General features: G+C 31.7%; 3 protein-coding genes across 3 annotated transcripts; 1 reads left to right on the forward strand and 2 right to left on the reverse strand.

Annotated features, from left to right (window-relative positions):
• Nucleotides 1-955: 955 nt before the first annotated feature.
• Nucleotides 956-81,713, reverse strand: LOC113514544 (homeobox protein BarH-like 1b). The gene is made up of 2 exons (XM_026898632.3): nucleotides 81,071-81,713; nucleotides 956-4,133 (listed from the first exon to the last, which is right to left on the reverse strand). The coding sequence occupies exons 1-2, from the start codon at nucleotides 81,594-81,596 to the stop codon at nucleotides 3,742-3,744; spliced, it is 918 nt and encodes a 305-aa protein (XP_026754433.2). The 5' UTR covers nucleotides 81,597-81,713; the 3' UTR covers nucleotides 956-3,741.
• Nucleotides 81,714-108,209: 26,496 nt separating this feature from the next.
• On the forward strand, nucleotides 108,210-127,511 carry LOC113514265 (phosphoacetylglucosamine mutase). Its single transcript, XM_026898303.3, has 12 exons — nucleotides 108,210-108,468; nucleotides 112,605-112,675; nucleotides 113,745-113,877; nucleotides 115,869-115,964; nucleotides 116,655-116,806; nucleotides 118,448-118,650; nucleotides 119,312-119,436; nucleotides 120,150-120,309; nucleotides 120,948-121,102; nucleotides 122,085-122,274; nucleotides 123,031-123,201; nucleotides 123,604-127,511. The coding sequence occupies exons 1-12, from the start codon at nucleotides 108,365-108,367 to the stop codon at nucleotides 123,688-123,690; spliced, it is 1,647 nt and encodes a 548-aa protein (XP_026754104.2). The 5' UTR covers nucleotides 108,210-108,364; the 3' UTR covers nucleotides 123,691-127,511.
• Nucleotides 127,512-130,123: 2,612 nt separating this feature from the next.
• LOC113514416 (2-aminoethanethiol dioxygenase) lies at nucleotides 130,124-136,031 on the reverse strand. The gene has a single exon (XM_052895324.1). It carries the CDS (start codon nucleotides 136,024-136,026, stop codon nucleotides 135,157-135,159), a length of 870 nt encoding a protein of 289 aa, XP_052751284.1. The 5' UTR covers nucleotides 136,027-136,031; the 3' UTR covers nucleotides 130,124-135,156.
• Nucleotides 136,032-144,179: the final 8,148 nt, after the last annotated feature.

Below are 144,179 nucleotides of genomic sequence, written 5' to 3' on the forward strand. Positions count from 1 at the left end.
ATATATATATATATATATTATTTAATAATTTAAAATTTTAAAATGATTTTCATGTTACCGTTTCGAATTCAACAACAGTGTACAATAATCTTTATGTTATATTTGTTCTGGGCACGCGACGCGCCAACATCAAACGCTCTCTTGCCCAATTCAAACAAAGCGAAATCACGAAGAGCATGATCTAACGTCTCGAATGGATTTCATACCGGACCATGAGAATATGGGCATTTAAGTCGGCCAAGACCGTGTATGGAGTATTTTTAATTATTTAAACGCTTCAAACTCGCGGCGACTAATTCGTAAATTTATTTTTGGTTGTTTACTAAGGACCAGTTTAGAAATAAGTAGATAATAATTGTCTAGTTAACCGTTCTATTTATCTTTTATTATTATTTAGTTATTCAATCAATTGGTATGTTAGTGGTGTTAGTCTTCCATTAAAATTTTCGATATATCGATATTTTCAATACTTCTTTACCTCTGTCCATATCCATCCAGTGCAGGTCAATTAACTTTATTGACTTCAGACATAATCAAAAATTAATTCAGCCCTATCAAATGCCGAAAAAGTCATGATTAGAAAAAATTAAAACAGTATTATTTCGAATTTTCAAAGCTATCAATTTTATCGGGATATTATCTAAAGTGATCGAAGATCTTAATTCAGACAGCTGATTTTCATAACTCTATTATATTGGATCTGTACTTACTTGGCTTAAAGTTAGGTATAATTAAATATTGTTCTAGCAAAACTCGTTGTATTTTTATTTTTTATCTACAGACATAGACACAATTTGTGTGTTTTTCATTTATTAACTAATCTTCGGAAGGCAACTGTTGCCAATATGTATTATATGAATTTTAATTGCCTTGAAATTCAGATTAAAAAATATTTAACAGCCGCTTAAATTGCTTTAAGGTTACCAAAGTAAGGGTAATAAATAAACAGAAAAAATTAGAACACATAATTGTTTATTTACACTAAGTAATATTCACATTCACATAGTTCGTGAAAGCACGAGTGCCCTTAAGGTATAAAAAGTCACATTTTACAATAAGCATGTAACGGTAGTAGGAACAAGGTTTAACCTTAAGTCAAGGGGTCTAAAATGGCTACTTGGGTGATTTTTAATACAATACTAATCTTTTTAACTTCTTTAGTTCATGTACGACAATCTTTTTAGAAAACTTGTAATAATAAATAAGCTAACGACAAATCGAATAGAAAGTGGCTATTGTCGTTGTTAACATCTGTAATATGAATACCATGAACGTCATAGAATACTGCGTGATTCTTATGGTAAGTATTTCTCATGCATTGCTATTTCATAAGCTGTTCCTAGTCGATAATTTTACCGCCACGGCTTGGCGGTAGAAATATTTCAGCGTTTCACATCTTTTTTTTTTAAGAAACTTATTCTGTAATATCTTCGAAAAATTTATATGAAATTTATCAATTAGTGTTTATTTATTATTTACGAATCACCAAATTGGCCATTTTAAACCCATAGTACACATTATACAACGGAACCTAGGCCTCTGTACAGGCAAGAATTGTGATTAAAATAATCTCTGACCATAATGACTTTAATACCGTTGACATAAGTTATATTATGGTCAGGTTTTATGCTAATCCCGATCGTTATACATTCTGGGGTCGAGGCCCAAGGGTTATATAGGGTAGCTACATAACACCAACAGTTTGTGAATAATTATTATTAAAGGAACCTACCCAACGAAGAAACATCTGCTCTTAAGTCATTTAGTGTTAACTGATAATTTAATGTCACTGACCGTATTTTGACTTTTATACTCAGTTTTATTTATTTTATTGATCATAATGAAATGATAAATATAAAAAGAATTAAAATTTGACATAATAATTATATTCCTCTGTAATTTAAGAAAAATAATACAAGTGGTTTAAAACATGAAAATAGATATAGTCTTACAATCAAAAAGTTTTAAAAATGTCTTGTAAAGCCACGATCTTGTATAATAACAACTAGTACATGTAATAATCAGATGAATCAATAATAAAGATTACAGAGGTAATTGAATTTTTCACATGCTCAAATAGCCATAGTAATACCATAGTCTAAAGAACTATTTGATTGCATCGTTTGTACATTTAAAATTTAAATGCTTTAGTATTTTGTCGCAAAGATATTACTTATATAATGATGTGTATGTACATCAATTATGTACAAAAAAGATTTTACAAAACAATATAATATTATCAAAAACGTTTTAAGAACATTTTTGCATATTAATTAACGCGTCAAGGTAAAAAAGCAATCATATATTATTGCATATGATTAAATGGTGAGTTTAAGTCTGGCCAATACTATTTGTAAACACATTATCAATAGAATTTTCCGATACTTTTTTCGGTGAGCTGACTCACAAATGGACCAACAGGAGGTACTGAAATACTTTCGAGTAAACTATATTATTTTACTGCTTCTCGAAATATTATTACATTTTATAGGATTTCACAATGTACTTCATGTGATATTTAAATCAATTTTAGGAAATTAAATTTAAAAATTTTCCACAAAATGGTCAGAAAATTTTATTTGTTATCATATCATTGTCACCTGCCAATAATTCATAAATAGAACACAGTACCTAATTAGCACTAATTAGCTATATTTTTGTAAGTATTATAATAGGTAGATAAAGGTATTTAATTAAGTACATTATATACAAATTGTGTTGGTAATTTTTTAAAAAAAGAACCAAATGATATTTTCATGAACTAATGAGTGCTAGTGAGTATTCCTATAAGGAATTATTCAGTACATAAATAAATATATTAAATTATACCTTTAAACTGTAAATATAAGTAGATACTTTATTTAAATTCAATTTGAATTTAATTTAGTAACGTACGTACCTACTCGAGAAATCCAAGATAAAAATTCAATCGCATTATATAACAATAAAAAAATAGTTATTGTTATTTTCATTATTATATAATTCGATCATATTTTGTATTAATTAATAAATAATTACGCAAAACTTCAATTAAAGAAAGTGAATCGACATAAATTTGTTCTATAGGTGTTGTTGGAAATTGTTACTCTTCGAACTAATTTAAAATTTGTAATTATCTCTTACTAATGATAAATTAGATTACACGTTGTTTTTACATCATTAACTTGGATTATCCATTAACTTTTTATAAACGTCAAATAGAAGAATTTTATACTAATAAATCTACATTTACAAATAAGTATTATGTACAAAATTGGATTTGCCGTAACACCTATCGCTGGCTTATAGAAACGAAGTTTGCGTTTTCATATTGCACTTTTAAAGGTAAATAGTAGGTATTAATCTAGAAATGATAATAGCTTACTACTTTTTTCACTGGTATTGCCATATTTCTATATGCCAGACAATAATAACCTGTCCACAATAAATAATTATAGTATCTCTATAAAATATTAAGTACTTAAATAATAAAATCAACTATCACATTTATTTCGAAGCTTCTTCATAATGTATTTTGTACAATGATAAACTACAACCTCGTATGTATTTATTTACAGTCATATTTAAATAGTGATACATTACTATTCTAGATTAGTGAAGAAAATATCTAACGTCACTAATGAGTCTGTTTGAAATATTAAATAGTGATGTACATAAAGTTCATTAATCGATATCGATTTAATAATCGAGTACGCGTCGATCGTAGTTAGCACTAGGCGCGATCGCCCGCGTTGCCTCGTTTCATTTTGACGCATTCACGACAAGATTTGTAGCGGCCTCCTCGCTTGCACCTATACTCATGGCTTTCTTCTTCAGTATCCCCAAATCTGTTACATTTTCTAAGAAACTCTTATGCGCTGAGAGTACTTTAGCACTCTCGACATCCTTTTTGAGTTCTTCCATATCTCGTTTCAGTTTTGCACGTCTGTTTTGGAACCACGTGATTACTTGTGCGTTAGAAAGTCCTAGGGAACTGGCTATTTCATCTCTGTCCGCCGGTGACAAATACTTTTGGTAAAGAAACCGTTTCTCTAGTTCAAAGATTTGATGATTCGTGAAGGCCGTTCGAGATTTTCGTTTCTTTTTTGGCTGTGGTCTGGAGTTGAAGAGATTCAGATGATTTGACTGACCATCTGAAACAATAAAATGATATTATGTTAAAAATAATTACAACAATAGTTTGGTAAGTAATTCGGGTGCCTAATCTATTTTGATCTAAGATTTATTCATTGTCACAATTTATTAATAAATGTTTTATGAGCATCAATTTCAAAGTCTTTCATCTTTAACTTTAGCAAGTCTATAAAAACGCGATCTGGTTTTTCTTCATACTATAAATGGAAAGCTGAGGGTTTCGTTAATAGATAGATAAAATGGTTGCGTTTACTCGTTATCAGGTACTAAAACATTATTTGAGTCTATGACACCATCATAAAGCGCCCGCAGCGCTAAAATGTTATTCCACTGTCGTAAAGCATACAATAAAACACACCCAGAATCGTTACATTTTAACGAGCACACAATCACATACGGGTTGTTTTAAAATCGCTATAACACAGTAAAAACAATCAGTGTAACTTTGTTAGTATATTATCTAACATAAGATAGCTTCGATTCACTATCGCAGCTAATTGTAATTTTACGGGAAACTATCAGTTTTTATGCCAGCTAGAAATCCAATTTTCCTTTTATAGCTCTAATAAACATAACGGAAATGAAGATATGTATAACAATAGAGCCATCGCTATATCCGGTAGCCGATGGCCTACTTTTAATGTAATATTTTCATGGCGTTATTTGCTTTAAACTAGTTATTTCTACAGTTTATTGTTTTCAAAAATATTTGTAAAGCTCAGAGTACCTATGAGTCTATGAAACTACAAATATCATATGTGATTTTAAAATAAATTAGAGAAGTAATATTACCACTTTGTAGAGAGATGCGCTTATTGTATTTGATTGAGAGAGCATTCAATATTTAAGAAATAAGGTATTAATAGATTGAGGTATATTCAATATACCTATTTTGGCTTACTGTTACTTTTAGTGCTTATATTATGCAGTGGATTTACAGGATACAGCGGAATAACACATGAGTCCTCAGGAATGGCAACGCATGGGGTGTGTCATGGGCGAAACAGTATATTCTGTTGTGGTCATGGCACTGCTCATGTCTATAGACGACGGTTACCACTTTCCATCAGGTGGGCCGTCAGCTTGTTTGCCATTCTAAGTTGCATAAAAAAAATTTGCATACTGAGAATCGGCAACATTTGAAAAAAAAAATTGTAAATAATTAAACAAACAACAAATAATTCTGCCTGCGCTATTGGTATACACTAGCGGGGCACCAGTGATGGATGACTGATGAGGATGAAAGCAGGTCAGTTAGCCCAATGGCCTAACGAATTTAACTAGAATTAGCCACATTGGTTTCTAGGGGGAACCACGTGGAGGTCGACCTAACAGAGTATATTGCTAGTAATGGGGCTATTTGACCCCATTACTAACAATCCCTTTCTTAACTAACTTGTATTTCTCAAGAAAACAATAATTAGAAAACTAGTTTGATTCAATGTTTTCATATTTATAATTTTCTAAAAACAAAGTGTTTCGGTATATGATTAAGATAATATACACACATTGTGGTCGTCTTAATGTTTGTCTAGAAAAAGTTCATAATTATAATAAGAAGTTAGTAGGTACCACCAAATAGTAAAACATATGTAGTTTATGCTCGTAAAAAAGAATTATTACTAACACGACCTCCAGAAATATTTTGGGATCTTAGCACATCAATATTCACAAGTTTGCGTGGTAAACCACAGAAATTAATAAAATAACATATTGCACTTTAAGATCTGTGTCGTTAATTTAACTGCCTATGTATTGTTGGATCATCGGAATTTTTAACGGCGAAAAGCTTAATGCTTTGACATGGACCACATGTTTAACTGATACTTTAGTGGTTGAAAAATTATAATAAAAGTGTTGTGGTAAAATTGAAAATATTTTTTTCGTCTCATCTTGTAAGCATCTTTACATGACTAATGTTAAATGAATTTTAAAGTACTTACTTAATATTGCTTCGTCATTTGCAATGTTATAAATAGTATGTAAACTTAAATCTATCAATATATTGTATTTGCATACATCAACGAACATTTGTGAGTACTAAGGACTCTAAAATAAAAAAAGAAAGATCACATTTATTACACGTCAAATTTTGTTCAGTCACCGTCACGTTCAATTTAAGAATTAAAGAAGATTGCCAATTCATTTATAAAATACATGAATATACCGTCGGCACGAAAATGGCACATCAGCTATATTAATCATGGCCTAATCGCATCCTTAGCGAATCTGAACCTCAATTAGGACTGTATAAAACAGCAAAGTGCCAAAAAACTGCTTCGTCCAAAGACATCGTTAAGTTCACCGCAAAAAAGAACTAATCGGATATGGTTTTGTGACTGTAACACATCTTTTAAGGTGTCTGTAGCGGGAAATCTACTAAAATTATAATTTACCTGCTATGGTTAAAATACTTAATTTGCATTTTGTGATAAAGATTTTGTCATAGTAAGTATTCCTATTAGACAAATTGCAGGTGTTCATAGGCTACAGTAACCACTTACCATCAAGTGGCCCGTATGCTTGTTTGCCACCTCAGTGGTATAAAAAAAAAGATCTGAGCCTTACTTTTTACTTAAGAAAATTGCGATAGGGTTATATTAATAGAGTATTGTGCAATTAAAATGTTCATATTAAATACAATGCTGAACACTGATTATATAAATGAAATAATCCTAGAATCTTAAGCCATTTTAGAATATGATATTCACAAAATTAGCATAGGAAGAAAAAAAAATTGTAAATTTGTCTATAGATTTCGTTACCCTACTACATATAGCTACACTTATTTCTTCACGAAATCTATAGAAAAAAAATCAAATACTTTATTATTTACGGCGATTTGTAAATTTATAAGAGGTAGAGCAAGAATATAAAATAAAATAATTATTTTCTTCAATATTCCTTATTTATCATCAATAAATTTCTGACACATTAGATCATTAAAAATGCAGTTGATTCTTCGAAATATAAAATTGATTATTAAAATAGCTTATGATATTCATTATCTAAAGGGTTTTAAAATATTTAATTTCTCTTTTTTTTATAAAAAGCAACAGCAGTTCCAATTTAATTCAATACAGAATTTTGTTTATACTTATGTACATATTGGTATGACGCATACATTTTGTTCTGATTCATTCGGGCAATGCCACGAGTTACAGGTAGTTTGAGGAAAGTAATACGAGTTATTTATATTCAACCGATTTAAAAAAAGAGGACGTTGGCAATTCTCTTATATTTTTGTTACCTCATAACTAAAATAAACCATCATTGGTAAAATTATTTGTAATATTCTTTTTTTTTTTAAATATAATAACTACCGGTTTAACTTATGTGTAATTAGATCGAGAAAGCTCTACTAGTTTCGAGGTCAATCCGTAATCCTTAATTATGAGCGGTTGTGACGCGAGCCTGATTGCTATTTTTTATTCTTTATTTTTTATCTATAAGGATATATATAACTATATATAATATAATGGTATACTTTTATTGGTATTTTTTTTCATCTATAATATACCTATATATAATATAAAAATATACTTTCATTGATCTCATAAAATTTTTATCAGAATCTGTTTAATTTTTTAATAAAAAAAAAACTGGTTTTGCTATGATCGAAGTCGGTGTTTTGTTTTTTTTTTTGTGAAAAAAATCTTAAATACTTTTTTTTTATATTTTTTTAACAAAGTATGTATTTTCAGCATGATACGTTTATATATAGATTAAAGTTTCAGTTGTCTTTTTATTTAATAAAGACGTAGGTAATAAATATTAGATAATTACGGTAAGATATATCTAATATGCAAAAAAAAAAAAAACTAACAACAGACAGTAAAAATACTCATAGATAGGTTGAATAATAACAACACGCCATTTTAATAAGAACATTGTTTTTTTTAACTGCTACGGAACTTAATTGAAAATTCTTCTTTTTACAGTGCCAGATTGATTTACTCATTTAATTAATTCCTCAATCGCATCACGTAGTAACCAGGTTTATGAGGACCAAGCATGACCCTTTTGACGTTGATTTTATTGAAACTACGCTTTATTATCGCTAAGATTTAGTACATTAATGTTTCTATATGATTAGAGCCGAAAAGTCTCTATTGCAAAGCGGTAAGGGATTATGTTCATGTAATTATGTTGGGTCAAAAGAAGGGTTAAGTTAGTCGAACAGCTTTGAAAATGAATGGACTGGAGACCAATACAGATAGATACGCACGTTTTACGTATACATGATAATGTCTAAAAGGAAGTAAAGATGGGTGCACACTTGATGTAAAATTCTGTAGATGTTAAATGACTATATATTTTTTACTATTATTTAGTAGCTAATCTATATGCCTCCTATTATACTATGAAAATAAGTACTCTACTACAATTATAAATACGAATCTTTGTGAGAATGTATATATGGATATATATTTATTACTCTTTTACATAAAAAATGCTGAACGGATTGGAATCAAATTTGGTACAAGGACAGATTATATCATATAATTAGATTATACTTTCCATCAGGTGGGCCGTCAGCTTGTTTGTCATTCTAAGTTGCATAAAAAAAAAACAAATTTAGTACAAGGAAAGATTATATCTTATTATTAGATTATATAGTACGTAGTCAGTATAATCTAATACAGTTAATCAAACATACGACGGGTCATATGGTAATTGTGGTACCAATGTAACCATAGGTTAGAATGATCTAACTCTAAAATCAGGCGAGTTTTCTCCCTGCCACTGTATTGGTATAAAATATTAAAATACTACATTTATGTGTCTACTTTAAAATTAATCCGCGTGATGTTTGAACAGAGCCTTATAACGATCACAAATTGAATGTCCTGGTTTTTTCTCTAAATAAGTTTTTTCTATCGTACGCCTTGTTATGCGGGACCCTGTATAAGGAATCCGACAGAAAAACTCCTTTTTCTCATGTCCGTTTCTATTGTGCGCAAAAAGCGTGGCGAAACTGAATTTACGCGTGTAGGTATTCATTGGTAGGCCTACCAATGAATTTTAAAAGCATTGATTTTTTTAAAACTTGATTGATGTAGATCGATGATGTAGATGGATAAAAATCGAACTCAGGCTGAGTTCGATTTTTATCCAACTGCTGAAGATAAAACGGTAATGATCCTTGTACATATCATATCAGTCGTTATTTGTCCACAACTGAAATTTGAGAAATTTTGAAAAATTCCCCATAAATTAGGGAGTTTGCCAATAGTTGCCACATTTGGCAGACGGATTGGCAACCGCAGTTAAGCTTTGGCGATGTATTGAGAGGGCTGCTGCTCATCACTGCTGCTGTTCATCCCGTGAACTTTAACTCGATCGCTTCTTACGACACCCATGGGAAAGGAAAGGTTAGCCTATTTTATACCAGGATCACACGGCGATCATACATATGTATATTATTATAAAAGTATGTTATTTTTTGTATATATGTGTACATATATTGAGAATTTAGACTTTAGATGCAAAACACAGATTTTAATAATTTGAGTGTCACTATTTTGGAAGTGTTATAGATTATATAACGACTATAAAAATATAATGTCGGTCAGAACTATCTAAAATTTGCAAAATTCAAGAGTGTTCGTACTAAACAACTATCTCTATCTTTGTAATATATTTTTTTTTCTAGCTTTCAGAACGTCATATTGTAAGCAGTTTCAAGGTCACAGATATATCAGTGGACTGAAATATCCATACTTTTGTACAAAATATTCCTGTAATCAGAGAAAGAATTACAGGCTATCTACTGTTCATCTTGACCAGTGATGCACAGCTGAACTCGAAAGTAAACTACTCCATTAGTCTATCTCTTTTAAATCTTATATATAAAATTCTCGTGTCACGGTGTTTGTTACCAAACTCCTCCGAAACGGCTTTACCGATATTTATGAAATTTTGTGTGCATATTGGGTAGGTCTGAGAATCGGCCAACATCTATTTTTCATACCCTTCAATGATAAGGGTGACCCTCCCCAAAAAAATTTTTATTTTTTTGACATATTTTTCCATTTTTATTTTATTATGATTTAGCATTGAAAAATACATACAATCTCAAATTTTCACCGTTTTACGATTAACTCCTGTTTTTTAATCGCGACTTTTATATGCCGTAATAGGGTTGCAAGATGGCAATCCAAAAGAATAATAGTAGTACGATATATTTTCATGTATAGTTCTAAAAATAATGTATATGGTAAAACAACGTTTGCCGAGTCATCTAGTTACATATATATTTGCCTTCTAAAGTTTGTTTTTATTAAATTAATTTCTTCCCTTATTAACACACCGCGCACGAAGTTCGTCAATTTGAATATTCAAACTATCGTTCTAGAAAATTCAATTTTGACAGTCATCTAATTTTTATTTTGTAATCTAAAACCTTATTTGATTGTATCTTACGAATTAGAATGCAAAATGTATGTTCGTTTGTAATACAATTAGAAAAAGTGGTCGTAATAAGCGGGTGCGGATGGGACCGAACAAAATAGTAGTTGGTATGCATAGCAATGAGTTAAGAGTAATGACAGACATTTCTCATATTGTTTTGTATTGAAGAATTATTAATGTTGTGTAGGTAGTAAGTACTTATGTTTCATGTAACATATACACCTATTTTAGACATTTTATTTATACTGATATTTTTAAACAATTGTCAACATTTTTTAATATTCTTTCTTAGAACATATCATATCATCTAAGTAAAATAGGGTAAAGTTTATCTTATTAAATTTAGATGCTCGTTTTTTGAACTGTGTCAAATCAGAGACTACATTTATGTAACACACACGAATAGGGTCATCATTCAATATATTAACTTATATTTTGTTTAGCATTAGATTATTGTGTTTTATATTAAATTATTATTTATTTCAGATCATGTAACTGTAATTAAAAATTACAATTTCAACTATAACAAAATTATATGTGATCATGTGAATACCTACCAGTGAATAATATTTTACTAGCTGTTAAAAGAATTATCAAAATTGGCAACGTAATTGCATACAATATAGACGAAACACATACGAATTCAGAAACTCCCTCTTTCATGTTGCTTAAAAATATAGAATGGACATGTTCTTCCTTTTTGAAGTTGCTTAAAACGGTATTGTAGCGAACGCACGGAGACACGAGTCATTTTTTCAGTCATTACGCGGTATTATCAAAACATATCCCCACAAAGACGGTATGGTTGAACGGCTGGATTCCACTCACGGGTGATTTAGTCGCGCGGATGGGCGGCGAGCGACAAACGCGCGACTGTCGCACACACAAAATGGCCCGTGACTGTGTTTGGGCTTCTTAATTAGAGATAAGTATCCGGTTAAGTTTTTTTTTTTAAATGTATATTTTAGTACAACTTAAGTACTGTATGCTCTTTAACCTTGACATTAAGCCAGTAATAAGGACATTCTTTAGTAAATTTTTTTTATTATTCTGATAATAATATAATTAGTTATTTATATTCTAGTTTTATATACAATCCTTATTATTATTATTATAAATGTGAAAGTGAGTTTGTTTGTTACCTTATAGCGTGTTAACAGCTTAACCTATTACTGCAAAATTTAATATACCTACACTTAATATACGTAATAGAGAAGGTTATATATAGGATATTTATTCTCTGGGTCAATAAACACAGTCATGGTTAAATGGTAGTGTTTCATTATTTACAATTTTTTTAAATGTTGCCGATTCTTAGTATGTTAATTTTTTTTATTCAACTTAGAATGGCAAACAAGCTGACGGCCCACCTGACGTAAAGTGATAACCGTTTCGCCCATGATTGCCGTTCCTGAGGATTCAGGTGTTATTCCCCTGTACCCAGTAAATTCACGCCATATCCTACCCTTCAAACCGAAACACAGCCATGAAAACACAACTGCTTCACGGTAGAAACACGAATGGGATAGAGATACCCAAGCGATCGACTTTTGTACAAAGTCTCCCTCTGGTTGTTCATAGATTCTGCGATCTTATCCTTTATTTGCGTATGAGGTCAGCTAAGTCGTTGCACGTCTACCCATTAGGATCTTTTGTACTTCCCTCTGCCTTATATTAAGTAAACTATCATGTTAACTACAGGTTTTATAAGTTACCTTAACGATATTCCGCTATTTAACATATCTATAGTCTCCTGGCTCTAGATAAGCCGTTCCGAGTATGTTCATACGCATACTTGCCAATGAATCACAGTTGCACATCAGGTGTTTCATGGATTCCCATTCCTCACTGTACAATCTACACAGTGTGTCAGAAGATAGACCCATCTTGTATAGTATATGCCTTACTGGTAGGTATGTGTCCAGTTGAGGTACCTATTATGAGTCTAGCCTGTTGTCTGCCATTACTGTAGATGAGTTTATCTAATTCTTAAACCTTGTCGTTTAAGAACTTCTTAGATAGTTTTCGATCAAAACATGTAATGAGTTAATATTTAGTTTTAGAATTACTAGAGCAATTCTATTTGAATAGTATTTGTAAAATTTGCATAAGCTCGTATTTACAATTATGATTACCTAACCAAACGTATATATGGTATTTAGGTATAATAAAACAGTAATCAAGTATGAGTGGTACCTAACTAAAAAATGAACAAAATAAGTTTCTTAAAAAATACTTGCGAATCAACCAATTTGACAAATGGGTGAGCATTCAAATCGAATCGAATTATTCGTGGCCGATTTACTCTGTTGCGGTTATTTCTTGGTACAGATGTCAAAATATGTTTTGACGCTACTGCAAATTTTTTTTTACGTTAGGAAATATATTGTTAGTCTATGATAGAGACGGTTACATTTAAACCTTACAAATATAGGTAATATTTAGTATCACGCCCGACTTCGCATGAGTACATAGATTTTTCGAAAATAATTTACAGATTGTATATGTTATTCGCTGATAATGTAGCTTTCTATAGAAAGTATTTTAAAAATTGGTTAAGTAGTTTTTAAGTTTATCTATTACATACACACAATAAAATCGTTCCTTTTTATAATATTAGTAGGTATTAAATAAGGCACGATTGGATTACAAATCTGCAATTAAATAAAGAGAGAAATCAATTTAAAATTGATGTATAATAAACTCAAATAATGAAAAAAAATTTAATTGAATTATAAACCTGCTTTTTATTTTAAGTCGGTTTAAAGATATGAGCATCGTAAATTAAATAGCAACATAACTACGTCAGTGCATAATTTAACGGTAAAGAAAATAACGTCTTAACTTTTTGTGTACAGTCTAGTCTAGCTAATGAGAAAATCATCGGGTGTAATGAGTTGATTACTTTGCTAATTATGTCTTGCTTATGAATATGGCACGCTGTACACGAACACATGACTATAGGCACAACTCACAAGAGTAAGTGTAAGTTTTATGAGTTGTGCCTGTTCACACTTTTGGTCTCTACCTGTCGTTTAGGTATATATTAACTTTTGTCCGAATTTCAGATTCCTATTGTTAACTTACATGATCGTTATTCAATTGACGGAACCATCTCGGCTGGGCAACGTTCAGAAAACTATGCCACATTTTCTCATCCAAAATACCTCAGTTTGAAGTTGACGATCTTTAATCAGTGTGTAGCCAGTGATGATATAATATATGAAACCGAAACATGATCCTTCACAATTGCTCGTATGCAAAAAGCTTCAAGTTACTCAGTGAGTTATGGAGATGTTACACTCGGAGTTTCTTTGCATTACAGAATCCGAAATGAGGATATCCGCTACAGAAGCAAAGTTGACCGATATATTCCGAACGTTACATAGCTCGACCCGACAACCGATGGGGAAGAAAGGTTCTTGAGTGATAAAATTAATAAAGGTGCATATGTAATTTTAGATATGTTTTTGCCCATAGTTGAAAGCTCCGCTCTGGATCCTGGGATGGGCACTCTGAAATTCGTCTGTGAGTATCCACTGAATGTCTGCAATTTTAAGGTCATCGTTCTACTGATTTATACATTTAGTATCTATAATTATTATGTATCTTTTTATTAAAGGTGCATAGAGCTTTTGGTCATTTATTAAATTTGCATTCTTCTTTAATCTCTTAATTGTATTTGTCATTATTACGTTCTACATGTGTTTTTTTTACAAATTTTATGGTTAAAAGTTTTGGTACGTACCTACACATTATATTTTAACGGCAAGGATAATCGAATTGACTTGTATTTTAGTCGAAAATAAAATAATAATAATTAACACTTATCCAAAATTCACATCATGTGTGATGATTGTGAATTTTGTAATACTATTATTTGCAGTCGCATAGTTTAGTCAGTATTTGAATGTAGTTACGAGTAAATCTAATAGAATGATTTTCGTAAACCGCAGAGCTTCATTTATAAAAATAGATCTATCTAGTGTATTACAAATGAAATTAGACAGTTTATTCAATAGAACAATAATATTACTATTACCGATATTACCGTTTTATTGGTAAAACCACATTCTCACGGCGGCGTTCACACGGCTTGATTTTTGGGTGCGGACCACGGCACGTATCGCTTCTGGTTTTACGCCCCGTTGATCTGAGATTAGATCGTTTTTATCGCGGAATCACTCTGAAGATGTTACGATATTGGATTTATTGTACGTCTACAATATTTTCAATCCATTTCAAAGATCTACAGGGTTGTCATCTATTTTTAGGAAATTCCCTATTGTTTTATTCTTTAAAAGTGTTAAATTATTATAAGCATTCTAATGGGTTTAATTTTTTGCTATCATTTTGCATCAAATAATTATCAGTAGGTAAGTATTATAATTCAGAATCAGTAGGCAATAGACGTTTATTTATTTGCTGCGATTCTTTGCACTTTTACTCCGAATTAGAGGTTAAGTATCGTAGTAAATGAAAATTTAGAACAAATTGATTTGTACAATAATAAAAATGATAAGAGGCAACCCTGGTAACATCTCAATGCTCGCTCAACTGGATTTAAATCGTGCGCGTTTTTTTAATGTAACGGTATACCTATTTTCAAATGTATTATTGAATCAGAACTACGGAAGCAACAAACTGTCTTGAATAATAAAAATGTAGAATGGTGATAAAATTCATAAATGTACACTAAATTTTTTTTTAAATACAAGTAGTAGGTACTTCACTATTTTTAAATGTTAAACATTTTTAAATTTAAAAATATCAAGGATGCGATGTAAAATTATTTTATAAATTAATAACAATAAAAAAAAATTTTACTTGATATAAATAACACTCAACAGGTGAAATTGTATAAATATTAACTACTCACCAACTTATTGATCTATAGTATAATATAATTACTTAATAACACGCACTGTAGTTTACATTTGCATTTAGACAGAAATAATTGGACCGTTTGATAATTTATTTTATCTACAAATAACATTTTACTTTTCACTAAGTATCATCATATATTTTATGCCAAACTACATTAATTTAATATATTATATAGCATACACATTATTAATATGATTACAAACAATAATAAACTACATAAGTTTTAACCGCCAATTAAAATAAACATTTTGACATAACGACCAATTAAGATAAACATTTGATTGATCCTCGCCACAACAATCTCAAATATAAGTGCGCGGCCGCTGGGCCCACGCCAGGAATGACACAATGTCTCATTATGAACAATTAGTATGGCATAAATTAGCCAACATTGTCTTGACATGACGCGGCGCTGTTGGTGTAATTGTTGTGAACTATTATTGTCTATTGCTGTTAACACAGGCGAGATTAGTGCCTGCTTTAGTACATAGCGAATTAATTAAAACGACCACATTGCAGTAATTATAGTTGTAGTCACTTTGTAATTATATTATACCTATTGTAAGTAACAATCTTATAGGTATTATATATTAGTGTAGTTTTCAACTGCCAGAGGTCCTCCTCTAGCAATCTGTCCGGCTCTAGAGTAAGGGCACACGGCTATGCAACCCTGACCTTCCGAGCCACTGCAGTTTCTGACAAGTATCCCCTTCGCAACTGCAGTACACCAACTTTGTTTCATAATTTCCTCATTTTTCCTCCATATTATCCATAGCGGATACCACCAATAAATCCTAAGGATGTCAAGCAAGCGGCTGGTGTCGTAAAGCCAAGTCCATATGTAATATGAATAAAATCATATTATGCCGACCTCAAATAATTGGTATAAGGGTAAGGGCAGGAAGATGATAATTTGTTTTTCAATTTTATTGTAGAAAATTTATATCTTTTTCGAATGTCAGTTATTTCGGCTATTTATAGTCTACCATATGTTAATTCGAATATATTTTGCCTATATTGGGTACTATTAATTAGATTTTCTTTATATTATAAGAATAAATAATAAACCGTTTAATTGCAAAACTGTACCCAATAAATTCATGTAATAAAAGACATAATGCGAAAAAAAATAGTCATTAGCGGTGCTCTCAAAGTGGGCGCCAAAATATCTTCAATATTACGTAATCGTAAATCAAAGGCGCTTAACTAATAGACTATGGCGAAGTCGGAATTCTAAAATACGTCCTACAGTTTCATTAGTAAAAAACCCAGTGGTGCAAAAACCGCGGCATTTTGTACAAAAAGTTGCACGCGTGGAGTACAGCGGCAGTTAGTGCATGGCCCGTGACAGTGTAACGACCGATGGTTATCGTACTGAACGCGCATCTTTTCTGCTGACAGAGTTACGCTTGAGTTACATTAATAAGGTTCAACTCTTCAAACTAAAGATTCTGAAAATATCTAATTGGGGCTGAAGAAAATCGAGCAGAAAAACAATATAAACCAACGACTTCATCTTATTTGCAAAACAAAAAATATTTTTTTATGAATACCAAAGTCACAGTAGTGTATCATTTTTGTTAAATTTAAAGATAATGAGGATTTTCTTAATACATCTTTATTGGACTTGCTATATATAAAACGATATTTTTTCTTGGATCCCCTTACAATTAAAGAAACTCCGTCGCAGTACATGGCGTCGTACCGTTTTGCATATTAAGGCCCTGACTGAAATTTTTTCTTTCTTTAATTGTACTGTATAACATGGGAAATTCATATAAAAGCAGAACACTTGCCTAATGTAAAAAATATATTATTAATGATTATATTATTAATTAGTTATTAATTTAAATTGAATTAGACATACATTATAAGCGATAATCATAATAATATCTAAATAGGTAGGTATACATTAATCGAGAGCGGACGAAATACTCTCTTTGATGTTTCATTGAGCTGCTGATAAGTTTTTATACTACCTCTTCAGTCCCAAGTAGTCAAAACAAACCATTTGTGTCCTCTTTAAGGTGCCACTTGAGTTTATTACCTCCCTTTATTTTACGTTTTATTTACTACTTTTTGTGCAGTAAAAAATAACAGCATTACATATTATATTAATATTTACAAGGATAAAGTTGTCGATTTACTAAGTATGTATAACTTAAAGTGATAATAAAAATGCAGTTATTATTGTTTAGTTACATTCTTATTATCAATGGCACGTAAATAATTCGCACGACTACTACTTGTCACAATTAATCATCATTTTTGATGTTTAGTTCACGTTTCTATAATAAAACATCTAATAATTAAATTGTATTTTGAGTTATAGGTGCTTTATTGTGTTTTAATACCAAATGATTATTGGCTGATATTATTAGTGAAGTTAAAAGATGTAGGTAGATATGGGAAATTAATAACAATAATAAAAGCTTTTTTAAAATGCAATTTATTTCAACTGAGCAAAACGAAGTAGATAAATAATGAAGAAAAAACGGCCATAGACATTTGTCTCCCCTTCAGCAGAAGTAATCCGGGACGTTTATCTTTGTGTTCCCACAGTGGGCCGAGTCAGTTGCGCGGTTGGACATAAATCGCGTTTAACAACAATTTGTGAGAGTTACGCGACTGCCGATCCGTCGGCGCACTGTGTATACACGTAAGTACGGTATTCGGGACCCGCTGTGCGGAAAATCTATTTATTCGCGTAGCTCATGTCCTGGAAAAATAGGTTAATAAATCTTGAATTTTTTATGGTGCCTACAAAATTTAAGTATGTGTTATTTTAATTTTATCTCCATGGCTTGTAAATAATGAAAATATGATTTATAATTTAGTATATAGATTGAAATAGTTATAACAGAACTGAAGTTGCATTTTAATTAAAATTGTGATTAAAAATTGGAACGAAATATTGCTTGGTCAGTGTTATTAACTTATTACAATATGTTTTAGTTATCTATTAATATCTGGTAGTCAGATTTGATGCTAATTCCGTTACAAAATTGCATTTTAGACACGCTTAGAGCAATAACTCACAGACCACCGACAGCGTCAATCCAATAATATTTAATCCATTAGATCCACCGGACTTGCGTTTTTGTACATTGTAAATTGTGATTTATTTAAAGATTTATAAAATTTTAGTACAGATGTGCATCTAAGTTTAATTACATTTGGGACATGCCTACCACAATAACCAAATTTTAATGTTACACGTTCTTTCAATCTAGGTGTTTTAAATTTTTATTTTTAATTTAATTTGTATAATAAACAAAACGATAATTTTATCATAATAGGCTCACTACGTGTATCTTGTAAGTGCTAAATTTAGAATCTCCTGAATTGCGAATTAATTTGCCTCGAAAAGCCAAATCCAAAACGGTAGCCACGTGATTGGATATAAATCACTGAACGCCAATAATGTGGGCTGAGCTGCCCCAAGGGATCAACACTGCGTTCACCCCAGCTTCGGAGAGAAATTCGTACGATGAAAACACTTCCTTTTGTCACATAATTGCCTAAATTGTTATTAGACAGAATAAAGACATATGACTGTGGGACGCAGCCGACGGGCGAGCAGGGGGACATTTGTCAGCTTCTTGCTTTTTATTTAGTGGCTGCGAATGGGACATGTATTTATAGAAGGCATGAGAGATGTTCGTTTAATAGTGTGATTAGGAGCTGTCTGGATGTGCTCGTAATATTTGGGGACGTCGGTTGTAATTTTCGAATGGCTTTGAAAGATTTATGCTAATTATTCAGTGGGTAAGGCGGTGATATAATGTCTTTTTCACAATGTATGTGAATCATGAATTGCTTTGTCTATTTATATTGAAAGAGATTTTAATAAATAATATGAAGATATCAGAATATTGTTAATGTTATATTGTTTATTCATTGGAAATAAACAATGTATATAATTACCTATCACACATAGTTACAACCATCCGAAACTCGCAACGTTGATGTTGTTCTTGTAAAGTTGTACCTACATTTTAAATACGATACGATAAGAATACAAAATAATTCATTATACAAATTGCGTGCTCATATAATGATTAATTTAGTTAAAAAGATTTCAAAATGTTATTTATATTGTGATCCATTTTTCTTAAAGAAAATTATAATATTATAAAGTTCGTAAATGTTATTTAATTTTAAGTATTATATTATAAACAGGATAGAAGTACTTCTTGAAAATTAGCAAACACTTATGCGCAAAGCAATTGTAACTTCGATTAACATAGAGGACACTCATATCGTAATTTAGATATAATTAAACTTATTTTTATAATATTTTTTTTAATTAATTTCGTTTTCCATCATTACATTCAGATATTTATTTTGGAAATTATAAAGATTCTAAAACATATATTTTCACATAAGAATTTGTATTAGGTATTTATTTTGAATAAAATTAAGCACAATTTCATCAATGTGGAAAGAAATCATAATATTATTTCTTTATTAGGCATTGACATTCTTAACTGTGTATCCAAGAGGTTACTATGACGCAGATGGGCATGTTTATAGCAGTAGGCAATTAATAGGCACCGCAGAGACATCTATCAGCTGACTGCACACTAACATGTTTGTGGACAAATACTTCTTTTAGTTTTACGACGTTTTAATGTTGTGAAACGTTTAGAACTCGTATCACAAACTTTTCGGCGGCCAATAATAATAACAAAAACAACATTTTGTGTGCGGTCTAAACAAATCACTGCCACATGTTCGACACTAAAACCTACAACAAAACGCCTTACTGACAGATATATTAGTGACTTTGCAGTCGCATAAAAACCATTATATGTGCACGAATGCATAGTGAATTTTCGACCCTATTTTCCTGTACTACAGATGAAATTCATATTGCAAACATTCAAATTGAAGTAAAGTGAACCTAGGTATTGTCGGGTAGGTTGACACTTGGAATATTGTTGCGTTTTTGACAAATTTATGCGAGTAAAGTGAAGTTTTTATTCCGAGTTTTGACTACACGCTGATATGTCTTTTCACACTGTGCGCCAAGTAGCACATAAATTAATTGCTTTGCAAATATGGAAGTCTATGACAGTGTGTTCTTATGTTACATTGATTGAAACATGTTGTGTATCAGGGTGGCAGTTTTGTGTGTGGTCTAAAAATTGCCAGGCTGAATTCTTATCAACTATACTGTTATATTCTACTAGTTCTACTGTTTAATCCTATTAAATTATAAATGTGAAAGTTTGTAAAGATGTTTGGATGTTGGTTACTAAATTACGATTAAACTGAATAAATTCCAATAGAAATGGTACTCAGATAGATTGTAATACATTGTAACCCGTATGGTTATTTTATATATTCATTCGGGCAAAGCCGCGCGATACAACTAGTATAATATAATTTGTAATAATATTAGAGTTTTCTAATATTGAATTTACTATAATATAATTGGGTTTGAATAAAATTTATTTTCCTACCTAGTTTAAAGCTTAAAAGCTGCTTATCCCAATTATTTACATTTTCTATTAAGTAATGCAGTGCTTGATTTGAGACGGTGATCTCTCACTTTACTTTTGTTAACATGCTATACTTTTGGAGAATCGATCAGAAATTTAAATTAACAAACTGTTGGTATCACCCAGATTCGGCCAATTCATAATCAATGTTATCAATTCGAGTTGACATATTAATTAAGCCCAAGGCGTCGACGCTCTCACGACATAATAGTTTCCAAAATTACAAACAAACGAACAAAACCTGGGATTCAATCACTACTTATAGAAATGAAACAACTTTTATTTTTTATTTTTTGGGATTTTTAACCGCATACCGAACTAATTTCGTCCCCTCGTAACGTTCATTTGTACCAGTGTGCGTCACTAATTGAGACATATTGCGTAATGTATACGTTTCTCGCTACATTAAACAATAGTTTGTAATATATCTAGAAAATTGATATCAATGGCAGTTTTTGAAGTAATTAAAATATTGTTGGAAGGTGTTGTTATAATAACTATAATAGATATAGGTATATTTTATTATTATGTCTATAAATTTGAGGAAGAGTAATCGTATCTACTAATACAATACAATCTACAATAGTATCTACTTACCAAATTAAATACCTAATTGTTTGTTTTATAATGCAATTGCATTATAATAAAATTTAGAATGGCAAACTAGCTGACGGTCCACTGGATGGGAAGTGGTAACCGTCGCCTATAGACATGAACATAACAGAGTATGTGTCGCCCAGGATACCCTAAACGCGTAGCAATTCCTGAGGACTAAAGTGTATTGCCTCTGCAGCCTGTATTTTCATTGCTGTACCCCACCCACACTTCAAACCAAAACATATCTTTCTATCATCGTACGGCTCGCCATCGACAGGGAGTTCACTCTTATACCTTACAGCCTAAATGGTCGTGTACAACGCGGTTTCAGAGATGCTTTCTCCCACGAACACTCAGGTTATGGAATGAGCTCCCTGCCGAGGTTTTCCCGAGAGACTACAGCATGGGGTTCTTCAAAAGGGGGGTAAAGAGGTTTCTTCAGGGTCGGCAACGCGCGCGTAATACCTCTGGTATTGCAGGCGTTCATAGGCTACGGGAACCGCTTACCATCCGGTGGGCCGTATGCTTGTTTGCCACCTCAGTGGTATAAAAAAAAAACATAGTCATGCAAACAAAACTGCTTCACTACAGAAAGACGAATGGGACAAAGGTACCCAAGCAGACAACTTTTAGGTATTTGTACAACTTGTAGTCTCTCTCTGGTACTCTGATAACTTTTATACAGTCTTCTAGTATATTAGATATTTAAATGATGATCTTGACCGTTTTCGCCATGACCGAAAATGGACCGAAAACTCTGCTATTATTAATTCATTGTCTGCATAGGGAGCTATTAGATTATCTGTTGTTGGCGTTAATGTGCTTGGACGTGGCTTACATTAACCAATATTTTTAGTAAAGGTTTTTGCACATAAGGGTCATGCAAGTATACCATCACTGTTGGTGGTCGAAATTTTATTTCGTCTCTCTTTGCGTCATGTTGAAAAAGACGTAACATATATACGTGGTGTTCAAATAGTGTTCATTCATCTAATACATATTCAAATAATATCTATTTCATGGTACATGAGATAATATTAATTTTAAAGGAGTTAATTTAAAAATATATTGGCAAATAAAAAAGAATACAGGATAACTAAATAATGGTTGGACTGAAAAAAAATAAACAAAGGCACCGATACACCAACGTTTACGGAAAACAGCAATAATCGGTGTGGTGTCGGCCAACAATTTAAATGTCGACGCCGATTTAGATTTATTCCTTGTAGCGATTTATTGCATCTCCGCGTTTGCACCGAGTCCGTGCCCGCACCGTGTGCTGCTTCGAATATAATACCATAGAATAAGTAAATACTAAAAATAATAGTATAATACAACAGAATAAATAAATACGAGTATGCAATATAATACACCCGTAAAGTGTTACCACTTTTTTCTGTTAAGATGGTAGGACTAAAAGTTGAAGATTTTTGTACCACTGGTAATCTATTCAAAATGTTATAAGTCGTTACTAAAGGAATAAATCACAATATACTAGTGCCAGAGAAAGAAAATACAAAATAAAAACCAGTATATACAAAATAAAGACGCTAGCGTTCTAATATAATATTAGAATTATATCTCTATCTTCTTCTTGTGAGAAGGGATCCATGATCAGCAATGGGACTTGTGTTGTTAAAGAATAAGGAAGTAGCAAAAAATATAGCTTCAGTCGATCTAATACCAAGACGTTACCACTAGTAGTATGAACACCTGCAATATCAGTTGTATGTGGGTGTGTTGGTTCACGCATTTACAATTCTTGAATGTAAAAAAGTAAAGTCTATTCTAATTTTCTTGAGAGTAGGAATTTATACAAAAGTTGTCATTCTATCAACAAGTGTTAGTGCCTGCATAGCTGTTTTGGTATGAAAAATATGATATGGATAAAGAAAATAAAGTACAAGCCAGGATCTCATAGTGATATATCTCATAGTCATAATCTTCAGGGATAGTTAACACAAGACAGATATGGATGTTACAGTACATTCTAAACATACATTTGTATCAACTTTATTACAACACTATATGCAGGTCTATTAATGTCTTTGTAATAAGTTTTTTTTTAATACGGCTAAACTAATCGTCACGAAATTTGACATACACGTACCTACTATGTGATGAAGAAGGATATGCTCGCCTTTGTACATTTGCTTTCCACTGTTAGATTTCTTTATATATTAATTGTGTGTACAATAATGTGTATAAATTAATGAATAAAAATGTATTTCTTAAAAAGTAATCAACATTATCCGGTCTTGAGGACGAAGTCGCGAGTGAAAACTTGTTTATCATAATTTCATTGAAAACGTTTCAAAATTAATATTGGTTCAACGAGTCATTAATCAAACTTTTTATTAATTCGCTAGTGATGAGCACCTGATCAAATACCTCGGTATTTTCTAACGAATCGATTTGTGTCAAATGTCATTGCTGTAGTTAATGGATTGATAATCGATAACACCCTAGCAACCCTTACGAGGTAGTAAAAGTGTCTATGATATTTAAATACCAGTTGTTTATAAACTTAAACGTGTATTTTTCTTCTTTTTCTTTAAATGCCTAAGTATGGAAGATTTGTCGTTTTTGTTTACCATTCGCAATAGCTACTGTATTAAGTACAGAAGACGCATGCAAAGTAATTATCATCATCATTATACCAGCCGTCAACTATTCACTGCTAAACATAGGCATCCTTCTTGAGGGCGGTTTGCCAGTAGTTGTCTCGCTTGATTGGGTTGGCACCCCTAGTTTGGTTTTGCCGATGTTTTAAAAGGGACGTTGCTCTTCATCCCTCGACCGTTACATTCTATTCTATACCGGGACCACACGGCTTTTACGGCGGTACGGCTAATGTACATATTGTTATAAATTAATGTTGTGTTTAAATGTAGAGCAATCTAAATCTATGTGTTATCGCGAATAAACGATGTGATTGAGATTATTTGACAATTGGCCAAAGTAAGCAAGTGAGTACTTACGTTTAGAATCTTATGTGTGTATGTTATACGACCTCATCATGATATCTATTTCTGAAGCAAGCTATAGTTCATATAAATGGATTTATATTGGAATAAGGACCATATTATTTATCACCTAATCACAATATTCATATGACTCAATTTCTTAAATATACTAGTCCTTTATAAAATATGAACACATTTGTCAACAAGTGTAACTTTAAAAAAAAAAACAATTCCATTGATACAACGTTGACTTATTGTGCTGACAGCGCATTCAAGGCACGTAGTGTTGTCGCAAACTTCCCGGGATCCCTTTAGCAAACAAATGATCCCGGGCGGGGACGATTTAGCGGGATAACACGAGACTCGAGAGCGTGGCCCGCTTTCAATTTGTTTCAATTACTTGCCGACTGGCTCAGGGTAAATTACTGTTAGTGTCCCAAATAGGTATTGTCTAGCAACTTTAGTTTCATTAAATTGTTTAGAAGTAGCTTTTAACTAATTCTTTTGATACAAATGGGAACGAAATTATATAGTATAAGCTGTATCTATGGGCATCATAGTATAAGTAATAGTATCTACTAAGTCTATAATTTTTTTTTTAATAAATATAGGCAATTCCATGAATACATACTTAGGTACAAGTATACAGTATATTCCCATTGTAATTAATAATTTAGATACTGTTTGAATAAAAGGAGAAATTAATTTTGTTTAAATACTTATTTGCCTTTATTTACTCTTTATTTGAACTAATTCATTTATTATTTAGCTATGCCTATAGAGTAACACGAATCCGCTGGTGTTTATATTGCTCTAAGTTTTGTCATAAGAATTATTCTTATGGTTTTGTAATAATAATAATAATACCAATAGATACATTTCTACATGTTCTCAACCGTGCTCATAACTGGAAATCGCCTGGTTCAGACAATATACATAATTATTGGTATAAAAAGTTTACATCCACTCATATACACATACATAATCATTTAAACTCATTCATACACTCGCCTACCAGTATACCCGCTTTTGTAACACAAGGAATCACCTATATGCTGCCTAAAGATAAAAATGATGCACAAAACCCGGCTAAATATAGACCAATTACTTGTCTCCAGAATATTTACAAACTCTTAACGGCATGTCTGAGTGAATTAATTTATCAACACATAACTACACACAAGATCCTCACGGAACAGCAAAAAGGATGCAGGAAAAATAGCCAAGGATGTAAAGAACAACTAACTATAGACGCTATTGTTATGAACAATGCATATAAACAGAAAAAAGATATTCACACTATGTTTATAGATTATCGTAAAGCATTTGACTCGGTACCTCACAGCTGGCTAATTCGAATTCTTCAAATATATAAAATTAACCCTAAAATCATATCCTTCTTACAAACTGCAATGAGAAACTGGCAAACAACCCTAAAAATTAACCATAATACTCAATCATTAACTACTGAACCAATTTATATCAAACGAGGGATTTTCCAAGGCGACGCTCTTAGCCCTTTGTGGTTCTGCCTTGCCCTAAACCCTTTATCTAATCTACTTATAAACAGTAATCTCGGATACAAACTAGACAAAAATAATGATGATAGTTCAATTTCACATTTAATGTACATGGACGATATTAAATTATTTGCCACAAAAAAAACAGACCTCTTTCTTCTAGCTGACATTACACAAGAATTCTCAAAAGATATCCAAATGCAGTTCGGTGTTGACAAATGCAAAATTCTATCAGTTAATAAAGGTAAAATTCAAAATAACGGATATGCACTTGAAACTGGAGAAATGATCGAACCGATGGATGAAGCTAGCACATACAAATATCTTGGATTTCACCAATCTAGACAAATTCACCAAAAAGCAGCTAAACATGATCTTACAACTAAATTCAAGTATCGACTTAACTTAATTTTGAAAACTGAACTCAATTCAAAAAATACTATAAAAGCTATTAATACATTTGCTATCCCAATCCTCACTTACTCTTTTGGTATATTAAATTGGTCACAAACAGACCTAAAAAACCTACAACGCACCGTGAACACGCACCTTACTAAATATAGGAAACATCACCTAAATCATCCATCCAAAGACTCTTTCTGCCACGACATGAAGGAGGAAGAGGAGTGATAGATATCCAAAACCTACATAACAAACAAATAGCTACCCTTAGACAATACTTCCACACTAAATCTCAACAGTCATTAATCCACAAATATGTTACAGAAACAGACAAAAAACTCACACCACTCAACCTGTGCGACAGACAAACTCAAACCAACGAGCAACTGACTAATTTAGAACAGAAAATCGCAACATGGACTGGAAAATCATTACACGGAAGACACCGATCCAACCTTTGCCATCCACACGTCGACAAAGATAAGTCGAACGAATGGTTAAAGAGAGGCGAACTGTTTCCCGAGACTGAAGGGTTCATGCTTGCGATACATTAAAGATGGTAATAGCCACCCGTAATTACAAAAAACATATTATAAAAGATCCGAACCAGACCACCGACTTATGCAGACACTGCAATAGTGCAGCAGAAACTATTCAGCATATAACTGGATCCTGTAAGAGTATTGTGCAAACGGACTACAAACATAGACATGATCAAGTAGCTTCAATAATTCACCAACAACTCGCTTACAAATATGATTTTATAAGAAAAAAACAGCCTTACTATAAATACAAGCCTGAAACTGTTCTAGACAATTTTTTTTTTACAGACAAAATACAATAGACCGGATATCACACTTCATGACAAAAACAGTAACACAATATACCTCATAGACATCGCTATCCCTAACACACATAATCTCCAAACTACCATCTCAGATAAACTTGCGAAGTACCAGGATCTTGCAATAGCAGTGAAAACACAATGGCAAGCCCATACAGTACATATTGTACCCATTGTTCTATCTTCCACCGGCATTATACCAAAGACTCTAAGTAATAGCCTACAAACACTAAATATCCACACTAATCAAACATACCTACTACAAAAGGCCACTATCTTAAATACCTGCCATATTACTAGAAAATTCCTCACCTCGTCTACTATTACATCTTCCTACTCTGAAACCTCTCCTACACTTGGTTAAGGCCCGTGTCGGTGAGTAAACCTTCGTCCATGTGAAGAAGAGAAAGAAAAACAAATATATATATATAATAATAATAATAATAAATCTCTTTATTTTCAGGTATATACCCATAGTTAACATTTTTATATTATTAATTAAATAAATTGTTATTATTATTTTTAAAATATACATCAATTATAAAATACCAATTTAAATTATTTCGTTATAAAATCTCTTGTCGTCAGGTATGCTGTGAGAAATACAGTCTTTACAATATTATTACTTGTTGTCATTAATCTGAAATTTTGCCTTATAATTACGTAAAATAGCAAAAAAATCATTAACCCAGTTCTCTGCAAACATGCCAGACGCACTACACCGCCATGGCAAGTTGAGCATCGCTCGGAATGCGTTATTGTATTGCACACGCAGTGTGTTATAAGCCCTTTTCGTATAACTATACCATAACTGGCTGGTGTAGAAAGCCTTAAATAAGACTTAAACAATGTCAATTTGACTAGCTTCGAACAGTGGTTAAATCGTCTAGCCAGCATATTGCTTCTACATGCAATGTTACGCCTTTGTCTCTCCAGATCGCTATCATCTTTCAGATCTTCTGTCAACATATGTCCAAGATATTTAAATTTATTAACTATTTTTAAAGTATTCCCACATAAATTAATTTTTGGCAAAATTTCAGGTCCCTTTCCATATTTACTAATACTATATCCAATAGATACTTAGTTCGTAAATATGATAAAGTTTAATTGGATTTAATTACACGATTATAATAATGTTACGAATTTAATTAGTGCAATACTTAAACAAGTCAAAGAGATAAACAAGACATAAGTATATTCGAGATTTTGACATCACCTTGTGTAGGCATTTGTTGAATAGGTGCCATTGTTTATAATGAATATATATACAGAAAATGCATAGTTTCCACACGAGAGAACACAGTCCGCCTATCAACGTAATGATCAATTTACGCATATCCAAAGTCCCTCAAACAAATTTGTAGTTCCTTTATAGAGCTATAGCAGAACAAATCGTTTCACTTTAGTCTATTTACTTTAATTCGAACTTAAAATTATCAACAGCGAATGTAGCCTCGCCTATTTGTACATATCAAGTGCACGGTGGATCAGGCGACGGATTTAAGCGGACAGAATTAGTTCGACAAAGTGAAATTTCGTTAGCACGCGTTAAAGGGAGTACGAGGGGAGTGCTGGGGTCAAGGGGAAGGTTGTCACTGGAGGGGCGTTTTCCATTTCACGCTCCGTTCACCGCTGATGACACCGCATTCCGTCGAGCAAATGGTTCGACAAATGAAGTGAGGGCGCAGTCGCGGACACGCCCTGCCACGTCATAACTGTCACTTCAGCTGAAGGGAGACTTCACCCGCTCCCATTTCGGAAGTGAAGGGCTTTGTACTAACAAATTGATTCGATTTAACACCACCGCTGTCCATTTGTCTGAAACTTGTCTTTTTAGTAGATAAATCTACAACGGTAAATGGATGTAAGCTGCTATATCTATGTTGCTATAGCTCTAACAGATACTACCTTCAAGTACTTTTATTTTTCGGTGTCGTGAAAGTGTATAAAGTGCTTCTACATTTTCTATAAAAAAATTACCTATTTTTTTCTCTTTCATAGGAAAATATGTCGTTATGAAGCCCAATTCGATAACAATAATTTGGGCCACACGTTACTAATACCTACTTCTTTTCGATTTTCATTCTTGTCAGACTAAAATTAAATATATTCATTTCTTTATTCAAAATGTAAGATTACAAACGACGGGAACTAACTAAAAACTGTATAGGTATCAAATACAAAATAATGCATGGGTCATACAAAATAATGCAATGTCATTACCCATTTATCAACTAAAGTCTATTATACTTTTGTAATTAATTATAACTTTTAACCATTTAAATTATAACAATACTTGTTACCTAATCTTTAATTGTTTAATTCGTAGCTTTGATGTGTAAATAAATGGGTACCTATTTAAAAATATATTTTACTCGTGTATACTATACTACCTTCAATGTGATCAAAAAATCATGTGATCAAATGTGATCAAATTTTATCATGGAAAAAATAATAACGATTGATAACTAAATTTCATTAGATACCTATGTGCTAAAATTTTTCATAATACCTATTTGGAGTACTTTAAATGACTTATAACAAAAACATATCTATTACATTCGATCGGAATTCAAATTGAGAACTAACAATTTAAAAATAGGTATGTAAGTACAACATGCACACACACATTTACATCGGGATGTTTAAATTGAGAACAGAGCACGTTCTTCTTGGTATATACAATATGCACACATACAATACATTTACATCAGAAGGTTCTTACACCTGTTTTCATGATAGTCACGGAACACTCGTGTCGCTGTAGGTAAGGTGTTTGGTGTGCAAGCGGACGTTATAAAAACTCTTTTGTTGATCGACTTAGTAGCACCCGTGGACGCGTGCTTCTGTTTAAAGTTACTGACCATTGGCACACACTTTGTTATGCTATATTGATGACAAGTATTTTTAGCTGCACAAAAAAGTCTTTTGTTATGGAAGCACCGATAAACGACATGGTTCACAGATACTTTACAATATAATAAATACACGTGTTTACATAGATTTTGTTTCGCAAGGAGTAGAGAGCCTCCCATGAAATATTTTCCGAAATTTCGGGGCCGAACGAAAAAAATGTTAAAATTATATAATACACACTATTTACAAATGTGAAAATATCGTTCCTTTGGACTTCTATTGTAGAATTTATGATGAACGAAATAATGAGCTTCATTTACTGGGTCGATTTAGGTATGAACAAAATCACGAAATTGAGTCTGAAAATTCGGAATTTCGTTTCATAGTAGACCCCAGGATTTGGCTCCATAAAGAAAACCAGCAACTTCAATTGGCACAAAATTAAAATGGAAATAACATTGGAGTAAACCATAATATGCATAAAATTTCAAAAATCTCGGTTCAATATAAACTAACACATTCCGTTATATTGAAATTTAGATGAATTGAGAATTTCCTTGTTTAGATTTATATTGATGATTGACTGTATTGATTAATATTTTATTATATTTTTCTTGATAATTGTGTATTAGTTAACATTAGTGTTGAAGTTTTGTCGATCAATGGTTACGGATCTTGAGATTTCTGGGGTTTCTTTCAAGGGTCTGTGGCCATCTATGTTGCTTTTTGGCCCTTTGAAACAGTCTAAGCTGGATGGACTGGAAAGTTTTGTTTTTTTTTTAATGGATGAAAGTCGAATGGTGCACTCGTCTATTTTACCGGTATACCAATGGCGGGCTATCAGTGAAGGATAAAATGATGAGGCTGAAGTCAGGTTAGTTGGCCCATGGTAACAAATTCAGAAGTAATTAACCACGATGGTTTTCAGGGGGAACTTTGTAGTTGTGTCACTAACAATATACCCCGTCACGACCTGACGGGGTATATTGATAGCAATGGGGACTATTATTGACTCCGTTACTAATAATCCCTCTTCATCTGCTAGGAGAGTGTGATACTCTCACATAAAATGTTCCAACTGCGAGATTAAGTGCAGATATACCCGATTGAACTATGATATCATTATTTTTATGAGGAGAGTGACTATTTGTATTTAACATATACCTAATCTACAGATAGATATGAATGAGATTTTGAATGTGAATGATTATTAAATGAAGCTCTCCATATAAAATTGATTCGTTTTGAATTCACCTGTACTATGTGCACCTACGTTTAAGGAAAGAAAAAGATTCCCGATTATGAACAGTGATGACAGTGGGATCGATTTGAATCCCGGCGGGGCGCATCCCGCAAGGTCCCGCGGCGGCAATCCCGCAGGTGGCGAGCTATGACAATTTAAAACCGATAGCTGACAATTTGAAAATGGAACGCGACGATAACTTGTCATTCTATCACGATTTGTAACGCTCGCGGTTTACAGCACTTAAATTGAGTAAAATGTTTTTTTTTTTTTATAAAAACTGATTCAGTGGCTGACAATACTGTAAGCATCTTTAGTGGTTGTGAAAATAGTGTTGAGGTATATTTATAAAGAAATATGCGAATAGAATTGCAAATAACTAAGTGTAATATACTTATTTTTAAATAACAAAAAAAAAACTGTAATTATTAAAATTTTATTTCGCTGAAAACAGCAGGATACATTAGTCGTCACATAATCCATAACGGATCGACACGAAAGCAAACTATATTAATTATTTTTAAGCATTCTTTTAGAAATAAGTGAAAGTTCAAAAATATAAAGCGCATTTTTTCAAACTGTTTGAATGTTATGCACGTCTACGATGTTTTATAAATACCTATACAGATGTATATTATTCGTACTACATTTACTGCAATCTACGTTCTTAATATGTAAAACATGGTCGAGACATTTAGCAAACTCATCGAAGCAAATGCTTATCGTGTCACGCTGTTTATTAACCTTATTAGCCATTTAATCCGAAAAATCGATTATTGTTAGCCGTAATAAACACGTATTTAGCAACACGCATACCTTGTAGAGGTTGAAAAGACGTGTAGAATTAGTTCTTTAAGATTAATTTTAAGTAATTTAAGAATTTCATCACATAAAAAATTGGAATCTTTAATCATAAATAAATAATAAAATAGAATACAGGATAGTTTATATATAGGGGAAAATTTTATCGATTAAAAAGAAATAACAAATTGATTACTACTTTTCATTACGTGGGCCGTTAGGACGTCAGCCATTCCAAGTTGCTTAAAAAAGTAGTTTTTTTTTTACAAAAAAGCGCATGTGGACTAAGTTACATAAGTGTCTATGAAATGTTAGGTTTAATGTTGGAAAATACTATATACTAAGTAGACAATAACCTTTAGGTTATTGTCTACTTAAGGTTGTAAGAGAAATGTTTCTGAATATAAGTTATTCTCTAACCGTTGCATATTAATAACTATGATTGGCGATCCTTGAAGGCATTTCCTTTATAACTTTAAATTCCTTATTAATTATGTTTCTTTAAAACACATTAGTTAGAAAGTGTTTTTCATCGTCCGTTAATAATTGTAAGTAAAATAAAATGAAAGAGAAACATATCAGCATAAATTGCCCTGTCTCTCCTCATATTATATATTTGTGTCTGAGATATTTTTTACTTTGTGTAGCACTGAAAAATCTTATTGCTTTCAACGCATACGTTATAAGTGGCGCGAGTGACGGCTTGTTAAGTGTCGCAGATTATTAATGTCGCCATTTTGAATTTAATTTGACTTCGAACTTTGAAGCGACAGAGAATAAGTAGATACTTTGTAATTTTATTGTAACATCAACCTAAATATTGCATGTAGTGCTAATAAAATATTTGTTTATTTGATATAGTGAATGTTAAGTTTCGTTTATGTATCTAAAACTAATTTGAATTGATATGAGGAAGCAAACATCAATACCGCAGAATAAAACGATATTTATCTGGATTATTGTAAGTATACTTGAGTACTAGGAGTACCTAATTCTAATTTTAAAATTAATTTAGATAGAGGTATTTGTTTGTACGTAGTGTATTTTAATACTTTTCCTTCTAATAATTTTCCTCAAGTTTTACCCTGCACAATTTTTGCTGTAGGTATAAAGTTGTATGCGTTGCAGGAAAAAACAGCTAAAAAATATAGTCACAGACAATGTAATAATACTTTTTTCTAAGCTAGTAAAGTGATAATACTCGTAATTTTATTTAAGAAAATAAAAAGGTATAATATTCTAAGAATCCCTAACAGAAGTTATAATAATATTTAATAGTAGGTAACTAACCATTATATGTAAAACCTAGTTAATAACGTACTATGACGTCCCAACCGAACTCCAGCGAGCGTAACGTCAATGATGAATGAGTTATGTAAAAAAAAAAATTGAATAAAATAGTGGCTAATTAAACAGCGGTTGTGATCCACCGTGGAAATGTGCCAGAGATCCGGTACAGTTAAATCTGGTCGTTTAGATCGGACGATTGCGGCTCGCGATTTAGATAAAGTATTTTGATGCGATTATTTATGTGATACACTAGATAATGGTAGTTCCTTTAATCTGTGGTTGTAATTAATTACCGCGATATTGTTGCTTGTTCGTCGGAATAGGTAATGTAGACACTTTCACTCTATAATTATAGGTGTTTTGAATTTACTCCTTCCTAGAATATCACTAGTAATTACTTGAATATTCAAAAATAGTTGTGTGAAAATAATTTGAATATTAAATAAATATTATACTTACTGGGCATATGAAACAGCGCCAATTAGATTCAAAAAGCTATATTCTACAAAGAAATATTAAAATCTGTTTGAAATTGGTGACGTAATCGCGTGTTATAAGTAGGTATAAATACAGATGAATTGAGACCATCCTACGTTTGGAAGTCGCTAAACATGTGTTTATACAAGAAATAAAATAACATAATTTAGTTCCGATATTCCATTGTACACAGTAATATTCAATGGAATATCGGAAAATTACGTAATTAGTAAATTACGATCTATAATCGACTGTTTTGAATTAAGATTCATAGACTAGATATCACTAAAAAAATACAAACAATTTTGTTAAAGAAGTATACTTAAATGTTACATTTTTCAAGTTTCATTAGAATTATTATGCAAGTAAAATATATATAAAACAGGTAAGTACGAGTATAGGAAGTCCCTAAGCCTTAAGAAAACAGGTGTAAACTATGCTTGTTTATATTACAATTTAGTTCCAATACGACCACTCATATAGTAACGGTGAACTATGAGAAATAGATAGACAAATAGACAGACAAACAAAGTAATATATGCCAATTCGATTTGATCTCTATGTCAGTCACAAACACCGTATGCTTTTAAAGCTCCGATTTATCAAGCAAATGTAGGAACTTGTATTTATGTTATTACTGGTATGAAGAGGTAGATACCTACTTAATTAATTTAGTTATACATTTATATTAAATATATATTATTATACTATATGCTATCATTAAATACATCAAATTTTTACAATTTAACTACGTCTGAATCTTAAAAAAATAAACAATCAAAAAAATAATCATAAACAAATAAAACTTGCCACAAACACGCCGACTTATAGTTGGCCGACTTCACCGACACAATCGCGGCATTGTGCTACTACGCTATCATTTTCCGATTCACTACTCCGACATATTGCTTGCTCCTTTTTATTGGTGTTTGCTCATTTCTATAGTTCACGGAGCCTTTCACGTGTTTCGGCTCTTTTGTTGTTTGTTATTAATAGTTTTATGTTTGATGTTCGTGTGTGGTTTTATACTCGATCATTACGATAACTTTATTGAACCTTTATAGCTACTATTATCTTAAAGTAAAAGTGTATATGTGAATATTAATTGTTTCGTAGTAGATACTGACCTATGTTTGTAAAATGTGTATAGATAAAAATAAAAATACTTTTAACCAATTGATATAAGTTTTATAATTTATATCGAACGTAGAAAATTTACACAAATAAAAATAACTGCACTTTTATTTAAAGGTATTTACACCGAAAGGTCAAGAAATAAATACTTTGTTTTACAAATTTATGTTACGCTAAATGTTCTAAAATGAACATTGTTAAAAAATTCGATATTTCCATATAAGTATTAAGTATAAATGCAAAACTTAGTAAAGTTTTTGGATATTTGTTAACCACTCATTACCGTTTAAACCGTTGAATGGATATGAACAAAATTTGGTACATTAACGATTATCAATTAACAATTTATTTTATACTAAATTACATAGACAAAGTTGCAGGATAGAGTTAGTATTTAATATATATTTCCTATATATACAACTATAATAAACAATAGATGTTAATTAATTTGATACAATACAATCTACCTATATCTATCTAATCTATACAGCATTTCCCTCGATTCCAGTATCAAATTAAAATTTATAAAATGTGCAATCCGCCGAAAGCGCAACGAATCATCCCCCTTAGGCGTGAACTATAAAACATTAGCGAGGGATTAGGCGCTTTGTTTGCAGGCCGCCTGAGTCTCCGATATTATTGTTAACGGTCCGATGGACTGAATCACTGCTAAACACCCTTTACATTAACTCTCACTTCGCACGGCACAATGTTGATTATTAACATTATCGTCAATGTAAAACGACCATTTTAATGTAACACTTTGAAAAACATGTAATGACAAAGCGGAATTATTTGTGAGTCTACGACGCGTAAAATTGAATTTCGCCTAATAAAAATATTGTTGCAAGTGTGTTTTGTGCACGCTGAATCAGTTTTAGGGTGTAATTTCGGACCGAAAACTTTTATAATTGATCTTAAGTTCTTGAATTTGACATGATGCGCTTACTCATAGGCTATACACATTACACAAGCATATAATAAAATTCAAATTAGTAATAATAATATTTACAAAAATGTATCTCCTCTTATTGTTGTTTATAAATTGATGTAACAAAGTTGAAAACAACCGACGTTTAAAATGATCATGTAAATAATTATGCAAAAGATTCTCAAATTATTTATATATGTACCCGTCGATATACCTATGTATACCTGAAAACATTACTCTTATTTCATCGACAGTCGAATAAAAAAGCATTCGCTTATACTTTAATCGACCTTTCGGTACATTTGGTACCTAACTACCTACTTACTATAATAAGTCAAATAAAAATTCGTTTCTGACTGCGTAGTCATTGCTTCGGAACCGTAATTAACATAGTAATGGGTCACCTTAGTTCGAAGTCGCGTGTCCCTCCCAACTATCGCGCGACAATCGCACGACTAAATCGCGCACTCGCACGACATCTAACGACAAATCACTGGAATTACGAACTAGCCCTCATTAGCGACGATAATTCTGTTTAACTGAACAAGAAACTATGACGTGACTTTTTGGACGAAAACGTATTGGAGTCAACCACGCACTCATTAGCTTGCTGAATAATTTAAATGATATGTAGGTTTCGAGATAAAGTTGTGGCTTACTGTCGTTAGTAATAGATTTATATTTGCTAAATGAATAAATTAAATATAAGGTTACGTTACAAATCTCACTGCTAGTGGGAAATATTTATTCTTAAGAAATGTTCACAGCAGCTGCATAATTTAAGAGTACATTTGCACTAATAAGCTAGTTCTTTTAAAATTCTATGGTCTAACAACATACTAGTTAATATCATATTTTTTATAAAATAACTAATGTACATATCTGTAGGTGAATAACATGGGAATTACATACGTTTATCTTAATTTTTATACGCACGAATTAGCGTTATTAGCTCGCAAGAGAACGCAGTGGGCAATAAATGAAACAACAGCACATTGTACACCTCCCACTGCAAACATTATGAGTTTTTGTACAACGTCCTACTCAAATATTAGGCTGGACACACATAGCTCGACCGAAAAAACAGATAACGAGTTGTGCCGCTACCGGTCAAAGCAACCGCCAGTGCGACGGCGGCATGGGCGTGGCACGTCACGCACAAAACAAACTTAAAACGACATGCAGGCAGAGGAGACGCGAATATACGACACTCACGCACCAGAATGAGAAAGGAAGAGCCCGGTGCATGAACACGGCTAATTTAAAACTGGAAAATAATTGATGGTGTGCTCAAAACAAACAGATATGGCCGAGAAAAAGGACGGTAGCATACGAAATGTTCATCAGCGACAGAGCTAGAGCTAGTCTGTTCTTAATTTAAAAATTGAAAGCAATCGCAACGGTGAGTCGACGTTAATGTCAAACGAGGACGTTTAAAAAAATATATTTCCAATTTATCCACGCTGATGATTTTCATAAAATCAAAACAAAAGAGAATGATAGAGCGAAATTAGATGGATGTAATGAATGAGCAGCGGTTATTAGCGAATTGAGACCGTTAAAATGGAATTAACTCTCGCAAGCTTCATTCTGATTCTAATTAATGGCGTAATAAATCTAGTGAAATCAACTGGAGAACGAAATAAGCTGCTGCTATTGCTGGAAGGGGATAAGCTCGATACGTCGATCTAATCTACCTATTCAAAGCTTAGATTCTACAACAGTACTGCTGTAGTTTCCACAAACATTTAGTAGTATTATTTTACAACTAAACTGTCAACTCTGCAATTATAATCATAACAAATATATCAAATCCTTATAGACAATGTTTATATTGTCATATACGAATATCTGTTCCTCCTAATAGTTTGCAATTTTAGGTGCAACTAAAAAAACTATATGGGAATGCTCCTAAGGGTATACATATTCACTTTATTAAAGATTTTTACCTATTTATAATTGCAGTAAGCATAAATATGTATCTTATTTTAATTATTTTAAATCTCGTTAAAGTTGTAATTTCACTAATTCCTTTTAGTTATTTTTATAAACAAAACTAATTAAAAAACAAACGAAAAGAAAAGTTTATGGCACCATAGAGTTTTTCAATGACTTTTTTGTGATACTTGTGGCGCCAATATTTTGACAAGCCAATGCCGAAGGAACACAAAACAGACTTCAGTGTTTCAATATTATGAAATATCACTAAGTGAGCGTTTAGATAAGAAAGATGTTTGAGTAAGCTTCCCCATATACCTACCCAATATTGGTTCTATTGATCTTCTTGTAATGGGCGCTTTGTATCTGTAATAAATGTTATGTGAATAAAATAAGTACATAAGATTATAATTTTATAATTTATTTGTTGTTTTGAACTCTATTTCAAACTCTTGTTTTCCATCAGAATAAGTAGATAATTGTTATTTACAGAAGTATGTACTTAATTGTTTCTTTAAAATTATCTGCAACTTTTAACTGTTTTATTAAAAAAAAAATATTGTGAATACTGACCGAGAGTTCATTTTTAAGAAAAGGTAAAGTGACTTCTAGTTTTTATACGACAATATTTAACAATCAATAAGAACAACAGAAAAACTTGGAGACCACACAAGATTGTGCAAGTGTTGTAACAAGGGTTTGAATAATGTGTTTTTTACAATAGTTGGGTGACCCATGCTGAATGATAATAGCTTGTCCAAACTATCTATAGACAAAAACTTATATTGTGACAAAATCTGTTCTTTTGGTTTAAATTACGAATTAACAGCTTACCACTAAAAATCAATACAAATCCAATTTACAATTAACATCTTATTATTTTTATTGATGTAAGTTAATACCTACTTATATATTAATAACTTACTTATTTATCAAATTAAGATATGTATTTATACATAATATAAAATTGTATGCTTTTTTTAAATTTTGTCAACTGTACTTTTTTCTATTTTGATTACCGTTACTTTTCATTTCCGTTAACATTTACATTTTAATATATTTTTGCTTGACTTAAAAAATATATAAAATTTTCTAAGCAGTGGTATAGTAAGTATTCAGACGAATCATAAAAAACTCTACTAGAAGTGGCAAACAGCAAGCAATATCATATTTTGTTAGAACATCGAATAGTGTCAGAAACATTTAAAAAGATTTTGTTAGACCAACAAAAACGAAATGAAAATTTCTTTGCGAGTACATTTTTTGCCTGAACGCCTGGAACTTTTTTATATAAACTATTCTATGAACTAAATTATTCGTATTGGATAAATGTCCAGTTAAAAATATTGCAAAACTAAATAAAAATTTAAGAGATTTCTTAGTTATTTCTTAGTAGTAATCCGGATCAGTCTGGATAAAATAGATATAAAAAAACATCTTCTCAGTTTAAATCACATATTCTTGAGATTATAATTGAAGACAAATACCTAATGACTCATACACAGACACAAAAACGTAAATATTAGAATAGTGACAAGATAGCAATTTATTATGCTAAATTACGCAAATACTTCTAATTTTACAAAATTTGTATGGATACATTATACCGAGATTTACTTCCCAATCAATATTACTACTATTCTCCAGTTAACCAGTAATATAGATTTCCGTAAAATAATAGATCAGTAAGAAATTTGTAATTTGTCTAGCGACCGATTTGTTCTCTAAAAGTTGCTAAAACAAATTGTCATTTTTTAAAACTGAAGGTACCTACATGGTACAGGAGTGAAAAAAGGGGGAATCGGTAATATAGAATGTGCGGAGATCGAAATAATGAAGACGGACGAGTTTACCTCTTCTAATGAGATACAACATGATCCCCACATATCATCCCCTTGACAAACTACGAGCGACGAGCGGAGAGCTATTCGTATTGAATTAAAAAATGGATAAAATTTACATTTTTTATAATTTATTTTATGGACGTATAAAACTACATGTCTATTATAAAATTCACTAATTATAGTTTAATCAACTTCTGGACGTAATATATGTAGTCGTAGTAGTCATATATCTACCTATTTAATGTTGTGTCTAATAAACTATTTCAACAGAGTAGATAGTACATAAGTATTTTAGATATTTTATTAAGTATTAATTTTTTTCAGATAAATTACTATAATTATATTATTGTTCATCTGATAGTATTTTATTGTTAAATTATACTATTACTTTGGCCAAAAAATATCTTTAACAGAAAAAGACTATTTCAATAATCATACTAATTTACTTAAATAAAATTAATAATAATTAACTTTTTAGTTTTACTCTAATTACAAAAAAAAAAATTCTTATCATAATATTAGTATAAAAGTATAGATGTACAATAATTAACAGTTAAGATGTAATCTCATTAAAATTACACAAATTTTAATTAATATAACAAAAATAAAGTAAATTATATAGACAACATAATGAATAAATTCGCTAACATGTTATCACTTATTCCACACCCCACACGTAACTTCCAGTACGGAGCAAGTAACCTACACGAGTGAGGTATCGTTAACTTACATCGCTCGTTACCTACTCATCATTTGAGTAATTCTTCTAATTGGTTTCGTTAAATTCATATTTGCATATGAGAAAGCTGGGGTTAAATTGCGGACCGTGATTCGAGATAAGAAATTTATGTCTACTTATGTTACACAAATTCTATATTTCCGTATTAAAAACTTCGTATTATTAACGTATAATTACAAGGTACGACTGGGCCACTTTTTGTAAATGAAGTACAGAAAGTTCAGTAGTAGGTATTATTTCGACTTATAGACGACAAAGATCATGGAGTTCAATCCTGACAGACATTAAAAAATTTTGTCGAAATTTCAAATAAAAAAATCCACTAATACTTCAGTAACGTCGTGTGGTACGGCATAGATTAGGTCACCCTTACTGTCCTGCGGATGTCGTAAGAGGTGAATAAAGGAATTTAATGGTCGAGGGATGGGCACCAGCGTCTCTCTTAAAACAGCACTATAATCTAACTGCGGCTGCCATCCTGACTGCGTGCATCCAACTCAAACGTGGCAACTATTAACAAAATTCTCCTAATAAAGGAGGCATATGTCCAGCAGTGGGCAGTTAAGGACTGATACAATACAATAAAATACTCCAGTTATAATAAAAAAAATTATAAGAAACTGAATTAATCCGAGTGATTGTGGCAACCCACTGCTCGGTGCGCTATATTTTAATAATACATACAACATTTGAACATCTCGAATTATAATATTAACAGTGGACCTATAAAATATCTTTAACTCACCTATTAATGTGTGATTTGGGACTTAATGACGCTGTGTGATACTCTAAATTTTTTTTATTGAGTATTTTTAGTACATCCAATATCCCATCTTTATATTTTATATTACAGCTGACTCAGCAAAGGATGTTTTGTCCTTTATTATCACTGTATTTATATTTTTTTTACTGAATAAAAATTATTCTATCTCTGAACTTATACGAAACATACATTGCTAGTTAAAAAATCTTATACAAATCGTATTACAATTAAGTGTTTACCGAAGAGAAAGTACGATTGTAAATTTGAAAAACTTATTAAGATGCATTAATAAATCTGCTAATTTCGTATGCATTAAGGAATTTCAGCAATGTGAATTTGATTCACACTTACGGTTGCCACACATACTTAGTCTATAGTGTTATGAACCACTTCACTTACGAGTATTTACAATTCACTTATATTGCTATATCATTTATAGTAAGAATAATATGGACTGTTTTATTAGAAAATCTATTTTAATAATAATCTTAAAAGACTTCTAATTAGATGTTCCAAAACAAAAAACAAAAACAGAAAAACAATTGTATAAAATATATTTTTAAGTACATTGTTTTTATATGTTTAATGAATAAATTGATAGAAATAACAGCTTTCACAAAAGGTTTTGATAACTAAATATCCTACATTACTGATTTACTAAGTTTTTTTTTTTTAATTGAATTAAAAGTACAATAAGGAGTAATTAATTATAGTTTGTAAACGGTATTGGTGATTCTAATGCACAGGTATAAAGTATATATTTATAGACATACGAGTACCTATATTTCATAATGTAATCCATGTAAATATACAGTTGTTGTATCAGCACGATTTGCATACATACGTTACTAAAACTATCGCGATGTATGGTCAATGGCTCTGTACAAATCAGCTAAATTATAAAGCAAAAAAACTGCTTGTAACTTTTTTGTAAGTATGTACACATAGGTTGTTTTAATTACTGATAACGACTGATAAGTGGACTTTAAACAGTGCTTACGCATTACAAAATAGTTGCTCACGTATCATTTGCGAGCATTACATGGAAAATTATTACAAAGTTGATACTAATTACTTAGCAATTATTTATACTACAGGCTACAGAATACTACACCCGTGATTTCCCGTCATTGGATATTAAACTTTATATCTATGTTTGAATAGCTACAAATTTCGTTGATATAAAGGCTGTATGTTTCTTTTATCGATTGTAATTGAGCGACAATATAAGTTTATACGTCTATATTAATTACATTGCCCTTTAAGTAAGCTACGCAGGTATAACAAGGCCGTATTACTCCTAATGTACTTATAAATTATTGTGCGTATTATTTCAACATACAGTCTAAAATGTTTTGTAAAACATACGAGTACATAATTATAATAATATGAAGTTAAAGTTTAAGAAATTCTATGTCTTCTAAGGATATAGGAAATTATAGTATCTAAATAAATATATAAATGTAAATAGAATTCAATTATAAATATAAATGATATAAAAGAAGCAGATTTGGATTTGATTTTCATGTGTTAACACCATCAATATAGAATTTAGCAGAATTTCATAATCTACTAGCACATATTTGGAAGTATTTATAGTCGTACCTAATTACTATTATGCCGGGACAATCTTTTTAATAATTTTGTATTAATTAGAAATGTAAATGAAATTTATTATAAAATATTAAACTAAATTGCGTTTACATCGTTTATAATATGATATGAAAATCTTATAAAAAATTTGAATGAGTCCTAGTGTACACTATATTGCTATAACAAGTTATTGTTGACAAAATTCAATTTATATTCTGAAATTAATTTTATAAATGCATTTTAAACATATTCAATCACATAAAGAGCTACATATAAAATTAAAGGCCAGTGGTCACCAACACCACATTATGTCAAGCATCTGCTTAAACGAGAGTGGAATTGGGGGTACTTAATACTGGCGCGTCAAGTTCCAATAAATATGGCATAATTTAATAAAGAGCGGTTTGACCCTGGGTTTATATTACACAGAAATTATAGCGGCCAGACATGCGACGAAATTACCTCTTATATTACTGCGTATTTAACGGAGACGTGCCTTAAAGGGGACGATTTAGGTCATTCAACGTATAGTGCACTGTATCGTCAATCTTAAAATTGTATAATTTATTAGTATATAAGAAAAAGGGCAGTCTCTAATTCGATTATATAACTGTGAAAACTTGCTAAAATCTATTTTAAAAAATACTAAAATATACTAATATATATATATATATATATATATATATATATATATATATATATATATATATATATATATATATATAAAAGACCTGACTATATATAAAAAAATATATATGAAAATAATTCTCTCTTCTTACAAATAAATATAGAATAGGAAATATATTTTCATTATAATCAATATATCTTACTATAGGAAATGTTTCGATATTTTATTAAATAGACTAGGATTTAGAAAAAAATCTGGCAAAAAAGCAGGGTATATATATTTAAAAATGGTCATACAGTTATTATTAGTATACGTCAGTTTAGATAATGTAATTCTCCGATTAATTGTTATAAGCATGTGATGTTCTCTAGTTATTCCGTATCTATACTAATCAGTCTAATTGTATTAGTGGTACAGCTTAATTAATTCCCAGCTATTAGGCGATGTACGTTACTAATTATTATTACAATGATAAATGTAGCTATATGGAGTTTATTCCGTTTCTATAGTACATGTGAGATAATATTCAGATAAATCTATCGATTTATTCTGCTAATTACATATCTACTTTCAGTGACCAGTAAGTTTTACAATAGGTACTTTATGCCTGATTTAGGAAAAGGTAACTTTAAATGACAAACAAGCTAACAGCTCATTCGATGAAAAACCATCTTAAGATATAGACATTATAGAATACACTAACGCTTGATATCAATCATAAATTGTTAATTAATAATTGTTAATCTTTATAATCTGTATCATTCTTAGAAGGGAACAATAGTTTTCATACATTCATTCATAACGCGTCCGTATTAAGTACCTCTCACGTGCTACCATACCATTATCATTAATTTAGATTTTAATGATTCACGTCAAAATCAGTCCAGAATTAGCAATGAAAATACCTTGTTTATTTACACATAAAAAGTGGAGATGAATTTGGAATCTCCTCCTTTATGAAGTCAGTTGTAAACACTTCATTAATTTAGTTCAAACAATGAACTGCGCTCATCGTGTCATCACAATAAGTTTATTAAGTGCTTGAGTTACAAAAAATATCATGTGTATAAAGTATCATGTCCACTATGATCAGTAGTTTTAATGAACAATAAGTGATATCGTACGCAATAGCTTACAACATTTTAGTTAAATGCCACAACTTTAAAGAACAATATACTTTTTTAAAAGGATACTGTCATGATTTATAATATCGTGTTGAAACCAAAATACTTTTATCTTAGATGTTTATCGAACTCAATGTGCACGTGTAGCGTGCAACATAATCTAGCTGGTTGACTTCTTAAATTGTTGCCAAATGAAGATTCTTAATTCTTCTTCATTTTTTATGGTTATATTCACAATTACATTATATTATTTTTTTTTTATTTATTGGGTTTACTTCGTCTTATGTTAATTTTGTGACCTCATTGGATGCTGATTTTTATTTTTACAATTGATAGGGTTATCCGTTCCGTAATAATTTTGACACGATATGACGATAAAGATAAAAATTACAAGAATTACAATACTTTTAACATTATATATTTTTGAGGTATATTCTTATGGATTTACCTACAAGGTACTTACTAGACCTTACTGTTATTTATTATTAAAATGATTTGCCAATTTTAATGATTATCAGGATTACGTAGCTATAAAAAATTACACACACATATATATATATATATATATATATATATATATATATTAGCAAAAAGAAGAAGTTTAATTTCTATATATATATATATATATATATATATATATATATATATATATATATATATATATATATATATATATATATATATATATATATATATCATTTTCAATGTGAAGATAACATGCTTTGTATAATATACAATAATTAACCTAAAAGTGAAAAGTGATCGTTTTGTTCATATAATATATATATATTTTAGATCTTTTGTTCATTATTTTAGATTACTTGCCCGTGTGGTCCTAGTACGGAACAGGCCACCGCTTCCTTTCCTGTGGGTGTTTTAATAGGCGACCATTAATGGACGAGAGATGGGCAGCATCGTCCCACTATGAACATCACTAAAACCTAACCGTGGCTGCCAGTCTGCCTGTCAAGTGTGGTAACTATTGTCATAAATCTCACTTATGGGAGAGGCATATGTTCAGCAGTTGGCAGTTAACGGCTGATATGACGATGAATTAATTACGCTATTATTTTCGACTTTTATTCAGTTATAGTTGTCTGGAAGAAATTACTTAACTTTTTTTTTACTGTTTTCAATATTTTATTATTTAGATATCAATATTTATGTTATATTCAACTGTTGTGTCTACAAATTTTTGTGTTTAATACAATGTTCAGAAATAATAAAATGATGTTAGTAAAGGAAGGAGTCCTTTCTCGTGGGTGTCGTAAGAGGCGACTAAGGAAACTTAATGGGCAATGAGCAGCAGCGTCCCTCCTTAAACATTACCAAAAGCCAAACCGCGATTGCTAACGAACCTGCCAAGCGTGGCAACTACTGGCAAAACCCTTCCTTATGAGAGAGACCTACGTTCAGCAGTGGAGAGTTAACAACCGACATGATTGTGATTAGTAACTCTACGTTATTTATAATTTAGAGTTACTAAGATTATTATTATTACAAGTAATATGAACATTTATCATAAATATAAAAGATATTATTCAAATCAACATTTAATGTAATTGAAGGTTTGCTCTTTAACACAAGTACAAACTGAAATAAGCTCTATCTTATTTCTTAGGGAAATACCATACACGTATTGATTTGCAAAAATCAATCCTATGTATTCACGATAAGGTTAATGGTTAAGGTTATATTGAGGTAAGTACGTTTTCACGTAAGATCTAGTGAATAAGTACATGAACGGATGCCTGAGTGCAGCCTGAGGCAGGCTCATTAAGGAGAACTAACGATGTAATTGGCAAACGTACTTGCTATATGCGGCAGATAATATGCCAAATTGGATAATTGACTACTTGTCTGGTTGTCTAAGAGTGTATTGTGCTTCAAGATTACTAATAATACCTGGAGATTGACTCACACTATAAGTTACATCAGTTTACCGGTAGTTTTAAACATGCTAATATCATCATTGTTTTCAGAAGTAGATATCAAGAAAAATATATCCAAATTGTGTGTGGCGTCGCCTGTACACTGTTTTTGATGTCGTTACATTTTTATATATTTATATTTCTGGCAATGTTAATCCAAATCAACTTAGCAGTTGGAACATAAAAATAACTAAATAAAATAAATAATATTATTCTCTGTTATGTTTATGATTTCTTTTTCAATAACTAATAAAAGTTTCATAGATTATCATTACATTATTGGTTTGTATCTTGAAAAAAAAAGATATTGTTTCTGTTTAATTTTTGACGAGATTTTGTTAACAAATTCATTAATAAAAAGAAAAGAAAAAATCATTTAAATTAACAAAAAAAATATATATATATATATACAAACACATTGATATTATATTAAATTGATATTTATTTATCAATAATAACATAGTACGTGTTTGCGTCATTTTGCTAAACACTATATCTGTGTGCATTACCGCAACATAAGCAATGACACGACATAGACTCGAAACACTAGTAAAGACAAAGACGCCTGTTAGTTAACTGTCATTGCGAGACAATAGAGCTCAAAGTGTCGCCTCTAGCGTACACTCGACTAGATAAATAAGTGACTAGTTGTTCGCCCCAACTTCATACGGGTTTCACTTTTATGTACGATATTTCTAATATTTTCTTTCATATAAACTTTCTTCTGACAATTATAAAGAACACAAAAAAAAATATCCAAAATATTAGGTAAGTGCATTACTTAAGAACGGCCGGTACATAACTCGTATTATATATAGAACTTACCAACTTTATTTAGTCGACTGATATCTCTATTTCTTTACATCGGAAATTCTCATTAGATTTATTATGTTTTCTCTTAAATATTAAACAAATATCAATGCTGTGCATGTGTATATGCAACTATTATCACTTTCCCTCAGTTGGGCTATTAACGTGACTGCTATTCCTAATATAGGAAAAAATCGAAAATATTCTTTAATACAAAGACGTTTTAGGATGAATCGCTACATTTTATTTGAGGAGAACAAAGAGAAGACAAGACATCAAATAAGCAGATAATTGTTGAATAAAAATATTGAAATGAAAGTTAAGAGGAAATATGTAACAACTATTCATCACAAACCACGTGGATGATGTATAAAACTAACAAATAACGACCCGTTAACATACCTTATACATTTAGAAAGTTTAATTACTTCTACGGTTTATATACCTATGTGTGTGTAGTTTGCAAATTTAACTCAGTAATTATCGGCCAATTAAATGAACAAGCGCTAGACGTTATTATTGCTATAAAATCAAATAAGTATGAAAAAAATCTCTATAGTAGTGTGATTAAAACGATTTTTCCATATTTTATGAAAATTAACTTTGAATAAATTGATTATAGTATGACTATAAACACTATAGTATTATTTTATCTATACTATAGGTACTCGTAGAGTTCCATAAACTTTTTTCTTACACGAATTAGAATGACCAACAGGCTGACGGTCCACCTGATGGAAAATAGATTACGTCCTTTACTATTTTAAATACTACGTGTATATCTACTAGATTAGGTGCGAATAGGTAGAGCCGTTAATGCACCGAGATAACAAACACTCTTCCATATTTATAATATTAATATTGATAATCGACTATTAGACAATGTAAAAATAAAACTATTTAATGCCTAAGGCTAGGGGTTTTAAAAGCGGTATGCATTGATCTGATAAAAAAAATATTAATTATACAAAAAAATCTAGTAATCTTTTATCTATATAAGTACCACGTGATCGAAAATGATGACGGAACATGGAAGTAAACAACATTTCTATTATTAATATTCCTTTGCGTTCTTGGTAGCGGCGCGCGAATCCGAATGATTTTGTTTTTCGAATAATTAATTTTTATTATTTCATATATACTTTTATTATTCAACTGCTAAATCACTGAAAACGTAGGGCATCGAAATGAAAACATTGAATTCTAAACTCAAATTGGTAAAAGATCTCTATAAAGTCGAATTATTAAATTTAAAATGAAATATTTGTAAATTTACATAAATAAAAATATGTTTATGTACTTACATCAAAATAATCTTCACAAAACAGTTGAATTCACTATATCAATTACTATATTGTTAATAATACATATAAAATGTTGCACGCCAAGCTGGCTGAATGTCATGGTTACATAAAATGTATAATGTTACCTAAACTTACCGCATTCATCGCAATAAATTTCATTTCATTTCATAAATTTCATTTCATTTCATTTATAACATTAGGATTTTTTTGCGCAAGTTGCAACCACTTTTTGCGTATTAGGGGCTGTTTCGGCATATTAACAAATAATTTTTTTAGTGTCTTTTTATAGTGGTATTTTGTTCTGTGTGCATTTTTTTTTATAAAAACAATAAAAAATTATCAAGAATAAATACATATGTTTTACTGACCAAGCTTGTGTATGACACTAAATAATTTTTTACTTCTATGTTACATCACTGACTACATTACTCAAAAGCTGCGCTTCGGTGGCCTATTTAAATTGTACTTTTTTATTTGCTATTTTTTAAGAAAAACGTGAATTAAAAATAACCACTTTTCGAGAATTTATAAACACCACTAAATAGTCTGAGATGATTTTCAGGAAATAATTATACAGCCTATAATGTAATGTAAATTGGACTCTCTTTTCTGCGCTAAGCCTCTCAAACAGCCTTTTAAAGATATTATAGTAGGAATTGTTATCATGATCCAAGTATCTACTTTGCCAATAATATTTCAAAGAATTAAATACATTTCTTGGTTCTGTTGGATTTAATGAATAATAATCTGGCATAAATTAGCAACAAACTTACGACTATAACGTTATGAAGACTGCAAATCGATGCTTTAGGGCTCGATTATTCATCGGTATCGATGATAACGGCGCTATTGATATTAAACACCATCGTATAGTAGCGGCTTCACTTTCCACTTATTGAGATGTTATTATGTAAACCTGCAATTATCCTTAAAAACTAGTATAACGTGTTATAACGCCGATAACATCTATACGGTATCGCACTCCACCGATGAGGAATCAATGAGTGGTCAACACAATTTGGTTGTATTTCCCCGCGTCTCGCATTACGGAGCCCCGAGGGACTATCAAAATTATCGTTTTTAAACTAGCCTCAATCACGTTGTAATGTGTTTTAAATATGCTAAGCCGTTGGTTCATTACACGCGGCCTCTTTGATCTCATCGGATGCCGTCAGATCGCCCATTGTTTCTCGTTGATGTCATTTTTGATTCGTATTGTAGTTATTGAACGTAACAAGAAAATGATAGGCTCAATAATAAACGGCTTGTGGGGAGTGACATTTTAGAATGAAATAAATCACTACAACAATCGATAAAAAATGTGAGGATATCTAATTATCATCTAAGGAGGTACATATAATATCGACAATAAAAAATGTAAATTATTAAGAGTGAGTAAGTATTGTTAATAAAAATGAATCACTAAATGTATTGCTAAGCGCAAATCTCGAGAACAGCTGAACCGATTTCGCTAATTCCTTTTTTTTAAGTACGAGAATGGTGAAGGAAAAATTGCCTGAAAAAGTCTAAAATTAACACTTTTCTATACTTTCATACTAATAATTCATAATAATACTTAAAAGGCAATTTGAACTTTAATACCATATCATAAAGTTCAAGTGTTAGTGGAGAGGTTCCGGGAACGCAAAACAAATTAGTGACTTTAGTATCGTATAAATATTGATGACAATATTTGTCAATATTTATACGATGGTAACATTAGTCAAACACAAGTTATCTGTGATTAGGCGGTACGAAGTTCGCGGGGTCAGCTAATTTTCTAATATTTTCACAAAGTATAAATCTATTATTCATATAAATTCATGTTACTCGTATGTTGAGCATACTGCTGGAATTAAAAAAAACCTCTACTGGTTATATATTATATTTTCATTGTTTAAAAAAAATTAAGGACAGTCTCGTTAAAAAGGCTCAAAAAAGGAAGTTATGTTACCACAGTAAATTTTTAATAGAATGTTATCTATTTCGTTATTGCTCTTTAAAATAATTATTACTTCAATGTAGCATTTAAAAAAAAAAGGACTAATGGACGAAATTAGTCTCTTTCTTTCCATTGACATATTAAAATTGCTACCCAGCATTATTTGGCTCGCCTTGGATGATTCCAACTGGACACTGGCCTCACAATTAGGCCCAAGTCAAAGTCGATTTTAGACAGTTGTAAAATCGAAAGTGGGAGCCAGTCGGTCTCAGTCGGGTGTCGAGTTAATCGCACTTTAATAGCAGCGGCGATCTACAAAGAGAATGCGCCCGCGCCGTCGCCCGCTCCCAGGATAGGGTTGACAAATCGGGTAGCTTAAATCATTTCGTAGTTAAAAGAAAACGAGGCTTGTTATAACAGAATGATAATATAAAAATAACAATTAATTAAAATAGTTGCTTTCTTACTGATGTGAGTTTTATTTCTTACTTTTGAGTAACTTAATTGTTAAGTCTATCATTAAAAATTTGGTATTAGCATAATACCTATTTGCCATAAAGAATTATTTATTAGGTTACTTTTATCCGGATTACGAGAAGTTGTTGGCACTGCTTATTAATAAATAGAGTTCCATCGTTACATGTAAATGATCCAAGCGTCCATTAAGACAAAGAGAACAAGAGAACACTGAGTCCCTATTTTTATGACTAAAAAAATATATGAACTAAGAATATACCATATAATAAGAATATGGTTACCACTTTGCATCAAGTGGGTCGTCAGCTTGTTTGCCATACTAAGTTGCACAAGAAAATAACTAAGAATATAAAATTAAATAACAATGTCTTTCATTTATAATAATATGCATATCATAGACAATAGTAAAACGAGTATCAGTTTAACAATACAGAATATGACAGAAAAAAAAAAACAGAAACTGCTTTATGTTTAGGTATCTAAATATGACAACCCTAACTCTCACATTGGAACGTCGAGCTTATGAATGAGAGTCATTCATATAAAATACTTACGTTTAGAAATGTTTGGAGTTTTAATATAACGAATACCAGTAGTTGATTATTCTTCTAGTTCGCTGAGCAACAAAGTTTTATGTCGGTTTGTTACGTTTCAAAAGGCTAACCATGAGCAATTTCTAATGTTTTGACTGTAAAGTTATAGAGTTTGAATAAATACGTTAAAGCAAGCACATTATTGTACATTTAATGTTATGTACTAGTCGAGAACGTATCGGACACAGCATATACATTTTTTCTTTTTTATGCAACTTGTTATGGCAAACATGCTGACGGGCAACAGCTGAGCCCCTGATGGAAAATTGTAACCATCGCCTATAGACATGAACGGCATTACACACAGCACAGAAAATACTGAGACACTCATAATAGCCTCCACGTGTTGCTATTTCAGAAAATTAAACCTAGAATTTGAGAATTTAAAACTAAATTGTAGATTGTGTAATTTTGTGTTAAAATTTATCATGGGAATGACTGATAACTGCTAATGAAATAATGGGTTAGGTTGTTGAATGTTGAACCTCCTTAAATTTTGCAATGATAACTGCCTCATCCGTCATACTCGTGAACGGGTGTTTCCTGTATGAATTGGTCTGTTCTTTTTGACGATTTTAGTAGAATTTTAAACATTCGCGTTGTTTACACATATTTTAAATTCACGATCGGGTTTTAACACGGCGCGATAAAAATAAATATAAATATACGTCGGCAATAAAAATCAGGTAAGTATTACTTGCAATCGTGTCACGTTAAATTTCGATCGTGAATTTAAAATATGATTTTTATAGTTTCAAATTTGGAATTAAAAGTAATTGCCACTTGGCTTAATAACTAAAGCAATCCGAATTATTCATAAGTACCTACTAACAACCATAATTACCATGTACCTATACGATGGTTTTAAACAAACAAGTGTTGTCATTTATTACATACACGAAAGAGAAATATTTGGACATTATTATGAAAACATTATTCTACGAGAACAAACGCGTGTGAACAAATATAAAAATTACATTAAGTAATTACTAACTACAGCCCCTGGTACAATTGTGCTTTCCATTTCGGTTGTTTCTCTAAGTTTCACACAAGACTGATTACTTGAATATATGTATACTGATAAATATGGAATATTTATTAAAGAGGTATAATTTCATTAGGTACACTGAGCCCGACGGACTGAATTCGTTTATAAAATTACGAGATAGAATTTAATATACTCAACTTTGTGGATGTTATCTTTGTGGAAATATAGCAATTTATCAAATATGGAAAAAACCTTGCGTAAATTATAGGATTTTCTATGCATCTATCTTCAAATACCGTTCAATGCCGCGAGGTAATATTATCATTTTTTAGTCTAGCAAATTCGTTCAACTCACCATTCTAAATTCAAATATCCGTAAACTCGTTCTCTTTTTAAAATCTCATCTAGCATTATTTTTAATTTCCCGCTAAGTCGACTAACACCCGCTGGTCGTCATAACCAGACAGTACGTGACCGCGGCTCTCTTTGATATCGAGCCTTTTTTCTCCCACCATTTACACTTTTTTCTTTATGTTTTCTTTAATTCATTTTTGTTATTGGCCACAATATTAGGCGGCTACTGGGCAAAGCGCAAAGGGCTGTTATAATTTAGTTTTATTTATGCAAAATAAAAGTGATATCGCCGTAAAGATTTATTATGAGGACGCGGGGTGGCCGCCTTTGTGTAACATACAATTAAGACCACTGGCTTCGATTTGTTATGGCGGATATCTTGTAATTTTTCACAGTGTTCAGATCAGTTAAAATTTATAGACCCATCGTAGGTAGGTTGGTACTTACATACTAGTAAACTAGCGTTAATTAATTGTTGATGTCTCTTCAATTAACTCAATTATTGTATTATTTTAAACATAATATTTAACACATAATAAAGTTATATAATAAATTGCAATGAAAATAATAATGTTGTATGTTACATATAAAGAGAACATTCCACATAGTATAGAAATTAAAGAAAGATGTGGTGCATAATTTCGATACACAAACTTTACCGACGGAACTGTAGCGACAGTACAAAAAATAATGTCGAATTTTTTATTGAATTCCAGTATATGAATTTTATATTATCTTTTTGAATGGAGTATTTTCCTCTTATTTATAAGTACTAACTTGTAGGTTACGTTCAAAGAATGTAAATTTATATTTAAATTCATAATTAAAATAGCCTATACATTTATTTAACGTTTACTAGTCACACTATCACAATTTGTTCGTTTTAATTATATTATATGATAAAAATTACCGCATATACTCAGTCACAATATTGCCTATTTATTAAAAAAAAAACATTTAAATCAGTTTAACAGCTGAATAATGATAGATTCAAACGTTCAAACATTATTAGATTAAAATTACGTATTTATTATATTATAAGAATATAAAAAATTTCAATATAATGTTTATTTTAATTTTATAATTTTCGTGAAATTAAATTAATAAATTAATTACCAGAGGGAGACTTTGTACAAAAGTTGATTGTTTGGGTACCTCTGTCCCATTCGTGTTTCTACCGTGAAGCAGTTGTGTTTTGGTTTGAAGGGTGGGATATGGCGTGAATTTACAGGGTACAGAGGAATAATGTCTGAGTCCTCAGGAATGGCAACGCATGGGGGGTATCATGGGCGAAACAGTATACTCTGTTATGTCCATGGTGCTGTTCATATCTCTAGGTGACGGTTACCACTTTCCATTAGGTGGACCGTCAGCTTGTTTGCTATTCTAAGTTGTATAAAAAAAATATTAATTAATAAAAAAATATAAAGAGGATTTACACCTATTTAAATTTATTACAGAATTTTGTATTATAAGTTTTGATTATTTTATGTGCGCACTAATTAATTAATTAAAATAGAAATATATAATATTTTTCAGGTTCTATCGACTACTTTTATTAAGATCAGCAACACTAATAGCATAGGTAGGTAATATAGCGGTTTAAGCACGTTTGTGTAACATTACCTATAGTTACCCCTTTTCTTTCTTCTGTAATGTTTTACAGGATTTGTCATATTTCCTTGTGTGTTTGTATATGTATTAATTTTACTACCATACCCTTTAAACCAAAATAAAGCTTTGTACCATAATTTGTTGTGTGTTTGAATGGCTGTATTTCGGTTTGAAGATATGGCAGTGAATTTACAGAGTACAAAGAAATAACACTCGAGTCCTCAGGAATGGCAACGCATGGGGGGTATCATGGGTGAAACACTATACTCTGTTATGTCTATGGTATTGCTCATGTCTATAGGCGACGGTTATCACTTTCCATCAGGTAGATCGTCAGCTTGTTTATCATTTTAAGTTGCATAAATATACCTCTTAAAAACCTAACATGTTAATCAACAGTCATTTCATAATCTTTACATAATTGTTCCTTTTAATCCACAAGAAAATAACACTTTCTTGCTAAACAAAGTGAATACTCATCTCCTACTTGAAAGCCTATGCGCAATGGCATCCATGGCGAGGCTGGGTGGGGTGTGCGAGTGAGATAACGGCGTGCGAGCGGGAGGCACACAGCGGCCAGCACAAAGCGGCAGACGCCAAAGGCGGCGGCGTCCGCTAATTGGAGAGCGCGGCTGCTTCAAAGGTCGCCGCCGCTACAACGTTTATATTAGGCAGGTAGACTGCGCCTGCGCGGCGATTGATTAATTTCACCGCGAGATCCGCGCTAGGCAATTAGTATGCTTTTGTTGTGTGAGGTCACTCGATACGGTTTTTGATAGGTTCGAGTATCATTGGCATAATACACTCGAGGACATTTTATTGTGATGTGTCGATTAGCTAAAAATAGGCTTATCTTAATTTAGTATTCTGAGAATATTTGACGGAGTAAATTAATCAGATAGAAAGAGTGACGACCTCCTATAAGAAAATACATTGAAAAGCTGTAGGTATTATCTTTTACAAAAGAAATAAAAAAAAGTGTAAAAAGTGCAATAAAAAACAGGACAATTGCGTGTTGGTCTCGCGCATCGAGGGTTCCGTACGTATTATAATTACAATAGAATATAGTGCATTTTTTTTGTAATGTAATTAAAAATTTTCGGTTTTCGGATTTTTTTCTTCACTCGTTCTCTACGACATTGCTTCTTACCAAATTTCACGATTCTGCTCAATAAGAAGTACCCTACATTTTGATTCCCTTGTAAGTGTCAAAATATATGCTACAATCGGTCGTATCTTATAATTGCATTGATTTAGAAGTTTATTTGTTTTATAGATTCGAGGGATCACAAGCCCTTGAACTGACTTGAATATTTAATATTAATTTCAGCCTGATACCTCCACACGCCTTAGAAAAAAGGGCCTTGACTGACGGTTAACAAAGTGATACTAAAAAGTTGCCGTTTTCCTTTTTAGGTACGGAACCCAAAAAAGCAGGATTTTGGTATGCAAAAAAGTAGTAACTTTAGTCGTTACGAAATTAACACGAGCAGCACGGAAGTAAACGTTTTAGATCGCAAAAAAGTTGATTCTGAACTGGCGATGATACTATTTAAGATACGCATAATATATATACTTACATGTTACACTTATTATATTTAATTACTTAAAAAGGGCGTAATATAATATAACATACCCAGTCAGATCACATAAAAAGTTTATTTGGTAAAGTTTACCAAAAATTACTATCTTTCTTGATACGTGTTACTGAAAGTATTGATGATTATAATATATTGAATTTTTTTTTAATGATAATGAAATGGTAACCTCGCCTACGCCATCGGTATACACTGGCGGGGTACCAGTGAGGGATAATAGATGAAGAGGGAGTCAGGCCACTTGGTTCATCGCGACGAATTTGACAATAATTAATCACGATGGTTTCCAGGGGAACCGCGTGGAGGTCGACCTAACTGGTTATATTTCTAGCAATAGAGATTAAAGTCCTCATTACAAACAGTCGTTTTCCCTCCTATACTAATGACAGAGCTATCTATCTAAATAGTTTACAATATTTTGAGAACCAATATCAGTTAATTTATAATCAATTAATATTTCGTATCTATTTATTTTATCTCAATGATTGACAGTATCTACATATATATATATCAGTTAGATACTTAAGTAGTCGTCAATCTTACACGAAAATCTGCTGACGCCTTAAGTTTCTAATAGAGATACCGATTCTTACTAGATTCTTATATGAATGACTTGCATTTCAAAACTATATAGTATTAAAAAGTAAAATTGATATGTAGAAAAACTATAAATAATTACTAGATACTTACGTACTAATGTATTAAATTATATGTAACTAGAATGATCTTCAAATTAATGGATATTATGCGTCTAACACGTAAAGACTCATCATCGAATACAATTTGCCTCTTCATTATCTAATGCTTAAGAGAAAAATACAGTTTTACTAATATAGCTGTCCGTTGCACAGATAATATAATCATCATCATCATCATATCAGCCGTGAACTGTCTACTGCAGAATATAGGCCTCCCCCAGATACTATAATTGACTTGTGTTTGGGTACTTGGATTGTGGGTATCTAATATTGAGTAACAATTTATTAAGTCCTAAAAACTCCAAATTTATAAAAATATTTACACATAAATGTCAAATGTCTACACATTCACATTTTTATATTGGAGATTTTTTTTTAATTACATAAATATTATCAAATTAATTTTACTAAGAGAGAGACCAATATTGCCAGCATATAATTACGTAAAAAACATCACATTTTAGCTATTAGATTAGGTATATTACCACAGTATTTGGCAATATCTGCAATGCATGCAACTCACTTGTGAAAATTAAAAAAAAATGTAGGTCAGCCATCATACTGATTATGAAAATACAGTTTTTTCCCATAACTATGAACTTAAAGTTTAGAAGAAATTTCCCGTTTTATACCAAACGTTATAGATAAGGAAACATTACTGAAGCCTGACTCACGGAAGTCCGATGAACGAAGCATACTACAAAGGTGTACAAATGGTTAGAAACAAGCGTATAACTCAGTTGTGAGCCACAAAGAGCACCGCTCCATTGTATCCACCTACCCCCATTTACACCATCATCCGTGAACTGTTGACACTAAGTCCGATTTTGTACCGATTTGACACGGCTTCTCTCATCTAAATCACCGTCTTATGTTTACAAGACCTGTCGCTCATGTGTCCAGGGGAAAAGGTTCAGAATAGCTTATTTTGGTAAGCGGAATAAGTGGATAAGGATTTCCTTTCGGAGCTTTTGATAGGATTTGGAGTTAGAGACAATGATTGCTATACCAATAAAGTATTCTATGTCAGGAAGGGATATATTGGTTTTAAAGTTCATTAGTTTTGCTTTCCACACTTTAACCTATCATCGTCCTCTGATGAACATAAGTTATCACGTAATTTCAGTAGATTAATAATGCTTAATACTCGTATAAATAGTTCTAATCGGTAAAGAGCAAAATTTAAGTAATTATTTATATCTATCTACCTTTATGCCAAACTCCTTGTGGAAGAGAGTTCTAAATCTTTATTTTTTAGTTTTATGAGTAAACTAAGGTTATTATGAAATAATAGAAGAAATTCTATAATTTTTTTATCACTTCATAACGAACTCGGTAAAAGTTACCTGACAATATCTTAAAATATATTCTATCAATATTATCAGTTGTCAATATAAAAACTAAAAAATGTATGACTAATTTGTCAGTCGGCTAAATATATGCCTACTTACAAAGGAATGAAATAACAAGATCTGTTGAGCACCGTTTAAGCCACCAAAGCGGTTCTAATTCATAATGAGCGGTTACCAAGTATCAAAATAAAATGAGAGCACAATAAGAACAAGAGGCCATCTAGATAGCGACGGAGGGCGATGAAATGGCTTAATCTAAGGCTTCGGATAACCACGGATGTATAATGATGTTAGGATAAGCAGGAAATTATTAGTTGAAAGGTGTAACAAATCAAAGTCCAGCGGTAATATTCATGAAATTAAACTTTTACAAAAGGTATGAAAAAGACATTTTTAAAAGTGGTAACCGTCGTATAATTACAGAATAAAAATTGTTAAGTCAATTAGAATATGATAATCGTCATTTCATAGTAAGGTAAAGGTAAATAAATATACATATATAAATAAATAAATAAATATTTACTCGTTTATTGATATAAGAAAAAAATGTCCCGTAAATTTATGAATATTCATAACATTTATGTATTTTGTTATTTCTTTTAAAATGAGAAATTGAATTTAAAAGAATAAGACGTTAATATCTTAGTAGGTTAATTAGGTTATTAGGTTCTTGACGTGTCTAAATATACTTATTAGAGAGGTAACAATATAAGACATCATAAATACATCTCACACCTACAGCTGACCGTTTGGTAATCAGCAAGTCAAATAACAGCAAATCATAATATCGATATTAAAAATCACACCTCGAGCCGAGTGCCAGAATGCTTTTCACGCACCATCCGGGAACCGGTTCCCGGAGCATATGTTCGCCGGTGGTCGATCGGAACTAATTGTGAGGCATTAACCTTATTATTGCCCGCATCACTTGCATACATCTTATGCATTCTTCAGCGAGAGTACTCGAAGTATTCAGGCTAAATTTTAAACGAAATATAATTCTTTATGATCCTATTTCGAGACATCCTCCATAGCCCAGAGGTAGATTTATTGCTTTACGTAGTTTATATGTAGACGAGGTTCCTGTTTGATTCTCGGTCATGTGAAAATTGGCTTATTTTATTATAAACTTAAATTAGTTCGAATCTGAATATGTGTATAGGAAAATAATAGAAAGCTGTTTAGTTTTTCATAACAAGAGATGTCTTAGTTTGAGAATCAAGTTGTTAAAAAATTATCAATAATTTGTATCTTTGCCTCAGAATTTATCAAATCACAAGTTTATTTATTTATTCATAGGAACACCAACAGTATATTACATTATAATATATCATCATCATCACCATACCAGCTGTTAACTGTTCACTGTTGAACATAAGCCTTCCCTTGGAGGGTTTCGCCCGTAGTTGCCACACTTGGCAGGCGGATAGGCAACCGCAGTTAAGCTTTAGAGATGTTTTAAAAGGAACGCTGCTGCCCATCCTTCGCCCTCCCTTAGTCGCCTCTTACGATACCCATAGAAATAGAAGAGGTGGCAGATTCTAAGCCGAGACTTCATGGTCAATAATAAATATAATATAATAAACATTAAATATAATACAATATTAATGAACACACCTATTAAAGGTATAATAAAAACAATGTAAAATTGGATATATTCCATTTAATCGTCATATCATATCAGCCTACTGCTGATCATATTGAGGGGTTTTGCTGGATTCACTTTAAAGGTATAAACTGGTATGAAAATTTAACATTTATCATACAATTTCAACGACTACAATTCATGCAGCTTAACTTGATCAATCAACCTTTATTTGTGACCCATTAAAAGGTTATTTTGAATCAAGCAAACCCGTACTGGTCACAAATTCCACACATTATTGCCAGAAGTAAACCGCTGAAACGTTACAGTTCTGAAAGCAACATTAAATCATATTGGGACCAGTGGTAGTGTTTAATTAATCCAAGTCTAATAATACTCAATGCTGAGTACCCATACGTTTCAAAATTAGTAAAGGAATGTGTCGATAAAATTATATCGATAAAATAATCACATTTATTTCTACAAAACTCAAAATTCTACAATCGAAAGTTTTCGTACGCAAAACGAGTAAATTTGTACATTAGTAATTAGATCTAGTTTTAACTTTTTTGCTAGATTTGACTATATACCTATATTGGCATGTAAATATTGTATAATAGACAATAAATATTAGAATGTTCAAATATTATCAATTAAAGAGTAACGTACTTGTATGCTAAATTAGGTTACTATTCTTCTACTGATGCATAAAAATGATTTAATATAACATATCAGTTAATTTATAATGTATATTAATATTTTTTTAAAGATTTTTAAACATCTGGTTTCACGTAAAAATGAACCTACTTTTTATTACTCTATGACTTTTACAAAAACAAAAATTGTATGTCAAAAACCAAAAATATATCAAGGAGTAATAACCACTATAATTACCTGTCTTTTAATTAGTAATAAGGTAGAGTAGGACAATAACATGTATTTATGACACAGTTGTTGATACTATAGTAATTAATCGATTACTGTACGAAACATATATAAAAAAACTTACGTATATTTTTGTAGTACATATATGATACATATAATATTTTCATCATTTTTTATCGATACTGACATAGAGTCGCGGTTAAGCGTGAGTCGATTAGTCAACTCTGGATTAGAACAACAATGGTCTATTTAAAACAGTCGACAGCCACCGTCTATACCGACCGATGTATCAAGTATCGAGCAAATCGACTATTTATTGTGCCGAGTGGTCATTCGATTGTATTACGTGATGTATATACATATATAGTGTAATAGAAGAACCACTTACCTCAAGGTATCGGATGTCTAGTTAATAATAAAAAATACATTTGAAATCTAATAAATCTATTCTTCATATTTATCTAAGTAAATAAGACTTACTAATAATATATATATACCTAAATGTGAAAGATTATAAATATGTTCTGATGTTTGTGTGTTTGTACTCATGCTTGTACGGCTTAACAGATTTGAATAAAACTTGGCATATAAGTAGGCTGTATCCTAACTTATTAAAATATTTAATAAAATAGTAACTTATAAATATAAAAATTATATATATTTAAATAGTCAAAAAGCCTACTTTCCTAACAAGTTTTTAAATTAATCTCTATATCTTTTTTATCACTTACAAAAGTGTTATGAAAAATATATATGTAAGTATAAGAAAGTTTATATGTTTACAGGGTTTATGTATTTTGTGTAATTAATATGTAGTTTATATTATAATTTCAATGCACTTACCTTACAAAGAAGTTTATACTAATAATTTTAAGTGTTTTTATTTTAACGTACACAAGTCATACGATTGCCTGTTTTTATTTAACAATTTAATTCACATGAAAATGTTTGCTGGAAGAAATCTCTTATTAGAGATAAGCTCGCCTTTGTATAAAATTTTTTTATGACTATGTTTGTGTACATAGATTTAGATATTATTTACATGATAACATAACACTAATTAGAATTCAAATGAAAAGTAAGATTTATTCCTAATTGCATACTGTTGTTAATTTTTTTGTTCTATTAGCATTATTAACTTACCGTTGGTCAAAACAAACTATTAGTTGACAATATTTTTCAGAATGAATTTAATTTCACGTTTACGCAAGCACCTACAAGACTCAATTGTTCTTTCTCTTTCTCGTACTTAGCTCTAATTGAAATCATTAAGTAATTCGCAAACTATTAGCCTGTCAAATATTTAAATTGCCACGCAGCTTCCTCGTCTTAAATTGAATGTGGTTTGTATTATAAAGTGCAACGCAATACCGACTGCGGTTATGTTGCGCTCTGACTCTGTGTCACTCTCGCCGTTGGTACTTACGAGTAGCTACACAGCAGAGAAATTATGTTTAGATAATTCAGTGTTTTTTACAAATAAGTGTATTGTTAAAAGTTTCGTAAGCACATATTATATTTTATAGTCGCTCATGACTAAGGATCATGAATTGATTACAAAAATAGTCGAGATTTTTTAATCTAATTACACGTACATTAAACTAGTAATTATTATATTAAATTAATTGTATTATTTCGTAGCGAAAGCGCTTAGAAAAAGCGACTTCAAATGGTAGATACCGTAATTGTGTTCTTGTTTCATAATCGTGTGGTTATGACCTTCCATTTCCGTGTTTGTCGTAAGAAGGGACAAAGGGAACTTAATGGTCAAGGGAAAGTCAGTAATGTCCTTCTTGAAACATCTCTAAAGCCTAACTGCGGTTGCCAACCCGCCTGCCAAGCATGGAAATTATTGGCAAAATCCCCCTTATGAGGGAGGCCTATGTTCAGCAATGGACAGTTGACGGCTGATATAATGATGACAAGAAAATGATTTATAAATTGCAATTGAGAATAGACTTTTGCTCCTCAAAGAAAATGGCAGCTTCCGACTTCACAAAATTAGAATAATTAAACAAGGGGCACAAATATGATGATTGTTTAACAAATTCTTAAGGCAATGCCTCTTATTTCTCTATTTACGCTTCTATTACATACAGCAGTGCAATCATAATTCAGATGTACAGTTGTTTCTAAATAGGTACTTTATTAGTGTTATTTGCCATAAATACTAGACATGTATTATACAGGTCAGTATTAGTAATAGACGTTGACAAGCAAATGACAATTTAACCATAGAGACAAATTGTAGACAAGCATAATTTTCATATCACATACAAAATTATGAATAATAAATATCTACTTATCCAACTATATATATATATATATATATATATATATATATATATTAGTATATACATATCAGAAACATATATTTCATTAAATAATTAATTTCATTAAATTTAACAAATTACGAAAACTTATTTTTCTAACAAAACCGATTACTGTTTTTTTTAAGAAAATCGATTAAATCTGAATTGGTTTTTTATGATAAGAAAATATATATGATAAAAAGATATTTAGCAGTTGTGTTTGCATGGCTGTGTTTCGGTTTGAAGGGTGGGATATGGCGTGAATTTACTGGGTACAGAGGAATAACACCTGAGTCCTCAGGAATGGCAACGCATGGGGGGTATCATGGGCGAAACAGTATACTCTGATATGTCCATGGTACTGCTCATGTCTATAGGCGACGGTTACCACTTTCCATCAGGTGGGCCGTCAGCTTGTTTGCCATTCTAAGTTCTATAAAAAAAAAAAATATTATTTATAATCGTTTATTTTTTATGTAGAAATCCCTATAACTATGGACTCTAATCTTTATATGGTTTTATATTGTGTACTGTTTACTTTAAACACCGTAAATAATCTGGTGGAAATATCGTTTTAAAACGTTTTAATTTGATTTCCATATCACCATTGGTTAATAATAATGTCAGTAGACCGCCATTGTTCTGAGCTGACCAATCAGAGGTCGCCCTACCATCGAGTCGTTTGTAAACATAATTCAATTAAGTAGATTACTCACACACTTCTGTTACCATTCGCTTATCACATGTTATCGTAGTCGAGAACTACATCCAATATGCTTTATCGATTGTAAACAACGTGTATAAGTCATTTACGATGTGCATAATCTAACCGTGGCGAATAGTATATCGATTATTTGTAATCGATTTAATAAATGTAACATATTGTTGATTTAACACCGCACCTTAATGAACTGTTCTATTATTAAGCACGATGGTTTCCAGGGGGGACCGCGTGGAGGTCAATCTGATAGGGAATATTGCTAGCAATAGTACTGATACCTCGCCTTACTAACCCCCCCCCCCTCCAGGTACTATATTGTTGTAAATATATATTATACCTAACTAGTGGCCCATATCGGTTACGCACGGATAATGTATATTTCTATTTTTTTTTAATTGTAAAGAATTTTTAAGATCGATTAAATATCTTTTAAGTAGGTATGTCCCTTACCTTACAAACAAAAAGTATCCTCTTTATAATAGAAAAAAAATTATGTAGTGTTGTCAGAAAACTTATAAGTTATTGGTACCGAGAGAAAATTTTCAATCTATTTATAAATTTATTAAAAAACACTGTAGACATTATTTAATTTTGTGAACATTTTATATAAATATAGTAATTAATTCAGTAACAATTATTTATAATAAAATCTTTACAATATTAGTTTAGATGAAATTATTGATTAATTTATATAGAAAATACAGTCTAAATTTCCTTTGCAGATAATTTTATAACATTACAATTCTTTTAATTAGAATTTTTGAAAAATGTTTAGGTATTTGTGATGTACTCATTAAAGTTGAGACTGCAAGTCCCCCCGCTCCTGCCACTCCTCTGGGTGACGTCCAGGCGGGTGGTCGTGTGAGTCGCATTGTGACATATTATTGTTTATTATTTCCTACACCTACCTACCATACCAGGAGGACAGCACAGTATTGAACGTGTAGGAAGCAAGAGATATAGAGAATAAATATCTTTGGCATTCTGTTCTCTCTGCCTGAGCTGTAAGGGATTTAGTGTGCAAATAGTTTATTCCCAGAATGTCATAGAACGTGACTTAAGGGAATAAAATAGGTACAATATAATAGAGCAAGAGAAACAAGACTCCCAATAAAACCTTATACCAAGCTGCTTCGCCAGGGTATTTATAAGACATATATTTTCCTCTATTTTTTTTATATACAACTTAGAATGGCAAACAAGGTGACGGGCCGTCAGCTTGTTTGCCACCTGATGGAAAGTGGTAACCGTCGCCTATAGATATGAGCAGTACCATGGACATAACAGAGTATACTGTTTCGCCCATGATACACCCCATGCGTTGCCATTCCTGAGGATTAAGGTGTTATTCCTCCATACCCAGTAAATTCACGCCATATATACCCTTCAAACTGAAACACAGCCATGCAAACACAACTGCTTTACGGTTGAAACACGAATGGGACAGAGGTACCCAAGCAATCGACTTTTGTACAAAGTCTATCTCTGGTATATCTCGACATATTTGTATAATACTTTACTAGCCGTTATCCCGCCACTTTGCCCGCGTGTATCAGTATACAAAGTATTATGTCTAAAGTTCGAAATAAGCTTCTCTAGCTTAAAAAGATAATATACCTATCCTTATACCAAATTTCGTTTAAATCTGTTCAGCCGTTTAACCGTGATTGAGTAACGAACAACCAAACATAAAATTATCCAAACTTTCATATTTATAATTTTAGTGTAGTATCTGCTGAAAGTAAATCCAAAAAGATTGCTGTAAGGAGGAAAATCGTGACTGGGATATTAAATTTCATAAATAAACAAAGGACATTTCAAAATACAATGGCTTCTTCGAAATCAAGAGAGCGTTGCCTTAATAAGCTATATTCAGCACGTATTAAATTGAATCGTCTTTTGTACACGATCCTTTTATTGGTCGCGGGTCGCAACTCGAAAATAAATATGCAAAATTATCTGTTGAATTATATATTTTTCAGAATAAAAACGTTTCTTAAATATACATTATATTTTAGTGTAATAACTACCGAACATGTCGGGGTCGCGCTCGCGTCACAGCCGCTCAAGACTAAGGGTCTCGGACAGTACCGAAACTAGTCGAGCTTTCTCAACTAAATTACTCGTAGTTGCTTTAAAATAGAATTAAAACGTGTTTTTTTTTGTGTTTAAATCGTAAGAGTACAAATGGGATAAGTAATTTTAGTCGAAAACAGACAATTCTTTATAAGTATCATATATTTATTTATAATAGGCAAGTATTATCTGTAAAAGGGTATGCTTTCTAATTTGAAATTTTAGTCAAATATAATAATTTATAGTTAATTTTCGTTTCGTTACGAAGCACTATATTTACGCATGGCCACCACAGAATATCAGCGCTGCAGTAATTAAATTGCTGCAGCATGCTGAGTGGCGGCCACGTTGGCAATAACAAATGTAAAGTTTTTTTTTTTTCTATTGATAATTAAAGTAACTCTTTTTGTTAAAATAAATTAATTGGCAATAAATGTTTTCTTTCTTACTTTCTAAATAATGTATATAATATTTTTTTAATAAGAATATTTTAAGTAATCGCACTAAAGTAGGTATATCTGGAAATATATAGGGTAGGGCGGGGCTAAAAGGTCCATTTTGCGTATATTGTGTCATAACTACGTACGTTTAAGGTTCCTGGGAAAGACTTTAATAATAATAGAAAGTTTAATCCTTCATCTATAAGTTGCCATAGGTGAATACGGCCAGAATTTACCAATGCGCCCAATATGGGCGATACAAAATGTAATGTCAAATGGTCCTTTTTACCCCGCAGGTGGGGTAAAAAGGACCAGTCTTGGGGTAAAAAGAACCACGACAACTAAATCATATTTTGTGGTCAAATGTAGGAAATAAATAAAAATAAATAATCTTTATATTTATTATATTTTAATCGACAGATATGTTGCGACCTATTTTGCACTGGTATATAGTTATATAATTATAAGGCACAGTTATAATCAGTCTTAATAACAAATCTTTAGGTCTTTGGTCTTTTTGATCTTGATAAAGGTAACATCTTAAAACAATTGTAGTATCTCAAAATCGTACATATTCATAAAAGAAATCGGTAACATCTTTAGCAACTTAAACAATTTAAAAAAATAAGTATTTTCAACAAAAAACTAATAACTAATCTTCATCAGACTGACAATTCTTACATTCGTATGCAAGAGATGATGAGTGATGTTTGGCACACTTATCGTGGGCCCAACCTTTACAGGTATTACATTGAATCCAGCCTTCTCCTGCAACACTGTCAGCAAATGACTCGCAGCATTCCAGACAAAGACATTCTTCTTCTTCAGAACTCGAACTCGTATCTTTTTCTTGTATAATCTTTCTTTTCACTTGTTTATTTTTATTTGTATCTTTTTCTTGTAAAATCTTTTTTTTCACTTGTTTATTTTTCTTCGAGACAGCTTTTTTACGAGAGACCATTTTCTTCTTCTTTTTATTTTCTTGTTCCAAAGACAACGCTTCCTTTTCAGGTGTGTCTGTTAATATAGCTGCCTTTCGTCGTTTCCTGCTGGTAACATTACGCGGTCCTGCCTGAGGGAAAGGCCTGATGGATTCCGGAGAAAATATTGATGGCTGAGCAAACAAGGATGAAGCTGACGTAGATGGTTGAGGCTCAATGTTTGAAGATGGAACTGTACAGGACCTTAATGGCAGACAATCTTTTTCAACAGCAGCTGTAGAAGACAACATTAGGTCACTTGAGGACAGCAAAATATATATATATATATATATATATATATATATATATATATATATATACTTGCTGAAACAACTGCTACAACTTCGGGCTGCGAAGAAATTAACAAACTTGGTGAACCTGGAGAAATAGGCAACTGGGGCTCTGTAGACATAGGCGGCTGTGACTCATTAGGTACAGAAGACGTTGTTGGATTGTTCGGATTTGGTCGGTCTGTCACAAAACTTGGAGCGAAGTCCGACTCATCAAACACTTCCCGGTTGAACGGGTAAACCCCAGCTTTTTGAAACCCTTTCGAGATGTTGTTGGGAGTCAGTGCCAAAGGTAAAGCTGTTCGGACGATGCCTGGGATATCGTAAATGCTCATTGTTTTTCCTGGGTGGCCACGCATCCATGAATCTTGTGCTGACGATAAATACCTTTTAAACGGCCCGAAAACAGACACGTCTAAGGGCTGCAGCTTATGGGAACAATGAGGAGGATACGACAGCATCACTACTCCATTATTTTTCGCTAGATCCAACACTTCCACTGACAAGTGCGAACTGTGATTGTCTAGTAAAAGCAAAACTGGCGACTCTTTAGTTGGCTTCACATAAGTGATGAAATGTTTCATAAAAAGCAAGAATTCCGTATCAGTCATCCAGCCGCTTGCATTTCCTGCACCAATACATTCTGCTGGCCCATCTCGCACGAAATGATCTTGGTATTTCTTTCTTGGAAATACGAACATTGGAGGTATCGAAGATCCAGTTGCCGAAACAGCTACCAACAATGTTACATTAGTTCCTCTTTCAGCAGATGTGACAGACCCGACGTTTCTTTTCCCTTTGGCTGCAATTATTTTTGAAGGTTTATTTACAGTCGAGACACCAGTCTCATCAGCATTATATAGACGAACCTCTGAATTTGTGACGATCCATCACGTGTGCCAATTTATCAAAATATTCACAAACGTTCGTTCGATTGAAAGAGGTGGCCCTGCTCAAACTAGTAGCCTCTGGCTTCCTGATAGAGAGACGGTCATTCCTTGACAAGAATCCCGTCAGCCAGTCCTTTCCAGCCATCTTATTTGTGTGCCATACCTCAGGAATCTTCAAATTATATTTTACAGCGCATTCATAAGCCAAGCGACGAACATCTTTAGGGCCTATACCGTGAAAGATTTGTGCAAGTGTCAGTAAATACTCGCAGAGAGAAGTTTCTTGTTCTTGGTTAAACACTAATCTGGGAGTGCCGTAGCCAAATTTTGGCGACTCCGGATTTTCCTTTAACCGCGCCATGAATCTCTTCAATGAAGTTCTGCTAATCTCATAGTCACGACAAACTTGCCTTATTGATTTATCTTCATTTGCGACTAAATCAGCCGCTCGCTTCATCAGCTCAACGGACTTCGTACCACGCTCAGTGGTTTTTTTATAATTCCGCATTCTGAAAATAAAATAGAAATTAATACATAGAATCAAAATAATTCGTGGGGCTTAAAGGTCCACCGCGGTCCTTTGTGCCCCAATGGTAGGTGGACTGTTGTTTTAGGTTATGTAGAAAAACAAGGTGATGCAAACAAAAAAACAATGGCACTACGTGAAACTTAATACCACTAAACATTTATACAGAGAAATTATGTTTCGTAAGTTTAAAAATCGAACAATGAGACTAAAACTAAGTAAAATCTAAAACATTACTTACGTGTAATTTTCGCACCACTTGCGCGTACACTCTTGCCGGCTCTAGAAAATGCACTGCGCGGGGCGGCATGCGCACCCGTCCCTCGTCCCCTTCACGCACCGGTCACTCCGTTGTCTAACGTGCACTTAGTTTCGGAGATAGGCATGGTGGACCTTTTTACCCGCGGACCTTTTAGCCCCGCCCTACCCTACAAATGCCAAACATGACAACTACTGGCATAAGCTCCCATTATTGAGAAAGCAATGTACAGATAATGGCTGATATGGTGATGATATCTGGAAGGTTATTTATATACAATTGTCTATTACCAACAAGAATAAAATAAATTATTTTTACCTAAAATATAAGTTCTATCTTATACATAGTAGATTATATAAGTAGATATTATATTGTTTCGACACATCAAGCTAGTAACCTACGCAAAATAGCAATACCTACTCGTTAAATAAATATCATGGAAATATTACGGGTAATAATATAAATTATTGTATGAATAATGCGTAGGTATATATAATATTATACACTATCTAATACAATATCTACAAAATGACGCGGTTTGGACGATTATGTACAATTTATTAGCTGAATATAATTTTATTTCTAATCTAAAAATACTGTAAATATTACATAAATATTAGTGTTCATTTTAGGGTTCCGTACCAAAAACGTACAAAGGAACCCTTATAGTGCATATATCTATACAAAAGAAAAAACATGAATTAGAAAAAATATACGTATTTTCTATTGCATTTCAAAAAAAAGATAAAAAGTGGGCTTATCTTTGAAAGAGATCTCTTCCAGCCAATCCAGTCCAGTAAAAAAAAATGATTAGCGAGAAATCTACTGTAGGAATTGTATTATTATTAATGTATTTATTAATTTATTCACTAAAATAATTATAACATCATAGACTTTTAGATGTTTATTACGTATGAGAAATGCAATAAAGGTCATTTTATCTCTATGCATATATTCATTTAGGTACGAAACCCTCGGCGTGTGGTTTCAACTCGTACCTGACCAGATTTTTTTATATGAACTGAACATATTTTTAAAAGATAAATATTAAATCATAATAATTGATAATATAGTCATTTCAACATAAATATAAACAATTTTAATAAATATATATATATATATATATATATATATATATATATATATATACTTCTTTTTAGTCTAATTTGTGAATGTATTATTTATAAATAAAACGACTATGTAGTTATTAAACATATTTTATAGTAAAGCACGGAAGACTTGGCACTAAATCATATACAAAAATATATACTAAATACTATATTTTTATATGTAAATTGATCTTATTTATGTAGAACAACTTTAATTGTATTAGTGTTGACTTTATTCGCGATTAAAAAAAAATATAAATAGATTCCTTGTTAACATTGTCTATATTATAGTATAGGAGTCATTTCAAATTGTAATTTCTAGTTTTGCCCATTCAAAGTGACTTAGATGTCATGATGAAAGATTAAAAAATAGTATTAATCTGATAATGAATTTTGTCAGTTATAAAGAGAGTCATCAATATCGATCTATTATAGAATCGTGGAAGATATCACATAACACCCTAATAAGTAAACATAAAAAACATACCATCTATTGAGTAGATATGTATCTCCTCCCATTTAAGTCGGTTAAAAATACTAAAACATAGCGTAGTACAGGCCACAATACTATGTTTTTATTTTTTTTAATCGATTTTTAGTTGTCTTATATATTGAAAATTATGATATGACCATAGTTAATATATATAAAGGTAATGTTATATATACAGTAAGTATATATAAAATTACCTTTATTTCATTAAGCAGGTACCTAAAACGAAATTTGGCCCCACCCATTGGAAACAAAACAAAAAAATGGGGTCCTATACGATTTTTATCGGTAACCAATTAAATTAGGTCGCACACCTGACCCCCAAAACTCACAAACCCCCACTGTAACGCATAATTTGGACCCATTCGGTGGTAGGACAAAGGGAAAATGAAAAAATCAATCGATTGTGTTAAGCGATTAACTTATCTGAATCAATATCTAAAGGTGCGTTTCCACTGGCCGAATTGGGCAAGTTAAATATCTTGCTCTACATTATCTTGACGTTATTTTTTTTTATTACCGTAATATAGTTAAATTATTATTAATAGATATTTTATATAAAAAATAGAAATAAGCAACAAAATATATAGATATAAAACGGGTGTACAATTAAATTAAGTTATTAAGTTATCTTTAAAAAAAAATTGTGACAAATTATTGTGGAGCTTAGCTATTTTGCTGTTTCAGGCAACAATCAATTATTGTGATGCCTAATTTAATGAATATGTTAATTCGAAATGAACTCATTTTGCTTCTCTATAGGCATTTTTGCCCAGCTTTCCTGATTCTTTTCTACCTACCTGCAACTGCTGTCTGGTGGCTGAAATACAATTAAAACAGAAACACCTATGCAGTATACTATAGAAAGTGAGGAGAAGAGATTTTTAATAGTCGGAATTCTTGCCCCCCTTATTAGCAATACCCTGTCAGGTCGACCTCCACGAGGCCCTCTTTAGAAATCAATGTAATTCATTAGCGTGAATTCGCCTCGATGGACTAGCTGACCCGTATTTATCCTTGTCTTTTATCTTCCATTAGTACCTCACCATTGTATGCCGGGCGAGGTTACTATTCCATTTTCACTCCTAAAAAAACTATAGATAATCTTCCTATGATTTTTTTTCATGAAGCTTTAATGATGAATACGTTTTTATCAAGTGAACCCTAAGCTATCCATCTAGCTTCCTTTTAGACTTACCTTGAGCATAGCTGCATGGTGTCAGAAACACCATTAAAAGGGGTAAAAAATCTTATTATTAGAGTTTTATTTATATATCATAACGTAAGTACCCAACTGATATATCAAGGGACCTCTCAGTGTTCGCCATTTTCAGTAATGAATTAAATAAAAAAGAATCTAAAAGTGAATCAGTCCGAATTCGTATGCACTCTGCGTCTCAACGAGCATCGTCCGACCGACTCGATGCACGTCAATTCCACCGAAATAACAGACTACAAAGGCCCCGGCGGTTTATTTACAAAAACAGGCCTATAATTCGACACTCAGGGTGTCCAAATGTAGGGGTTATTAACTAATGACCGCGCTGCCGACGGTATTATGCATTCGATAGAAAGGTGTGCGCTCTTTATCGATTATCAAATTTTTTGACGTCAGATTATATTTTAATTTCATGTAGAATTTGGTATATCCACTAAGTGCTTGCAACTTCATTTTTATGGATTTAGATTGAACATATGGTTATAAATTATAGAAACTACAAATGTTCTTTTTATATTTTAAAAACTTATTTCCACATATAAAATCTCAGAGGATAACCTAATGTAATATAACTTCAATGAGATAGATGAATAAAATACAAGATAAAGCATTCTTTATATAAATAGATATTTCAAAATAATTATGTCGGATATCTTGGAGTCGTAGTCATAGGTGAAGACGCGACAATGATCATTTTGTTTGTCCCAAGAAAATTTAAAGCATGAAAACTTTCTCTAAATCAAGTGAAAATTTAATATTTATTTGTAATATAATATAAATATATATTGTATAAAAGTTATTCGCAATAGGTGCCTATTAACACGGCTAATATATATCATATTGATTTATTTTATAAAATCCAATATTAAGTTGTAGGGTTATTAATGATATATCTATATGATATACTATCATATCTCCACTAATCAAATATTTTAATATAGATATCATACGTACAGATATAGATTTATTACTGCCAGTTTACGCCCGAAAACTGTAATTTATTGAAATTTATAATCTAGTTTAAAATAACGGTTATTTATATCACTCAACCTATATTTTATATTACAAATATTGTTTCCAATTTATTATATATATATTTTTAATGAAGTTCAATAATGTTTAAGTCAAGGGACGCATCTTTCTCAGTAGAACGAATAATATCTCCCAAAAACCTCTCAGTGTACAACAGATGGACACCAGATAAGATGTTATAGATGTCCGGATAATATAATTAAATTAACAGAGGTCAACTTCACCTGGCTCTCTCTAATAGTACTTGATGGACAAGGACCAATAGACGCACCTTGCCTTTTAAAAGTTTATGCCGGCCTTTGTTTGGGGAATTAAGATAATTAATGCGTAAAGTAATAGAGGTGTAGAAACATAATATATAATAGATATAGTTATAAGTTTTTTGCGTGACTTTTATGGAGACTAATTATATAATAGCTGTTTATGTGCGAGCTCACAATACGTTCTGTGTTCCGTAGGAAAATTAAGTAATATAATTGTGTTGGAAAGACGAAACGGAAAGTGGATTTTAATTGAAAGCAAAATTTTACATTATATAATTACTAATTATATGTTGTTTTTTAAATGAAATTTTAATTCATATTTTACAGATTATGTTTATCTCCACAATACATATTAATATGTAATCAACTTGAAACTTCCATTCTACATATTTACAATAATGTTATAGGAGAAATCATATGGCTCAAAAATATGTCGCTGCTTATCCCATCAAAGATTGTAGTCGTGAACGCATTCATTTTTAATGTTATAATATTAAAAATATTTTTAAAAGGTTTTTCTTCAAAGGATAACAAGTTCAAGAATAATTTATAAATAATAATTATAATTGTAACAATAAAAAATATAATTCAACAAAAGTAAATTAATTTAATAATCCCCCCATTGCTTGCCGATTTAAACCATTCAGTGTAAGTTAGTCAGCAATTTCTGAATAGTACCTAATAATATAGTGTGCGACTGGCCTTTTATAGCGGGTGCCTTTGCCTCAGTTTTTTTTTCTTTTTTTTTTCATAATAGGGGTAATATAAACGTGTGCATTTCTGACACCTTTACAGACCCCACGCAGGTTGGTACGTCATTTGCGGCATAATAGAATACAATAATACCGCTGCCGACTGCCGACTTTGTGCGTTAAGCCTTTGATTGGTTGTTGAACTTTTTTATACTTATTGATGGTTCGATATTTAAATAAATTAATATTGGAAACTTATTTAAATAATTATTATTTTAAATTAAGTCCCACCCTATGGTAACGTTAGCGTAGGTAGTGATAAATTCTGTTTTTATATTGGGTGTATTTATCAAATAAACTTAACATGTATTTTTAACGAAATAACAGTGCAAAATATAAAAAGAAAATTATATAATAAAAAATATCGTGTTAAGTGCTATTGTCCTATGTTATTGGCGTATTTTCTATCGACTTTAAAAAGGAGATTGTCAATTCGGTTTTTTTGTTTGTTACTCGTACTTCTTAACTTCGGCAGTAGTAAACCGATTTAAAAAATTCTTTTATTTTTTTTTTATTTTGTTTCTAAGGATATACATACTTTCAAATGGATGCCATAGACTATTTTTCAAATCGGTTCAGTAGTTTAGTTTTTAAATAAAAATAATTGGTTTTACCGCAATTGATGCCGGTTTATTTTGTAGAAAACAATCTTAAATTATTAAAAGTACGATTTGAAAAAAAAGATTGTCAAATGCTAGTAATAAGCATGATTTTATAATATACATATAGAGTGTAACAGAGTGAATATGTATGCATATGTATCATGCTCAGATCAAGACATACCTAATTCATGAAACTGAACAAATGTTTGTTTCTGGTCCAATTTAAAACTTATAGATTCAAAGAAATTTTCTCTGCCGTGGTTTTCCCTAGAGACAATAGTATGGGATTTTTAAAAAAGGGTATACTAAGGTTTCTTTAGGGTCGGCAATGCGCACGTAACACTCCTAGTGTTGCAGGTGTCCATAGGCTACAGTGACCGTTTACCATCAGACAGGCTGTATGCTCGTTGACCACGTTAGAGTTATAAAAAAAATACTAAATTATATTCCAGGTTTATTAATAACAATTGCCAAACACCTCGTCAATTATTTTTATATCAAATTTTTATGTCCATTAGATGAATTTAATAAGTACTATACAAAACGAAAATCTTGAGTTATGCAAGTGCATAATGCATTAGTTACCTATTGTGTGGTATCTAAAACGATTTTATTACGAAGTCGTTACAACTATAAAGCTGTGGTAATCGTTTTAATGTCACATTACCGTCAAATAACCCGATCATTAGACACATTTGAAAAGTTCTGACGTGTATATAGGACGTGGAATTGTAGGTCTTTATATCAGCATTATATATTATTGGCTAGATACATACTAAATTCATTTCACTACATACTTTTTAGGCATGTAGTGTCTCGTAGTCACGTAGTATGTCTACGAATTCTTAAGTCTCGTAGATGCTTACTTTACAAGAATGTAGATAGACTAGATTTTATAAAGATCCCATTTTCTGGGTTCCTCGATACCTACTTATTGAATTGAGGTCATTTTTCAATAATTTCTAATGGCAAGCAAGGCGGGATGTCATAGGGTAAGTAAATACGAGAATGCTAGAGGGAAGGGATTGTCAGTAATGGAATCGGCCCCATTGCTAGCAATATACCCTATCAGATCGACTTCCACGAAGTTCCCTCTGGAAACAATAATAACAATTATTGTTATTATAGTTTCCAGACGATAGGCCAGTTGGACCTATATCCTCAACTATCATCCTTCACTAGTACCCCGCCAGTATATACTGATAGTGCAGGTGAAGTCACCATTTTATTTCCTAAATTTTATAAAAAAAAATACAAGCATGTATATATAGGTATGTAATAATAAACGTATTAGTGTGGCAAACAAGCATACGGCCCATCAGGTGGGCCGTATGCTTGTTTGCCACCTTAGTAGTATAAAAAATATAGATGTATAATTATAGCAAACGGAGACATAATACCTAGTCATCATTGGGATCGGAGTTTATCAATTCTATGAAGCCCAGTTTATTATATTTCTAAGGCAAACAGTCGAGATTTTCCATTAAACGAGCTTTCAGTATAGTATTCCAGTTTATATAAAAATATTTAAGTGTAAGATAAAGTATAACAGAACTCTTATTTGATCTATTCGTAACTTTAGGTACTATAAAAAGCAGGTCTGTAAACTTTTGGATCTATGAATTAATTTGTCCATTTAAATATAAAAAGATATGTATCCATCTACCTGCCTAACAAAATTGTGTTTGTAACATTAATATACGAAATTGCTTATATCTAATGTCCCGCAGTGATGCACCCAGGGATGATAAAAAAAAATATTATTTCCGTTCATAAACAAGAAATGACTTCCTCAATCAAGCGCCTATGCTCATAGGTGCTACAATGACAAATGGCTGTTTGGCGATTATACATTTTAATCTTGTAGCATATGGAGCATAGACATTTCGCCTTGACGTCTATTCGAATTCGAACCACCTTTGTTAACTGCTATGATGTCTTCTTTTGTGCCAGCAACAATAGATTTTTTGCATAGTTCGTGTAAATTACACTCACAGAGTCAATTTAACATGTTTTTTTTAAAGACCGACGAATGACTGCGTGTAACTTTTAGGGTCATTAAAAGCTCATTGATTTGTTATGTTGTTAAGTGGTTAATTTTTATAAATGTGATTTATTAAGAATTTGAAAACTTTAATTAAAGACTTAGAGAATGTATCAATGATACTTTTTTTTATTATTACGTTATAATATTTGATTTTAATAAGTTTGTTTAATTTTATCAAAATAAATTCAGTAGTTTAGTTTTTATATCAAAATAACTGGTTTTGTCACAATTGAAGTCGATATTTTGTGGGACAAAATTTTTAATATTTGCTATAAGGTAACGAAAAAAAAACTCACTTTCACATTTATAACATTAGTAGGTAGGTATTTATGTTACCACCAGACTAATCTAATAAACGCAAAATCATCGATCATTATTTTCTTTAACATATGTATATTGTAAATGCTATGTAAGTAATATATTGTATATGTTTGATTTAGGTGTAAGTTTCAGCAATGATTATCTCCATTAGTTACTTATCTATAATTTAATGACATATCAAAATTTACAATTTTCTTTCAGATAATACCAATCTTTTTTCAAGTAAGAATTTAATATATATTCGTATCATAAAATATCAACGACAAATAAAAAAATTGTCGGGTACAAATTTAATAGTGGTGTGGGGCCGCACATGCGTTCGGAAATCTTTCAATTATACACGAAAGCCGCTCTGTAATCATAATATAATCATCTATTTCGGCAATACACACTCTGCATTCAACATGTTCGATCGCCAATAATATCTTCATTGGTATTCAGTTCATAATCACCATAGGCATTTGTCCAGTTTTTTTTTTTCATGGCGCTTCCATCAATTCGCTTCTGACTACAAATATGATAAAAAAACATTGGTTATGTACCTACATAAAAAGTATTAGGTACCTACCGCGTTGCTTCTAATTAATATGGCCTTAGATAGTGGGTATAATCTAAAATGTCCATAGATAATATTTTTTTTCTTTTCTGTTGAAACATGGAATGTATATTTTACAGAAGCATCGAGTATACGTTATTGTATCTATGTTACGAATTTGAATCTGAATTTTTAATGCATCACAAAACATACGGGAATTATTTGTGCAGCAAGTCAAAGACAGTAATTAAATATATGTCAGATTGTAGCCAAGTATTATATGGGGTTCCATAGGGTAGTATTTTAGGACCATTACTGTTTTTGATATATATATGACTTTCATAATACCATAAATTTTACAGTCTATGTTACTCGCTGATAATGTATCAGGCTGTATATTATTTTCGAAAATTCTATCTACGCGTGCGAAGCCGGGCCGAATCGCTAGTATAAGATATTCTGCAAGAAAAGTGACATCATTTGTGAATATTTATGAACAAAAAGTGTTATATAAATACCTAAAATTAAAACAAAAACTTAATTAAAAGAAAACTAATTAATGTGTAAAAATGAAAATTTTTAACGTGCAATCAAATACATATTTACGAGTAGACTTATTCAGATTTTACTTGCAAGCAGTTTTTTGCTCTGCAAAGAAAACAGTCGCTTCAATCGTCAAAAAATTAATAATTGTGTGCGAGTAAACTTTATCGATTGTCAAAAGTACCTAATTATAAAAATCGGTCTAGTTAGTGGCGTTATGTCATAATTGCGAAAAATTCCGATGAATTGAGAGCTTCTTTCTTTTGAAAGTCACTTAAAAATTATAGATAGTAACTGTTAAATTGTTAACTGTAAATCTAAGAATTTAGGAATGAATAAATAAATGTATTTTATTTACTAAATATTGGTGATTGCCATTAGCAAATTTTGTACAGTACGTTCAAAAAACTTAAGTGAGCACATATAATGGATTTCGGTTAATTACCACCGAAATGGGAGAAGAAGAAATCAGGTTCTGCGTAGGTGAAGTCGCGAGAAATAGAGAGCTAATGTTTATTGAGACTACAGCAATACATATGTATATACCAATATACATATAAATATACTAATGTACATTTGAATAATCACATAGTCATCAAATACGTATTAACGTGTATATAATGTGCACTAAATTGGCATATGCTCATTCTAATGATGTTTTAAGAATAAATAATGAATAATTGAACTCTAGCGATGTTAGGTAGCTATAGATTTGAAAGCATTTTTATTATTATAAAAATAACATTTCGCTATCTAATTTGATTAAATCAAGAAATTATTTAGTAATATAACCTGCAGTGACTAATAAAAATTACTAAAAGCTGGGGGTGATATTTTTTTAAATAATATTATAAAGACTTCGGATAATATTATATGATTTTTTTATTTCTTGAACAAAATTTTTGCAGCACTTGTATAGCAAAGGGCATAGATAAAAGTTCTTAAAAAACAACTGGAGTTGCCATCTATTACAAAATAAATAAGAGAGCATAATTATTGCCCTACATATATTATTATACCTATATTTTGGAACTTTATATTATCAACAGTATTTTAAATAAAGATGTCAGTGATAAAAACGAGAGTGAAAAGATACAATATTGATATTTTAATTATTCCATTCATTAAAGGTTTTAATTTTTTTTAAGTTTTAATATTTTTACCTTTTAACAACCGCTTAGATTTTTTTTTGATGGGTGTAAATGGTATGGTAACTTTTAATACGCTGGCGGAGCACCAGTGAAGGGTGATAGATAAATTAGGTAAGTACATGAAAGTTTAAATTTTTTTGTAATTATTATTAATATGTAACTTTTGTTACTAATATTCATTTATAAAATTAATTAATAATAAATCTATCTAATTATCACTGTTAAAAGTCTAATACTTTTAAAATTAAATAATAAATAACTATATCACATCATTAAATTGCCAACAACAACTGTCAATTATAAGTACCTATGGCACAATCAAGCTTACATAGATACTAATTAATACAATTAATTGCATAAACAATCAATTAGTGTTTGTCCCATTCATATGTCTTGAACAATTTGTCGCTTTAGTACCTACCTACAGCATTTTTAATATGAAACGTAATTTAAGTAAGATTTAAGGTAAGTAAATATTTAATTATTTACTAAGTTATTTAACTATGTAGGTTTACTTAGTATTCGTATTTAAAATTAAACAATATTTATGATACTGCAACTAATTTTTACTTTCCAACTGGCACATAATTAAACACAAAAATAGATAGCTCTTAATTTGTAATTCTAATTATTTTAAATTAAATTACTTTACAAATTCAATTAAGTTGAATTTTAATTGAATTAAATATGTTACTTACTGTTGTGGGTAGGTAACCGATCTGCTTATTTAGAATACTAGGTAGTTAGTTTTGTAAGTTAACATTACTTAATTTACAATTATTAGATAAATTACAAGGAAATGCAGTGGAATTTCTTATTTTATTCAGCATCGTGCATATTTTAATAAGTTTATAATTTATATTTAATAATTAAAATTTATTTTCTTAAGCTGCCATTTAATTCGTTGGACGGTCCTTATAAAAGCAAGCTTTTCATATTTTTTCCTTGGTAGTAAATAGGCGCCTATTATTACCATAATTATGATACTGCTATGTAACATAATATTTTACCAATAGTTGCCGCAATTAGCAGGTGGGTTCACAATCGCAGATAAACTGGTGATGTTTTAAGAAGGACGCTGCTGCCCATTCCTCGACCATTAATCGCCTCTTACGACATTCACGGGAAAAGAAGTAATTTTGAGATAAGTTTATGTATGTATGTTCATTTAGACAAGTAATATTTGCAAAACTAAGACAATTTAATTACCTAATTAATATATAAGTACTTATTTTTTTTAATAGATGATAATGGAATGGTAATCCCATCCGCGCTATCGGTATACACCGGCGGGGCACCAGTGAAGGATGATAGGTGAAGATGAAGTAGGTCAGTTAGCCCATCGTGAAGAATTCAACAAGAATTGTTCATGATGGTTTCCAGGGGGAACCACGTGGATATAAGTACTTATTAAAAAAAATAAGTTATCTACCTAGATATTAATTAAAAACAGATTTGAATTAAGTTTACAAATCATTGGATTTAAGTATATTTTACAACTTATTTATTAGAGGTATTACAGTTTTCTTCATTTATTTTTCTTATGAGATTCTGTCATAGGTAAAGTATTTTATTTAGGTACGTCATGTTTAAGCAAAATTGTAAATCAGGATTTTTTTGTCTAGATTATGTAGATATCTTTGTTAACTATATAGCTTCCTCAAAATATAGAGGTAGGTTGATACAAATAAGTAGACAATGGTAGGTAATTCATTATAAATTTGTAAATTCCAAAATAAATCTTACCTCCATTGTCAGCATTATTAGCTTCAAATGTTTTGCTCGTCATGTGAAACAGTGCATCCAGGGGAGTGTGGGGCGCTGTGGACCCCTGCTGCGGTGCTCTCCGCGGTTCCGAGCAGCAGTCAGACGCGGATGAAGAACGCTCCGACGCTGAATCGCAGCATTCCGCTGGTGCCATATCCCGCGGCCTTAATAGTCCCAGCGCAGCCAGCCTCCACCGCTCACCGTCCAGCAAAGCAGCACCAGCCAAGCGCTGCAGCCGCTGCAATCTTTCGAAACCAGACGCGTCCCACGGTCGAACGATGCGCGGTGGTGTACGCGGGCTGTGCGATAAAATGTCCAAAATTGAAAAACTTTTCACCCCCTCCCCTCGTCGCTCTTCAGCCGGCTCCGAAGCCATCTTCAGCCGTTTTAAAGGTCTGAAATAATCATGAGGCGACGGCGATCGCGACGGCGCCGGTGACGGCCGCCCAACACTGATATCGTCTTCAGAACAACTATGTCCAGACATCGACTCCTCCTCCATCATTCAGTTCACAGATCCATCACACAACAGTCACAGTAAATATAAAACGAAATGTTTCGTTGGTTGTGTTTATCTCACAAAACACCAAGCTAACACGGAATACAGTTAACAGGTCGACGCGCCTCGCTCAACTGACGTGGCGTGTGACAGCCCTGGTACGGGCGGTGAGTGTGGGCGTGGTCCATTAGCGTCGACCAATCAGATCGCTTCGTTTCATTATTGTGACGTTGTGATTGGATGATGGCGGATCGCTAGGTGCGTCGGGTTGTCACACTCTCCGCTCCAATAAAACCTTTTAATCCGGCCCTGGATTGGGGGGCGAGATTCGTGGTGTGATTAATTTAGCCCGCCGTGGGGCAAAGTGCGGTGTGTGGCGTGGCGTGGCGTGGAGTGGGGAGGGAGGCGCTCTGTTAATTACCAGGATGAAGACGCGAGTCTAACTACTTGCTCCATTATTTAGCGTCGATAAGGCCGACGTTTGTCACTAGAGAAATTGCCACTTTCCTTCATTTATAGTTCATCGGTTAATTGTCGAAACTCGGCGTTCGGACCGAGAGTTTATTGTTGCTGGTGTAAACGGACTATTATAAGGGCTATATCTAGGTATGGCAGGCTGGGGTTTAATCGACTCTGTACAGGTATATAACAATTTATGAGAATAGTCTTGTAATTGCTACTTGATGTTTTACAATACCTCTTTCAATTAATATACTTGACTAAATAGCTTTTATTGTAAAGTTAATGATGATTGAAAAGATGATTTTCTTAGGTTTAATTCAACAGGTAGTTGACCTATATGAGGCCCTAAAAGGACTACCTATTTTTTTATAGTTAATAATGAAATGGTAATTGACATTAATAATAGATGATAAGTGAGAATCAAAAGGCAGGACAGTTAGCTCATCGTGATGAACACACCTGGAATTCAGCACGATGGTTTCCAGGGGAGATATATATAAAATATAGGCATAGATAATTTCATTTACAATAAGTTCTAATGTATATAAATAAAATAATTTTCATTTTTGTTCTAGCATAAAGAAAAGAAAGCAATACTAACCTATTATTCTTAGAATAAAATTACTTAGTAGATAAATAAGTTATTATTTACGTACAAGTTTTTAAAAATAGATTTGGTATTAAATATGTAAACGGCACTAAAATGAAAATTTTATGACAAAAATCTTAAAAACAAATGTGAATTCTAAATCTTTGTTACAACAGGAGATACCTATAACTATACCTACTTATATCTAACGAATTTATAGCTAAATCCTCGCAATATTATTATTTGTTAACATATTGGAAATAGAAAGATATTTAGATTACCTAAAAGTTGAAAAAGTACAGTTTTGAATCTATGGGACCTATTTTAGTGTCTTTTCAACTAAATTATTTGCTATAGGCAGGTAGGCACCCCTAGTGTAATTTTTTATCGGACACAATACCTATATGTACTTAGGTATAAAGCGAATGTAAATATTTAGCTATACAAGTAAATAAGAAAAAATAAATTTCCTACCGTTTTTTCTTGTACACTTGTAAATATTTTAGACTCTGTTGTATCAATTTAAAATTTATTAGTATTGAAGCAAGTAGGAACTTAAACTTGTATTATGATTATACTTAGGTAGGTACTTGTTACATTAGGTATGTAAATATTTAGTTAGCTAACTATTATTCACATACTTGCTGGATATGTCGACATAATTAAAACATTTCTTAATTATCAAGATTAAAATAAAAAAGCCATAACTTTATAATACTTATAAATATAAATACCGTAACGTATCTAGCTAGATAAAATAAAACAAATTAAAACATAATATGTTAAAATATCAAGAATAATTTTGAATAAGTACTCAAGTATCACAAATTAAGCATAATTCTAGATAAGTACAGCATATAATTAAAGTTTTAATTAGATCTCAATATTGTTTATAGAGATTTTGAACTCTATGCACGTGGAACATGACTTCTTTTGTGTCGCGCTCAGTTAATTTTACGAGTCTCCGATTAACGGTTATCGTTTACGTCCGCCATTTTGGATTTGTTGTTTATTTAACGCGTTCCTTCACGCACTGTTACATTTTGAGGGTGACTGATTAAAGAAAATAATATGCGACAGTTATTTACATAATAATATGTAAATTGTTAGCAATAGGTACGTATATTATTAGCAGAACGAATGTATTGATGTAAAGGCAAACAAATTCGTCTTGGTACAATAATTTATATTTATAATTTACAAAAAAAGTAGCCAAGTTTAGATTTAGTTTAAGGTTACTAATTCATGGCTATCTATATCACTACAATATACACAACATATCTATAAGTATATCATCATTAATTCAGCTATTATTCGTCCACTGCTGGACATAAGCCTCTCCCATAGACTGCCATAAAGAACGGTCCTATAAGTATATAGATAGATTAATTATAAAAAAGTGAATACCTACCTAATTTATATTGCTAATAACTACTCTGTTGTCATGATTTAAAGGAGTAAAAATTTAATTAATCTACTCAAGGTACTAATATTTCAAATTTGTATAAAAATATATTAATAACTTAGAGGTAATAACTGCTTGTGTTTTAGACGATTGAAGACATAAACGGGTGAAGGTAACATGTCGCGTTTTCGGATTTTCGCTATTGCTTATACGACTATGTATGGATGGAGGTATACCTAGGTATATAATACCTATGCATTGTAACATATGCATACTATCAAATATATGTTATGCTAATCGATTGTAAGTATATGTTATGTTAACATGCACATACAGTGGCCACCTACCCAACACTCATCTGGGAGGTCCTCCTCCCAAATGGGATTGTTTGTAAAATGGGCCACTAGTCCCATTGCTTGCAATATACCATGTCAGGTTGACTTCCACGCGGTCACCCCTGGAAACCAACGTCCTGAGTTCCAGGTGTATTCATCACGATGGGCTAACTGACCTGCCTTTATATTCTAACCTACCACTACTCACTGGTGCCCCGCCAGAGTATACCGTTAGGCAGATAACCGTTTCATTATCACCCATTAAAAAAAAAAACACTTCTATCTATTCACAGAATAGTAAAACTCTGAAAATGTGACACCTTCACTTTCATCCGTTCATGTTATTTTGTCGTATTCGTAGATATTTGTATTTTTTGCCAAACGTCGGATAATATCCGAATAGACGCCATATTGCACATTCCCTCGGCTAATGGACAATCAAGTCGATTTCCGGCGCACAATACAGACCATAGTAGGTACCTATTTAATAGGACCGTTGACATTTAATAATTTAAAAAAATATCGTAATTTTCTTTTACAATATTCATTATTGGTATTGGTAATAATTGTAGTTATTAGTCATTTTCGACACAATCGTCTATATTATACACGCCTACATTATACCTAATTTATGGTAAACGAAAGGGAGAAAATGTTGGGACAATTGATACCTACGTACGACATGACGGACTCTCTGTCACTCTCAAATATTAATATAGTAAGGTAGATAGCTGTGTGGTTCTGGCATATAAGCGACCCCTTCCTTACCCGTAAGTGTCGTAAGAGGCGACTAAGAGAATCGTCTAGGGATGAGTAGCAGCGTCTCTCTTAAAACATCACCAAAAGCCTAACTGCGGTTGCCAATACGCCTGCCACTTGTAGCAACTACTGGCAAAACCTTCTTATGTGGTAACTTTTTGGTACAAAAGGCGGACTTAATGCTAGATGATGACGTTGTACTTAATTAATTTATGGAAAACAGGAGACGGATAAGACGTGACGGATTTTCTGTTACTCTCAAATATTATTATAGAAGGTAAGATAAAAAGGAAAAAGGAAAAGGCAGATTAAGGAAAGCATTGACCGGCAGTTATGATGAGTGGTAAGAAGTGAAGAAGAAGTGGTTATAGGTCGATCGACAAAAGTGCGGTTCTTAAATAATAAATGAATGGATTTTAATAGTATAGATAGGTGTTTATATATTAGATATAACATATCATACATGTAACTATCTTTTATTTGACATAAGTATGTTTGATAACAGTTAGTCTTGTCCTTTTATGTTTTACATACTGTCTTTCCTCTCAAAATAAGCTATCTATACCTACCTATAGTAAATCTGTAGAGAGGTCAATTCTGTATATGAAATATATTTCCAAAATAATTATCAGGGGGTGATTAGTGATCGATACTGATGCCAAAAATGCAATCAGTAAAATTTTTGTCTGTCTGTCTGTATGTTCGTTATAGAAACAAAAACTACTCGATGGATTTTAACGAAACTTGGTACAATTATTCTTCATACTCCTGGGCAGGTTATAGTATACTTTTCATCACGCTACAATCAATAGGAGCAGAGCAGTGAAGAGAAATGTGTCTGTTACATCAAAACCACTGAACCGTGAGGAAGGCTACTTATTTTACGAAAAACGATGGAAACGCGGATGAAGTCGCGGGCAATAGCTAGTTGTAAATAAATGTAATTTAAGAACTTTTGACCTTACGCTATTTATTTAATACTCTATTCTTGTTGTACAATAATCTTTTGACTAAATTTAAGTAATTTTGACAATTATCTTCGTTATTACATATTTTTAATGAGCGATAATGGAATGATAACTTCACCTGCGCTATCAATATACGCTTGTAGGGCACCAGTAAGTGGTGATATGTGAGAATGAAAGCAGTTCAGTTAGTCCATCGCGACGATTCTACAAGAATTAACCGTGGTGGTCTCCAGAGGGAACCGTGTTGAGGTCGATCTGATACATATTTCTGGCTAGGGGATGTTCGATCCCATTACTTACAATCCCTTGTCCCCCTGCTAATATATATTAAGTAAATATAATTCCCTTATTGATTTCAACTCAGATTCACAGGAGTCGGTTTTTTTTTTAATTAATTCGTTTAAATAATTCGTGAGATATATTTAGATATATATTTTTTTGTTTATTCTCAAACACAAGTAGATATGCAATTTCTCATATAGATATAGTATATATGTATTGTACAGTATATCTACCTACCTATTATGCATAGACATGTAGGTAGATGCGTGCTCACAAGAAAGTGCGTGATAATATGAGGACATACTCTCATAAATATGTAAAATTGACGGATGTTGGATGTACGATTGCTTCCTTTGCAAATAATTATGTGGAATATTTAGTTTCCTTTACTTTTGTTAGGGTTCCGTATCTCAAAATGTCTTCGCTTTTATCTTTTATCTCTTACTTTGTTGTTTATTTTCTTGTGTAATTTTTCTCCATAACGACTATTTAATAATTACTTATTATATTAAGTAGATTTCTAATAAAAATAACTTTATTTCATTTATTACATCTATAATACCTACCTTTTTTTATGCAGCTTAAAATTACAAACGAGCTTACGGCCCACCTGATGGAAAGTGGTAACCGTCGCCTATAGACATGAGCAGTACCATGGACATAACAGAGTATATTGTTTCGCCCATGATACCACCATATGTTGCCATTCCTGAGAACTCGAATGTTATACCTCTGTATCATTTTTTTTTACCAATTCACAATTCACTACCATATCCCACCCTTCAAACCAAAACACAGCCCAGATATTGCTTCACGGTAGAAACACGAATGGGACAGAGTGCTTCAAACGACTTTTGTACAGTCTCCCACTAGTGATACCTAATAACTCATAGTGAAATTTGTTATAAAGTTAATTTTTCTAACGCAAGAAGCATTAGAAAAAAAATAGTATTTTTTTTTATAATGGATTATCCTTATACAGAACTCTCATGGTAAGAATTCTACTCGCACTTTACATTTTAATACCTACTTACTATTATTACTTATTATTAGAGTAAGTATGCTTACAGCATATATTATTATATAGACTAGTTTAGTCCTTTTTTATCTTTACCTTTTATTTTATTATTATTATATATTAAATTAACCGTTAACTGTCCACTGCTGAACATAAGCTTCGCTCAAAAGGGGCATTTTGTCAGTAAGATCCATACCATCCACGGCAAGCAAGTTGGCAACCGTAGTTAGGCTTTGTTGATATTTTAAGAGGGGGGCAGCTGCCCATCCCCCAACTATTAAATTCCGTTAGTCGTCTGTTACGGCATCCACGGAAATGGAAGGGGTGACCTATTCTATGCCGGGACCACGCGGCAATATAGAGCGTTATGATACATTTCTGTTTCTAAGGACTAGGTATAAAAGGAGATATATAATAAGGGTATAACTAGGTGTTATAACACGGCATACAGTAATTTCAATGTTATAAAATCTCATTCTTTGTAAATACATGTGCCTCTTAGTAGTATTTCAGCTTGGTAGTAGAAGTAAGAGTGGGCAGTTACTTATTTAAATGAATTTATACAAAGATTTTCTTTGAGTAAAGTATACCGAGGTATTCTATAAATTTTTAATGTTGGTCAGACTTGTATGCATCATAACCTTCCAGGATGTAAGGATAGGAGAGCCATTCAGCTTTAATTTCGTACGATGTGGTATGGCTGATCATAACGGAGTAGGCATATATGGCGTAGCAATTTGTATAATGTTTTCATTTTTACCTAATTACTCCTTGATCATACAAAGCAAATTTATCCACTAGTAAACTTAACTAAAAACATACACATAATTCCTCCTTTTCTATTTACTTTTTTTTTCTTCTAAATGCAAATAGCTCATGTACTCATAGATACATGGCCTAGTTCACATATATAAATAAGGGCAGTAAATTTATTATTTCAAACTAATATTATTGTTATTTATATTTTTAAATAATATTTATCATTTGCAGTTTAACCGCAATTTTTATATTTTCTGTAATTCTTTACATTTATATAAGAAATTTAATTATGTAAAGTATAGTAGCCTGACCTTCATAAGACAGGATTTTTCTACCATGGAGGCTAGAGACACTGAGAATCAATATGTAAAATATCTGTATCTTGTAATTGCATCTGTATACCAGAGGGAGACTTTGTCGATTGCTTGGGTACCTCTGTCCCATTCGTGTTTCTACCGTGAATCAGTTGTGTTTGCATGGCTGTGTTTCGGTTTGAAGGGTGGGATACGGCATGAATTTACTGGGTACGGAGAAATAACATCTAAGTCCTCAGGAATGGCAACGCATGGGGGGTATCATGGGCGAAACAGTATACTCTGTTATGTCCATGGTACTGCTCATGTCTATAGGCGACGGCTACCACTCTCCATCAGGTGGGCCGTCAGCTTGTTTGCCATTCTAAGCTGTATAAAAAAAAAAAATTTGTTGAATAAATTATATTACTATTATAAATTTACTCTATTAATCTATATCTAATTACGAAATATTTACCTTCAACCACTATAATTAGTTGTGTATTCACTAAAACGACAGAGTACATGAATTGTAAAATGACTGCGATATAATACACATGTTTATTAATAATTTTTAATTATTGTATCGTCCAATTAAATAGGTATTACTTACTTAAAATATGTTCATTTATGTACATTTCAAAATTAAAAAAATATTCTACAGCACAACTAATAAATGACATGTCCATAAAACAATCCAACCACTACCCTATATTTAGAGGTGGCGAACTATTTTGTAGAAATTGATAACGGAAGTAAACCCCTCTACCGCATTATGAAAACCTATTCCGTGTGTCATTAGGGGTTTCTAGCACCCGGGGCAACCGACCAGTCAGTTTCATGTTAAGGCATTTGTATTCGATACGTAATATAGGAATATAAAATATGTATTCACCAGTTATCTAGCAGTTTTTACAACGAAAATTTTTGTATACATTACACCATTCTTAATCTTCACCAATTATAAACGTATTAAAAAAAAATCACTACTGATACAGTTTTCTTTAGTGTTTATGACATGTAAATATTGTAACGATTGAAGTCATTATTTTATTTAAAAATAATATTAAGAAATAGTAATATTAGATAGTTTATTGTAACTAGTATCTAATAGTTACTATTCCCCTATCTAATTGTGTTTACTAGCCGTCTGCATATCATTGAGTAATAAATATCAGTGACAGAGTTAGAAAAAACTAGACTTTAAAATCTCAGAGAACCCCTATAATTAAAACGAATTCGTTCCATTTTGGCATCAAAGATCTAAATATACACTCAAACAGTATTCCTTTTAATTTGCACACATATATTTTATATTTATATCTATTTTATATAAATGCACCTAAATAATAGATGATACTACAAAATCAAAAGAACAGAATGCATCATCTTTAAAAATCCAGCCGAATGCGTGGTCAGTAACGCGACACCATAAACCTTGCTCGTAATTTCGGGTGCGGCGTGAGCGGTCATTATAACACATCTCAATTTAGTTTCAACACATAAATTGTAATAAGCAGGCGAGCGGTATGCGGGTGGCCTTAAGCCCGCCAGAGAAGGGCACGTGGAACTGAACTAGATTATCGAGCTCCGGAAGATATTTAATAGGCTTTGAAATTCTTATTAAACAACAGAATTAACAAGTGTATGAAATAAAGTTATAAAACCACTTGACATTTGGCTTTTTTTATTATAACATGACATATGACTATACTATGTTGAGCGAACACACAAACAATATGGGCAACAATATGGGAAAATCATCAAGCCAAGCAAGTGTACCCTGTTGTAAGGACCCAAACATTTCTACTGCTGAAAAATAATACTTATCCTATTTTGTTTTTGAAAAGCAGAGACTTAAATAGAATAATTGATATGCGATTTTATGAAAGCCTATAACCCAATGTTTGATTAAAACGTTATTTTCCAGTTGAGTGGGTTTGGGTCAATGCAATTGGTTTAATTGTGCCTATTTTTGAATTATGCCTTCAAATATAGTCTAGTTTCTTGTAGCACACATATGTCCCCATAAATATTTACTCATAGAACTTTAAAAAAAGGTATTAAAATAATAATAATTACCAACATAACGTTATAATTCATAATTGTCCAAATACTAATCTAAGAATGTAGGTCTTATATAAATTTTGCGAATACCTAATAGACAATACGAATTATTGTTATTTACTCAATTAATTTCGCCGTATGGTCCCGGCACAGAACGGGTCACAACTTTCTTTCCCGTGGGTGTCATAAGAGATGATTAAGCCTGTCAAGCGTGGCAACTACTGGCAAAGCCTTCCATAGGAGGAAGCCTATGTTCAGCAATGAACAATTAATGGCTAATATGATGACAATAATATGACTTTATTAATTGAATTATATACTTATTTATTTTTTTAGAGTTAGTAGTTACACAAAATCTAAAACATATAAATGTAACTTGTGTTTTACAAGCAAGTTATTAAATACTTATAAAAAAATATTACCGAAAAAGTATAACAGCGGAAATAAAAATCCCGTATGGCGTATTACGCATCATTTACGCATTGCTAGTTCCCAAATCGGTCCAATTTCCGTGGAGCCATTACGACACGTCTCTATTTTGGACTAACACATTACGCAATGTGTGGCCCGTAATCGGTTATGATTATTTAATGTCAAGCTTGGATGCCTCTAGCATAATATGTCACGAAGGAAGCGAGCGTTGTGTGATGGAGAATTTTTTACCTGTTAATATAAGTAGGTATATAAAGCATTTGCCCTGCTTTGGAATATGTTTCCAACCTAAGGTTTTTTTTTAATGGATGAAGATGGAATGATGCACCCGCCTATGTTAATAGTAAAAAATGGGGGGGGGGAAGGATTGTTAGTATTGCTGACTACCAGGTCCATTGTTAGCAATAACCCTATCAGGACAAACTTCACACGGTTCCCCCTGGAAACCATCTTGATTAATTCTTGTTGAATCCGTCACAATGGGATAACTGACTTTCTTTCATCCTTACCTATCACACTCACAGATACCCCGACATAGTATACCGATAACTCAGGCGGGGCTACCATTCAATTATCATCCACTAAGGTATACAATGACGGGGCACTAGTGAGGTATGAAACATTGAATGAGATCAGTTAGCCCATCGTGACGAATTCAACAAGAATTGTTCACAATGGTTTCCAGGGGGAACCACGTGGAGGTCGACCTGATAGGGCATGTTGCTAGCAATGGGGTTATCAAACTGCATTGCTAACAACCCCTTTCCCCCAATATATTGCTATATATTATATACCCATCCTTAGAGTGTACGGCACAGTGTCATAGACAGCGGTGTCTGGCATTGGTTTGGCATCTTATTACAAGAAAATTGCCGAAAGACTGCTATGTGTTTTTCTTTTGGAGAAAGACCTGAATCCAGTAGTGGTACGTTAAATGTACTTTCGTATAGTTAAGATTTTCTTGCGTCACTCCTTTATAGATGAATTTATTTATTTATCAATAACACATTCATTCATTTGATTCATGCCATCAAATTTCGTGCAGTAATTCCCTTTTGCGTAGTGCTGGAATATACAGATAGACAGACACACAGATAGAGAGACAGCCCGTCTGATGGTAGGCAGGGTTACTGTAGCCTATGGACGCTTGTAACAACTGTTTTGGCTCTTATCACTCTTTTTAAGAACCTCACATAAATTTTTCTTAAATATCTCCCATGTAGTGACATTGTCAAGTTAAAATTTTATTTTATTAGTAAGATAAGAAGACACTACCCTCAATTACATTGTGCACGTATTGGAAAACCGCAGACATGTTGTCTGCATATGCATGTATGTATATTGGAACAGTAGCGAAATGTAGAGGGAATTGCACCAAATTGTTTTCTATTACTGCCCAGTGGTTCAGCTCCTGGAATTGATTGCAGCTTTTTAATGAAGGCATTAGAGTATTACGGACTGCCCGCCAGTAAGTGAGTGTACAATCACTCCAATAAGTTTGCTTATGAAAATTATATTGAAATTAAACGATGAATTCGGAACGAAAAGTATATAGTGTTCTTGTTCATTTTTTTATCGTAGCATGCAAAACGGGAAAAGAGTCAAGAGAAAATTCTCCTTGTCCAAAAGGAAAGTGGCAATAAGAAAAAGTCCTTATGTAAGTACTTCTGTGGCTATGTTACGGAATGTTTACCAATTTTGACACAATTATTAATTTTCTTTTTAATCTCTAGTTAGGACTAACTTCCTAGTACCATATTGATTTTATAACTATTAAAACTGTTGTTTTGTTTAAAACAAAAATCTGCTCGTCGCAATGCAAAGTCCATTTTCAACCGACTTCAAAAAGATGGAGGTAATATTTTTTTTGTTTGTTACCTCATAACTCCGTCAGTTATAAACCGATTTAAAAAAAATTGTTTTTATCTGAAAAAAAATACTTATTTTAGTTTCACAGAAATTTCATTATAATTAAAAATGTCTGGTTTGAACACAATTGAAATTGGTTTATGTGGAACGTAATCTTAATTACCTATTAGATATATAATTTTGTGTACTGTATTAAAATACTAATATTTATCAGATTAAAGAACGTGTATTGTGTTTTTGTCGGAAAAAAATTACTTATTACCTTGTTATTTTGGAAAACTAGACAGAAACTTGTGTTGTAGACTGTATCAAAGCTTTGTTGTCTATGTATTCGTGCGCGTACAATTGTACAGACCACCATTGGGGATTATGAAACATCAAGCTTGCATTTATGGTGAATCACATTAAAATCTCATGAAAACGGTGCTGATGTAGGCGAGTTTCATGTTCATGATTTTATAAAATGGTTATAGACATAATTTTTTTTATAACATAGGGGACAAATAAGCATGGGACTCACCTGATGGTAAATAACTACCATTGCCTATAGGCACCCGCAACATCAGAGAAATAATTCCTTTATTAGGTCTATTTCTTGTTTTATAATTTATGCACCTTTTTAATGCGCAAAAACTCATTTTATTCATTAAATAATTAAATATAGATACGTCAAGATAAGATTTGTTTGCATGAGTAGGTATATATAATACTAATAAAAAAAGCGAGTCAGCTAATTTAATAAAAGACCCAATGTCTTACCTTAAAATGAAAGGCCCCATGAAAATTATGGATTCTGCCCTACCAAAAAGTTCTTTTGCCCTACTTTAAACTTGGATCTAGCCGCGGCCCTGTACTGAAGTAAAATATAAATTAGCTATCTATTATTATTTATTACTTTAAGACAACAAGTATTCATATAATTTATCATATTTAATTAGAATTTAAATAGTTAATTTTAAACTTTCGCGTTGTTTATACATATTTTAAATACACAATCGAGACTTAACGCAATGTCGTGGTCACGACCACGACGTGGTGCAATCCACATCAAAACGTCGGCAATAAAGAATAAGGACATAATCGGAGTAATGACCTGTTTTTGCATAAAACTTCGACTTTTTCAAGTACAGAAGGAATAAGTATAAAAGCAAGATCATCACGTGTCATCGATAATACATTACAAATAAATGACCTGGCATGTCAATAAACGTGATGACATGTCTGTCGTTGCAACACGGCGACAATACGACACGATAGGTGATGGCAACAGATAGAATCGTCTGTGCGAGCGACGTGCGACGTGGCTAATCACTAGTATTGTTGTGTCGCAGATGATATGTTGTGGCCTTACTTTCGGTTTTGTGTGGGACATATCTAGAGGAACTATTATTTGTGATTTCCTTGCGATATCATTATATCAGCCGCTAACTGTCCATTGTTGAACATAAGCCTTCTCCGTAAGAGGAGTTTTGCTAATAAATGCCAGCTTTGGCAAACGAGTTGGTAACTGCAGTTAGGCTTTTAGTGCTGCTGCTTATCCTTCGACCATTAAGTTCTCCTAGTCGCCTCTTATGACACCCACGGGAAAGGAAGGGTGGCTTCTTCTATGCTGGGACTATACAGCGGTATATTCAATATATTTGACACGATATGAAATGCCAAATTGCGAACAAATAGACTCGTCTGAACTAGTGACACGAGACATAGCTCATCACTTGTACTGTTGTGTCGCAGATGATATGTTGTAACTATAGGTTAGATGTTTTGTGGGACATCTCAGGACAGGGATTACTCATTAGTTATTATTAGTTACTCTTGATTCCCTAACGATATATTTGACTGACTACGAAATGCCAACTTATAGTCAATTGAGCGAGCAATTCGTAACTTGACTGTTTGTGTCACACACATATATTTGTTATTACAAACCTCTCTTCTCTTTTTATTTCAGTGTTTTCTTTTGTCGGTGGAACTAAGTCATGCACTTCCTTCCAGACAACTATATCCTATGCCATATCTTTGACCACCCTATACGTCATAACACCTAGTGTTGGGGGGAAAGGAATTGTTAGTAATGGGGTCAAATAGCCCCATTACTAGCAATATACCCTGTCAGGTCGACCTCCACGTGGTTCTCATTGGAAACCATAGTGGCTAATTCTAATTGAATTCGTCACGATGGGCTAACTGACCTACTTTCATCCTCATCAGTCATCTATCACTGGTGCCCCGCCAATGTATACCGATAGCGCACACGGGGTTACTATACTATTATCGGCCATTAAAAAAATACCTAGTGTTTCCTTTACTTGTCTTATGTAGTTATTCCTCGGTCTTCCCCTTCCTCTTTTGTCCTCTATTTTTCCTTCTACTATACTCTTTAAAAAATCGTTTAGTCGTATAAAGTGATCCAGTATTTTACCTTGCATTTACAGATCTACGTATCTACATATACTCAAAAAAAAAATCACAATAGAAAAACTTATTTATTTTCATATAAATAATTATAATACATCAAGTGTTCTTAGTCTCCTTTTTATTTCTTAACGTATGGCAACACCATTCAGAACAATATGGGGCCCGTTTAATTATCTGTGACCGATGTACTTGGTATTATTTAGTGTCACCATTCATACAATGATAGATAGATACACTACAAGCCGTCGATGAATGCTTAATATAGATCACAATGCCACCAAAAATGCCTAATGGGAATTAAATAGAAATTCACGCCACATTAAATAGGGGTTGGTTGACATTTTGTAGTAAATATATTTGTAAAATTTATCGACCGATATACCTACGTAGCTACGATGGATATCGCCTTATAAGATTTCTTTTTATTATTTTTTTTTTAAAGGCGACTTCATTAATTAAAAACTTATCAATTATTTTTAATAGTGCTGAATTTTAGTTATTGACCACTAGATAATGGTTAATATCAATGCATTTTTTGTATTATTGTGTGAAAATAAAATTATAAACCTGACTGCAGCCTGATGATAGGTTTTTTAATGGGTGAAAATTGGTGACCCCGCTTGTTCTTTCGGTCGGTATATAATAACGTAGCACCAGTGAGCGATTAGAGATGAGGATAAAGGAGATCTGTTAGCCCATCGTGACGAATTCGATAAGAATTAACCACGATAAATTTCAGTAAAAGCGCATGGAGGTCAACCTTATACCTTAGGATGTTTTGCTAGTAATTGGACTGTTAGATGTTAGAGGTTACTAATAATCTCTCTCTCTCTCTCTCTCTCTCTCTCTTCGATGATAAATAAGGATGAAGTCAGTTAGCTCATCGTAATGGATGCACTAGAAATTAACTAACAACGGTTATCAAAAGTGATAACGTCGACGTTATCCTAACAAAGTAGGTATAACACTCGTAACGAAGCCTCTCAGTTTTCCATTATTAACCATTTATTACTAAGGTATAAAACTCACTCATAAGTATGTGCCTATGTTCAGCGGTGGGCAGTTAATAGTTGATATGATATGGTATGGTGCTTATATACTTAATATACTTGCCATATTGCCTTGAAAACCCATCTCTCCCTCATAAGAATTTGATACCTGTTCAGTTTGATTAATTTATGACTCACATGCATTATCGACTATACTTTTATCAAAAAACAAACATTTTATACCTTCAAATATTTTTATACCAAATAATGTTAAATATCGGATATTATCTCAAGATGGTTGCACGTTAATTTTCACAAGGGAACATTCAAAATGTCCGTACAAACGTATTTATCGTTAAGTCAACAGTTGAGTCCTTTTCGATAATAAATTAATGGGGACCACCTTTTAGCGCCTCCGTATTTAAGCTCCTTCAAAAACCCTTTCTTTAACAAATTTAACTTAGCATCCTAAAGCCACAATACTCATGAAATATCGTCACTATTTCTCAACGGTTAAGATACAAAATTAAGTAAAACGATTTCAGGCAGATGTCTATTAAAGATGTTGTCTCAGAAATGGTCATCTGTCTTCAACGGGTGTCACATTATGAATCTTTTAAGGTGCACAAAAGAATCAGTCAGAGGCTTTTCTAAACGAACGACTAGGTTTTGTGTTAAAATATTCGAAAATATGCTTAGGATGTTACAAATGTTGTTCATGAGTAAAAAAATCTTTAACCATCAGTATTTAATTTTATTAAATAACATTGTCAAATACCAATTATATTTACAGTAGAACCTTGTGTGAATTATTTTTCATGAAATTTTGAATAAATTTATTAGTAGTTTTGTCATAATTAAAAACGACTTTTTGTGGGTCAAAATCAATAAGAGCATTTAAATTTATATTTCTTAAATAAAGAGCTATATATATTTATACGTAAGTAGATAGGTATGTGAAGTCGCGGGTAAAAGCTTGTATAAAAATAAGTTGGCCGAAGTAAATTATACTAATTAATTATAACACATGTGTGTTTGTCAAATTTTATAACGGCACTTTCTAATATTAGCGGTTTAACCAACATTAAGCCTTGGAAGAATAAAGAGATTCTAATAAACAAATTCATTTACACATTTTATTAAATTAGTGGGTAGTTCTTTATTAATTATTTGACAACTATTACTTATAATGCTTATAGATTATTTATAGTTGATAAATGCTTCTGACTACCCCATTATGGATTACAGTTGTGAGCATATTTTATTTCTATACTATATGAGAATTGTTGATTATTTTGTGTGTATAATTAGTTGGTTTGAACAAGTGTACACGCAAATACAGGATATCTTTTCTATAGACCATTGTGAGTGCAAGTGAGAAGCACTGGTGGGCGGAAATGGTGGGGAAAGGCTCACAACACGAAGTACGGCCGATTAGTGGTGGTTGTGTCGCTTCTCTCATTACGGCGAGCCCTAATTGCGCGGCATGCGCTTCACAAACGCGCCGCCGGCTTTCATCTCGCCGACTGTACGCTGCGGATTTGGATTACAAGCTAGCGGGCGAGTTAGCGGACGCGGAAAATAATTTCACAGAGAGGACATAAATCATATTAGCATGGCAACTTATTTAATGGTTTAATAATTAATTGGTTACACAGAGGTAAGTGAATATATACAGGAAAGACTCTTCTTTTAGCTTCTAAAAGGTATCTGTAAGAGTAAGAGATCCCTCCGTAGGATAATCTGCCAACCTTTTTCATTTATCCAATATGAAGTGTTATCTTTCCTAATATTATAAATGTGAATGTGAGTTTTTTGTTACTATGAAATTTGGTATACACGTACAATGTGGAATGAAAAAGGCTATGGACTACTTTTTATTTCGACCGGTAAACATGTCCCATTAATGCGGACGAAGTCTCGGGTAAAAGCTAGTATACAATAAAGATATAGATTTATAACAACAAAAACAATGTTTGCCGAATTTTACTAGTGTAAGTACCTCTTAGGTACAAGCTCTACCCCTACAGTTAAGTAATTCAACATTGATTACTATATTTTATCAATTTACATAGGAATATATTAAATATACTGCATATTTATTGTCGCATACAGAAAAATAAAAAAAAGTCTATATAATTCATTCATTTATTTCTTGTTATGTATTTAATGGACATAAAAATAAAAATATATAATTATTATATTAATAACAGTAGTCCTATTAGATTTCGCTATATAGCTCTATTGCTCATTGAACAAAATCTTTGACTTTTAAATTGATATGTACATGCTAATAGATATGACTACAAAAACGCTTTCGCTCACGCTTTTTGCCGCTTCCTTTCTACCCACCCACTGTATAATCAACCACAAAAAATGCCATTAGAAAATATTTCGATATTGTATTGCTAATCGAATGTATTCCTTATTGTATTGCAATAAGGGACCACAATCATAGTATCCCAATAGAATCGGGAGTAAACATAAGTCGGCCATGCAATAATTGTTTTTATTCATTTATTGCTCCCCATAGAGGCTGAAAGGTGGTCTTAATAGCCTCTCTATTAGCATCCGAAGAGTTATCATCGTGTTATAGTGGATTTGTACTAATTTTATTATGTTAAAGTCGGTTTTTAACTTTATTGGGTTGATCGGCAGCGTTTTTTTAGTGAAAATGAATGAGATGTGTAATAATTTAACTTTTAATATGGAGCTATCAAATTAAAGTGTTTTAATTGCATACCTTTGAGTTACAAAGTAGAACGAGTGAGATAAATGTTTTCATTTCGACAAATTTGTTCCTTTTTGCAAAGATTTCTCGAAAACAATGGAGTTAATTTGTTCTGCTATTGTTATTTAAATTTTGACTATTGTTATTTAAAGGTGAATATTTTGCAATGTTTCATTTATAGGTTGATTCTAATAACTGTCTTAAAGAAAAAAACTAATAATAATAATAGAAAAAATATATATATTTATTTATTATATAGTATATATTTTTGTTTTGCTGCATATCATAATAGTCCCAACGAAGATTTAGGAACTTAATGCAAAAGTTTTTGAGATTTTTTATTTTATTTTTTTCCTATAATTTTCACAATAATACATGTATCACATATAAATATAATTATAATAATGAAACAATGTAAGCATTTTATTATACGTACATGGTTGAAATAAATTCTTTGTTATCTAAAATTTACCTAGCTACTCAAATTACCTAATTTTCCTATTCAGGGTGTTCCTCTGCAAAGCTTAAAAACTTTTTAGTACGTGTAGATTTTGCTTCACTAAAAAACCGCTAACTTTAATCATGACAAAACCAATTATTTTGATTTAAAAACCAAACTACTAGACCGATTTTAATGAAATCTCTATGGCATCAATCTAATAATAAATACCTATATCTCCTCAACTTAAAAAAATCGAAATAGGCTTGAAAACGACAGTTTTGAAGTAACATAACAAACATACAACTGAATTGAGAACTTAGGTACTTCTTTTTTGAAATTGGTCAAATTAACACGCAAACAAAAGTTCTGGACATATTATATAGGTAGATGTTTATCTACCAATATTATTAAACATGCCTGTCATATATATTATTCGACGGTAGGTATAAGTTTACAATACACATTTGGAAACATATTCGTTAGCACTTAATTACGGTGATACAATGGGAAATATTAAAGATTCCCGTCTCGATACATTTTTCCCATAAAGCACGGGGGCGTCTCTCAATACCATCGTACTAATTGTATGAATGGAGTGACCACACGCATTCTCAGACATACGTATGATAGATGTTCTATCAACAAAGATATTTTAATGGGCGAACAATGAATGTGAAGATTAACTTTAGCCGGCGGCTTCGTTTATGTTGTGAATTGCAGGAACTTGAAGATTTTATATGTAGGTACATCTTAACTTTACTTCCTTACTAATATTATAAATATGAAAGTTAGTTTGTTTGTTATCCGTTAGCTCACTAACGGCTTAACCAATTACTATAAAATTTGGTATAGACGTATCATTAGTATCACTATATTAACCTTTAAAAGACCACTGCTGTACATAAGCCTTTCCCTTAGGGGAGGAGGTGGGGTTCCAGTAGTTGCCACGCTTGGCTGGCGGATTGGCAACCATAGTTAGGCATTGAAGATGTTTTAAGAGGGACGCTGATGCCCAGCCCTCGCCCTCAATTAGTCACCTCTTACGACACCCACGGGTAAGAAAGGGGTGATCTATTTATGCCGGGACCTATACGGCAATGCCAGAACGTACACGGCGAATGTGTTAAAAACATGTACTATGTGGTATGTAAAAGGTTGTAGGCTACTTTTTATCCTGGTCAGTAAATATATATATCTCGATCACGTAGACGAAGTCGTGGGTAAAAGCTACTAAATGATAATATCTGAAGATTGAAAACACTGACAAGAACGTGAATCAATTTGAGTAATGCCAAAATTCACCCGCTGCCATATAAGAATTTCAATTCTAAATTATGGTTCTCATCAGAGATCTTTCAGCCTCTAGCTCTAGCATATGAGCAGAACAGCAGCCATAGAGGCTGAAAGATGGGCTGAATGCTTGTTTGCCACCTTGGTGGTATAAAAAAACAATTGGCAGGACTATTAATTTTTTTAGGTATCAACCTAAAAAAATCTTAATCCACTTGCCTACTGTAGATAATTCGTGGATCAGGAAATACTTTTGGAAAAAGAAAAATAATCCTAAGGCAGATTCAATGTACAAAACAAACACCTATAGCAGAAAGTTCAACGTGAAATTGAAACGCACGAATTGATATTACAAAACGACAAAGAGCTAATAGCTGAATTGCTGGCATATGACTAAATAACTTAATGTACTATACGCTACATCTATTTTACTTAGATCTCTGATATTATATGAGATATCCCCTTTCTGATCACTTGACAAATTAATAACGTCGTCGGCCAAGGGAATTTCAACTTTGTGCTGTAGGGGATAGCAGTAATTATGGTAGTATGTGATAAATTGTCATTGCTTCATGTAGAAGCGAGGGGTATCGCATAGAGCTGGACTGAAAACCAAATCGTCCCATTAAGTCTGCCTATTACCGCAATGATATTACCCACAATTTGGTATCATATCAGTAATAATAGATTTAATGCGTTACTCTGTTATTATGTGATGGTGTTTTTTGGTATTATGTACAGAATAAATTGGTCTAGATATTAACTTCGATCATTTAATGAGTTTCAGGGAGTATTATATATTTAAATATGATTTACCTTTTAGAAGTACATAATGTAATTGTGACCTCCATAATGCTATGGATGGTGTAACATAAAAATTATATAGGCGCCCATTTGTGTTGAATTTGATATTTTGTTTTTCGGTTAGAGTAATTTAGGCATCTGTCTATAATATTTTTATATATTGCCTACTCTAACGAAGCAAATTAAAAATAAAATATTAAGTATAAAAAATAAATATCACTTTCTCCAGTTTTACTTATTAATTAAGTCGTACATATCAGTAAGAGTCATATTTTAATGAACGGTTGTTAATCAAAGAATTTGAAAAAAAAAATCATGGAAGTTAGGTATGAGCGGTACGTCACAGAAACTATATAATTTAAGCCTTTCTTTTTCATAAATTCGCAAAGAACTTCTTAATAGGACCAGTTACGACGGAGATCCTGTCCATCGTAAAAAGAGTAATTAAAATCAGTTCAGAACTGTTGAAGGTATTGCGTAAGTACCATTTAAATATATATGTGTAGTCTAATGGAGGGCCTGCTGTTCAAATATCTGAAAATTAATAGATATCTAATAGTACAAATTTGTCGTGCGGTCCTGGCATAGAATGGGTCATCTCTTCCTTTCCCGTGAGTGTCATAAGAGGTGACTAAGGGAACTTAGTGGTCGATGTGTAGTGGGATGGGTAGCAGCTTCCCTTTTAAAGTATCACCAAAATCTAACTGTGGATGCTAACCCGCCTACCAAACGTGGCTCCTACAAGCAAAACCTTCAAATAGGAGGAGGCCTGTGTACAACAGTGGAAAGTTAACGGCTGATGTAATAAAAAAACTGAAAAAAACATTTTTAGATACCTATTATTTATATATAAGGTAAACATTGGACTTTTAAGTTTCACTCGTTATCTACTATTAAAAAAAATATCTTTTTTTACTACTATAAGAATACCAATTATGTAAAATACTACTAAGTATTTTTCTTTTGGTAACCTTATGAACAGAATATTTAGATATTATACAACTAATCTGTCTAGACAAGTAATATAGTTTACCTAATAAATTCGCTGTATAGGTCCCGGTATAGAAGAGGCCACCTATTTCTTTGCCGTGAATGTTGTAAGAAGCCACTAAGGATTAAGTTTATGGTGGATAGATAGGCAGCAGCGTCCCTCTTAAAACATCACCAAAAGCCAAACTGCGGTTGTCAACCCGTCTGCTAAGCGTGGCAACTACTGGCACAACCCCCATTATGGGGGAGGCTATGTTCAGCAGTGGACAGTTAATGGCTGATAGAACAGCAACAACCTTCAATCAAATCGAAGTAATTAATTAAAATAAGGATCTACTACAATGCATCAATATAATTAGATTAATTGATTTAGTCGACTATCTAACTATAGGTACTCGTATTTATGCCAGTGGACTCGGTAGCAATGTTGAAACACTAATTAATGCGTGCGACGTTTATGTATCACGCTAATAGCTAATTAGTTGAGGTAGTCACTCGGCCGTGAATGATCTTGTCATACATAGGGCTGCCAAAATCTATTTGAGATCAATAACAACTAAACAAGGTAAATATAAATAGGTGTTATTTATTATTATTAAATACTTGTTTATTTTATACTGGCTCACCCGACAGAAGAGGTTTGTCAAAAGTTATTGCATGTCAATATTTGATTGAAATATTTGAATTGGCAACTAGAAACGGTTTGCGTGGGGGAAAAACAAGTATTTATGTTTTCCTGGTCAATTATTCCAATTTTTCTCTTCATAAGACCTTCCATAGACTTTAACAACTATTAGATAAAATAATGCCGAATTTGTTCAACCGTTCTCGTGGTTTGAGCATAACAACATACATATTTAGCGATTCATTTTTATTTGTATAGGTAGCAGCGTTGCATTAATTATATAATAAATAACTAAATAAATAGTTATTACTTACGATTTCGATGGTACAGAATCTGTTTCTTCTGTTTCTATGAGAATTAAGAGTAAAACCTAATAGCCATTTCTTAGTGCGACTCACGGGCCTCACAAAACGTAGTACGGGGCGACTCCTCGCAAGATGAGGTAAGGATCTCAAAAGCATTGCAAAAAGTCGTTAAATGCAAGTGGCACAGTATACTTTGTGGTGAAGTTCATATGTAGAGGTCTCACTCAAAGCAAGACTGTAAGCTGTGATGTTAAATATATGTAGTTATATACTTACCTTATGACACGTTCAGGGGCATGGCAAGCTGTGTGTACTAAATATATCCATAACATTAAGGTACTCAAAAATGCTTACAAGCAATATCGTCATAATACGCGTCAGATGGATTGTCTTCGTTATATTTCGGCGTGGAACCCTAAAACTAGGAATAATTTTCAATTCAGACACTTTAAAAAAGACTTTCTTGTTTTATTATCTGTAACTAAAGTACCTATTTAAATCTCCTTGCAACTCAAGCTGACCCTGGTAACGGCGGTTTATTTAGGGACCGCTCTCATTATAACTTGCACGATTAATTACCAACGCTGAATCGTCTAAACGGGCTTTAATGGTTTCTATGGCAACGCTCCGTGACCACCGACCAAACACACTAATATTAGCCCTCATCTGCTTTAATTTTGTTAAATAAAGACACATGTGTCGCAGTCATCTTTAATTGATTAACTACATCTTTTGTGAACCTTAAATAATTAGATAGGTATCTGGTTTAATTATTATTATTATTTCAACTATTAAGTGTCCACTGCTGAACATAAGCGTTCCCCATAAGGGGAGTTTTGGCAGTAACTGCTATGCTTGGCAGGCGGGTTGGCAACCGCAGTTAGGCTTTAGAGATGTTTTAAGAGGGATGGTGCTGCCCATCCCTCGTCCGCCCTTAGTCGACTCTTACGACACCCACGGGGATGGAAAGGGCGGCCTATTGGTGATAGTATAAGTATGTCTACTTCTGAAGCTGATTCTTTAATTTTCTAATTTGGAAACAATATTCAGCAATTCTAGTTTTCGTGGAGGTTCCACAAGGATTACAATTAGGGCCATATTTTCTAGTATTTATCAAAGTATAATGCAAATACCAAAAAATATAGAAACTGAAAAACTTTGGTGGATTTGCCTCTCCTCCAACATTCTAGATTAAATATGCGCAAATTGGATGTACTATTTAGTTTGCGAGAACATTATTTGGTAGCAACAGACAAAATGATTTTGAATACCTCATTTAAAATTATCTAAGTAGATATTTTTCTTATTTATTTTAATTAACATTCATCTTCATTATCATATTAGCCATAAACTGTCACTGCTGAACATAAGCCTTCCCCATAAGAGAAGTTTTGCCAGTAGTTGCCACGCTTGGCGGGCGCGTTGGCAATAGCAGTTGGGATTTTAGTGATATTTTAGGAGGGACACTGCTGCCCATCCCTCTACCATTAAGATCCTTTAGTCACCTCTTATGACACCCACGGGAAAGGAAGGGGTGACCTGAGGAGGGAGGGGGTGTCGGAACCATAAGGTGAATTTAATTATCATTGCATGTACTAAACTATTTTTGGATGGAAAGAATTTATGATATATATGATTGAATGGAATTTGTTTTAAGATAAAATTAGTTTTTTTTATACAACTTAGAATGGCAAACAAGATGATGGCCCACCTGATGGAAAGTGGTAATTGTTGCCTATAGACATGAGCAATACCATGGACACAATATACTGTTTCGCCTATGATACTCCCCATTCATTGCTATTATTGAGGACTCGGGTGTTATGCCTCTGTTATTCGTAAATTCACGCCATATCCCCACCCTTCAAACCGAAACACAGTCATGCAAACACAACTGCTTCGCGGTTGAAACACGAATGGGACAGAGGTGCCCAAGCAAACGACTTTTGTAAAAAGTCTCCCTCTGGTAAATAGTTTAAATATACCTAATAATATTACGTTAAACTTTTGACAAACAAAGTTCAGAATCATTCAAATAATCATTACATTCCATAATATAGATTATTTTATATAGATAGATTATTTTTTTAGACAATAATTAGTTTTACAGTAACAACAGTAGTAGATATAATGTTTAGCAGCCAATTGTAATGACCAGTCCAATGGCAGTCTGCCAAACGCCAATTAATTCACGCTGCCAGCCACTTCATTATGCATGCTATGCGAGACGCGTGCGCATCGGTTTACTAAAAGAGGTAATTTAACGTGGAGTTATTAACATGGTGCAGGCACACATAATGTTAATATTTATATAATAAGCAGTAATATTTATACTACTTAAAATTGCAAACAAGCTCATCGCCCACCTATTGGAAAGTGCTATGCTAACCCACGTTATTGATGTGTAGATATTTCATGTCAATCTGAAGAAGATGCCTACGGTATTAAGTACGTATGCCCAGCAATTAAACTGCCATATTTAATTGCTCTTGCTTAGGTCTGGGTGTTCTGGGATGTGTTCTCAGATGTTTGTTGGCTGATTTCTCATGTCATAGGGTAGCCTTACTTGTGGACTAGGTGATTGGTGCAAATATGTGGCACTTATTATGTTATCCTTTAAGCTATACAACGGCTATGGGAGCACCTACTTGGGGCAAAGATACAATCCGTACAGAGTATAGCAGGTATATAGACATAGTAGGTAGGTAGGTAGGCATAGGTATAGGTATAGTAATGGGATCTAACAGCCCTATTTCTAGCTATATACACGCTAGACCGCGTAAAGTTCGACCTGATAGGGTTAAGTAGGGTTATCATGTCAAACTTTACGCGGTTTCCTCTGAACACCATCGTGACAAATTCTTGTGGAATTCATCATGATAGATTACTTGACTTGCTTTCATTCTCATCTACACTGATAGCGCAGGTGGGGTTATCATTCTACTTTTACTGTTAAAAAAAAATCCATGTAGATAAATTTTTAACAGTCTCATTCTGGCAAAAGACTTTCTTTGACAGTAGTTAAACGCATGGGCTGAAATATAGCACAATAATTGCACAAAGTATTTCTAATCTGTTTTAATAAAATTTCATGAAAATATAACCACATTTTGTTGAAATTATTTCAGAAACAACTTTAATTGAAATAAGCAAAAATCGAAACTTTTGATCAAATAAGTGATTTTTTATTTATGCTATCAACATTAAACGAATTATATAGTCGTCGGGTCAATTTATTTGTTTGTTTGAATTTTCATTAAATTATGTTGAAAGAAATTATAGTGTAATATAAGTAATACTATCATAGTACTTATGCTCCTAAAAAGATAACTAGTCTGGCCATAAATACTGTTACATAAAAACTTTTCTTTTACTTATTTTTTTAATTACTTTGAATTTGGAACACGTTAATTATTTTAAAAACTTCTTTCGATTTTGCGCCATTTTACATATTTTTTCGTGTTCATTATCAAATTACAATATGAAATGGGGTGTAAAGAAAATAGGATTGCAGTGATCGCTTTGCACAAAGTGGCTATGGATCATATGCCGTTCATATTCCAGACACTTCAAAAGCTTGATGTCAGCCGTATGTTCGTATATCGTACTATCAACAAATAGATTAGAAAAGATCGGGGCGGCCGCGTACAACTACAAAGGTTCTTAATGCTGTTAAAGCTAGAATTCGTCGAATCCCCAGTAGGAAGTTTCACACCTCTCGGCAATACACTTTTTAAAAATATATCGTGAATTTTCCAGCAGGACTCTGCACCTGGCCACAAGGCACGAACTACCCAAGCCTGACTTGAAACCAACGTTTCGGACTGTAGCTGAAGACTAGCCCTCATCTAGCCCAGACCTCTACCCTTTAGACTTCAAATAATGGTCAGTTTTAGAGTATATGGCCTGCTCTAAACGCCATGGCGACATACGACATACGGCTGCTGGGCTTTTAAAATGGAATATGCTCTTATATAAAACTACATTACTTTTTATAAAAAAGAAATGTAGAGGAATGTATATATATATATATATATATATATATATATATATATATATATATATATATATATATGCTTTGGTGTTGTAAGTGATCATGTATAGGTGGCAGTAGTCACTTAGCATCAGGCGATGCTAAGTGACTACTGCCACCCATGATGAACGATTTCTTTAATATTTACTATTATGTCTTTGGTGGATAGTTTTAGAAACCTCGATTTTTATACAAATCATACAACTTTTAGTACTCGAGTCAGTAACGTAGGCAATTTTTATACAACTCATATTTGGTAGTGTGTTCCCAATTTTTTTTTTAGATCATGAAGGTGACAAGAAATATTTAGCTTTATACTACACTTCATGCAAGAGGTCATTCTTCATGTGTCTCTTACCAGAGTAAATAGATAATTATTAATTTTAACTGCAAGTGTCATCTATTAATGAATGTCTAAACTATAATTTTAATTTGATATTGAATTAATGCCATCTAGTGTCAAATAGCAGAAATGAAATAATTTCCTAGTTGAAACAGCATGACAGTGTTAGCTGCTGACAAATGTCAACAATCTTAAACATCGTAGAAGGCTGACAGCTGTCAGATTAATATAAATCTACAAATTTAAAGAGTTACTATGCGATTATACTGTCTCGTCAATTGCAATTCAAATATCGTTTCTACGAGTAGTACAGTTATCCCATAATAATATTTTTAAATAATTTGGATTATACCTAATTGGCATTTTATAATGACAATGCACTGAAATGACGTCGTACCTACTATATACTCGTCCAATCGTCATCCATAACATAAACTGTCATTGATTGAATTGACTGAGTTGAACTGAAACTGTTATCGGAGCGGGAATGTAGAAATCTCAGTTGTTGATCAAAGTGATTGTACCTGAGTATTACGCGGCCTTATATATAAATTTCCGCAATCACAATGCCGCCAAGTAGCCTACGTGTAGTGTACGCGTTCGCAAGAGAAATGCACCCAAAAACGAGTGATGTGTTCATACAATACGGGACAGCCGGATTCCGTACAAAGTAAGTTGTTTTTATGATTACTTATATTTAATTTTATTTGTATTTAATTATCTAGGTCATATCCCAATTATATGGACAACGAAATGTAGGCTTTTTTCGTAAGAGATTGTCACGTATGCAGCTGTTAAAACAATCTGCAATCTATGTACTTATATAGAGGAAACTCCTATTTTATGAGTCATATAAAATGATACAAACAACCGTTCGTAACGGAAGCGAGTCATAGCAGTCGTAAGCATGGTCAATGACTCTTGTATAAGTTATATAAATAATATAATATACATACAACAAATGTAACGATAATCATTTGTCCATGTACAAACTATTTTTCATCATCCTTATAAGGTAACAAGAATGCCTGCACATGTAAAATGATTATGAAAAGACCTTGTTTTAATTTTAGAATGTGGACAGATTAATTATCACGAGTAAATTATGAGGTCTCATATGATAAACTGTTTGTGATATTATTATTATTACTTGCTAAATGTTCTTAATAGATAATACAGAACATACTTTTTCTTAGTCATACCAATATTATAGATAAAAGCTGTTTTATTTGCTTGATTACATTATCTAATTACTCTGTGTACTTGGAAATGAAAATATTATTATCTATTGATTGGTTATTGAATAATATAAGTAGGTATTAATAGGACTAAAATTTGTCTTAGTGTTTCTAAAAATATTAGGATGTTAACACACTTTAAACTGCTAAAAAGATTCAAATGAAATATTAGATGCATTTGACTCTAGATTAATAATGTGCTTATAGTATATTTAGCATTTTTTTTTTTAAATTGTAATATTATTCTATATTAAGTACTATAAAGTTATGAAAGTATATTAAATAAGATGGATAGGTCTTTATCTTTACAAATAGAGGCTCTTGGCATACTGTTTCTTCTATAATCTTATGGAATTTGGTGTAATAAAAAAGATATATTATTAAAAAGTATATCACTACATTAAATTAACTTGAACTTATGTTATATTACCTCTTTCTTTGTATTCCCATCAGTGTTTGATTAATATCAGACAAATTCTTATTATTAAAGCTGTTACTTAGTGACCTTGTACAGTAGTAATTGTCTCAGATTTTTTCCATCAAGAGAGCTACTTCCTATTGTCACTATAATATTATAAGCTATGTAATTTAAATAAAGTGATATTATTAATAAAGAAAAGATAAATTAACTTTACTATTTAATATTGAGTTAATCTATACTTATAATAAATCTGTAGAGATATTCATTATAAATATACAAAAAACTATCAGGGGATGATTAGTGATGGATTGATACCAAAAATGAAATCAGTACAATTATTCTTAATACTTCTGGGCAGGTTATAGTATACTTTTCATCATGCTACCATCAATAGGGACAGAGAAGTGAAGGGAAATGTTAGGAAAACGGGAAAAGTTACTCCATTTTTAAGCTTCTGTCGCGTGTGCAGCCTTAATGGCCACTTTTTAAAATGTAAAAATGTCCACACGTGCGACGCCGAGACAGGCTGCTAGTATAAAATAAATTTGATGTAGCAATAAGGATAATAAGTGTAATTGTAAACAATTACAGCTGTAATACTTAATTGTTGCTTTTATTATTATTTTTAAAATATTTAACTAATGACATAATATATATAAAAATTAAATAACAATTTTTTTTTATGGACTACTTAACTGCTACTATAATGCTAACAACAGTACTCAATCTATATCCAATCTAAGAAATAATAAAAAATAATTTGAAAAGTATTGTACACCATTAAGGAAAATAAACATTTTATTAGACTGAAAAGGCTGGTGAAATTGATTAGAATAGCTCTTGGGTGGGATATTGTGTTTCTTATTTGGTTACTTTTCGTCAAACAAATTATTATTTCTATTGTCCTCATCACACATAAAGACATACTTTTGTAAACATACATTTATAAAAAAATGTCTTTGAATGTTTCAGAAATGATTATATTTTTGCATTTACCACATAGTAGTTAAAGTAGCTAAACCCCTATCTTGCAATAAAATATTCCATTCCTTAATTATCACAATGAAGAGTTTGCATTCTATTAGCAAAATAATCCATTTATATCCACAAAATGATAAATAACCCAGTATTTTGACCTATAAAATTAGAAAAGACATTTATGAACCCAACATTCTAACCGCATAAATGTGTCATAAAAACATCTTTGATCTTTCAGGTACTAAAATATAGATATTGGCAGATGGCCAGCTACTTTGGGATCATTTCCTTTACTGTTTGTTCCACAAACACGTTAATATTACTGATAATACATTTATTCATAACACAATTGTAGATTATTAGACTTTATTATTGGCATAGTTAAGATTATTATTTTTAGGAAGCACCTGATCTCTTAAAAGTTGCATATGTGTTCTCAGACATGTTTTTGTTTATTGTTCAATTATATGTTTCTTATATTTTTCCATAGGAATGTCATATTTTTTTGCCAGTGAAAAATACTATGCACATAAAGTGACACAGGTAGTAAGTTATTATCACTTCAAATTTCATAAAAATCCCTAGACATGGTCTAGTTGTACTTATTACATGTATAGATTAGCTAATCAGTGATTTGGTAATACAATATACAGTAGATACCTACTTAATCATAAAGAATTTTTTTACGTAAGTGCTTTTGTTTTGATCAAGTTTTACACTTGTGAATGAAACTTGTTATAGAAATATGCACTTAGTTAAGGTAAAATAGGTCCGTGAGTTGGTTTTTGTAGGTAAATTACATATTTAAGTGTTTATGTAGTTATTGATAGTTTGTTTGTTTGTAAATTAAAATCTTTCTTGAACTTTTATTTACCTTTTATTACCTAAGTCTCATTACCTTACTAGGAAAGTGAAGGGAGTAGGTTTAATACTTGACGCATTGTGATTACCATTTAATGGTCCACATGATGGACATGTGAACTGTCAGCTTGTATGCCATTCTAAGACACTTAAAAAACGCGAAAAATTTGCCTTCATTAGCCTACTTACTTACTAGGATATTTATTAGCCAATTTACTAGGATATTAGTTAGCCTACTTACTAACTGGAATATTAATTAGCCTACTTACTGCCTAAGATATTAACTAGCCTACGTTAAATAAATAAGTATTATTTCGAGTTCTTTTTTAAGTTACAAGAAATCTATCCTATCCTAATGTACAGAAAAAAAAAACTAGGTATTAGTAAGAACTAAAAAAATACTAGGTATTTCCAATGGGCTATAATATCTATAACGAAATCAAACATTCTTTGCGAACAAACGAATTGCAAAACGTTATTGTGGGCGCAAGCCCAAGCATAACCGTAGGTATACTGTCTATTTGCCATGTGTATGGAATAGAGAGTTCATTCACATCTGTCAGGACAGGAGGTAACATGGACTATATTTTAAGTCAATTGACATGGCCTGATTTGTGGCGGTCTATTTCAGTCTATTGTAAAGTTTGCCAAGAATAGGATTGAAAGATTTAGATGATCAAAATTGAGTATAATATCTATCCTTTCATTTTAATACTACTTTGGTATTTATAAATTATGTGAAAGTTTGCGAAAATGTTTAGATATTTTAGTTCCTAATTACGCAAAAACAGCTTAATGAATTTGAATATAATTCAGTATATACATATATAGATAGATAATCTATTATTTATATATCTTATTCTGAATTCAAATTTAAAGTGGGTACTGGCAAAATCGTAAAAGAATAAAGCTAGTCCGTAATCTAATATGAAATCTTGATAGTGGATAATTTAAATAGGGACACACGAAACCTGGCGCACGAGTATTGACTCAAGCTTGCCCCAGTTTTTAAGTTTAAAAATGACCCTTAAAAATCTCAATACATCTGTATTTTGTTTGGGTGTGTAAATATAATTTCGTCAATTCTGAATTCTCATACTTCAATAAATCTTTTTGAAATTAATACAGTTTCATAATGGTTTGATTTCATATTAGTTTTCCTACGGTTGCAGTTGTTTTTTTTTCTTTGCGGAGCAAGATCATAAATGATTCCGTTTATCCTCATATACGAAATATTGTTTATTATACGCATTCTTTGAACATGAATTATACATTATTTTAACAATGAATACATTTTGTTATTTTCAGAGCAAATTTACTGGAACATGTAGTTTACCGCATGGGTCTGCTTGCGGTAATTCGATCGCGTGTAAAGAATGGTAAGTACCTATTTAGATTATTATAATAATAACTAGTTATCAGACCTTATCCTTCCTTCCTTCTTTATTTTGAGAAATTTTATGTGATCAGAATATATAATTTGTATGAAATAGTACTTAATTTTATTCTTTTGATATTATTCGGCATCGTAAATATTAGTTCAATATAGGACTATTGACTCGGGTTAAAATTTTATATATATGTATATATATATATATAAATGTATATATATGCATATATGGTATGTCTGCAGAAGTTAGGATGACATAATGACTTTACTGGTGATATTTTTAATAGAGTTTAGTGTGAGGGAGGGTTTGCTGTCAAAAAATAGCCTTTGAAACTTCAAGGCAAGTAGTTATTGACACGCTTACTTTTCATATAAATTGACGTACTTCCGTCGACTACCTCTACCTATGTGTGCGTTTGTATTATATTGGCATGATGCCAACGACCGCATTCTATCATTACATTGGTCTCTACCAATAGGTTTGTTGATACTTTTATGTGATTCCTTGGATATGAAGCGTAATCGTTAAGTGATTAGTCCTGTTACTAATTAAAGAGATGAAAGTTCAAAAAAAAAAAAATTAAATTGTTTGCCCACTATTAGTGATACTCAGGACATCTATCCTGATCTTTGTTTGATATGTATTTCTGAGGAGAACTCTACTCCTTTATACAAGGTACAAACGAATCGATTGATAGAATCGTTTCGATCAACGCTCACATGAAAAAGAACAAGACAGCGCACAGTGCTATCTTATTTTATCTTATGCACTCGCTTGTGATAACGTTTCTGTCAATAGATTCGTTTGTATATTGTCTAGAGTGCTGTTTCCACATATGGAATGTTAATGTGTTATGATGATGTTGGTGTACTCGAAATGCTGGAGAGATAAACTTATTGGATAACTTTGTACTTCTGCTTGCAATACAACCATGATCCGCGCTCATGAAAGGCCTCCCATTGAGCCCTAAGCTAGTCGGTCATCCCTAAATTTAAAAGGTCAGTAAAACCAATATACATAACTACAACAGCTGCAATTCTGCCTACTTTACCTATAGGTCGCACAATTGGCATAATGATCACTGCATCGCACAACCTGGAACCGGACAATGGTGTGAAGCTTGTCGACCCCGATGGTGAGATGTTGGAGCAGAGCTGGGAGGAGATCGCTACGAGACTTGCAAATGTCAGGTATTACGTTATGGCTTGCATTTATCAATGTGTACTAAGAGCGTTCATATTCAGAGGCCTTAAAAACCTCGTTATAAAAGTCACAATAAAAAAAAAATGTCACCGAATGACCGGATATATTACACGATACCATATATTCCCAAACTAAGAAAAGCTTGTACTGTGTATATTAGACAAGTGATAGATAACAACTGGTAGATATATTTTTTTTAATGTATTCACAGTTATACATTTTATACATAGAAAATACCCACGCAATACACACAGACATACTCATTAATACAAATGTTACAAACATTGTGCCGGAATCGAAGCCGAAGAACATCGAACGGCAAAGCAATGCGACCGACGTATCTTATCTTTAATTCACCTTTGAGGTCAGCTTACTGACGCTGTCGACCCATCGAGATCTTTTGTACTTCCCTCTATCTTGTTTTATTATTTTATAGATCCTATGCATTGGCTTTACGATGTAAATGTGTCTCTTCCGTTAAGATTACACTCAGCGCGTGAAGCCTATTACGAGTAAACTCGGTAGCAAGGTGCACAGCACATCCTATTCTTACCAGCGTAAGGTCTGCTTCTTAGGCTTCCTGATAACTTTACAAAAATATGTTTTAGTGTGTCTAAATATTTATATAAAAGGCACTTTATTAATGCCAATAAACGTTTCTATTAATTAAATGTTACTAAAATTTTGGAGGACGATTATAAATGTTTGGAAAATAATAAAGTAGTTGAAAATTTTTAATGGTAGATTTAAGTGCAACTTATTATATGATTTTATTCTTATCTTAGCGTTTTTTAAGTATTCAAAAGTAGATTATTTGTTTTTTTTTATATAATTTTTACTTTATCAGGATTTCAATAAAGTCAACAAGTGTCAAGATTAGAAAAGACAAACTCCCTGTTCTTAGGAAAAGACACAGTGCATACTAAATAAATATCGAAAATTGACAGAATATTGTAGATATTGCCATATCTACAACATTCTGTCAATATTCGGTATGAACCCTCTTAAAACGTAATTATGGTACTTTTTAGAGTCCTAAATGTGACACGTGATAATCTTCGGCGTATTTTTTTTGCATAAAATGGAATTCATGGCATTGCGTAAGGCACATGTTCATAAAGCCGAGTGTCATCACGAAAATTACCACAAATAAAGATCTGTCAGTTTTGACTTACCTAGTTAAATGTAGGTATGTTGTATGATGTTATGTAAACTGTATTAATTATGCCGATGAAATAAAACCGTGTCGTAAAATATTGATGTTAATTGAGAAATTCATAAGTTGGTATTTAGTTCATCTTATACACTTGCGAGTGCCATACTCGTATATAGAAAATGACTAAGCGTGTGTGGGATGTTGTTTTTACAAAATTGTTTCTTTTTTTTTAACTTAACAAAATCGTTTGTATGACAACTCTTAGTATCTTAACGGCTTAACCGATCATTATGAAATTTGATATAGATATATAAATAATGATATTTTATTATCGATGTAAACTTTTTTTATAATCTAATAGCGGTTTAAACTGGCACTGTTTTTTTTTTTTTTTTCATTGGGACAGTGAACGCTGATAGCGAGTTACGTGACACAGTTCTTTAGTTTTATTTTATATTTTGTCATGTCATGTAAAAATATGTTTAAACTAAATCTAAGGATTTAAACCAATAATACGACGAGATAAATATTCTGATATGTATGTCAATAGGGTTATAATAGTGGGGTGCTATTTTAAGAGTCCATTTGAACGTTCTCAATACCTAAGTCGTAAAAGTAATGGTCTAACTGACGTATAATATGTTTATATTTGTTCTGGACAATTCTATACATTCAATTGCGAATAGAATTATGTCCCATTAATATATTTTAGTTGAGTTTTATATGTATCTTCTTTAAAGACATCATTGTTCACGTCTGTGGTATCCATTAGCATCTACTATATGATTATTATATTATTTTTTTTTAATTTCTCAATCGTAGTGACAATGACTTGGAATCAACCACTGAGCAGGTGATCAGGGAGGTCAAAGCTGATATGTCTCTGAAGGCTAGTGTCTTCATTGGAATGGACACAAGGTATGTAACTTTAGAAAACTGATATTATGATGTTGTTCTTTAATATTTAGAATGGCAAACAAACCAATGACCCCCCCCCCCTGTAACAAATGGTACCCGTCACCTATAGACGCGAACAACAGATTTACATACTTTTTGTGTCTCTTAAAATATTTAACTTTTATTTTATTTTTAAGGGATTTTATCTTTAAGCCCTATCCTGTGCCTAGTCTGAATGCCTACCATAAAATTAAACGTTACATACCAAAACAAAAATTTTAAAACTATCGTTAATTTAGACTTTTATTGCAGGATTTATGAAAAATTTAACGTCAACTAGATTTACTGGGCCGGTTTTGGTGTGAACAAAAACATGAAATTGAGTTCAAAAATTTGAAATTTCATTTCATTGTAGATTGGGCACAAAAAAATATTATCTGCTAATTTAAATTTCTGGTTAACATTGTGTTGTTGGCCGTGTGATCCCAGCATAGAATAGGCTACCCCTTCCTTAGGTATTATAATAGCGCCGACTAAGGGAGGGCGAGGAATGGGCAACACCTTGCTCCTCTTGCGACACTCACGGAAAGGGAAGCGATGGCCTATTCTATGCCAGGACCACACGGCTTATATATATACAATAGAAAATAATATAACATATAATGATAAAACTTCAATATGTAATTGAATAAAATTTTGCTTGCATTTTAGGTATACAAGTCCCCGATTGGCGGCGGCGGCATCTAATGGTGTTATAGCGCTGAAGGGAACGCCCAAGGAGTTGGGCATTGTGACCACACCAATGTTGCACTTCTGTGTGAGGTGTCGCAATGACAACAAGTATGGCACGCCCACTGAGGAAGGTAAATATAATAATAATTTTATTGCATAACCATGATTTTAACAAACTCAGCACTGGAAATTACAGTAAAAGTAGATACGAATTCATTTGTACATTTGGAATCAGTTTAAACATCTGTGTCTGAACTAGGTTATAAAACCTGTATCTCAGACAACAGCGCTCAACCCTCATTACATAGTATAATGTTAGTTCAGCTAAATTTTTAGTGCTACATATAGAATATTGATTTTACATAAAGTTAGTTTATCTAATTATAACAATTGGCAATAATGAAAATTGTGAAATAATGTGCTCCCTGTGTGTAGAGTGTAATTTGAATGTATGTGTGTGGGAGAGTGTGAAATATATTAAAAAAAGAAAGTGAAATATATTTACCATATTATTATTAGTATGTAGACTACTACATACTAATTATAATGATGACTAATTGTTTACCGTGGCTTTATCCATGTGAATAATTATGTTTGGTTATGATGTAACCTACCAGTGTTTCAAATTTCATTCAAATCCGTCTAGTCATTGAAGCGTGGTTGAGTAACACACATACAAATATTGTAATTTAAATCTTATTTAATTCTAAGTTGTTTTGAAAAGAACGCCATTAGGTGTTAAGTCCGCCATATATACACTTACTTATATAATTGTACATTGAAATTTAAGTAAATAAATTTCTTTACACAATTTCACACTTATAATATTAAGTTTAATATATGTATATGTTATGGAATAGTTGTGATTTCTATGCTTTTCGTCAGCTAGATTTTGTAAGAAGTGATTACAGGAAATATGAAATACATCAGTGCAAATGAGAGACCGAAATAAAAAAATACATGCATTATTTTTTCATGATGGTACAGATTAAATAATGCTATGAATAGATAGAATACTTGCATAGGAATAGACAGTTGCTTATGCTATAGGAATAATTAATTACAAAAATATTAATGGCGCTCGTGCACGGTTATATGTGTCTTATGTAGATGATGGAGTGTCTATTTTTATATAAATATTATACGCCATAGTTAAGTTAGTACCTATATTAGAACGTGACTTGACTAACTACGTTACCCACCAAGACGAATTAATAATAATAAATTTTAATTGTTTTCTTCGTGTTATGGCACGTGTAAAATAATTTATAACGGCTTGTGTAGATGTTAGATTGTACCTATGCGAGGTTGTATGTCAATTAGCCCTTATATATCAACCTACTTTAAAAAGAAGGGGGTTTCTATTTGGTTCTATTTTTTTTGTGTTTGTTACATCATAATTCCATCAGTTGTAAATTGATATGAGATTTTTTTTTGTCTGAAAGGATATTATTAGATTATAGATTGGTCCCATAAAAAAAATAATTTTTATATCAAAATGACAAGTTTTGCTAGATTTAAAGTGGGTATATTTTTGTAGGACACAATCTTTAATTGTCTATATGTAAGGCGATATTTTCATTAAATTTTTAATTGACGTTGATACATATTTGTTTTTACAATCGTTAGGGTTTATTCTAACGCTCGTCCTATATTAGTACATACCCATAACAGACTCAAGTACATATGTTGTGAAATGCTGTCCGAAGTACTCTATTTTGACCGAAAAGTCTCTGAAAATGATCCTATGCCAGCATTTAATTGTTTTCCAGGGTATTATGAAAAGATAGTCGGTGCATTTAAGAATATTCGCCAAAAGCTGCCAGTGTTCGGAGAGTACAATACGACACTATACGTGGACGGCGCGAACGGAGTTGGCGGCAAGAAGCTGAACATCATCAGAAAGAGTTTAGATGGGGAACTGGACCTTAATTTGTACAATTTGGGTGGCAATGGCGGCAAATTGAACTTAAATGTAAGTGTTAATTATTTTTATTTCAAGTTAAACATTATTAATTCATTAAGTATGGATTTAATATTATAATTATAATATTATCGATATTAAACGATTTACTATTTAAAATAAAAAAGCATTAAAATTAAGAAAAAAAAAATGTATAAACTATAAACGGTTGTAACTGATATTTTTGATGTTTTGTATCGCCCGAAAAAATCGTCATGTTTAGTTTCCTGGTACACGTATTCAATTTTGTGTATCTAGATGTGTGTTAATCTACTTTTGATGCTGACTGTACTAGTCATAGTTTACATTAAAAAATTATTGCGTGAATGAGAATTGCAACTACATTTCGTAATGTTATTAATCATGTAAACAATATATTAATACTGTTACTCTGTACAGTATTGCCATTTCCAGCTTTTCTCTCGAAATATATTTTTTCTTTTGTTTTTTTTTTCACTCTTTAATGAGGTGTATTCTAGAGTTCATTGCTCGTTATATACACGTGTACAGACCTCATTATGTTTGACAGCCAATAAATGACCACGTCAGATCCTGGTTATATTAATTTTGTTATACATTCTGTAAAAGAACATATATTAAATTTATTTTATACATGCAATAATGTTTCAATCACAAAAAAAAAATTAAATGTAAAATATGTTTGTGGTATCAGTGCGGCGCGGACTTTGTGAAGGTGTCGCAGAAGCCGCCGGTGGGAGTCGAACATGTGCCTTTCCAACGGGTGGCCTCGCTCGACGGCGACGGTGATCGCCTTATCTACTATTTCCTGGACGACAAGTATGATACTTACTAATATTATAAATGAGAAAGTGAGTTTGTTGGTTCCTTTGTTATCTCTTAGAATCTATTCGACAAATTCGCTAATAAAAAATAAGTATTATGGAAACCAGACAATTAATATTTTGGGGGCACGGCACAATATACAAACGAGCCAAGTTTATTAAAATTGACTCCACTGAGAATTGATTGAGAATCAATGTGTATTTTTTTAATGGTCAATGGTATGGCAACCCTGCTTATCTATCGGTATACACTGGTTAGACACCAGTGAGAAATGATAGGTGAGTAAGAAAGCAGGTCAGTTATCCCATCGTGACGTATTCAAGAATTAACCACGCTCGTTTCCAGAGAGAACTGAGTGGAGGTCGACCTGATAAAGTATATTACTAACAATGGGAATGTTAGATTCCATTACTTATAATCTCTTTCCCTCCAGAATCAATGTTTATTACTAGTCTAAAGATGTGATAAATATCCGCTATAATATCACGATATCATGTCTATCATGTCAGTATTGCCATTTCCAGCTTTTCTTTAAATTTTTTATAGTTGTTAAATTATACTAGCTACCCATTTCAACTTTGCACGAGTGCGACTTGTACTTACAGGCCTTTCGTAAAAAATATCTAAATGACGGTGAAACTTGTATGTGTAAAGTGAGAAATTCGACGACTTCGTTTTATATTAATCTAAATATTATGTTATTACAGAGAAAATATGCACCTATTAGACGGCGACCGTATCGCGACTCTGTACGCGAGCTATATCACCGAGCTGCTGAATACGTGCGAAGCTCGAGACCTCAAGTTGGGACTCGTCCAGACGGCGTATGCAAATGGTGCCTCCACTAAATACATTACTGAGGAATTGGTATGCATATTTGACTTTTGATTCAATTTTATGTTTGTTTTTTTTGTGTTTATATGCCATTATAAACGTCCGTACATGAGCAAATATTAGGTTTAACCAGTAAATCATAGGATTTATCAACATGAGTTGGTAAATGTAAGGATTTTGAATTTGTTTATTTCTTAACACCTTAAGCTCTTGGCTTGACCAATTGCCATGAAATTTGGTATACATGTACTACGTGTGAGGGACATAGGTTTTATCCTGGTCACGCGGACGAAGACGTAAAAGTTTATCATAACAGTTGTTAACTGTTCACTGTTGAACAGAGGCCTCCCCCATTAGGGGCAGGAGGGGGGGGTGGTGTAAGTGTTGCCAGTAGTTGCCACGTTTGGCAGGTGGGTTGGCTGCTGTCCATTCCTTGTCCATCAAGTTCCCACAGTTGTCTTTTACGACATGTACGTTAAAGGAAGGTGCGGCCCATGCTGAGACCACATTGTGAAATGGTAAAAGTTAGTCTGTAATAATGAATAAGAGAATTTTTTTTATTAAGTATTACACCGTAAAGTAGTTTATTAAAATAATATAGGTATATTGATGATCAATAATATGCGGATTACAAAATGATACTTATTTATTTTTTTATTTCTATTTCTCAGAAAGTACCAGTGACATGTGTCAAAACAGGCGTGAAGCATCTACACCACGCGGCTCTTGCATACGACATCGGTGTTTATTTTGAAGCCAATGGTCACGGCACAGTTCTTTACAGCCAAAATGCCAAGAACACAATCAGGAAAATCACTCTCGAAGGGTGAGTACTTTCATTGACTATTATTAACTGAAAGCTCGTACAAGTATTTGTGTAAATAAATTAATCAGTATACTTTTTGTCAATTAATTAATAAATGAAGATGAAAATCTGTTGACGACCATTGTTATACTGTTACTTTTACTTAAGGATCGCATTGGAGTTTATTCATTTATTTATTTATAGGCTTACCAACATAAGATACAGCTAAACATTTCAATACAATACACTGGTAGATTAAATCTAACTGTTCTTACATTTATAGATAACCACAGCATGCCTTGTGTTTAATAAACATTAAAATATAATTAAATTATTAAATGTCATTAAATAAGCAAAGATATTAACAATATGAATAATAACATAATATAAATAATGGAAATTGTAATTTAATTATTTTAAATTATAAATAAATAAAATGCAATGGCGAGGTACATCAACATTTTAATTTAGCCATGAACACAGAGTGACAATCGTTGTGAATATCAAGTTCAGGCTTGGTTTTTACAATATCATTATACAGACGCGTTATGCGGACGATAGGTGATTCGCGGCCCAAGTTTGTTCTGCAAGCTGCATTTTTAAATAGATTGCAAGGATGCCGTGGCACTCTAGTAGGTACATTGTATTCAAGTTTCTCCAGTAGAACACTGTATATAGTAGATGCCAGAAATTATATCAATTTAAATTTCTTAATAAATTTACAGCGATAAACGTCGATAACAAAATAAATAATCCAATGGCAGTAATAACTTTGCCGATAGTTGAATTCTAAAATGCTCAACGAAATGTAATTTAACAAATGCCTCTGACTATTCATTAAGATCAATATCAGTTTAATATTATTTAGGGGTATGGTTCTCATATGTTATAAAGCATGAAATCGATAGAGGTCTTGAACACTTAATTCTGTCTATCTATGCTGTGAAAGACCTGAAAATAAAATGGATAAAGAAATAGTAAATTTTTTTTATCTTCCATTCAGGGAGCCAGAGCAAAGGAAAGCAGCGGAACTTCTATTGAACATCATCGATATAACAAACGAGACAGTCGGCGATGCTATCTCGGATCTGTTTCTGGTTGAGACGATTCTGTGTGCCCGCGGAGAAAATGTTCGCCAGTGGCTCGCTGCATATACAGACTTGCCCTGTCGCCAGCTTAAAGTCACTGTACAGGTATAAAACTAGACATTCATTTTTTACACTACCACAACTACTAGGTACACTGGGAGAGAATTGTTTTAGCATCAAGTCCGCCTTATACTAAAGAATAACTATGTAATACAAAGAAATCTTTTTACTAACTAACTTTACTAAACTAACTTAGTTTCAGCTATGTATTCAATACATAAAGTATTCTGTGTGTTAAGTTAATAAGTAACCTATTTGTGTACTAAATGTTATGCTAATCCTTTCTGTAGTTTTTACATGCAATAGTAAGAAACATCCATCCATCCTTACAACCTTTCGTATTTATAATATTAATAGGATTTAAGAAAACATTTTTGAATAGTATTTTTTTTTTAAGATTCTACCTCCCAATTCAGATTGCAATATTGTGATCTATTAGGAGACTAAAAAATAAGAAGACCTTTTAAATTTTTATGTACACTTACAAGTATTATACTGAGATAGACAATACAATCTCCTACGCACAAATGAGCCCAAACGAGAGGCTTAGTGTGGAAAAAGGTTCAATTTACATTTGGATTGTAGACAATACAATTTTTATTAATATTATAAATGTGAAAATGAGTTCATTTGCTACCTTTTGGGACCTTAATAGATAACCAATCACTATGTTATTTGGTATACAGGCTATGGGATAGAGAACGACAAATTTTATCCCGGTCTTGTGTAATAACTAGTAAATATATAATATAAAAAAGGTAAAAACATAAAAAGGGGTATTATTAGTAAGTTAATCTACAGGACCGCAACGCCATATCAACAACGGACGCGGAACGCCAATGCACGGCGCCAGAAGGTCTGCAGTTGAAGATCGACGAGCTGGTTGGCAAATACGCGAACGGACGAGCGTTCGTTCGGCCATCGGGGACCGAGGACATTGTACGGGTCTACGCGGAATCTGACACTCAACAGGTAGGTATTTATTTTAAATTAAAAAGTAGGAAAACCAGTGAAATAGACCATTTCTAGAAGGATAAGCAAGCTGAAGTGGCAATTGGCTGATCATATAGCTCGAAGAACCGACAACCGACGGGAAAGAAAGTTTCTTGAGTGCCAACACCGTACAGGCAAACATAGTGTAGGACGAAAACATAGTAGAGTTCAATTTACATTTTATTTTAGCTTCTATTATTGGTCTTATTAAGACCTCTCCTATATATTTTTTTTAAACCCATGTACAGACAACGTCTAGCTATAATTTTATTATATAAGAAAGTTACTCTTTACGCCTATGATGTCGTAAGAGGCGACGAAAAGAATAAAGCTTAAAATTAATTCAGCCTGTCAATCAACTTGATGTTACTCTATTTTCAGGAGGCCGACAAACTGGCAGTGGAAGTGTCGCAAGCGGTGTTCGATTTAGCCGGCGGAGTGGGCAACCGACCGGAATTACCTGCATAAATGTTCACTTCGCAATTGTCACCATTACTCCATCGTTATGCGTGCCAATCTTTGGCCCCAAATTAGACACAACAGAGCCAGAAAATGCTTACGACTGTAATTCCTAATGGATCAGTCGGAGACAAGCTCACATTTGTATATTTGTGTCTAACATGGTCATTTGGGTTGGTTTGGTTTGTTGACCGGAGATTTAGAAATTTCAATTCGGAATTTCAACAAAAAATGATTATATGAAAAAATGTTTATTGAATTAATAAAATCAGCACTACGTTTCGAAAGAGGTTAGTGCAGTAATGTTTTGTTGTTAATAGTTATTGGACAATCAAAGCGTGTAGTTCAGTAGTGACACACTTAGTTCTTAATGAAGGTACTTGCATTGTTTGTCTCTATGTTCGTGTTCATAACGCAGTAATGCGTGAACAATTGTAAATCATAAAATTTAAAGATACCAAATTGTGATGTTAAAAAAAAGTTTTGTTGAAAATTGTGTGTTGTCTTTTGACATTCACAAAATTATAAAAAAAAAAATGTATCTAATTAATGTCTTTGCTATTCTAATAGACAAAAATACCAAGCTTAGCTTGATACTTATATTATTCGACACGAGAGGGGCGATTCAAAGACTTTCCCACTGCCATGGTTTCAAATAAAGATCAACCAAACACAGCTGACTTTTAACTAACTTAAAATAAGGGATACTCTGTTAACCTTTTGACTACTTTGTTGTTTGCAGTTCCTTTGCCCCTAAAACATAAATCTACGAGTTTATACTATACTTGGTTTTAGGTAATTTAAAAAAAATTGTAAACAGCTCTATATTCTGTCATTATAAACTGAAAAAAAAAAACAAATGATAGGGCCAGAATAGGCAAAACATTATTTGTAGAGTAAAATGGACTGCAGCGGTTAAAAAGTTAAAATAAATAATTTCTGTCTTTATTAAGTGTAATCGGTACAACGTTTAACTAGTCTCATTATTTCATTTTTAATATAAATAATATAATGTAATTATATTAATTAGATAATTTAGTAAAAAATATTAACGTCAAAATCCAATTTCAAATTAGTAAAAATGTATAGTCATATTGTAAGTACATATACTTCATATTTGTTACCTAAATAAATCTTAGTAACACATCTATGACCAATGTATCTAACGTCCAAATATGTGAATTTCAGTAAATAATTATTTAAATCCAGTGTAAAAATTTTTTGCTTTTTTTTCTATATTTCACGTAAAAATCACTTATAATGTACAGATTTATTTTCAAAAATATATTATTTATTATAATCAATAAAAATATTTTAATACTTTTTTGTTACTTTCGTAAATATTTATCCTTTTTATTATTTTTTATATTAATTAATAGAAAAAATATATATATTTGCGATTGTAATCCCAGCTAGGGTAAGCAGAGGTGTTACATTTTAGGTATTGCTTAACTGTACTAAACAGATATGGTATTTGATTAGCTGGAATCTACAAACGTTCAATTTTATCATCAAGCAGAAAAATTTTTGTTTTATTCTCAGATATAGTCTTTCTATATAAAATTTTTTTTCAAAATCGTTCAACCGTTTAAGCGTGATTTAATTTTAATATTTATAACATTAATAAAACAATGAATATATAAACAATAATCATCACAAAGTCACAAAACTTTAATTATATTATTTTACAATACATTTATTTTACTGTGCATGCGAATTTATTTTAATATAGTGTAATTTTATAATGTACCTTCACACTGCCTGACATAGTGGTAGTAACAATAATTTTAGTATAACTACTTTATATTATCGTAAGTATCGTAGTTTTTTAGGGTTCCCTAAACAAATATCAGAAACAGTAGTTTTTACTAAAACAGTGCAAAATTCCGTCAGCATTGCTACTACTTATCAAACATACTGCAGTCGATTCTGAGGAGCCTTTCTCTAAAATTAATTTTTTAGTTTGATACTATCACGAAAGTACTATTTTATGGACCATCAACTCAAATCATATATTATTCGCTTGCTACATGCTACAATAAGAAGTTACATACATATACAGGCACATAACATGCAGAGGTATGTAAATGTTAAAATGGTTTTAAGTCTACATTATATTACAATTATAAAGTCCAAACATTTTCCAAATTACAATATTCTTTATTTCAAATTATCATATAAAATCAATCCATCAAAAAATAAGATGATAATAATTTTGACTTAAATCTATTAGAAATTTAGTTCATAATGGTCCTTAAAGGTTTCGCTTTTATATCAAATTGAAATTTTCAAATTTAGATAATGGTGCCACAGAATCGACTCCACTGGCACTGCTTTTATTGACAACTACTTTTTTGAAATATAAACATATAAATTAATGAATAATGTAAAGAAGTATGACCAATCAAGTTAAAAACTTTAAAGAGAGATATGGAATCCTATTAATGCGTGTTTAACACGTTCGTTAGCATTTTCTTTTGTATAATTGATACGTACCTTGTACAGTTGATATGTAGAAGTGTCCTCTCGTATGTAAATGACATAATTTTCGTGGTATTGTGACGGTTTAATTTGTGATAAAAGATAAAAATTTTGAAGACTGTAAATGATTAATGTGTGTGTTTAATATACATACGTATCAATATTGTTTAGAAATTTTACTTATTTAGCTTATAATTGGAATTTTGCAACTGATTTTGTATGTATTGAATTCTGTAACACATAGTGAAGCATTGCACACTGGCAAGAAAAACCCGCGATATAGAATTTCGTAGATAACGCTTACCCTAACAAACGAGTGATTAAAATCTAGCAATAGCATTGGTGAAATTAAATAACTGTTTTTGAGGAACACGAATCGAATATAAAATCCTGAACAATTCTCAATTAATAATCATATAATCGCAGTGTTTGCATAAAGGATCCATTTTTAGATCGTCCTTTAAAAATATATAAATTCGTCTATTTGTTACTGGATGTTGGATTTTTGTTTAATATGTAGTCACAAATTAATGTCCTTAATTTATAGTAATAAGCCATAATTGGTTCGAAATATAAACATTTTTTTTTTCTAAAAATGGCTTCCTAATTAACAAAGCATCTTTTTCAGGATAGATTTTAAAATTTTAACATGATCCTCTACTTAATAATAAAATGCAATCTCTTGTGAATCAATCCTTGTCAGAGCTTAAAATTTGCAGAGTGAGATAAGAGTGATTATTTTGTGTTTATTTTTTTACATGTAATGCTACCATTTTTAGTTGTTAGTAATTAGTTAAGAATAAATTTAACCTTAGTATATTAAAAGACAAATTAAAAATTACGAGAATGGTTAAAACTGTGTATGATTGTTTAGTGAAAATGATCGTCCAATTAAACGAATCTATTCTATCCCTATTCTGGTGCGGTTAAAAATAAACAATTGATATGATGCTTGATTAAACTAAACCTTATGTCAGTGTCGTAAAGTTTAAGGCATTACTTCTTTTAGATTATTTTTTATTCAGATCTCATTACTGTATGCAATAAATAGAAAAAAAAAACAAAGTGAGCAATCACTCGTGTTTCAAACATTCCGAATTTTGCACGAATTTAAAACAAGTATTGAAATTTGACATCGTATATAACTTGCACCACATTATAATGTGTGACGACCTTATAAAAACGAAGAATCGCTAACAAAGTAGTCTGCGACAAACAATTTTAAACTCTACTCAGATTTTGATATAATTTATTAAGTAAAACGATAAAAAACTAACATTGCATAATTAAAACCAAAGATTATAAGAACGCTCACTTAAAAATGAATCATAAATTTACGATAATAACTTTACTTAACAATTTGAACAAAATCATGGATATAGATGTTTGACTTGCGTAATGGCAGTTTTTTATTGTTAAATTGTTACTGTGCAGGTTACACTGTATTTAAAATCAAATTATAGCCAATATCTGTTCCGCACCAGAATTCAGTAGCTTATTAATCGATAACATGCTTGTATAATAATTATTATAATCAGGCTATATAGTTTTAACTCCGAAGCAAAAGCATTTAAAGTATGATCCCAAAAAATGGGTATACCTACATAGGAAATTGTGGGACAATTTAATTGTATGTCAGTTGGTGTTATATTTGAAGATTTTAATTCTATTAAACATTTTGCTATATTGAGCACCATAGCAATTTTTTTTAGCAAATTTGGGGATGATGCTGTGAAGGAACCTTATACCGTGGAAAGAATTCGAACTTGTGTTAATGGGGACCGTCGTTTAACGGTCAGACAGGTGGCTGAAGAGCTTAATTTGGGCAAAACCGTGGTCCACGAAATTCTAAGAAACGAACTTCAAATGAAAAAAATTTGCGCCAAGATCGTTCCGTGAGTTTTTGAGTAAAAATTCCATTACGGTGACCGTATTTGGCCCCGTGTGACTTCTTCTTGATATATGGGGTTGATCATAGAGGACTTATCTTGTTTTACCATCCATTGTTACCTATGTATCACAATTTAAATAAATAAATAAATAATATATATATATATTTTTAATAAAACGATAAAAATTATGCTCAATTTTTTTTTGGGTACGAGTAAATACTTTTATGTTGTAATGGCTTGAATACCACGCTGGAATACCATAATGCACATTTTATCTATTGCTTTGTATATAAATAAATATTTTCACTACAGTATTTGTGATGCAGTAAAATTATTTTGTATTTATCATTTCATATCTTTGTTGCACAATGTCTGAATAAATATTATATCGTATAAGATTGTAGGTATAATTTTGCTGAAATCTCGATAACGTATGATACCTCTAGCACGTACGCATCAATGTTTTAATGAACAAAATATTTATAAGTATTGTTTGTAATACTGATGGATCATTGATATCGTTAGTAAGTAAAACCATAATACACACGATACTTTTTGCATCAATGATTGGCCATTTTTTTTTATTAAACCTGAATAATTTTAGTTGAAAACGAAATTTAAAAAAAAAATCTATACGCGGAAGTTAGTGTTTTTTGGAGGCTAGTTTCGAATTACTTCAAGCATCAGTTGCAACAATTTTAGTGAGCCAATGCAATGTCTTTAGAATCTCGAGAATGCGTCACTGAATTTTTGAAAAAATTAAAAAAAAAAAAAACGATTGTACCTAATAAAGTCACAAAGATACTATGTATCAATTCACTAGCAGAATCCCTGATACGATTGTAAAATAAAGGACCGTGTGTGTTGTGGCCATGATTTTTGTGATTTATAAAGGAGTTTGAATGTTGGAGTACCATGTTTAATATTAAAATACGCGAGAAACAGCATAAAATTATATTGTCTAGAATATCATATAAAGGGTGCTGTTAATAACAATTATGCCTTTAAAAATTAAAAGAGTTTATGCAAAGCTATTTACAAGATTATGAATATTTATGCATTTTTGTCTTAAGGCTCTGCGCCGTGTAGACTGTTAATGAAGCATTTAGTGTGTCGATAATTGATAATTACAAACATATTTGTGATGTGATTGTACTAAATTAAGGGTATATTACACTGTTAAATGTTATAGGATCCTGGTTAGGTTATTTTAAGCAGCTGTTGATGCACTATTTATATCAATTCTTTGTTTTGTAATATGCAACCTAATACTTTAGAAGTAATTAAGTCACTCTTTGCTTCAATCTTGCACCTTTGGACTGAATAAATAAAAGTAAATGAATCTGTCGGTAGATACGTTTTCGTTACCATACATGAGCATAAATATGATTAAAATAATATTACTAGCAATATGATAAAGAACAAGATGCCGAATAACGCTATCTCAATCCATGTAGTAGCAATAACGAAATCCTTTGGTATATAGGGATATAAATTTGACAATGTAATATTTCCCTGTATTACACGGCCTGGAGTCCATTATTATTTTTCTCGTCCGTGTTATAGTCGCTACTTCTGCAACTTGTTTATATTTCGTGAGCTCGTAGTGACTTGTGTAATTGTTGAGAGATTGTGTGATCTATTGGTTACTTTATGCTATTGTTATTTTATAATTCAATAAAATTATTAACTACTATTTTTTTTTATTTATTTTATGCCTACACCCCTCATCATCTGAACTTATGATTAAAAATATTTATTATTTATAATTATATTTCATTGGGGTCTATCTCTAAAAATAAATTTCAAATTGATATTACAAAAAAAAAAAAAATTAAAATTGAATTTCTATCGATTTAAATTAAAATTATTAAAAGATTGTCTATAAAATAGTAATTTTGCGAAACTATCAAACTTAAATATTAGATAAAGGGATAGGTTTAGAGGAATGCCGCCTTAGAGTCGATCACATTATCTCTTATAAAACTATTAACTATAGCAGTTTTACTTTTATATATTTAAACAAAAACTAGCTTAGGTATTTAAATGTATACAAAATCCTATTCAAATCCAAACTATTTCGAATTACAAATTTTCTCATTTACCATATTAGGGTGTATTCATAACCAATTAAAATTATAGAATAATGAGTATAATAGCCATCAAATTATATAGTATCAAATAATATATGTAATTAAGATAATGACTAATCTAATCGGATTATCAAAAAATCCTTTGTATAGTTCAATGTAAATATCTAGGCCTAAGGTCCAGACACAGTCTAAAGAACTTTTTTCTATCAGTCGTCCAACCGACATTTCTTCAACAGTGTGTCCCAATTTCTCGTTTCCATCCAGGATATAACAGTCGTTGGACCACTAGTTGTTACTTACACTGTGATCTAGGTCTCGATAAGTTCATCTATTTTTTTAATAACTTTCAAATAGAAGGCACTCGCGAAGAAAGTAACGTTCTAATTTTTTGTGCATATTTAAGATTTATCAAAAACCTGAATAATATTTACCTATCTAGGTAAATATTACTCAATTTTAACTGTGGATTTAACAGTAATTAGCCTACTCTGAAGAACCTTATGCCTTTAAGGAACGACTGCGTTCACTTTTATGCTGATAAATTTGTATAGAATGAAACTCTGAGTTTCCAAATCTATCCGTTAGAGGCGTAGTAAGTTTTCAGTACAAAATTTGCGTAAATCGAAAATTTCTATTGAAATGTAAACTTTTGTACAACTCGCACTAATCACTCAGTAGTACGCAGTCCATCAAAAAGGTCACAGTAAAATAAAGTAAATAAACAAATTAAATCTTTTATTAACAAAAACATTTATATTTACACTTGAATTAACTTATTTTAATAAAATTTAATTTATACGACATAAAGGTTATAAGTTGTAATTTTGTTAAATAAGTATACAATAAATTTGAGCTTGTGCTACCTACTTATAATTAAATGTGATAAATTACGTAATTTTTATACGAATACTTAAGAGATCAAAATCATATTTTTGTGCACTAACACCATAATTAGGGCGTCGTCAGGGACTAATGTTACATTATACAGATCCCAAAAGATCATGAATTCGAATTTAGCCGACGCTAAATTTTAATGCATTAAAATACATTTTATACTAACTTTTCGGTAGTGGAAAACCCATTATCAATACAAATTAATACGTAATACGGCTGTAGGTTCGTGCCTTACTACCTCTGGCACTATGTTGGATTTAAATAAACCATACTGTATGAGCCGTTAACTGTCCACCGCTGAATATAGGCTTCCCCCATTGAGGGGTTTTGTCAGTAGTTGCCACGCTTGGCAACCGCAGTTAGAGATTTAAATATGCTTGGTAATAAGTAGGTAAGTAATTCTCTCTCTTACGTCTCTGACAACTGCTGTAGTTATAACAATCATGAGTATATTAAATATTATTTTTAAAAAATTTTGCAAATTAAATTACAAAAATATAAAGCGTTGTGTTATATTTTAAAAACTAATTGCTTTAATATAGCTGTCAGTTTGTTGTTAAGAGTATGTTAATTAATGTCAGACACATGAGGAAAGTACACGTCACCAGACATGGTGAATTTCAAATATAATTATATTGAAAGTTGAAAATATTAACTATTTCCGTGAAATAAGTTTAACAATTTTAATAATATAATTATGAAGAAAAATTAAATTTTCAATTTACAATAAAAAAATTGTTTATGTTATTTCTCTACTTACGTATTTTCAATGTCTGTGTAGTCATTAATTCTATTATCTCAATTTAGATATCGGTGACAAATGCGTATATATATAAACAAAGAAACAGGTAATACTGCTTTAAGATACCTAGACATAGTAAATATCAAAACAATATTTGTTAATTACATTTATATAGCCAAATTTTTAAAGCACCTCTTTCAGATCTCAGACCCAATATAACATCTCTAAAATTTTTTCCTTTAAATATCATTGAATTGTAGTTAAAAAAATATAAAAATCAAGGATAGAGATAATTGAAAACATAAAATATAGGTAGAATATATAATAATAAAAAAAAGTGCCTAAAATGTATGGTCATACTATGAAACGTCATTACATAAAATTAAACTTAGTGGCATTTTACAATGCTAAAATTGATTTTAAACAAATAAATTGTTCATATTTGAAGTGATGAACATCACGTATGAGTTAGAAACCCACTTGATGGAAAGCGGTAACCATCGCCTATAGTGCAGTACCATGGACATAAGAGTATACTGTTTCGCCCATTATACCCCTCATGCGTTGCTATTCCTGAGGACTCAGGTGTTATTCCTCTGTAGCCTATAAATTCACTGCCATAGAAACACGATTGGGACGAAGGTGCCCAAGTAAACGACATTTGTACAAAGTCTTCCTCTGGTCTTACAAATCAGGTAAATATTATGTTGTGGAATGTAGGTATTATTACAGGTTTATTATATTAAATAGGCACACATAGTAAGTAGTTATTTAGAAAATAATAAATTACTGGTGTGTGTGTGAATGTAGCTATTGTTAAAGATATTGGTGTCCTTTTATTTCATTACTTTTCATTCATTATAATATTTAAAATCACAGATTTATGTTACCAGATATGACATTATCAATTTAGTCTGAAAATTTACTACTTGTTATTGTTATTGATATTGAAGAATAATAATAATATTATAATAATAACAAGATAAATCATTAATTAAAGAACATGAATACATAATGATTTAGATAATTCTACAGAAGGGGATATAATACAATTATTAAAAAAATATTCAAGTAGAAACTGTAATTTTTACTTTTTTAATTAAATAAAAAAATATAATATTTACAGTAATAAGTCGATTTAATGAGTTATATAAGCATATCATTATAATGTGATTTTAACATTATTATTTTTATTTAATTATAGGTGAAAAGTGCATATTGATTTTTTTTCATTCGAGTAGTTTATTATTATATCGTCATAGTTATAGAATACTGACGGATATGACGAAGATCACATTTTTATATATCCGTAAGTATTCTACGACTTTGACAATATTATTGTTGAATGGTAAAATATATGTCATAGTAATGATAGTACACATATACAGACCATGGGGAACTTATAAAAAATATTAATATAAGATTACGACTAGTTTGAAACCACATTCTAAATAATGAAGTTTTAATTTATATGTATGTACAGACATATAAAATTGTGATAAGTAGTAATTTGTATCATTATGTTACAATAAGGTTACAATAATGGAATGTGATAAAATGTTAAAGGTCTGTGTTACGTGGAATATAATGCAGTTGTCAAATTATAAAAATAGTTACAAAATATTAATAAATAGTATACTTACAGTACAAAGTTTAATTGAGTATATAAAGTGATACAATTTCTAAGTATTTTCATATGTGAAGTATTATTTTTGAAATGACATTTTATTTTGTGCATACTAAATGATACACTATTATGGTAACTTTGTTTGGTGTATGTATTATTAGTTAGATCATAGTAAACAGTTCTTAATACAATTTTAGTTTAAATATTTTACGATTTTTATGTTAATAAAGAAGGCACAAAATTATTTGCACTATCAACATTTTTTTACCAGTTAAGTATTCATCATAGACTGAACTTATACTGCAACTAACACTTTCAGGATTGCCAGACATACTTATTAGGTGTTGAGAAGATGACACACAATTATAGCGCAGGCAAATGGTGGTATGGACAAAAATCTTGTTTAGTATGGGGGCAAAAATAGTGATTGGTTACATTAACAACCTGTATGTGACAGGATGTTTCCATTAAAGTAACATACATACATTGAAAAAATGAGTTCACTTTAATTGTGTGTGGTAGATTGTTTAAATATGATTTTAGTTTTTAAAATTGCCAATAGTCCAGGCATGATAGTCTGTCATCTAAGCAGCACTGTAGATTAAAACAAATTATATAGATAGCTGACACAGATAAAATAAATTATCTATATTTTGTAAACTTCTAATAAATAATATTGATGTGATTTATATTTTGATAAATCTCATATTAAGGATAATGCTCTAGTTTAATAAAGTGTCTAATAAGAAGGTCTTCAAGTAATTTTACAAAGACAAAGACATTTGTATATATGTGAAGATATCTGCAGAATAGGAGAGTGAAACAAAATATTCGATGCAATTTTGAAAGAAAAATTACATGATATTTTTTGCAATAAGATGAGACATTTTTACTATTTATGCTAGCTTCCTTTAAAAAACTACCTAAAGTAGAGAACTTTTAAAAGTATTGTAGCTAATACAGGATGAAAGTGTAGTCACTGAGTATTAGAAACTTCACCAGTGTTAATAAATAACTTTTTATTAGATAGAATTGAAATGGCATTTAATAAATTCTATCTATTAAACGTATTTAAATCAATTATATAATGTAAATTAATGTTTGAAGCATAAAAAATGATTAATTTGAAACAAATACATTTTTTTTAATACTCTAATTATAAAAAAGTTCATGGCAACAAAGCATCACCTGTCACATGGTTCTATAATATTTATAGTTACTGATGTAAAACTGCCTGAATGTTTTCAATCAATATGAATACACTACGGCTCAAGCAACATAATATAGATATAGAAAGATCTAAAAACACAGTAAACAAATTTCTAGGTCTAAATAAATTTAGAAAGATCTGAAAACTGTAACAAAGATCTAAGACATAATAATTATTTTTTCTGTGTAATATAAATCTGGCAGTTCCCAAGTATAGACTAGGGATTATATTCCATAATTAAGAGAATTTGACTTATTATTATAATATCTTTTAATACCCATTATTCTGTTTAAGTGACCATTTCTTTTACAAATATAATAAAAATAAAAACTAGTAACTTATCTATATTTAAATTTATGAGAAAAAAAATATTATTATTAAGATAAAAGTATATAAATAGATACATAAACCAAAAGCAAAATATAAACATTGTTAAGAGAGAATATATATTTATTACTGCTAGTATCAGAAAAAGATCTCTCAAACAGAACTTTGATAATTTGAAACGGACTAATTATTACTAAAGAAATTTGTACCTAACCTAGTATGGGTCCTAAATATGGTGCTTGATCACAATAAAAACATTTTGGCACATCTGTTTCTTGTAATTCTACAACATTAGTGCTTATTTCATTTGCTACATTATAATACCGACATCTCCTTGGACCAATATCTTTGATTAATGTGTCATAGGGTGGTGAGAGGATGTCAAAAAATGCTGCTGGCATATCTAGAGCCTCTATTTCATGATAATTTGAAACTGTAGGTGTTAAAGTACATGTCTCAGAGTTAGCTCTACATATACGATTGTGACTGACTTTTGCAAATAATCTTCTACGTTTATGAATACCTTGAGTCAAACGCGCCGCTTCGTGTTTCGCACGTACAGCGAAGTCTAACTCGTTAGCAGCCTCTTTCAAAGGATACTCAGAGAAACTTCTAATTTTCACAGCACCCACAATCACTTTTAATAATCCGTGCATATGAGGGTGGTCATGTAAAGGCATTTTAAAGCCAGGTTTCAACACAAAAATACTCATATTTATTTTACTATTTTGAAACACTTCTATGTATGTGCAAGGCGCTTTATTGGGTTTTTTCCAAGTCGCTGGTTCACTGAGGCTAGTGTCGAATCCGAGATCATCAGCTCTTAGCGCGTCCATCATCAATTTTAATTTGTTTAAGTTGGTCGTGAATTCACTTTTGAGTTTGTCATCAAATGTCCGCCGTGCGTGCCGGTATATTGCAATAATGGGTTGTACATTTGAGATTTCCATAGTTGATTTTGCTTCATTTCTACTATCCATATGAAATTTGATTGCACTTATACACGAGAATTTTTTTCTGGTGAAAAATGTAGAAAATAATCGGCACGATAACAAAGTACACTTGTCAACAAACGTCATTTTTCCTTTCAATGACAATTTTGATATGTTCCATTTTGCAGAATCATCGCTTCATGAGATTTATATTTATAATTTTATTGTTTTTTTCATTGAGTTTTGCAATATTCTATACAAATAAGAAAATAGTAAAAAATGAACAATTTAATTGCACAAAGTAATAAAATAAATTGAATAACGTTATTTAAAATTGTTAATCTGCATCTCTCCATCTAGTGTCGAGTAGAAAAATTAATACGTGCTAGTTAATTATAAAAAATAAGTATTCACACCTAAAGCCCTCTATGAGTTCTTCTTAATTACAATAATCTGTTTTCTTATAATTTTTTTCTAATTCACTCATAGAGGGCTTTAGGTGTGAATAGGAGTCATTCGGAAAACCATTGATTTTCAGATTTATCTTTATAGTTCGAAGTCAACTTGTTAATACCCAGGTGTTTAAACAATGTAAACCAGTAGCGGATTTACCACTAAGCTGAGTACTTTGGAGTTTAGGGCAGCAGATTTTAGAAGTGAAAATTTAAAACTTTTTTATAATCATTATGTGATCGTGACTTATTATTTTAATGTAAATTTTTTTTTTATGGATGATAATAGAATGGTAACTTCGCTCGCGCTATTGGTATACGCTGGCAGGTCACCAGTGAGCGATGATAGGTGACGATGAAAGCAGGTCAGTTAGCCCATCGTGATGAATTCCACTAGAATTAACCACGATGGTTTCTTGACGGAAGTCAACCTGATAGGGTATATTACTAGCAATGGGTCAGTTAGACTCCATTACTAACAATCTCTTTCCCCCCAAGTTAGAGTATTGAATTGTGGTAGTCTGTAGAAGCGGTAAAATTTTTATAGCCCAAGGGCAGAAAACATTTAAATTTCTCACTGGTGCGAGCTATCAGATAGATACTTTAATATCTAAGTAACTAGGTATCTCTTTTTGGGTGTGGATTGTTAGTCACGTGATGTAACTACCGTCAGTCATAATATAGAAATATATACATATCTAGTGAGGTCCGCACGGGATCCCCACGTCTTTTCATTTTCAGACAAAAAACCTGTCGTAACGTTTTTCCATAAAAAAAAAAATATAAACCGTGCGTTTTTTGTGATATAATTCCTTTTTTTGCAATGCCGTAGGTGTTGTGGGTGGTAGTCACTTACCATCAGGTGAGCCGAGAGAGGAATTGTTAGTAATGAGGGATCTAACAACTCCATTACTGGCAATATACTCTATCAGGTCGACCTCCACGCGGTTCCCCCATCTTGGGTAATTCTTGTGGAATTTCAATTCACGATAGACTAACTGACCTGCTTTCATCCTCGCTTGTCATCCCTTACTGGTGCCCCGCCAGCGTATACTGATAGCACAGACTGGATAACCATTCCATTTTATCGCATTAAAAAAATTACGATATACAAGTGTTAATCGAAATACATGTTTAGACAAAACAAAAACATGTCTAACCTCTGTTTAGGTCTTAATAAAAAGAGTCTGTTTTTTTTAATAAATAAAAGTTATTTGAAGTAATAAATTTTATGAATTAATTTTGGAACATAAAATTACAACTAAACATGATTTACTTAACAATTTTTAATCACATAGCCGGAGTTCTTTTTTTGTTGGGTGAAAATGGTATGGTAGCCCCGCCTGCGCTAACGGGATACGCTGGCAGAGCACCAGTGAAGGGTGATAGATGAGAATGAAAACAGGCCAGTTAGCCCATCATGATGAATTCATCAGGAATTAACCATGATAGTTTCCAGGGGGAACCGCGATGAGGTCGACCTGGTTGGGTATATTGCTAGCAATGGGATTCTCAGTCTCCATTACTAACAATCCCTTTCCCCCCACATAGACGGAGTTTTGTTAAACTAGGTTTAGATAGACAGTATTTAAATCATTTTTATTGTAAGAGCGTCAAATATTAAATTGCCTACCTTTATAAGGTAGATAGGTATTTATTAAGTGTCTACATTGTCTATTTATATGCACTTGGTACATCTTTAAACAAACGCCCAGACATAATAAACTCGTTTCAACAACACAAACTGTAACAAACCAGTTCGATTTCACAAACGTAACGCAAACCAAAGTAGACACAATTAGATTAAAATAAAACATACTTACTGTCGGATGATGGTTGGAGGCCGAATTTTATGTGTGGTCGGTACACCGCCCGCCGAGTCAATAAAACCACTTAAATAAATAATGCGCCCATTGCAACCGTTTAATGCGATTTTATTGAGTTTCCAACAGTTTTGTCTGTGTTTTATCGAGTTTTAACAGTTTCGTCGATTAACTGTTAATTCCAAACAGATAAATTCATCAATAGGCAGGTACGTTGGTAGCCAGATTAAAATAGAATGGATTTGGGCATAGATTTAGGATGTACAGAGTACACCCTAAATTTATGCCCAAATGAGTAAAATTATAATTATAAATAAATCCAATTATAAATAAATGTACTACTATCGTGTTGTAATAATAAAAACATAACTTAATTGGCAGTAAAATTACAGTATACGGTGTCTATAACACAATTATCTTTAACACTGTGACAGACGTACGGACGGACGGACGGATAAGGGTTCCATTGTTTCGTTCTAGTACGGAACCCCAAAAAGGAAACCACAACGACTTTGCCTATTTAGGGTTCAATCCAGGACACACGCCACAGACGATGTTTCCTGAATTGAATCTAGGACCGCATTTACAAGAAGCAGCATGCATATCACTGTACTACTGTGATCAATGAAAGAGGTTATGTTTCTAGGAATAGAAAAATTTATTTATCATATGATTGATTCTATTTGAAACGCTTTCATAATTACATCATATAACTCGCTGCTTCCGACTGTGCTTTGTGTGAGAGATTGTGAAGTTACTTGATTGATGTGTAAATATTTTCGTAGCGGACAACACATTGATATTGTTTAATTCAACATGTGTGACGGAAAAGATTCGTGACGCAAATAAACGTAGACATAAGCAAAGTAGACCTATGTTTATAATTATGAAAATCTATATAGGTACCTACATATAATACAATTGTAATTAGACAATGTTTATATATAGACGATATTTAGGAACAAATTATATATGTCTTAATAAGAGCAATAGAAACAAAAACAATTTTTAGAAATTTTTACTGTCTGTACGAGTGTTAGGGGAGGGTAATATCTATATACTAGGTATGTTACAGTATCTATATATTTTTTCTTTTTTATTGGATGAAAATAGATTGGTAACTCCGCCTGCGCTAACGGGATACGCTGGCGGAGCACTAGTGAAGGGTGACCGATGAGAATAACAGGCCAGTTAGCCTATCATGATGAATTCATCAGGAATTAATCATGATAGTTTCCAGGGGGAAACGCGAGGAGGTCGACCTGGTTAGGTATATTGCTAGCAATGGGATTTTTAGTCTCCATTACTAACAATCCTTTTCCCCCCAATATCTATATATTGGCGCAATATAAAAATATTAAATGTTTATTATCCAATATATAATATCAATATGAAACCCCCCATCGAATCGAATATAGATATCTGACTAGTATGGATAACAGTAAAATGAATGATGACTTTTCCGCCTTTAGGTAATATCCAGAGAAACCTAATAAATATTTGTAAATTTCTTGGATTACACATACCATACGTATCTATGAAACTATATTAAAATCTTGAAACAATAAACGTTTCTTATCTATTCAGATCTTTCTACGTAGAAATATTGTAATTTTGTATTTATTGATTAGGGATGTCAGCCACAAGATTCTGAGATACGATTTCACTAAACCTATTTTAATTTAAAATTATATTTTAATTTGACAATTTCCTGAAATTACTGTTTTATGGACCATTATAAACTAAAATTTGTATTTCTAAATTATGTAGAAAGATTTAGATGAACGGCGCTTGAAAATCAACCCCACTGTCTTTTAGAGAATTCGCTAGATTATTAAATTCAAAAAGTGGCTCTTCTAAGTTCTCCTGTATATTTTTTATGTATGTCACAAAATATGTTCGTCAAATCTTAACAAATTTAAATAACATTTTTTTAATCGATACTACTGATGCTACTTTAGCGTTGGTAACGTAATTATGTAAGCTTTTATTTTATACTACATTTAAATCAGACAGACAGACAAAAAAATGTATTTTGGGGTTTAATAATCATGATAGTTATTTTGGAAATATATATAACCTCTCTACAGATTTATATAGATAAATTACATTTTAATAAAAATAAATGTTGTTATATGTATAAAAATAAAAGCTGTAAATTGTTATAAACTTACGAAACATATCCGTAGTTAAGTTTTTCGGAGTTACGTTACGTCCACTCGTGGGATTTTTTTTTTTGAAATAATATAATTATTGGACTATAGAATTATTACTAGGTTTAGTGTAATAGTAAAGCCTTAGAGGTGACAGCCCTGAAGAGCAGCAAAAATGTAAGTACAGCTACTGTTCTGGTATTCGTCCGTTTGTTTGTCAGGTGCGAGCCCGTGGGTGGCCTTCCGCGAACTCTTTATTTGGTAACTAATCTCCGAAATTTTATATGCCAGCTTTACTCAACTTGAATACTGTCTAGCTTCCCCGGATTTGTAATACGCATGGGAATGTAAAATGAGTTGATGGTTCGTTCGACCACTGCCTATATTTACCGAAAGGGATGATGATTTTCTTGTTATTCCTCATCAAGGACTTAAACCTCGTAGAATGGACTCTCCCTTGTGACGATCTCGAGCAAAGATAAATATAGTAGCAACTTTAGATTATATGCAACCATTTGATGCGGTATTACAGCCTCTTTTTCAATTGATCGCTGCTATATGATTTTAGACCTAAAAACAATTTAGTCATTCAATTGCATTTGTTATGCATCATGTACAGTACCTACGTAAAATTATTATTTACTCGGCATTAAGAGCGTTTTTAACTTTGGCTTATCGAAGTGTGACAACGTCACAACTATTTGTCAATTTTCAAAAACAATTTAACAATTTTTAATGTTTTCTTGTTAAAAGTTTCGTAAGTACACATTATATTTTAATATAATAACTACTGGTTTAACTTACGTATAATTAAATTGAGAAAGTCTAACTAGCCACTCATGATTAAGGATTACGAATTGATTCCAAAACAAGTCGAGATTTTTCGATCTAATTACACGTAAATTAAACCGGTAGTTATTAAAATATATTTTTCAATGTCTCTGACTGACTATTTAAAAAGTTTTCTGCTATCGAATTAAAACTTCAGTAAATAATTTATGATTAATTTACGAATACGCCGCATATAAGTCTACCACTATTGCATCTAAGTACTTCATATTTTGCTTCCAAATTTTTCAAATGCATTTTGCCCGTGACAGCTGTAATACGAATATTATTATTTTTTTTACTTTTTTATGCAATTTAGAATGTCAAACAATATTGTATGATTAACATTTTAGTTCGCTAACAGAGAAGTTTTAAAGTAATCAGCCAGAAATAATAAAAAGAAAGAAAGAAATATTTTTATTCAAGTAAACTTAGATTTAGGCATTTTTGAATAGTAATTTTTTTCATTACCGCCCATTCGGAATGCAATTTCAGCCAAGAAGAATAAAGACTCCAAATGCCCAATAATTAATAATTTTACATATTGTATACGGTACATTTTAGTATCAGGTATCTGACAATATTTAGCAGTCCTGCTCACTTCTCGTAAATGGTTGATGTTAATAAAATTTTCAAAATGAGGTTAGAGATGTCGTAATGGCGTTCGATAGGCAATATGCTACCACAGACTCTGAGAACATAGTATAATTGTAATTATCCTCAAATGATTTTTTTTTTTAATAATGAAAATTGAATGATAACCCTGCTTATGTTATAGGTATATACTGGTTAGGTGCTAGTAAGTGATGAGAGGTGAAGATAAATATAAAGACAAGTCCATTAGCTTGTTGTGACGAATTCCTGGTGGAATTTACCATGACGGTTTCCAACCAGGATCGCGTGAAGGTCGATCAGGGTATATTGCTAGAAATAGGCAAGGACAGAAGGATAAGAGTAACAAAAGTTTTTATCCAATTACAATGTCTTGTTTCATCCATATTCATAACTCGTATCTACCAGTGAAAGTACATAAACAGTTTTTTTCAAAGAAACTTGCGTAGAAAAACGAACAAAGCTGTGTTTGTGTGTGTAATACATTTAGAGTATTAAACACATTATTACTCTAAATATTAATTTATGATCTTGATGGGCTAGTTGATGAGGTGCTAATTGAAAATCAGCGTTTCTGCTTCTGCAGGAACTTTAAGCGGAATCAGTTTCCTTTTTCGTTTCCATAACACTGACCGATTTCAACTACACTTTATATATAAATGTAAACTTTTTTTTTCTAATTTTTTTTTTATGTTGTTATTATTTGCAGTTTTAGTATATGTAAGTGTTGTGGATTATTGATATAAATTTTCATTCATTCATTCATTCAAAAAGAAAATGATGGGCCTCCCATTAAAAGTAACTTGGTAGTAGCTCAAACCATGTTACTATGGAAAGCTCAATTTTTTGTTTCTAAATCCTTGTTACTTTGGTAAAAATGTCTAGTTTTACTGGATGAACATTTTTTTTATTTTTTTTTTATTTCTTCTAATGTTAGATAATGTAATTAAAACAAATAGCGCTTTTGATTAATATTACTGTAGTACTATTACTTATATTATGGTAATACTATAAAGCATATATCCATGTGTTATGGGGAGTGAGCGATTGATTATTTGGAGTGAAATATTCACAAACTGATATAAAAATGCTGAAAATTAAACAAATTAACATGAACAATAATTATTTATATTATTTTCTTAATTATAACGACCTTGGTTGACTAGCAGTGTATCTATATTGAAACAAATTAAGTATTTTTATTAGTTATCTCGTTCTAATAGTACAAACTTTGCTTACTTATATTTATGATATGTCCAGTAGTATTTATATATTTATTTATATTACATTTTACTAGTTACTCACCTAAGTCCATAGCATCTGTAGCGCCCATCATCTGTGCGTAGTCGTGTAGGCACATCGCATTAGTTGTAAAAGCTATCATTGCGCCAATTCCGCATTTATTTATTTTAAAATAATTTATTTTAGTTCGACTCAACATCTGCAATTAGAAGTATTAGGAGTCGGGTTACAGTCGTGAGCAGTGGACCGGACTGAGCAATATGGAACCAAAATTTATATTTACTAGAGTAATAAATGAGTTTTATTACGAACAAATTAAAAGGATTTTATCTCATCTATACTAATATTATAAAGGAAAAAAAATCGTATTTTTGTATGTTTGTAACGAATAAACCCAAAAATTCTTTTTATTCTAATAGTAGAATGCTACATTACTCTTAAGTATCATTATTTTTTTAAAATTGTATCTACCCGTGTGAAGCCAGGCCAGATTGCTAGTTAGACATAAAAGTCTGGGCAGACAAGAAAACACAAAGACAATTTTTTTCCGCGGACAATCGTCTTTTTTACGCAAACCCCAAGATTCATATTAATGTTAATGGGTAATTAAATAGAAACGACATTATATTTTTACGCCTAAAACAAAAGTTAGTAGTGATAAGTTTTTGCATAAAATTGTCATATTACCTATCAACTATTTTAGCACAAAACTAACAATTTTTTTGGAGAGCGACACACAATATAAATAGTACTGATTTTGGGGTCACTAAGGTTACTCGATTCTAGGTTTAGGCTAAGTTCTAATTTATAAATATCTTAAGTTCAGATAATACACAGATTTTGGAACCAATTTGTCTGCATGACGGGACTGGTAACCCACATTACTAACAATCCCTTCCCATCGGCTCCTCACTATTTTTTTTAATAGGCTTCCCCTGGAAGGCGTTTGTATTCTGTGTGCTTGGTAAACTTTCATATATTGTTTTATTACTTTCCATCTGCTCGTCACTATTAGGTTGGATTCAAATGCTGGGTTTATTTTTATAAAACAGCAATAGTTGATGTCAGTAGATGATACTATGATGTCTTTTAGATAGAGCTGGGTGTCAACTAATGCCTCTGTCTACTTTAACATAGTTAATAATTCAAAGTATAATTTTAATACGTTTACCTGTATCATAACAATCGAT

Source organism: Galleria mellonella, unplaced genomic scaffold (genome assembly GCF_026898425.1).
Source record: "Galleria mellonella isolate WM207_F2 unplaced genomic scaffold, CSIRO_AGI_GalMel_v1 utg270, whole genome shotgun sequence".
Classification (NCBI taxonomy): domain Eukaryota; kingdom Metazoa; phylum Arthropoda; class Insecta; order Lepidoptera; family Pyralidae; genus Galleria; species Galleria mellonella.

Excerpts from the sequence above, each read along its gene's own strand:
- LOC113514265 (XM_026898303.3), top strand. The coding sequence starts at position 108,365 with ATGCCGCCAAGTAGCCTACGTGTAGTGTACGCGTTCGCAAGAGAAATG. Across the intron at positions 112,676-113,744 it reads TCGATCGCGTGTAAAGAATG|GTCGCACAATTGGCATAATG; the intron begins GTAAGTACCTAT and ends CTTTACCTATAG. Across the intron at positions 122,275-123,030 it reads AGCTTAAAGTCACTGTACAG|GACCGCAACGCCATATCAAC; the intron begins GTATAAAACTAG and ends GTTAATCTACAG.
- LOC113514544 (XM_026898632.3), bottom strand. The coding sequence starts at position 81,596 with ATGATGGAGGAGGAGTCGATGTCTGGACATAGTTGTTCTGAAGACGAT. Across the intron at positions 4,134-81,070 it reads TAATAATGCTGACAATGGAG|ATGGTCAGTCAAATCATCTG; the intron begins GTAAGATTTATT and ends TTATTGTTTCAG.
- LOC113514416 (XM_052895324.1), bottom strand. The coding sequence starts at position 136,026 with ATGACGTTTGTTGACAAGTGTACTTTGTTATCGTGCCGATTATTTTCT.